At 43.9% G+C, this 121,896-nt stretch overlaps 3 protein-coding genes and 2 pseudogenes across 20 annotated transcripts; 2 read left to right on the top strand and 3 right to left on the bottom strand.

Moving 5' to 3' along the window:
* Positions 1-2,809: 2,809 nt before the first annotated feature.
* On the bottom strand, positions 2,810-3,586 carry LOC108591750 (protein DBF4 homolog B-like; annotated as a pseudogene).
* Positions 3,587-3,605: 19 nt separating this feature from the next.
* DBF4B (DBF4B-CDC7 kinase regulatory subunit) lies at positions 3,606-34,386 on the bottom strand. Of its 11 annotated transcripts, none has more exons than XM_078373314.1 (13): positions 34,194-34,386; positions 33,685-33,747; positions 25,765-25,919; positions 22,665-22,879; positions 21,277-21,327; positions 20,326-20,413; positions 19,051-19,124; positions 16,954-16,990; positions 15,389-15,434; positions 12,643-12,759; positions 6,920-7,028; positions 6,594-6,718; positions 3,606-5,772 (listed from the first exon to the last, which is right to left on the bottom strand). In XM_078373314.1, the coding sequence occupies exons 3-13, from the start codon at positions 25,883-25,885 to the stop codon at positions 5,004-5,006; spliced, it is 1,752 nt and encodes a 583-aa protein (XP_078229440.1). In that variant the 5' UTR covers positions 25,886-25,919; positions 33,685-33,747; positions 34,194-34,386; the 3' UTR covers positions 3,606-5,003. The 11 variants fall into 11 exon arrangements, with proteins under 11 accessions (XP_078229440.1, XP_017827910.1, XP_035159093.1 ...); XM_017972421.4 differs by having other exon boundaries at positions 22,665-22,856; XM_035303202.3 differs by having other exon boundaries at positions 22,665-22,856; positions 34,220-34,386.
* Positions 34,387-46,458: 12,072 nt separating this feature from the next.
* On the bottom strand, positions 46,459-84,631 carry MEIOC (meiosis specific with coiled-coil domain). Of its 7 annotated transcripts, XM_078373302.1 has the most exons (10): positions 84,231-84,461; positions 81,420-81,461; positions 77,708-77,862; positions 74,819-74,923; positions 71,744-73,610; positions 70,768-70,902; positions 67,881-68,061; positions 52,497-67,453; positions 50,167-50,876; positions 46,459-48,977 (listed from the first exon to the last, which is right to left on the bottom strand). In XM_078373302.1, exons 1-8 carry the CDS (start codon positions 84,234-84,236, stop codon positions 67,233-67,235), a joined length of 2,712 nt encoding a protein of 903 aa, XP_078229428.1. In that variant the 5' UTR covers positions 84,237-84,461; the 3' UTR covers positions 46,459-48,977; positions 50,167-50,876; positions 52,497-67,232. The 7 variants fall into 7 exon arrangements, with proteins under 7 accessions (XP_078229428.1, XP_078229431.1, XP_078229430.1 ...); XM_078373305.1 differs by having other exon boundaries at positions 50,167-67,453; positions 84,447-84,631; XM_078373304.1 differs by lacking the exon at positions 81,420-81,461 and adding an exon at positions 83,590-83,724 and having other exon boundaries at positions 50,167-67,453.
* On the top strand, positions 48,203-49,922 carry LOC100397502 (farnesyl pyrophosphate synthase pseudogene; annotated as a pseudogene). Its single transcript, XR_013535626.1, has one exon. The product of XR_013535626.1 is annotated as a farnesyl pyrophosphate synthase pseudogene (transcript).
* On the top strand, positions 50,362-64,433 carry CCDC43 (coiled-coil domain containing 43). Its single transcript, XM_002748079.7, has 5 exons — positions 50,362-50,592; positions 57,032-57,119; positions 58,883-59,018; positions 60,281-60,336; positions 62,509-64,433. Exons 1-5 carry the CDS (start codon positions 50,389-50,391, stop codon positions 62,694-62,696), a joined length of 672 nt encoding a protein of 223 aa, XP_002748125.1. The 5' UTR covers positions 50,362-50,388; the 3' UTR covers positions 62,697-64,433.
* Positions 84,632-121,896: the final 37,265 nt, after the last annotated feature.

Raw genomic sequence — 121,896 nt, 5'->3', positions numbered from 1 at the left:
CCCTTGGGGTTGTCCTTGCTGAGGGAGCTGTGGGGCCCTGCCTAGGGGTTGGGCTCTGGCCTCCCTTAGCACCCCCCTCCCCTAGGAGGCTGGAGCCTCCTTCTTTCCACCGCTCTTCCAACCCATCAGCCAATTCTCTCCAATTTTCTTGCACAAGGGCCAAGCCAAGGATGTGGGGCCAAGACCTGTCTCTGCAACTACAGGTAAGGATGGGGTACTGGCTATCCCCAATCCTGGGGTGGTACCATGGACAGTGACTCCTGCCAGTGGAGGCCCCCCAGGCCTGGTGTCCAGCCTCGAGGCCTGTAGCACAGACCGTGCTAGGCAAGATGGTGCGTGGGCAAGGGCAGGGTTGAGGGCTCCAGGCTGGGGTCCCAATCCTGCCTCCCGCAAGAACTGGCTGGGTGTCCTTGAGCAAGCCCACTGGCCTCTCTGGGCTTTGGTTTCCTCATCCATGACACGGGGGTGAGAAAAGCACCTCCCTCTCGGTGCTGCTGTCGGGGATGATGGCTGCGCCGCCTATGCTTGAAGCAGCATCTGGCGCATGAAAGGGGATCACTCTCAGCTTGTACCGAGGAGCAAACCGGCTCCCTGGCCCTTTCTTGCCCAGGACCCCAGGCCTCTCTATGGCTTTGGGGCCCCAGGGCCCTCTCTCTAGCTCATGCAAAGAGAACCTCAGCCTGATGACGTGATGTGGGGGGTGGCAGCAGGGGAAATGCCCAGATTGGACAGGAAGTTCACCCTGTCTCCTCTCAGATGCCAGCCCAGGGTCCCAAGGATCATTCTCATCTGCACAGCTCTCCCAGGAAACCTCATGCTCCTCCCTCTCAGGTTTTAATCTCTGAAGCTCTCAGCCTTCACCAATGGAGAAGTTGGGGGCACCTGGGGCACCCGGATCCCAGGCACACTCATCCTTTGAGAGGCTTGTGGGGCACAAATATGGTCACACCCATAAGGGCCCAACTGCCACTTCTCTTCCACACAAGGGATCCTCCTGGAGCAGAGGAGAGTTGGCCCTTGGGAGGGGGCCTGGGACAGGTGGTCTCGCAGTGCCCCTCAGCAGCTTCATTTACAAATGCACACTGAGATGAGGACACCGGTCACCAAGGGAAACCGCCAGTTGGGAGATTGTGAGAATAAGCTCTATGTAAGTCTAGGAGGGAGGCCTCACAGGCATGTGTACCTTTGGGTAATGTTATTTGTTGAGACAATGTGCTAAGCTCTGTACCACATACCTCACAAACACATCTAATTTCATTCTTGCGACTTCCTAGCAAGGTAGTAACTATGATTGCCTCCATTTTAAATTTTTATTTATTTATTTTTGAAATAGAGTGTTGCTCTGTTGCCCAGGCTGAAGTACAGTGGCGCAATCTCAGCTCACTGCAACCTTCATCTCCCAGGTTCAAGTGATTCTCCTGCCTCAGCACCCCTAGTAGCTGGGATTACAGGTGCCTGCCATTGTGCCTGGCTAACTTTTGTATTTTTTTTTTTTTTTTGAGATGGAGTCTTGCTCTGTCGCCAGGCTGGAGCACAGTGGTACAGTGTTGGCTCACTGCAACCTCCGCCTCCTGGGTCCAAGTGATTCTTCTGCCTCAGCCTCCCAAGTAGCTGGGACTACAGGCGCATGCCAAACGCCCGGCTAATTTTTGTATTTTTAGTAGAGACGGGGTTTCACCATGTTGGCCAGGCTGGTCTCGAACTCCTGACCTCAAGTGATCCGCCTGCCTCAGCCTCCCAAAGTGCTGAATTACAGGCATGAGCCACCACACCCAGCCTAGATTACCTCCACTTTTAGATCAAGAAAACAGTTTGAGTTGGGCACAGCTGAAACTCCCCTGGGAAGGGAGCTAAGGTCCGGGCTGAGGAAGAGTTCTTGGGTATGCCACACTAATGCTGGTGGCAGCACAAGGAAGGACATAAAAGTTTTGCTGGTGGGCACGGTATTTTATTATAGAAAAGGCCCCTGACATCATCTCATCCAAGCCCCTTAAAGATGAGGAAACTGAGGCCTGAATAATAAAGGTATTTTCCCAAGGTCACAGTATGAGTTGGGGCAGCTAGCCCCTGCATTCCACCCCGCAGAAGGACATAGGGGTGGAGCTACCAATCGGTCACATCTGCTGAGAAGTAATAGGGTCAGCGAGAAGAGGCGAGAACAAAGGTCTTGGAATCTAGTCTGAGGGAAGCTGGAGGGCTCTTCAGGTGTCTCAGAGCTGACTCAGGCAGACGGTAAGGCCTCTGCTAAATGAATGAATGAGGGAATGGGCAATGGTGAGGAAGGGCAGGGGGACAGGAGAACCAGGCCACTGAGGGGCTGCCGGGACCGAGGGAACCAGGCTTCAAGGAGGAAAGAAAGAAGAAAAGGAACCAACTTTGGTCATTAGAAGCCTGTCCATGACCTTGGAATAGATGATCCTAGTGGGATGCCTCAGGCAGAGCAACCCAGGAAGGAAGTGTAGAAGGGGAAGGAGGTGAAGAGGAGGTGGACAGAAGGTGGGAGTCTTTAAGTATTTGAAGTTGATTTACTGAATCAACTTGAGTATTTTCCAGGATAGAGAAGCATGGCATTTTGGGCAGAGGGAAGGAGAGGTGGCACGTCTGAGAAGGAAACCAAAAATGGTGGCTGGCTTGCTAGGCTGGAGGGCCAAGGACAGACAGCGTGACTTGTGGAGGGAGGATACCGTTTCCTTTGAAACAGAAACAGCAAGATGATGTTGAAAGGGGACTGATGCAAGATGGGGCAGTGCCCACTAGGTCTGGGTCAAGGTCCTCTGGGGAGGGTGGGGGATGTGGAAAGGGGGCTGGAGTAGAAGGGAGTCTGAGAGTGCTCACCCCAAGGAGTCACTGCAGGACCTCATTCACATCAAGCCGCACCCATCCATTCTGGGTCAGGTCTCAGGTGTTCTGGGTCCATCTCTAACTTGAATCTACAGCCGGGAAGCTGCAATGGAGAAATGGTTGAGGAGTGTTCCAGCCTTGGGGTTTGGCCTGGCAGAGATGTCTAAGGTCAGGATCATTGAGATGGGAGGGGAAGGCAAGGGCAGCCAGATGTGACGTTCAGGGAATGGGTCCTGGGTAGCTGGCAATGAGGGCATCAGAATCTGGCAGCACAGCCTTTTTGTGAGCAGCAGTGAAGGTATCAGTCTGAGAAAGGGGTGAGGGGCAATGTTCTCATGCAGAGGGGTGGTGTCATGGGGAATGAGGCAATCCCATGTCACAAAAAGAAAGGGATGTGCCCAGCAGCGTCCAGACATAAGCCACAGTCTGGCTTCAGGGAGAAGAGTGAGCCCTTAGCAGGAATGTCAGCTGGGGCAAAGGAGTTTCCTTGGGTGGGAGTGAGGGGCATGATCTCTGCAGGTGGCCACTCCCCAGGCAGCAGAGTCAAGTAGGTGACAGGATGAGACTGGGTAAAGGAGGCTGCGCAGGGACAGAGGCCGCACTGCTCCCGGAGCCCTTGGGGGAGACGCAGGAGGCACTCACACATGTACAGCTTGCAGAAAGCCCCATCCCACCATCCAACGATTCCCTGCAGGCCCGCAGCCCTGCCTTGGGTCACTGGAGGGCAGATCAAGGACCAACACATGACACTCCAGCCTCATCTCTTTGCTATTTGTTATTAACAAATTTATTTACATTTCCTGAACCAAAATTCATTATAAAACTTAACAGGAAGGGGGTAACATGACCTCTAAGGTGGGCTGTACACACAGTTAGTTGCTCTATTTCCAAACTAAGAACTTGGGTCCTCACCAGTAGCTGGGCCCCCCTTTCTTCCTCTGAAAGGAGACACAGAATAGCGCCAGGCTTCCGGGAGCTTCAACATTTAAAGAGACAATGCATGGATGCAGAGAAGGGTGAGAAGAACCACAGTACAAATTGTAATGAAAAAAAAAAAAAAGTGGCCAGAGAATCGATAACAAACCCATTTCTGTCTCCAGATTAATGGCTTGGCTGCCAGAAATGGGGGGAGGTCCTTGGGGAAAGAGAGGAGGGAGTGAGGGAGGAGGGTGAGTGGAAGTTGGCAGGTGACACACTGGCCCCGGAATAGCCGAACTCCAGGTGGGCAGCTCAAGCTGAGGAGACAGAGAAGGGCTGAGAGGGGTTCCACATCCTGGGCTCAGGGGAAATGTCAGTGCTGGGCCCCAACTAAGTGCCTGGGGGAGGGAGCTCTGTGAGTGGCACAGCCCGAGCCCCTCCTCTGCTTCATATGTTCCTGAGGATCTGTGTGCAGGAGTGTGGGGGGCTGGGGGAGGGGATGAACACAGGCATTTCGGAAAGCAAGAGAGGCAACATGCTCGTGGAAAAGGAGGCTGGGGTTGGGGGTGGAGAATACCAACAGCTAACCCTCGGCTCTGCAGAGGCAACAGCCTGCGGAGGGCCAGGAAGCTGGGCCAGGACTCCTGCTGCCCCAACTCCTTTGTGGTCCCTCCCCATGCCAACTTCATCTCTGCCTCCTGGCATGGGTGGCCGGCCTCGGCTGGGTAAGCCCACTGTAGACTCTGCCTGGTTAGGAACATGGTGGAGGTGGGAGTAGGAGAGGGCTGCCTCCAGCCCAGATTCTCTCCCAAAGACCTGGCCAGTGGGAGGGCTGGCTCCGTAAGCTCCATGGAGCTGAATGTGACAGCTGCTTACTGGACTTCAAAGGCCAGGCCCAGGCCTCCTTCTGGCTCTTTTGGGGAAGTCCTGGGGCTCTGCCCCTCCTGTGTCCTGATCAGCCCTGGCGGGATGTGTGGCACCCAGCAGAAGAATAAGTTGTGTCTTTGGCCCTTCAGTCTGGAGCTGCCTCGCCCCGTGAAGAGCCAAGCACCTTGGGGACTCATAGGAGCAGCTCTCTGACAGTAGGGGGCTGGGGCTGGGGCCGGGGTTGGGAGACAGGGAGGGAGGGCACCTGGAGAGGCTGGGGGGCCCAGAAGCATCGGGAGCAACTGGCTCCTGCACTGGCTAGCTGGGGCTTGGGGATAGAGGTAGACTTCTTCTCTGCAGGTGCTTCTGAGGGCTGCTCACTGGTAGCTGAGTGCAGCGGGGCTGATGGCCAGCCTGGAGCTATGGGGCAGCTGGCCAGCCTCCTGGGATTCAGGGCCAGGGGCTGCACATTCAGAATCCTCAGGCCCTGGGGGCCACTCTCCGCCTGGCCAGGGGGGATGTGTGGCCCAGAACTCTGCTGGTCTGTCTGTGAGCTGCCAGGGGAAGGGGTCTGGGAGAGAGAGGCAGGTCTGTGAGTGGCATGAGGGCAGGAGGGAGGCAAGGGGCCTAGACTCATGGCCTGAAAGAGGAAGAGAGGGAAGATGCTTGCCACTGGTTGTCCTGGTACCACAGGGGCTGGGGGCTCTTGGGACAAAAAATGAAGCCTGTGGCCAGGAGGCCCCCGCTCTCTTCTCAGCACTGCCACTGGGGAACTGAACCTTCCGCTTGTGGCCAACAAGTGCCAGGTCTGGGCCAGAGGAGAGTTCCATAAAACCACAGCTAGGCAGGAGGCATTGGCAAGCAGGGCTCCTGGACACCAGTGTCCCTGGGTGGTCCACAAACACATCAACTGACCCCTCCAGGTCCTGGCAGCTTGCTATAGGTCCGGGTATCTTGCCAGTCCCTGCACATTCAGCTGGTGCCTGCATGCTGTCCACTGTCCCATCCTGCTCTGGGAAGCCTGATGCCTGGCAGCTGTCTTCTTTCCTCATCCTGGGAGATGCTGCTCTGGGATGGGAGAGCTGGCAGGGGTGCAGAGTCTCAGGAAAGAGAGGGTCACAGTCAGAAGCCAGGGAACCTGACAACCTGTTGGGACAGAAACACCCAGTGAGCCGCAGGTGTCAACTCCACAGCAGGTGTGGCCCAGGGCTGAGGGCACAGGGAGAGCTGCCACAGCTGGCAGTTTGTGTGCTGAGAGAGCTGCCTACTCTGGGGCCTTGTGTGAAAGCCCTCCTGTTTGGGTCTGAACCTGCTGCAGCAGCCAGCACCGTGTGTACTTCTCTTGGCTCTGTGGCCTGTGGTTGGGGCCGACCAGAGGAACAGGTTGGAGGCTCTTCCATTTAATTATTTCACAGAGGAGGCTGTGCCCTTTGGCAACTAGAGAAAGCAGCGCAGTGTCTGGCTGTGAGAGCTGAGCTTGAGGTGGAGATTTGGGATGAGAGGTGAAGCCACTGCCCCAAGTAGGAGAGGATCTGCCTTCCTGGCAGAAATGGGTAGCTGGGCTCAGAGGGACCTGGAATTCCCACCAATCCCCATGCAGTGGTTCCTTCTGGGCGTGACTTCTAGAGAGGGAGAAAGACTTTGCTCTTTACCCATCTGGGAGGGGCCCAGGAACTACTCCCCCTGCTCCCTGGCCAGAACGGCTTATTATCCACATCAAAGCCTGTAGGAAGGGAGCCACAGTCTGGTCTAGGTCTAATCTTGATCAACTGAAGCCACAAATGGAGGTCTTTTTATTTTTGGCCACCCCCAAAACAAATAGGACCAAGGATGAGGGGAAAAGAAGGTGAGAAAAGAGAAAAACATCACAGTCTGGTCCTAGCAGCCACCAACCTGAGGTCTCTTCCCACCTAGAGGGCAACAGAGGAGAGTGCAGATGCAGTTGTGCCTGCCAGTGCGGCACTCACCTGGGGAGACTGGCCTGGAAAGGAATGTCTGCAAAACTGTGGCTGAGCTGGGCGATGATCCTGTCCACCTCTGCATATGGACGGGCTTCTAGGGCAAAGCCCCGGTGCTGGGCACTCTGAAGATGCTGCCAGGGGGTGAGAGGAGGACAGGGCATTAGATGAGGCCTGCAGGGAAGGGGACACACAAGCTGACCTCCCAGCCCATGCTCTGGCCCTGGAGGACACAGCCACAGCAGCATGGAGATTGAGCAGGAAGGACTCATCCCCAGTGGGCAGGTTCCCTCAGGGCACTCTGGGAGCAGCTGCTGAGTGGGCAAGGGGCTCACCGCGTGGAGTTCCTCAAAGACCTCTTGGCAGCACTCGCAGTAGCCTTTCTTCCTCCTGGGCATGGTTTGGGCAGCTGATCTTGGGCTTGGTTCTCCATCCTTGGATTCTCTGGGGAGGGTACATGGTGCGGCAAAGTGGTTACTGCTGGGGCCCTTGGGGGAGGAGCCCCTACTTCGCGCCTACCTAGAGCCTAGGCCAGGGAGGGGAAGGACCAAGATGGCCAAGGGGCTGGGCAGGCACAGGCAGGAAGGCTGGCCTGAGCTTGGTACCACTCATCTAAGAATGGCAAAAGAGGGAGCAAGGAAGACATCTGGAGATCTCCCTGTGGGCAGCCTGTCTTATCTCTGTCCTCTCTTTTTTTTTTTTGAGACAGAGTCTAGCTTAGTCACCCAGGCTGGAGTGCAGTGGTGTGATCTCAGCTCGCTGCAACCTCTGCTTCCTGGGTTCAAGCCATTCTCCTGCCTCAGCCTCCAGAGTAGCTGGAATTACAGGTGCCTGCCACCATGCCTGGCTAATTTTTGTATTTTCAGTAGAGATGGGGTTTTACCATGTTGGCCAGGCTGTTTTTGAACTCCTGACCTCAAGTGATCCTCCCACCTTGGCCTCCCAAAGTGCTGGGATTACAGGCGTGAGCCACTGTGCCCGGCCAAGCCTGACTTATCTGAATATTAGCCCCATATTTGTAACAACCAAAGGATGTTTCTATCTGGCTATCCAGCAAACTCAACAAGTTTAGAACATTCCTTTTAAAGCCTTCCTATGACACAAAACGCAGATAATATACAGAAAAACTCAAAAATTCAGCTATCTACAACTTTAAAATATGTATACACGGCAAAAGCATCATTAGCAAATGATATGTTAGGCTTTGTGTCTCCACCCAAATCTCATATTGAATTATAATCCCTAAAATTCCCATAATCCCCAAGTGTCAAGGGAGAGACGGGGTGGAGGCAATTGAATCATGGGGATGGTTTCCCCCACGTTGTTCTTGTGATAGTGAGTTCTCATGAGATCTGATGGTTTCCTAAGGGGTTCTTCCGCCTTCACTTAGCACTTTTCCTTCCTGCCACCTTGTGCAGAAGGTGCCTTGCTTCCCCTTTGCCTTCCAGCATGATTGTGAGTTTCCTGAGGCCTCCCTCGCCTTGCTAAACTATGAGTCAATTAAACCACTTTCCTTTACAAATTACCAAGTCTCAGACAGGTCTGTAGAGCAGTATGAAAATGGACAAATATAGCAAAGTTAAAAGACAAACCACAAACTTGGGATTTTGTTGTCTTTTAAAAATATTTACAACTTCTCTGGTCAAGGAGGCTTAGAAATAAATAAATAAATATATATATATTATTAAATATATTTAATACATTTAAATGTATATATACATATATATATTTACAACCGCCAGGTGTGGTGGCTCACACTGTAATCTTTGTACTTTGGGAGGCCAAGGCGGGAGGATTGCTTGGGCCCAGGAGTTTGAGATCAGCCTGAGCAACATGGTGAAATATCATCTCTACAAAAAAATATTAAAATTAGCCAGGTGTGGTGGTGTGCATCTGTAGTCCTAGTTACTCGGGGGGCTGAGGTGGGAGGATTGCCTGAGCCTGGGAGGTAGAGGTTGCAGTGAGCAGAGAAAAGAAAATATTTGTAACTATGAAGGGCTCATTTCTCTAATATGAGAAGGACACCTTACCAATCATTAGTGATCAATAACCCAAATAAATAATGGGCAAAGGATATTAAGAAGGTCACATGAAAAGAAATTCAAACAACCAAACATATGCAAACATACTTAGCTTCATTCATAATAAGAAAAAATAAAAATTATAATTATACTGAGATACAGTTTTTAATCTGTTATACTGGAAGTTAACATACCTGCCAGTCACAGCATTAGGCAAGGGGATGGGAAACAGCCTCTCTCAGGCAGTGCAGGTGAACATAAAAGTTGGTAACCCCTCCATGAAAAGCCATTTGGCTGAATTTATCAAAATTATAAATGCATACATCTTTTGACCCAATATTTCTATCTTTAGGAATTTATTCCACAAATACACTTGAATAATTGCAGATTTACTCTGAACACGATTTTCATTGGCGCTAATATAAGCATCCATGACTAAGAGACTGAATAAGGTTAAAAAATGAATAAAATAGGTTAAATAAAGGTTAAATAAAATACAGAAATACATTCCATACAATGAAATAATGGAATACCCTGCAGTCATAAAATGAAATAAAAATTCTTTTTTTTTTTTTTTTTGAGACAGGGTCTCACTCTGTCACCCAGGCTGGAGTGCAGAGGCGCCACCTTGGCTCACTGCAACTTCCGCTTCCCAGGCTCAAGCAATTCCCCAGCCTCAGCCTCCTGAGTAGTTGAGACTACAGGCTTGTACCACCACGCCTGGCTAATTTTTGTATTTTTAGTAGAGGTGGGGTTTCGCCATGTTGCCCAGTCTGATCTCACACTCATGAGTTGAAGTGATCCACCTGCCTCAGCTTCCCAAAGTGCTGGGATTACAGGCATAAATCACTGTGGCCAGATTTTTTAAAATATAAAAAGAGAGATGGGGTCTCATGTTGCCCAGGCTGTTCTTGAACTCCTGGCCTCAAGTGATGCTTCCCCCTTGGCCTCCCAAAGTGCTGGGATTACAGGCATGGTGGATCTCCAGAGACAGTTCATGAATATACAAGTATATGTGTATCCTTTGTTCCCTCTTCTTTTTTTTTTTTTTGAGACGGAGTTTCGCTATTGTTACCCAGACTGGAGTACAATGGCATGATCTCGGCTTACCGCAACCTCTGCCTTCTGGGTTCAGGCAATTCTCCTGCCTCAGCCTCCCGAGTAGCTGGAACTACAGGCACACACCACCATGCTCAGCTAATTTTTGCATTTTTAGTAGAGATGGGGTTTCACCTTGTTGACCAGGATGGTCTCAATCTCTTGATCCACCCGCCTCGGCCTCCCAAAGTGCTGGGATTATAGGCGTGAGCCACTGTGCCTGGCCTGTTCCCTCTTCTTACATAAAAAATCATATAGGCTGCGTGTGATGGCTCACACCTGTAATCCCAGCACTTTGGGAGGCCAAGGCAGGTGGATCACGAGGTCAGGAGTTCGAGACTAGTCTGGCCAATATAATAAAACCCTGTCTCTACTAAAAATACAAAAAATTAGCTGGGCATAGTGGTGTACACCTGTAATCCCAGCTACTCAGGAGGCTGAGGCAGGAGAATCTTGTGAACCCAGGAGGCAGAGCAGTGAGTGGAGATCACGCCATTGCACTCCCGCCTGGGTATAGTATTTACTGTGCTGGATCTTACTTGTTTTTTCTTTTCATGCCACCCCAGGCTGCACTCTCCATTTGGCAGGGGTGAGGCACCACAAAGATCTCCTCCAGCCTTGACCCCTGGGATAAAGGTTGCACTAGTTGGGGGACTGAACTGGACACTGGGTTTGGAATATAGACTTTTCACATTAAACCATTTGTCACTCAAAGTTTAAACCAAAATATAATGATTCTAAAAATGTAAAAATTTAAACTCCTCCTCTTACACAGATTTTCTATGTGCACACACACACACACACACACACCCCAGGGCCAATGCCCTACCTAGGCTCCTCACATGCAGATACCAAAGCTTCATTGCTTCATCTTCCCTTTATAGCCTCTTAGCTCCTCTGTGATCCCAAGGTCATCCCAGGTCTAGCTTCCCTGCCAGCACCAAGCCTGGGCCACCTTCTGACTGGCTCTCTCTGGTAACCCTTGTATTGGGACTTAACCTCACCTCTTTCTCTCCTTGCTCCCACTCCATTGACTGCCACATTCCCTTAATTTTTTCCCTCCTGTTTGTACTATTTTCTGACCCACAGCCTTCATCAGCTGATGGAATCCACAGACTCTCCTTGGCCCTAGGAACTCTAGGGTTGAGATTCTGCTCTGTTCTATCCTGGTCTATAACTCCATAGCCCAGAAGTCAGAAAGAGTCTGAGAAGGCATCTCACCCATCACCTGAGCTGAATTCCTTTTCTACTTTGATTAATGAAGGTTCAAATTCTCAAACATCTGTAAAGTAGGAACATTAACAAGCCCACAAGCCACGAGCTACATAATGCAGCGATCTTCCCCCACAATCCCACTCTTTACTTATTCCTGATGTTTGGCTTAACCAGTTTAAACTTTGATATACATTGAAATCAGCTTGGAGCTTGTAAGACGACTGCTTTTGGAGCTCCATCATCAGAGATTCTGATTCCATAGATATGGAGTGGAGTTTAGGAACCTGCATCTTTTTTTTTTTTTTTTTTTTTGAGACAAGGTTTCACTCTGTCACCCAGGCTGGAGTACAGTGACACAATCATAGCTCACTGCAACCTTGAACTCCTGGGTTCAAATGATCCTCTTGCCTCAGCATCTGAGTAACTGGGACTACAGGCACTTGTCATCATGCTTGACTAATTTTCTTTTTGAGAAGGAGTCTTCCTCCATTGCCCAGGCTGGAGCGCAGTGGCACAATCTTAGCTCACTGCAACCTCTGCCTGCTGGGTTCAAGCAATTCTCCTGCCTCAGCCCCTCAAGTAGCAGGGATTATAGGCGTGCGCCACCATGCCGGGCTAATTTTTTTGTAATTTCAGTAGAGACAGGGTCTCACCATATCGGCCAGGCTTGTCTCAAACTCCTGATCTCAAGTGATCTGCCCACGTTGGCCTCCCAAAGTGCTGGGATTACAAGCATGAGCCACTGTGCCTGACTCATAATTTTTTACATTCTTATTTTTTTTTTGTAGAGACAGGGTCTTGCTATGTTTGTGTGCCCAAGAGGGTCTCAAACTCCTGGCCTCACACTATTCTCCAGTTTTGGCCTCTCAAAAAGTGCTGAGATTACAGGCATCAGCTGCTGTGCCAGATGAAACTTGTATTTTTTTTTGAGACGGAGTTTCGCTCTTGTTACCCAGGCTGGAGTGCAATGGTGCTATCTCGGCTCACCGCAACCTCTGCCTCCTGGGTTCAGGCAATTCTCCTGCCTCAGCCTCCCGAGTAGCTGGGATTACAGGCACGCGCCACCGTGCCCAGCTATTTTTTTTTTTTTGTATTTTTAGTAGAGACGGGGTTTCACCATGTTGACCAGATGGTCTCGATCTCTTGACCTCGTGATTCACCCGCCTCGGCCTCCCAAAGTGCTGAGATTACAGGAGTGAGCCACCGTGCCCGGCCGAAACTTGTATTTTTAATGAGACCCCAGGGGACTCTGATGATGGTGGTCTATAGACATGAGTCTGAGAAAGCAGCCTATTGTCCTCTGTGTATACTAGTAAACCCTGCCAAGTGAGGTAACTGCTGGACACACCATGTTTGGCTGCAATGGTCCATGCTTTGGGGAGACAGTGCAGGCCAAGGGTTCTGGGGGGCGGGCAGGGTAAGAGTGCTATGGCTTAGCAGTGAATTAACAAATAAGTCTTCTTAGACTCTTAAGGAGAAGGGGGTACCCCTCCCAACCCTGGCACCTCCCTTTCTTCTTCAAGTTAAATTCTTCAGTAGGGATAAAGAACACAAAATAAAATGGATGAACGTTCCTAGTCTCTCTTCTCTGGGCTACGTTCCCAGAATAGATTTTGCCTAAGGAGCAAACACATGGCCATTCCCAAATCTGACCAGCAGGTCCCCAATGGGGAGGACTTTGGCCTGTAACCAGCCGTTGGTACTCAGGAACCAGAAAGACCCACCTGGTATGGTGCATGCTGCCCAGGGTCGTCGGAGCCTCAAAGGGACTTACATCTTTGGGTCCCAGAAAAGAAATTTCAGGAAAGGATTTAAACTGATGATGGAAAGGACGAAACTTCCTGCAACAGAGAAAACTTCCACTTTGACTACAATGGGGAAGGTAAAGACTGAGGAGGGGCCTAGCCCAACACTCTAGAATTCCAGCCCTGAGGTGGACTCTCATCTCCACACCTTTTAAGTTCTGTAACAAAATTCTCATCAGCCTTTCCAGGTTAAATTAATATGTATGTTCTCCCTGTCTACTTTTCAAACTCATACTCACTGCCTCCCTGGAATCCTGTAAGCACCCTCTGGGCAAAGTGGAATAAATGGTGTTATCCTATTTTATATCTAAGGAAATGAAGCCCAAATGGTTCTGTGACTTGCTCAAGGGCTCACAACTAGTTAAGCGGCCAAGGTCAGATCAGAAGCCACATCTCGACACTCCCGATCTACTTTTTCCTACCTTCCCATTTTTTCTTGACCCTACAATAATCTTTGAAGACTCTAGCCTGGCAGATTCTAAATGGAAGAATGTTTAAACCAGAGCATTGATTTTCCTGTTCTGTGAAGTGTTCCTGCTGGTCCTTAGAACCATCTGAGGGCTGGTGTTCTGAATGGAGGAGAGGCATAGTGAAGGTTCTGGACAGTCAGACATGGACTGAGTGTTCTAGCAGTGTGCCTCAAGTCGCAAACATTCAAGAGACCTGCAGAGACAGAGGTGATCTGTGTACACTCCGCAAACCCTGACAAGTGAGGTAACTTCTGGGCACACCATGTTTGGTTGCAATGGTTCATGCTCTGGGGGAGACAGTGCAGGCCAGGGGGTTCTTGGGGAGCAGAATAAGAGTTGTATGGCTCAGCAGTGAATTAACAAATAAGTCTTCTCAGACCCTTAAGGAGAAGGGGATGTCCCTCACAACCCTGGCACCTCCCTTCTTCTTCAATGATGTTTTGTTTCTGCTTATGAGGCTTGAAACTTGAGGATGGTCAGGCTAATAGGCTTTGAAGGCAACTGCTTCAAAACAGCACATAAAAAAATCACCAGAGGCTGGGCACAGTGGCTGCCACCTTAATCCCAGCACTTTGGGAGACCAAGGCAGGCTGATCACCTGAGGCTAGTTTGTGACCAGCCTGACCAACATGGCCAAACCCTGTCTCTACAAAAAATACAAAAATTAGCCAGGCATGGTGGTGAACACCTTTAGTCCCAGCTACTTGGGAGGCTAAGGCAGAAGAATCTCTTGAACCTGGGAGGCAGATGTTGCAGTAAGCCGAGACTGCACCACTGTACTCCAGCCTAGGCAAAAGAGTCAGACTCCATCTCAAAAAAAAAAAAACCACAAGAAATCTCAGCTCCAGTTGGTCTCCTCTCTGGCCAATAACGCCAGGAGCACACACATTATGTACCCCCGTCTGGTGACAGTGATATTCCAGTTCCTGCCATGTGCAGTGCAGACACTGAGGCTGTGACAGTGCCGCTCAGCCATGCCTATGTGTTTTGATTACTTGTGTTTAAATAGGTGTGAAAGAGCTGGGGGTGAACACGCACTCCATCCCACTGGAACTGGAAGGGAGCACCTCCGTACCATCCCGTTGGTTTTTCCACTTGCCTTTGGGCCACCAAAGCCAGCGCTGCACTGTCTGCAGGTGCTGAGAAGGGCACCTGGGCTTGTCTGGAGGACAGGCAGGCATGCCAGGCTTCTGGGGCTGGGTCTCAGCTGCCCTGCCCTGCCTTGCCCTGCCTTGCCCTACCTGAGGCACACAGACAATTCTGGCCTCAGTAGTCTCTGCTGGATATACATGGACTTATTTTCAAATTTTTTATTTGGTCTGAAAATGCCTTTTTGGAAAAAATTTTTTTTTAATTTAAATTTTGAGATAATTATAGATTCACATAGTCTTTTGATCTTGTACTTACTGAAGATTTAGTGATAACCAAGGTGGCTGCTAATAGCTCATTGGGTTAACAATGTCAAGGGGGCCCTCCTGCTCCAGGTAAGAAGAGGCCATAATGGTAGACAGAGAAGGTACAAGACAGGGCAGGCAGGACACCTGGATTGTAGCCTTGGGCTGCAGTTTATTAGCAAGGTGGCTGCACACAATCCCTTCCTTTCTCTGACCTCAGTTTTCCCCACTAGGAAGAGACAGACTATCCTCATGCTTTTTTCACCCAGGGCTGTCAGGAGGTAACAGAAAAGGATTAGAGACAGAAAAGGATTTTTCAAAGCAAAACAGAAAGTCTTCATCAAATACAGGCTGGCCTGACAAGGGAATCCCCAGTACCACCCCCAGCATCCTCATTTCAGCCAAGATGATGTCTTGGATTGTACTAGCACTGTGACTGGGTCAGTAATGATTTGACATGAAATGCTGGCACACGCCCAGGGAGAAAGGAGCTGCAATAATGAGCCTGCATGGGACACCACGAGCTCACAGAGCAGGGTATTAAATGGGTGTAATTCACACACAGGATTAACCTCTGACTCAACTCCAAAAGGGCTATTCACTGTTTAATGCCACTCTCAGAGGCTCCTCCTGGTCTGTGTGAGACTTCTCCATGACAGTGGGAGAAAGTGGCTTCTCAGGAAGATGAAGGTGCAGGGCTAAGGGGCTCCATGTGTTCACATTAGCTTGAGGCTCCTGAGCACTCCTCCCTCCTCTGTGCAGGCCTAGTGGGGGCAAGCAGAGAGAGGAGGTCCCACTCACCTGCTTTCATCTTCGATTTTGAGGAACGGTGCCTTCAGTCTGGCCACTGGAAGGGGAGGAATGCACACATTAGCTATCTGTCTGCCTGTACAGGGCCTGCACCAGACATGCAGGAAGTGTTCAGAGGGGCAAGGATCTGCCAAAGCCTAAGAGCCTGGCGAGAGCTAGAAATCATGCTGCCCCAGGCTGCACTTTCCATGTGGGAAGGGTGAGGTATCACTCCTCCAGCCTCTACCCCTGGGAGAGAGGTTGCACCTGTAGGGGATAGGCTGCAGTTACACTGCAGCCCTAGATGGGCCCTCCCTCAGCAGGACACACAAGTTCCTGTGTGTGGATTCTGGAGGCTAACGACCAACCAAAGATGCCAGCACTATCAGACACTTGGCTTGTTTGGTGGGAGAAACCCAACCCCTGCTGGTTTCTGCTAAAAGCAGAGTGGAAGTGGTCAGTCCCACAAAGTCCCAGGTCCTTCCTAGACCTCTGCTCCTGGAGGCTTAGGATACTGAGGGACCTGAGAACAACTCCTCAGGCAGAATGCTCCATGAGGACCCTGGGTTTTTTGGAGGGGAAGCAGAGGAAGAGGGATAGAGTGTTTAGTTGTCTTAGTAGCAAGATGGCAGAAAAATATCACAGGTGAAATCTGGTTCCTGAAAAATTGGGCAAAGGAGTACTGAGAAGATGAATTTGGAGTCCCTTAAGAGACTCACCCTTATTAGATACTTATTTGCATAGTTTACAAAATCTCTTAGGCATCAGGACCCACAGTGCCCAGGAATCCTATCGAAGGGGCAGCCAAGGCAGCTAGAAGCCTAGGCCCATCTGACAGCCACAGATTCCCCAAAAAGGCTGGCACCTTACAGCTCCCAACTGTACTTGAGGCTACCAGTAGCACCCAAGCAAAAAACAGCCTGTTCTCCTTTAAAAGCAGCTCTTATTAATTACTTTTTGGGGACAATTTCTTGTCTTTCTAATTAACTGAGATGGTTATTACAATCAATTCCCCTACAGACTTCCTTGAATTTTGAGCATGAGAGAGGTGCCAAGTGACTTTTCTTAGCTCCTGCTTGTGCATGAAGAAATGCCACTGAAAGAGCATCTTTGGGAGAAACATCCAGGGAGAGAAACTCTCCTGCTGTCCAAGAGGAAGCAGGAGACAGAGTCCATCAATCTGCCAGTTTGTCAGTTTCAGGGAATTTGGCAGTTCTGAAAACAGTAGGCAGCTGTCAAACTGTCCACCCCCAAACTGCTACTGAATCAGAAGGAAAAGGATGCTGAACCTCAATCGATGCCCGGGAACAGCCAGAGGACACAGGAGCCAAAGTGTCTGCATGGGGTCTTGGCTCTAAAGGAGAAGCCCTGGCCCAGCAGCTCTGGACTTGCTCTTGGACATGCCTCTCTCGCTCCAGAAACCTGAGGCCCAGGCCCTGGAAACACAAAGGGGCAACATAACCTGGACTTGCTTCCTGCCACAGAAAAGTGAGCAGATGCTGCCACAGAGGGAGTTGTGGGGAAGTGTTTAGGGAGGGAGGGATTGCAATTAGATGAGGAAAAGCTACCACACTGACCTTTCCGTGTTTTTAACTCTGCTGCTGGACAGGTTCCCTAAATGGAAAGGAAAAATAGGTTAAGGATGTGAGGAAGCCACGGGGGTCAAGGAACTGGGCCTGATAAGCCAAGTGGCTGCCAGTTTGTCCCACTTTGCTTCCTGCTGCTGGGAGGCCTGCAGAACCAGACTCTTGGGCCCTGAGCTGGAGCAGACCTGGGCACAACGGCTCCCTCCTTGGCAACACAATGAATAAGGAGCACTCAGTGTGTGAAACTCAATGGCAGCTGACTGTGTAGGAAGTGCAGGACAGTGCAAAGAGCAAGAGCTCTGGAGCCCAGAGGCCTGGTGGGAACTTGAGCTATGTCACCTGCAATGTGAGGAGTACCCACCTACCTCATAGCATGTGGTAGAGAGTAGATGCTCACTAAATGGCAGCTTTATTTTCTAGATACTGATGCTGTTCCCAGTGCCCTATAGGACTAGGATGAAGACAATGGCCATTTGCTTTCCTATGTCTTATCTTGTGTACTCTCATTCTGTGAGTCAAAATCAATGTTTAAGTCAAGGTCAAACAAAGCTGATATTAAAAGGCAAATGGAGGCTGAACGCAGTGGCTCACACCTGTAATTCAACACTTTGGGAGGCCGAGGCAGGTGGATTGCTTGAGCTCATGACTTTGAGACCAGCCTGGGTAGCATAGTGAGACCCTGTCTCTAAAAAAAAAAAAAAAAAAAGCCAGGCATGTGGCACACGCCTGTAGTCCCAGCTACTTGGGAGGCTGAAGTGGGAGGATGATTTGAGCCCACGAGGCAGAGGTGGCAGTGAACAGAGATGGTACCACTGCACTCCAGGCTGAGTGACAGAGCCAGACCTTGTCTCAAAAAAAAAGCAAAGTAAAATAAAAAAATAAAATTAAAACAGGAAAAAAAAATGCAAATGGATCTTCTGGTGTATACCTGAAAAATACATCGATAAACAAAAAATACATGGAATAAAAAATCAGGGTTAGCTGGAGGTCTAAAGCTAAGAGCTGGAGGGGCAGGATGATGGTGGATCCATGACCACCTGTCTCTCTGGGCCCAAGGAAGTTCCAGATTCTCTTCTAGGCCACACCTTGAGGACAAATACAACCCAAAGAAGCCTCCCACATTCCCTTGCATACGAAAGATTATACCCAAAACTCATCCCATTGCTAGATATCTACAAAACTGATTTTTTTCGAGACAGAGTCTCACTCTGTTGCCCAGGCTGGAGTGCAGTGGTGCAATCTTGGCTCATTGCAGCCTCTGCTTCCTGGGTTCAAGCAATTCTCCTGCCTCACCCTCCCAAGTAGCTGGGATTACAGGCATGCACCACCACTGTAATTTTTGTGTTTTTAGCAGAGTAGGGGTTTCACCATGTTGGCCAGGCTGGTCTCGAACTCCTGACCTCAAGTAATCTGCCGGCCTTGGGCTCCCGAAGTGCTGGGATTACAGAGTGAGCCACCAGGCCCAGCTGCTCCAACCATTTTGGATATGGTTTGCTGGTACTGTTAGCTAATTAGCACTGTTAACTAATAGTTATTACTGTTCGTCCTGTGCCTGGATCCCAGGCCGTGGGTGGATCTGTAGGTTTAATCCTTCCTAAGACTGAGGCTTGGGTAAAGATACTGTGGCTTTAAACCAGGTTGGGCTCTCTTGATGTGGCACACACAGTTCTAACAAACAAGAATTTAGAAGATGGCAGCTATTTCAATCACTCCTTCTCACCCCTGCAGTATGCAGGCTTGTTCCCTAGCCAAGAGCTGTCCCCAGAATAGCAGCCTGGCCAGTGCCATGGGCATTTATGAACTTTATCTAGTCCAGAACTACTGTAGGCAGCCCGCGGCCCAGGCCAAACGGATGTCTCAGCAGGGCATATGCCATGGGAGGACTGCAAGTACCACAGAGAAGAGAAAAGAAAGGACATCACAAAGCTGTGGCCGCTAGGACTGAGGTAAATAAGAGGCTGCATTCCTCTTCCATCTTTCAGAATGGCCAGGAAGAGACGGCTTGGGCGAGTCATGGATTTACCTAAGTTGTCAGTGACTTCACTGAAAACCATCCATTTTGCCCTTCAGTTCAGCAGGATGACCTACCTCTGGCTTCTTTGGCTCTTGTTTTTTCACACGTAAAGATGCAAGAGACAGCTGCTGCACGTGCATCATCATTTCTGTGGAGAAGACAGAGGGTTGTGCCAAAGGTTTCCACTCCTCACTTACCCAGCACAGCCCCTTACTGAGCTGCAGTACTAAACTCGCTCAGCTAGCCCAATGAATCATTCCAGCCTTGCCTGCCACCTTCTGGCTACAGATCCCCTCTGCATCTCCTGATGGCAGAGGTAAGGACTAGGTCCTCTGTCCCTAGAATAGCACCTGAGCTGGCATCATGCTCTTTTGCACCATTGAATACAACTCATCTTTGAACAGAGGTGCCTCATGGCTTGCTAAGGACTTTAAGGCACCACTGGAGAGCTGCAGCTGTGGGGGAGGCCATGCCATGGGAACTACTCAGCTGTACCCTCAGGTGAAAGAACAGGAAGGGCTAAACATGCTGGCACTTCTCTAACAGAGGAAGGCAGGGGTGGAGATCAAGTCGGAAATGGCTGATTTTTCAGTGAGATGAAGCCACATCCCAGGCCAGGAAATTCCCCTGTATGGCCTCGAGACTCCCCTGGAAGATCTTGGTACCAAAGGGTGGGGCAGCTCCCCAATCAGCACCTATGGGGTGTCCCATCTGGACCAATCCCCTAAAATGGATCAGAGAAAACGACTCAGAGTGAAGCTGGGCATTGTGATCACTCACTGCCAGCTGGTTCAAGACAACTATTCCAGTGTAAACAGTTTGCAAAAAGGTTGTTTACAGTAGGAGAAAAGAAGGAACACAAAATTTACAGCTGAGTCAAACTGAGGGAGATGGGCTACAATACACACTCTGGTGAGACCATGGACAATTTGCCTAATCCCTCTAAGGCTAAATTTCCTCATCTGTATAATGGAGACGGGACTGGATTAAATAAGGTAATTCCTAGCACAGAGTCAATACCTGTTAAGTGGTCATGAATATTAAGATCATTTCTGCATTTGTAAATCAGGATCATCATACTAGCTGGGGAGAGCTGCAGCAGGTGACATTAAACGGCATGTTCTAGGGACCTCCTGCGGGATGCTGAGGCCACAGCCTGCCCTCCGCATCCTCACTGCTTTCCCTCTTCCCCACTTCCTCACATCTTTGTGGATCACCATGGCAGCTGAGTACTTCTGGCGTCCAGTGACTGGAAGCTCACACAACCATGATCCCTCTAAAAGCTGATACTCCTGATCAAAGTCACCAACTCTCCCCCCACAGAAGCCCAGCACAGAAAGGGTGCAGACCATCCACGTGCAGAATCCTCACTCCCCAAGAGCGGGCATTGGTCAGGAGGCTGCTGCTGCTCCCACTGCCTCCTCTACTGCTGCTCCCCTGAAATTACAACATAGAGTCAGGTAGGAGCAGAGACTCCCCAAGGCCTAAATGTGAAGGGGACAGACAGAAATTGCTTCTGGGAGCCCTGAGTTATCCATGGGAGGGACTGGGGGAAGGCAGGCAGAGGAGAGAGTACAATGCCCAGAGGGTCCATCCCACCTCCCAGGAAGACACCCTGTCCTCCATATGGCCACATCGGGAGGGAAGGACCTCTGGTATGCCTATACATTCTGCTCTGGCCACCTTGTGCCAGGAAGGAACACATGCTTCTGAGAGAGCTGTTTTTTGGGAAGGCCTATGCGACGAAAGCTCTCAGTACACAATAAATACTCAACAAACACAGTGACCATCATCCTCAATGAGCAGGAAACTATGCTACTATGCTGGCTGCAGATCTTCCCCCTCCTCTGACTCAGTCCAGCAGCACCATCTCCCCATCACAGCCATGTACCCCTCCTGATGTCACTAGCATCACTCTTCTCATAAGATCACCTTTACTCCTCCTCCTGCCACTAAACTTTAGCAGCCCTGAATTTTCACACAAGGAATAAAGAGTTACTTGTAAAAGAAGTCTGGCTTCTGTACCAAGCAGCCCTGTTCTGCCACATCCCACATCCCCAAAGTTCTCTTGGTAGGCTCTGGAGTTGGAGTTGGCTCTGGCTTCAACACTTACTCCCTAGGTGACTGGCTAAATAACTTCTCTGAGCCCTCCACTCCCTGATGCATAAGAAGAAAATAATGACAATACTACATATCACAGAGTGTGCATTTTGTGTGGGTGCTTCAGAAGAACCTGGGAAGAGTTGAAATACCCCCCTGTGCTGGAGACCACCCGCTCTGTCCCATCTTGCCCAGCTCACCTGGTTTCTGATGGCCTTCTGCAGCAGCTCCTTCCCTCTGCTCAGAGGCATCTGATGGGGAGAGAAGAACAGTGAGGTCTGCTGTGAGGCCACCTGTATACTGACAGATGTTTACACAGGAGCTGATGCAGGGTTATGACTTGGGGTTATGTCCCTTGGAAAGCTGGGAGCAGGGACAACTGAAGATTGGTAGAAATGAGAGCCTAGAAAATGTTTAGGAGGTAAAGCCACAAGGAAGCTTAGGTCACCCTGAGGTGGCAGCCTGAACCTGATGGAGAGAAAGGCACTCTGCATTCACTGAGGTCAAACTTACAAATGTCCTGAGACTTCTCTTTAAAAGTCTCTGCACCCTCCAGCAGATAATGAAAGCAAGTGTTTCACTTTAGAAGATTTTTTGCTCGTAGGAAGTCCCATCTGTCATCACAGTGCCAACAGTGTAATTCATGGGCATTTAAGTTAATTAATCTATTTATTTATTTATTTATCTTTTGAAACAGTCTTACTCTGTTGCCAGGCTGGAGTACAATGGTGCAATCTCGGCTCACTGCAACCTCCGCCTCCCAGATTCAAGCAATTCTCCTGCCTCAGTCTCCTGAGTAACTGGGACTACAGGCGTGTGCCACCACACCCAGCCAATTTTTTTTTTTTTGCATTTTTAGTAGAGATGGGGTTTCACAATGTTGGCCAGGCTGGTCTTGAACTCCCGACCTCAGGTGATCTACCTGTCTCAGCCTCCCAAAGTGCTGAGATTAAAGGTGTGAGCCACCACACCTTGCCAATTTCTGTATTTTTATAGAGATGAGGTTTCACCATGTTAGCCAGGATGATCTTGATCTCTTAACCTTGTGATCCGCCCACCTTGGGCTCTCAAAGTGTTGGGATTACAGGCGTGAGCCACTGCGCCTAGCCCATGGACGTTTTAATACTAGCATAAGTTAGACAAAAATAAGAATGTAAGCCTAGAGGGGAAAAATCATATTGCATTCTAAATCAAAGACATAACACATATATTGTCCAAACTCTTGGCCCTTCATACCTGCAAGCAAGGAAGAAGGGAATGGCTGCCTATTCAGGGTATTCCTGCCCAAGCCCAGACCAATCCCAACATGTCTTTTCTGGTTTATAGAGGACTCTCCTCTGGTCTCTGAACTTCTGACTTTGAAGTCCCATAAAAACTGACATGCAGCATAAAAGCGTGGCATGGGGGATAGTATATTGCTGAGGTGTTTAGATTCAGAGCTATGATAAAATATTCTCAGTCCCTCAATTCAAATGAGAGATTAAATTAAGCCAGATGAAACTAAAACCAGAGACTGACTTAAAAGGCTGATCAAAGCCTACTTCCTTTGTTTACACAGCATAACTTTCCTACTCCATGAGGTTCTTACCGAGTTAATAGGTTTCTGTGCAGGCCTGGTGTGGCTGCCTTTTGGATCAACCATGGCCGATGTTTCCACTCTGACCTCGCTGGGGCTAGGGCTAGGGCAGCCTCTGTGGCTTGTCCCACTGCTCTCTACCTTTGCTTCTTTGCGGCTGGACACGATGTAACTTACTTCTTTGCTCAGAAAACCCTCAATTACCTGAAACCAGATCACAGAAGTGGCTGAAAACCAAAAAGCAAATGCAGAATTGTCAATATAGAGAGGCTGGAGAAGGAAATTTTGGCTGCCAGGAGTTCCAGAATCAATGTCTTTAAATAGACTAAATGCAGTTCCGTACCAAGTTCCCAAGAAAACATCATCCTGAAATACAATCGGGTTTATATATACATACAATACAGGGTTTGTCTACAGGACTGCTGTCCCCGACCCAGTGGCAGAAGGCTGCAGGCTTTGATTCTATGAGCAGTTTGAGTTTGCATGCAGCAAGAACACATTGAAAGAACTGGACAGGATTAAAAGTAGCTTGGGTAAGCCATAATTTCTTTGTATAAGACACACTGGGGGCCAGGTGTGGTGGCTCATGCCTGTAATCCTAGCACTATAGGAGGCTGAGATGGGAGGATCACTTGAGGTCAGGAGTTCAAGACCTGGATGGACAATACATCAAAATCCTGTCTCTAAAAAAATTTTTAAAAAAATTAGCTGGGTGTGGTTAAGTCCTAGCTACTTGGGAGGCTGAGGCGGGAGGGTCACTTAAGCCCAGTAGTTCAGTGACACAGTGAGCTATGACTGTACCACTATACTATAGCCTGGGGAGTGAAATTCTGTCTCTCTCTCTAAAAAAAGAAAAAAAAACAAAAATGGCTTATTTTATGTAATATACACTTTACCACGATTTTTAAAAATATTTAAAGTTATGAATTGAAGGATTACATCTACTTTTTTTTTTTTGAGACAAGGTCTCCCAGGCTATAGTGCAGTGGCATGATCTCAGCTCAGTACAACCTCCGCCACCTGGGTTCAAGCAACTGTTCTGCCTCAGCTTCCCGAGCAGCTGGGATTCCAGGTATCATATGCTACCATGCCCAGCTAATTCCTTTTTTTTTTTTTTTTTGAAGATGGAGTTTCGCTCTGTTGCCCACGCTGGAGTATAGTGGCATGATCTCGGCTCACTGCAACCTCCGCCTCCTGGGTTCAAGCAGTTCTCTGCCTCAGCCTCCCGAGTGGCTGAGATTATAGGTGCCCGCCACCACACTTGGCTCATTTTTGTATTTTTAGTAGAGTTGGGGTTTCACCATGTTGGCCAGGCTGGTCTTGAACTCCTGACCTCATGATCCACCCACCTTGGCCTCCCAAAGTGCTGGGATTACAGGCATGAGCCACAACGCCTGGTTTAATTTTGTATTTTTAATAGAGATGGGGTTTCACTATGTTGGTCAGGCTGGTCTTGAACTCCTGACCTTAGGTGATCCACCCACCTCTGCCTCCCAAAGTGCTGGGATTACAGGCATGAGCTACCATGCCCAGCAGCTAATTTTTTAATTTTATTTTTTGTAGAGATGAGGTCTTACTATGTTGCCCAGGCTAGTCTTAAACTCCTGGACTCAAGACTTCCTCCCACCTCAGCCTCCCAAAATCACAGGTGTGAGATACCACAACCAGCCAATAAGTTTCTTTTTTTTTTCTTTTGAGACAGGTTCATGCTATGTCACCCAGGCTGGAGTTCAGTGGCACAATCTTGGCTTACTGCAACCTCCACCTTCCAGGGCTCAAATGATTCTCATGCCTCAGCCTACTGAGGAGCCAGGACTATAGGAGCATGTGCCACTGTACCTGGCTAATTTTTGTATTTTTAGTAGAGATGGGGTTTTTCCATGTTGGCTAGGGTGATCTAAACTCCTGGGTTCAAGTGATCCACCCACCTCCGCCTCCCAAAGTGCTGGGATTACAGGTGTGATCCACTGCACCCAGCCTTTTTTTTGAGACAAGGTCTCATTCTGTCACCCAGGCTGGAGTGCAGTGGTGTATGATCTTGACTTCAGCTCACTGTAACCTCTGCCTCTTGGGCTCAAGTGATCCTTCTACCTCAGCCTCCCAACTACAGTCATGCACCACCACACCACTTAATTTTTTGTATGTTTTGTAGAAACGGGCTCTCGCCATGTTGCCAGGCTGATCTTGAACTCCTGGACTCAAGTGATCCATCCTCCTCAGCCTCCCAAAGTGCTGTGATTACAGTCATGAGCCACTGTGCCCAGACTGTTTCTAATTAGGAAAAAGATTTGTTTTTATTTTTAAAATTTTATTTATTTATTTATTATCATGATTGTTTTTTTAGATGGAGTCTCACTCTGTCTTCCAGGCTGGAGTGCAGTAGAGCAATCTCTGCTCACCAAACCTCCACCTCCCAGGTTCAGGTGATCCTCCTGCCTCAGCCTCCTGAGCAGCTGGAACTGTAGGCACCTGCCACGATTCCCAGCTAATTTTTGTATTTTTAGTAGAGACAGGGTTTTGCCATTTAGGCCAAGGCAGTCTCCAACTCCTGACCTCAAGTGATCCACCTGCCTTGGCCTCCCAACATGCTGGGATTACAGGTGGGAGCTACTTCCGCCTGGCCAAAACTATGGTTTCTATTTAAAATTGCTTTAGGAAATGTAGTGAGACCACTGAAAATACCTGGAAACTGCCAGGCGCCGTGGCTCACACATGTAATCCCAGCGCTTTGGGAGGCTGAGGCAGGTGGATCATGAGGTCAGGAGTTCAAGATCAGCCTGGCCAACGTGGTGAAACCCCGTCTCTACTAAAAATACAAAAATTATCCAGGCGTGGTGCTGTGAGCCTGTACTCCCAGCTACTCGGGAGGCTGAGGCAGGAGAATTGCTTGAACGCAGGAGGCAGAGGTTGCAGTGAGCCAAGATTGTGCCACTGCACTCCAGCCTGGGTGACAGAGCAAGACTCCATCTTGGGAAAAAAAAAGGACATCTCAAAAAAAAAAAAAAAAAAAAAGAAAAAGAAAATACCTGGAAACCATAGATATAATCCCTATCCAACTCCTGCTCTACAACCTGCAAAGGCACATGGTATCACAGAAGGGCAGGTTACCTACCCCGCCCAGATGTTGAATGGCCCCTGTCAAAAACTGGAGATTCTTGCCAGCAGGCAGATCCAAGTAAAAGGACTTTCCAGAAAAGGGATGCCTCCTGGCACCTGGTGAGTTCTTCTCGCATTTTCCCAGATACCTGGAAACTCCTACCTGAGGCCCTAGAAAACAACAAAGAGGAGCAAAGTAAGAGGCTTGAAAAGAGAGTCCTGAGGCCAGGCAGCCTTCACTGACAGCTCAGTCAATGTGCTATGATAGCACAGACTAGGTCCTGGGCACACACTGACAGCTTCGAAGTCAATGCCCTTACCCTCATGAAGTTCATATTTAAAGAAACTGGAACCTCCAAACAAGATAATAAGCAAAAAAGGCCTGCTGACTTCTTCACTTCTTCCTTAGAATCTAAATCTAGGGAAGCCACTTAAGTAAAAAGGAATTAGATCCCTAAACCAAGCCAGGCGCGGTGGCTCAAGCCTGTAATCCCAGTACTTTGGGAGGCTGAGGCGGGCAGATCACCAGGTCAAGAGATCGAGACCATCCTGGCCAACATGGTGAAACCCTGTCTCTACTAAAAATACAAAAATTAGCTGGGTGTGGTGGCACGTCCCTGTAATCCCAGCTACTCAGGAGGCTGAGGCAGGAGAATTGCTTGAACCCAGGAGGCAGAGGTTGCACTATGCTCCAGCCTGGTGCCTGGTGACAGAGCAAGACTCTGTCTCCAAAAAAAAAAAAAAAAAAAAAAATTGGGGGAAGCTGGTAAAGAGTATACAGGAAGCTTTGAGTATTTCTGAAGATTTTTTATAAGTGTGAAATTATTTTAAAATTAAAAATGAAAAGATCTATCCACGTCAATAGACGAGCTGAATATAACACAGTGTGAGCTGATAAATTAGGTTGAGTAACTCTTCCACAAGATATCACAAAGAGATAAATAAATGGACATCAGAGAAGTTAAGAAATGCAAACAATAGGGATAGAAGTGTCAACAACACCAGAAGAGTTGCAAAGGAGGAAAAACAACGGAGAGAAGAAAATATTGGAAGAAATAATGATCCAGACTTCTGAATAAATGTGGAAGATGAATGTGAGACTTCTATTCTCTCTCCAAATCTCACTAATGTGACAGAAAAAGAATAAAAATAGATAAGGATACTGGCAAGAAGATGACAACGGGCAAGAGATGCTATAAAATTTTGGAAGCTGGAAATTAGATGGGTTAGTGAAAAACAGACAGGAGATGAGAGAGGATAAATCCTAAGTCAACAAGAAGCAAGCTGATTAGAGCTGAAAGGCCCAATCAGAGGGACCGTATATATTTTTTATTTTTTTGAATATTTTCTTTTTCTTTTCTGGGTACTCCTCCTGAACAGAGGGACTATACAGAGCAGAATGCTAGAATGAAACAGTAGGCTAAAAAAAGATTATTTAAGAGCCTTTAAAAGGAAGTTATACTCTCAGAACCCTGTCCTGCCCCAGCAGAAGACTACAGGTGTGGTTCTTAACTGGGGGAAATTTTGCAACCTCTGGAAATGTTTTTGGTTGTCACAACTGGGAAGTGGGTGTACTCCTGGCAACTAGTGGGTGGAGGCCAGGGATGCCACTTAATATCTTACAAAGCACAGGATAACCTCAAAAAACAAAGAATTACTTGACCAAAATGTCAACAGTCTTAAAGCTGAAAAAAATCCCCGGACTAATGGAACTCTGGGCACAGGTAAAAGCAAAGATAAAGCTCCAGCGCAAACAAAGGAAATCAAAAGAATGTCTATATTCTGAACAGTAAGACCTACAGGTCTCTTGTCCCAGTGCTGACAATGATGCTTATACTTACCAGACAGAGGTTTGGAGGACTCTTCTCTAGGGAACTGACTGGCCCAAGACACAAACATACTAACTATTGACAACTGATGTCCCTCACCTGCAAAACTGCCAGGTCCCAGCTTACAATGAAGTCTATCAGTTGACAACCCCTTCTCCTCACTCTTCAATATAAATAGGTAAACAAAGATCAGACATTTAAAGAAAGTTTCTAACAAGAAATTAAAGTTGAGCATGGTGGCTCATGTCTGCAATCCCAGCACTCTGGGAGGCTGAAGCAGGCAGATCCTGAGAGTTCAAGAGCAGCCTGGCCAACATGGTGAAACCCCATCTCTGCCAAAAATACAATTAGCCAGGTGTGGTGGTGTGTGCCTGTGGTCCTAGCTACCTGGGAAGCTGAGGCAAGAGAACTGCTTGAACCCGGGAGGGGGAGGTTGCAGTGGGCTGAGATCGCACCTCTGCACTCCAGCCTGGGAGACAGAACAAGACCCTGCCTCAAAAAAAAAAAAAAAAAAAAAAAATTAGACAAACGATCAGAAAAAAGAGGAAACAGAGACAATGTAGGAAGCAGAAGAAAACTAAAAAGAAACAAAAACAGTACAATTAATATTCAGGAGAGGAAAGGGAATACATTATATGCATTAAACACAAGACATAATAAAATAAACACACAGAAAAGAAAACCTCTTGGAAATTTTATAAATGTTATACAAATTAAAAATTCAATGAAAATTGGAGATTAAGTTGTGGAAATTTCCTAGAGAATGGAATATAAGACAAATAGATGGAAAATGGGAGAGAAAAACAAGAAAATCGGCTGGGCGTGGTGGCTCAGGCCTGTAATCCCAGCACTTTGGGAGGCCGTGGCAGGTGGATCACCTAAGGTCAGGTGTTTGACCAGCCTTGCCAACATGGTGAAACCCTATCTCTACTAAAAATACAAAATTGCCAGCGTGGTGGTGGGCACCGTAATCCCAGCTATTCAGCAGGCTGAGGCTGGAGAATTGCTTGAACCTGGGAGGCGGAGGTTGCAGTGAGCCCAGATCACACCACTGCATTCCAGAGCCTGGGCAGCAAGAACAAAACTCCGTGTCAAATAACAAAAACAAAAAACAAGAAAATCAAAGGAAGAATCTATGAGATCCAATATCCAAACAATAAAAGTTCCAGAAACAAAAAAGAGAAAATAGAAGGAACAAATATTATAGAAATCGTGTTAAAAATTTCCCAGAGCTAAAGAAAATGATGTTCCAGATTGAAAGCTTCCACTAAGTACCTGCTCCATGAATGAAAAAAGTCCTACATCACAGTACCCTGTCACAGAATTTCAGAATACTAAAGAAAAAGACAGGATTTGATTTATATTGTGGGCAATACTGGAGACCAGCTAATCTAAAAGCCTTCTTACAGGAGCCTCTCTGAACGGATTCTGGTTTGGGGGCTGCCCATTAAATAAATAAATAAATAAATAAATAGGCTGGGCATGGTGGCTCACATCTGTAATCCCAGCACTTTGGGAGGTCAAGGTGGGAGGATCACTTGAGCTCAAGACTTCAAGACCAGCCTGGGCAACACAATGAGACTAGATCTCTATCAAAAAATCAAAATTTAATAATTTTTGACAATAACAGCAATAAAAATAGCAAATACATATCACTTGCTATGCACAATATATTCTCAACAGATCTATAAAGAAGATAAAATTATACCTGTTTTACAGATAAGGAAACTGAGGCACAGAAAAATCTTGTATGCCTAAGATCATACTGTTAGTAAAAGGTAGAGCTGGAATGAAGAATATCTCTTATTACTCATTTAGTGGAAGTTAAAAACAAATACAAAAAACACACATAGAATGTTACCACTTTGGCATATATATGGATGAATATAGAGAAAATCTTGTCTAAATTTGTACAGAATTTCAGGAAAGCCAAATATTGCTGTGGGGCTCCCCAAACTTATACATCATTTTTAAAATTAGTATTTATTTCAATGGTTTTTGGGGTACAAGTAGTTTTTGGTTACATGGATGAGCTCTACAGTGAATTTTGAGATTTTAGTGCACCTGTCACCCAAGCAATGTACACTGTACCCAACAGGTAGTCTTTTATCCCTCACCCCTCTCCTAGCCTCCCCCATCACCAAGTCCCTAAAGTCCATTGTATTCTGTATGTCTTTGCATCCTTATAGCTTAGCTCCCACTTATAAGTGAGAACCAAATGGAATTTGGTTTTCCATTCCTGAGTTACCTCACCTACAGTAATGGCCTCCAGCTCCATCCAAGTTGCTGCAAAAGACATTATTTCATTCCTTTCTATTGCTGAGTAGTATTCCATGGTGTAAAAAATATAGAATTTAAAATACAGGGATCCAGCACAGGAAAGAGGCAAAAAGAATTCCACAGAACGATGAGGGGAGATTGGAGGATGAAATCAGTGCAACAGGCCTTGTACATAGCCAGACCAGATTGGAGTGCTGAAATGGTATGTCTCTAAGACAAATTGACAGATCCTCTGATGAGCTTGAAAGTACTGAGAGAAAGCACATACTCTGGTGAAGAGTTTGGCTATGAATTAATGATCCATACATAAACAACAAAGAAAATTTCCTATTTATTATATAGCTCAGTGGTGAATAATGTTTCAGTGCAACCTCCCCCTCCCAGGTTCAAGTGATGCTCTTGCCTCAGCCTCCCCAGTAGCTGGGACTACAGGTGCACACCACCATGCCCAGCTAATTTTTGTATTTTTAGTAGAGACGGGTTTCACCACGTTGGCCAGGATGGTCTTGATCTCTTGACCTTGCAATCCACCTGCCTCAGCCTCCCAAGTGCTGGGACTTTAGGCGTGAGCCACAGAGTCTGGTCTTTTTGTTTTTCGTTTTTTTGAGTGAGTCTTGCTCTGTCGCCTAAGCTGGAGTACAGTGGCAAGCTGGAGTACTGTGACATGATCTCAGCTCACTGCAACCTCTGCCTCCTGGGTTCAAGTGATTCAGATTACAGGTGAGTGTTACCACACCCTATTGATTTTTGTATTTTTAGTAGAGACAGGGTTTCACCATGTTGGCCAGGCTGGTCTCAAACTTCTGACCTCAGGTGATCCACCCACATCAGCCTCCCAAAGTGCTGGATTATAGGTGTGAGCCACCGCACCTGGCTGAATAATGTTTACATAATGAAAATAATGTCAATACAAATGACTAAACCAAAATTAATACATATATACTGGGGGAGTAAGAGGAAAGGAAAGAAATATATGTGTGTTTGTGTGTGATGAGAAGTGGTGGGATAGAAAAAAAAATCTTTATCTTTCATAGGAGATAGTCAATAGATATAATTCAAATTTGGCCGGGTGTGGTGGTTCATGCCTGTAATCCCAGCACTTTGGGAGGCAGAGGTAGGTGGATCACTTGAATCCAGGAGTTCAAGATCAGACAGGGCAACAGAGTGAGACCCATCTCTATTAAAAAAAAAAAAAGAAGATACAATTTAAAATTGAAAACAATTAAAATTGTATGAGCATATTATTATAGAAATAAGGTGGTAACTTCTAGAAGAAATAGTTAAAAGCTGTAAATGGTTGTATCTTAGGAAGTGGGAATCAGATGACCTGAAAGGGGAGCAACTCTCATGCCTCCTGTTTTTTTTTTTGTGATAAACTTTGGCCTTTTTTTTTGAGAGGGAGTTTCATTCTTTTTTGCCCAAGCTGGAGTGTAATGGTGTGGTCTCAGCTCACTGCAACCTCCACCTCCTCAGTTCAAGAGATTCTACTGCTTCAGCCTCCTAAGTAGCTGGAATTACAGGACTGCCACCACGCCCAGCTAATTTTTTTTTGTATTTTTAGTAGAGACAGAGTCTCATCATGTTGGCTAGGCTGCTCTCCAACTCCTGATCTCAGGTGATCTGCCTGCTTTGACCTCCCAAAGTGCTGTAATTACAGGTGTGAGCCACGGCAACTGGCCTGCCTTTTAAACCTTTTAAACTATGTTAAGAATCAAATAGGAAGCCAGGTGTGGAGATATCCACCTAGAGTCATAGCTTGGGAGGTTGAGGCAGGAGAACTGCTTGCATCCAGGACTTTGAGGCTGCAGTGAGCCATGACTGGGCCACTGCACTCTAGCCTAGGTAATAGAGCAAGTTCTTGCCTCTAAAAATAAAATACTTAAAAAACACTTTTAAAGCATCAAACTGCAGGCTGGGTTCGATGGCTCATGCTTGTAATCCCACCACTTTGGGAGGCTTAGGCAGGTGAATCATGAAGTCAGGAGTTTGAGACCAGCCTGACCAACATGGTGAAACCTGTCTCTACTAAAAAGCAAAAAATTAGCCAGGCCTGGGGGTGCACGCCTATAGTCCCAGCTACTCAGGAGGCTGAGGTTGAACCCAGGAGGCAGAGGTGGCAGTCAGCCAAGATTGCGCCACTGCACTCTATCCTGGGCGACAGAGTGAGACTCCATCTCAAAAAAAAAAAATCAAACTGGAATAAAAATGAAAATAAAACCGTATACAGTCCATACATAATCATCTTAGAGTAAATTTTAAATAAGTATAATCTAAAATATTGGGCTGGGCGCAGTGGCTCACGCCTCTAATCCCAACACTTTGGTAAGCCACGGAAGGTGGATCACTTGAGCCCAGGAGTTGAAGACCAGCCTGGGAAACATGACAAAACCTCATCTGTACAAAAAAAATAATAAAAAAAAATAGTTGGGCATGGTGGTGAGCCTGGGGAGGCTGAAGCTGCAGTGAGCCATGATTGCTCCACTGCACTCCGGCCTGGGCGACAGATCAAGACACTGTCTCAAAATACATAAAATAAAATATTCTCTTTTGATACACTCTTGAGGAAAGTTCTCCAGAGAAACAGAGGCAAAAAGAAAAGCAACTAGAGATGGGAAGAAGGAATAAATAATCTAGTAAATGAAGTATATTACTGTTTAAAAGGTAACAAGCCAATGGCATATCTGTTGACAATCTAGAACTAAAACTACTAGATGATATTAACTAAGGGGGCAGTACAGAAGAGAGTGCCATGTGCTAAAATACTTACCTAATTAGGTAGCAGTGTTTAGCTTAAGGATTTTATTGTAAACAACTATAAAGGTAATAATTTATAAATTTAATAAGTTACTCTATCCTGACTCCACATCTGTCTGCTAATCTTGTTCATAATATGATTCTTACTTGGCCTTTGCCATGAATCCCAAAACGATCTATGATACCACGTACACACACACACACACACACACACACACACACACAACTACTACTAAGTGGGTCAGGCGAGGTGGCTCATACTTGTAATTCCAGCACTTTGGGAGGCCTCGGCAGGAGGACTGCTTGAGGCCAGGAGTTCAAGACCAGCTTGGCTAACACAGTGAGACCTCGAATCAATAAATAAAATGAATGTAAGTATATAAAAACACTAAGTGGGCTGGGCATGATGGTTCACACCTGTAATCCCAGCACTTTGGGAGGCTGAGGCGGGTGGATCACAAGGCAGGAGTTGGAGACCAGCCTAGCCAACATGGAGAAACCCCGTTTCTACTAAAAATACAAAAGTTAGCTGGGCGTGGTGGCACGCACCTGTAATCCAAGCTACTTGGGAGGCTGAGGCAGGAGAATCGCTTGAACCCGGGAGGCGGAGGTTGCAGTGAGCTGAGATGGCCCCGCTGCACTCCAGCAAACAGGGCCGGGCGCGGTGGCTTACGCCTGTAATCCCAGAACTCTGGGAGGCTAAGGCGGGTGGATTACGAGGTCAAGAGATTGAGACCATCCTGGCCAACTTGGTGAGACCCCGTCTCTACTAAAAACACAAAAATCAGCTGGGCGTGGTGGCACACTCTTGTAGTCCCAGCTACTTGGGAGGCTGAGGCAGGAGAATCGCTTAAACCAGGACCCGGCAGGTGGAGGCTGCAGTGAGCCGCGATCGTGCCACTGCACTCCAGTCTGGGTGACAAAGTTAGACTCCGTCTCAAAAAAAAAACCCCAAAACAACAACAACAACAACAACAACAAACCATAAATGATCAGAAAACCTGAGAGTGAACATTTCTCGATCTTTTCCAAGAGACCTAGGGCAATGTCCCTAGTTCTGACCTGTTACCCACCTAGGTCCGGGGCCCGGAGCCTACTCTCAGCCATGGAATTCTCCAGCTCGAGGCAATCGTCTCCTGAGAAAGGACATAACAGCAGCTTAACCATCTTCACCAACCCTTCGACCTTCCATCCCTCCCGCCCACTACCGTCTCCCAAAACGCGCACAGAAACGCGACTCCCGGGAAAAAGACTCAAGTCCATTCCGACCTACATCCCGCGCCTCCTGCCAGGCTCTTGTCCTTCATGCCCTCAGCCTCCTTTCACACTCCGCTCTGTCAACGGCCGTGACCTCTCGGCCACAATCCCCATACCTCCCTCCAGGCTGTTGTCCCCTACGTTCCTCTGCCACCTTCACTTCTCGGTCCCCTCAACTCCTGTGGCTCTTTCCCAGCCCCTATACTCTCCTCAGCTTCTGCGTCTACCCGCTGCTCAATTCCTAAGACCCCTCCACGACCCCGCACCTCGCCTCAACTGTTAACGACACCTTCGCCTTTCCTTCTCCCCTTCCCGGCATCCGTACCCTTTCCCAGCTCGCTCATCAAATACCCGCTCCTTCTCGGCCCCCGTACTCCTTCCTCAAAGGCCTCCGTATTACATTAGCGAGCTCCATGAGCTCTTCCCGACTCCGCAGTCCCGGGTACACCTGGGCAACTACAATATCATTCTCTTGGCGTCTTCGGCCGCGGCTCCGATTTAAATTTCCTGCTGTCTCCGCCCCTAAAACTAGGCAGCTGCTTAGAGATCTGCTCTACGGTGTCCTTGGAAGGACAATAGTATCGCGATTCCTCTTTCCGTTCCCCCGACCGCTACGTGTTCTCCAACGGTCTCTTCATTTCTCGGCTCTTCAAACGGCTAGATGGCTTTGCCACTTAATGGCCCTCAAGTTGAGGACTAGTGGCCAATTTTCTTTTCTTTTCTTTCTTTCTTTTTTTTTTTGAAACAAGAGTCTAGTTTTTATCGCCCGGGCTGGAGTGAGTGGTGCGATCTTGGCTCATTGCAACCTCCGCCTGCCCACTTCAAGCGATTTTCCTGCCTCAGCCTCCCGAGTAGCTGGGACTACAGGCGTCCGCCACCACGCCCGGCTAATTTTTGTAGTTTTAGTCGAGACAGGGTTTCACCTTATTGGCCAGTATGGTCTTGATCTCCTGACCTGGTGATCCGCCCGCTCCGGCCTCCCAAAGTGCTGGGATTACAGGTGTGAGCCACCGCATCTGGCCTAGTGGTTGATTTTTAGTAATTCTTCACACTGAGCTGAATTGAAATTCCTAGGAGTTTTTTTTTTTTTTAAGAGACAGGGTTTCAAGGCCGGGCGCTGTGGCTCACACCTGTAATCCTAGCACTTTGGGAGGCTGACGCGGGTGGATCACGAGGTCAAGAGATCGAGACCATCCTGGCCAATACGGTCAACGTGGTGAAACCCCGTCTCTACTAAAAACACAAAATATTAGCTGGGCATGGTGGCGCATGCCTGTAATCCCAGCTACTCAGGAGGCTGAGGCAGGAGAATTGCCTGAACCCAGGAGGCAGAGGTTGCGGTGAGCCGAGATGGCGCCATTGCACTCCAGCCTGGGTAACGAGTGAAACTCCGCCTCAAAAATAAATAAATAAATAAATAAAAAAGAGACGGGGTTTCACCGTGTTGACCAGGCTGGTCATGAACTCCTGACCTCAGGTGATCCCGTCTGCCTCGGCCTCCCAACGTGCTGGGATTACAGGGGTGAGCCACCGCGCCCAGCCCTTTTTTTTCTTTTCTTTTTTTCCTAGGAGTTTGAATAACAAATAACAAAATAAACCTAACACTTGCAGAGCATTTGCAGTTTACATAAAGATTTCACTTACACATCATCTTCATATCTTTGTCCCCTCCCATTCTTCAATTATTACCTGCCCAATAAAATTTCTCAAAAGACGTATCCTTATCTCTCACTTCCCATCTTTTCTTCAGCCCATCTAATTAGACTTTGAGCTAATTAGAGATCAAATTTGATCTAATTAGAGATCATTCAGTAGAGAGCTGGGGAACCTCCCCACTAAAACTGTACTCACGCAGGTCAACTGTGACTTGCACAGTCCCAAATACTGTCCTCATTATATCCAATTTATAGAAGATGGACTATTTCTTCTTTGAAATACTTTCTTCTCTTTGCTTCCATGACTCAGCACTCTACCGATTTTTGCCCTACCTCTATGGTTCCTCCTCAGTCCCCTTTGCTGGATCTAAAGCCACTGTTGGACTATGCCAGCTTTAGGCCTTATCCCTCTCCCTTATCTCCCTAGGAGCATGCAGCTCCATGGCTTTACAATTCAGCTCTGTGCCATGCCTTCAGAATTTCTGTAGCTCTGACCTGTCTGATCTCCAGATTCACATATTCAAGTGCCTACTGGCTATTTCAGTTTGGATGTCTAATAGACACCTCAGGCTTAACACTTTCAAAACAGAACATTTGTTTCTGTTTCACAGCCCCTGCCAAAAAGCAATTGTTCTGCACCCAGTCTTCCCCTAGTAAAATGTTACTGTTACTCAAAGGTCACCATCATTCACCCAGTTGCTCAAACCAAAAACCTAGAAGTTATCTTTTAGTACTTTTTCTTATGCCCATCCCCACTCCAAGAACAAATCCTACTAACTCTGCTTACAAAGTATATCTGGAATCAGACCACCACTACCCTAGTTCAAGCACTATCATTTCTTGCCTAAAGTACTGCAGTCAATTCTTCACTTCTACTCTTGAGTAGCTTCCTACTTCCCCTCCATATAATCCATTCTCCATACAGCAATCAGAGTGATATTTTTAACTTTTATTTATTTATTTACTTTTTTTAGAGGGAGTCTCGCTCTGTCACCCAGGCTGGAGTGCAGTGGCGCAATCTTGGCTCACTGTAACCACTACCTTTCTATTTTCACTCTCATTTTCTTATAAATTTTCAGTGGAATATGCAGAAACAGAAATGATAATAATCCAATTTCTTTGTTGTTTTGTTTTGGTTTTTGTTGTTGTTTTGGTGTTATTTTATTTTTTTGAGATGGAGTCTTGCTCTGCTGTCTAGGCTGGAGTACAGTGGCGCAATCTCGGCTCACTTCTACCTTTATCTCCTGGGTTCAAACGATTCTCCTGCCTCAGCCTCCTGAGTAGCTGGGATTACAGGTGAGTGTCACCGTGCCCGGCTAATTTTTATATTTTTAGTAGAGATGGGGTTTCACCATGTTGGTCAGGCTGGTCTTGAACTGCTGATCTCAGGTGATCTGCCTGACTCAGCCTCCCAAAGTGCTGGGATTACAGGTGTGAACCACCGCACCCAGCCTGGTGTTTTGTTTTTGAGACAGAGTCTCACTCTGTCTGTGGCCTGCAGTGACACAATCACAGTTCAATGCAGCTTTGACCTGGGGCTCAAGAGATCTTCTGCCCTCCCAACCTGGGAGGAGTAACTAGTACTATATATGTGTGCCACCACTTCCAGCTAATTTTGTAAAAAAAATTGTATAGAGATGGGGGTTTCACTATGTACCCCAGGCTGTCTTGAACTCCTGGGCTCAAGCGATCTTCTCAACTTGGCCTCCTGAAATGCTGGGATTACAGGCATGAGCCACTGTGCCCATCCCTATAAATGTAAATTTAGTCTGGGTGTAGAAGCACATATCTGTAGTCAGCTGCTTGAGGGAGTGAGGTGGGAGGATTACTTGAGCCCAGGAGTTTGAGGCCAGCCTGTAACAAATAGCAAAACCCATCTCTAAAATACACACACACACACACACACACACACACACACACGTGAAAATACCCACATTGTAATAGCCAGTCTCCAAGATGGCCTGCAATGATCCTTCCCTCCTGGTAGTCACACTCACATTAAATAGGGCCATGTTACCAATAGAATATTGAGGAAATGATAATGTGTGATTTCTGAGGCTGCTTTTTGGATCACCGGTTCTTGGGGAAGCCAGCAGTCATTACGTGAGGACACTCAAATATGCTTGTGGAGAGGCTCACATGAAGAGGAACTGAACTTTCCGACTAGTAGCCTGCACCAATTTCCACACAAGGGATTGTGGCTTCCTGCAAGCCCATCTTTTCAACCCCAGTCAAGCTTTCAGATGACTGCAACTCACAAGAGAATCCATGCCGGAAAGGCCTAGACCAACTGCTCCCCAGTTCCAGACCCACAAAAACAAGAGAGAATAAATGATTAGTGCTGTTTAAAGTCACTATATTTTGGGCCAGGCATGGTGGCTCACGCCTGTGATCCCAGCAGTTTGGGAGGCTGAAGCAGGAGGATCACTTGAGGTCAGAAGTTCAAGACCAGCCTGGCCAATATGGTGAAATCCAATCTCTACTAAAAATACAAAAAAAAAAAAAAATTAGCTGGGTTTGGTGGCACCTGCCTGTAATCCCAGCTACTTGGGAGGCTGAGGCAAGAGAATCACTCGAAGCTGGGAGGCAGAGGCTGCAGTGAAACGGGATTGTGCCATTGCGTTCCTGCCTGGGGGACACCTGGGTGACTGAACAAGACTCTATCTCAAAAACAAACAGACAAACCATTTTCCACTTAACAGACAGATGAAGATCAACTTTACTAGATAGTGCCAAATTGCCTTACGTGGGGGTTGTACCAGATTTCCTATCTGAGGCAATTTGGCACTAGCGAGCAAAATTACAAAGGTACACATCTTTCCACCTGGCAGTCCCACTTCTAGGAGTTATTCTAGACATACTCACATGTGTGACAGAATTTGTATAATAAAGGTATCTGCCACAGCATTGTTTGCAATACCAAAAGATCAAAAGCAACCAAAATATTAATAACAGGCAGTAGATTAAATAAATTATGGTGTAGTCACACTGTGTAACACTATGCAACCCTAAAAAAAGAAAATACTGTAAAATATAAATGTATTTAGGGAGTCCTAGCCAGAGCAATCAGCAAGAAAAGTAAAGAGAAAGTCAAATATCTCTCTTTACTGTTATGATTCTATACCTAGAAAACCCTGAAGACTCCACCAAAAGGCTCCTAGACCAATAAACGACTTTAATAAAATTTTAGGATTAAAAAAAATCAACACACAAAAATCAGTAGTATTTCTATGCATCAATAAAGTTCAAGCTGAGAGCCAAATCAAGAATGCAGTCCCATGTACAACAGCCACACACACAAGGCCAGGCGGTGGCTCACGCCTGTAATCCCAGCACTCTGGGAGGCCAAGGCGGGTGGATCACTTGAGCCCGGGAGTTTGAGACCAGCTTGGACAATATGGTGAAACCCCGTCTCCACTAAACATACAAAAATTAGCCTGGTGGGGTGGTGCATTCCTGTAATCCCAGCTACTCAGGTGGCTGAGGCACGAGGATCACTTGAACCCAGGAGGCGAAGCTTGCAGTGAGTCGACATCACGCCACTGCATTCCAGCCTAGGCGACAAAGTGACACGCTCTCTCAAAAAAAAAAAAAAAAAAAAGCCACACACACAAAACAATACCCAGGAATACATCATCTAACAAAGGAGGTGAAAGATATCTACAGGAACTATAAAACACTGCTGCTGAAAGAAATAATAAAAAACACAAATGAATAGAAAAACATTCCATGATCATGAATTGGAAGAATCAATATCATTAAAATGTCCATACTGCCCAAAGCAATCTACAGATTCAGTGCTATTCCTGTCAAATTACCAATGTCATTTTACACAGAATCAGAAAAAAAACTATGCTAAAATTCATACAGAACAACAACAAAAAAAGAACTTGAATAGCCAAAGCAATCTTAAGCAAAAAGAACAAAGTCAGAGGCATCGCATTACCCTGACTTCAAACTAAACAAGGCTACAGTAACCAAAACAACATGGTAGTGGCTCGGAAATAGACACATAGACCAATGGAACAGAATAGAGAACCCCAAAATAAAGCTGTACACCCACAAGCAATGGGGAAAGGACTCCCTGTTCAATAAATGGTACTGGGAAAACTGGTTAACCATATACAGAAGAATAAAACTGGACCCCTACCTCTCACAAGATACAAAATTAACTCAAGATGGATTAAAGACTTAAATGTAAGACATCAAAGAAAAAATTCTGGAACAAAACCTAAGAAATACACTCTGGATATCAGCTTAAGTCCTCAAAAGCAATTACAAAAAAAAAAAAAAAAAAACCACCAAAAATTGACGACTGGGACCTAATTAAATTAAAGAGCTTCTGCACAGCAAAAGAAACTATCAGTGGAGTAAACAACCTACAGAATGGGAGAAAATATTTGCAAACTATGCATCCGACAAAGGACTAATATCCAGAATCCATAAGGAACTTAAATCAATGACAACAACAACAACAACAACAACAAAACAATTAAAAAGTGGGTAAAGGCCGGCTGCAATAGCTCATGCCTGTAATCCTAGCACTTTGGGAGGCCAAGGTGAGAGGCTTACTTGAGCTCAGGAGTTCAAGATCAGCCTGGGCAAAATAGGGAGTCCCCATCTATACAAAAATTTTTAAAAAATTAGCTAGGCATGGTGGCATATGCCTGTGGCCCTGGCTACTTGGGAGGCTGAGGAAGGAGGATCACTTGGGCAGGAAGGTCAAGTCTGCAGTGAACCAAGATCATGCCACTGCACTCCAGCCTCAGTGACAGAGCAAGAAGACCTTGTCTCAAAAAAAAAAAAAAAAAAGAAAAGAAAAAGAAAAAAGTAGGCAAAGAAAATGAACAGACTTTTCTTAAAAGAAGACATACAAGTGGCCAGCAAACATGAAAAACTGCCTAACAGCATTGATCATCAGAGAAATGTAAAAAAACCACAGTGAGATACCATCTCATACCAGTCAGAATGGCTACTATTAAAAAGCCAAAAGATTATAGATGTTGGTGAGATTGTGGAGAAAAGGTAATGCTTAGATACTGTTGGTGAGAATGTATATTAGTTCAGCCCCTGTGGAAGGAAGTTGGAGATTTCTCAAAGAACTAAAAATAGAACTATCATGTGACCCAGCAATCCCATTACTTGGTATATACTCAAAGGAAAACAAACCATTCTACCAGAAAGACACCTGTGCTATGTTTATTACAGCACTATTCACAGTAGCAACGACATGGAAACAACCTACGTGCCCATGAATGGTGGATTGGATCAAGTAAATGTGGTACATATACATCATGGGATACTACGCAGCCATAAAAAATAATGAAATCATGTCTTTTGCAGCAATTTGAGTACAGCTGGAGGCCATTCTCCTAAGCAAATTAGCACAGAAACAGAAAACCAAATATTGCATGCTCTCACTTTTAAGTGGGTGCTAAGCCCTGGATACACATGGACATAAAGATGAGAACAATAGACACTGGGGACTCCAAAAGGAGAGAAGGCTGCAGAAGGGAAAGTGGGTATTATGTTCACTGTCTGGGTGATGGGACCACTAGAAGCCCAGGCCAGGTGTGGTGGCTGATGCCTGTAATCCCAGCACTTGGGAGACCAAGGCAAGAGGATCACTTGAGCCCAGGGGTTTGAGACCAGCCTGGGCAACGTAGGGAGAGCCCTTCTCTACAAGAAATAAAATAAAAAATTAGCCGAGCATTAGGTGAGCACCTGTGGTCCCAGCTATTGGAAAAGCTGAAGTGAGAGGGTTGCTTGAGCCCAGGAGGTCAAGGCTGCAGTGAGCTGGGATTGCCCCACTGCTGTCCAGCCTGGGCCATAGAGAGAGACTCTGACACACACACACACACACACACACACACACACACTCACTCCAAACTGCAGCATCACACAATATATGTACCCTTGTAACAAACTTGCACATGTACCCCCAAATCTAAAATTTAAATTTAGGCCAGGTGTGGTAGCTCATGCCTGTAATCCCAGCAATTTGGGAGGCGGAGACAGGCAGACTGCTTGAGCCCAGGAGTTTGAGATCAACCCAGGCAAGGTGGTGAAACCCCTTCTCTATACAAATGCAAAAACTAACCAGGTGTGGTGGTGTGTGTTTGTAATCCCAGCTACTCCAGCCTGGATGACAGAGTGAGAAGCTGCCTAAAAATAATAATAAAATTTAAATTAAAAACATCGCCTTTAACTTCCATGTTAGACTGAGAACCTCAAATTGAATAAAAAGGAAGTCCAGCTATATGTTTACCTAAGAAATATCGATAAAATAATGACACAGAAAAGTTGACTGAAAAGGAATGCAGATATAGTTATTTCACAAATACACATGGAGTGCTTACTAGATGTTCAGTGTGCTTTAAAAATAGTTTAATCTTTATAACAACCCTATGAGGTAGGCAGTAACTATCCCCATTTTATAAAAGTGAAAACTGAGATTATAACTTGACTGAGATCACACAACCAGAAAGTATTAGACTGGGATTTGAACCCCAGCAGCCTAACTTCAGATTCCATGTTTTTAAGATTGTTGTCTACTGCTTCTTAATTTAGCTGGCAAAATGAAGAAAGAAAACTAATATAGTAATATTAAAATCTGATACAATAGACTTTATTATTATTATTGTTATTATTTTGAGACGGAGTCTTGCTCTGTTGCCAGGCTGGAGTGCAATGGCATGATCTCAGCTCACTGCAACTTCCCCCGTCCAGGTTCAAGCAATTTTCCTGCCTCAGCCTCCCAAGTAGCTGGGACTACATGCGGGCACCACTGTACCCAGCTAATTTTTGTATTTTTAGTAGAGATGGGGTTTCACCATGTTGGCCAGGCTGGTCTGGAACTCCTGACCTCAGGTGAGCCACTTGCCTCGGCCTCCCAAAGTGCTGGGATTACAGGCGTGAGCCACTGCATCTGGCATACAAGATTTTAAAAGACAAAGAGGCTGGGCGTGGCGGTGCATGTCTGTAATCCTAGCTACTCCGGAGGCTGAGACAGGAGAGTCCCCTGAACCCGGGAGGTGAAGGTTGCTGTAAGCTGAGATCTCAGCACTGCACTCCAGCCTAGGCAACAGAGCGAGACTCGGTCTCAAAAAAAAAAAAAAAGTCTCATGCCTGTAATCCCAGCACTTTGGGAAGCCGAGGCAGGCGGATCATCTGAGGTCATGAGTTTGAGACTAGCCTGATCAATATGCTGAAACCCCGTCTCTACTAAAAATACAAAATTAGTTGGGCATGGTGGCACATGCCTATAATCCCAGCTACTCAAGAGGCTTTGAGGCAGGAGAATCGTTTGAACCCGGGAGGTGGAGGCTGAGGTGGGCCAAGACTGTGTCACTACACTTCAGCCTGGGCAACAGAGCGAAACTCCATCTCAAAAAAAAAAAAAAAGGAATTACAGGCATACCTCAGAGATATTGAGACCATCATAATAAAATGAGTCACAAAAGTTTATGAGTCACACAATTCTTTCTGGTTTCCTAGTCTATGTAAGTTATGTTTACACTGTATTTTAGTCTAATAAGTAGGCAGTAGCATTATGTTTAAAAAAACCAATGCATACATCTTAACTTAAAATACTTTTTTTTTTTGAGATGGAGTTTGGCCCTGTCACCCAGGATGGAGTGCAGTGGCACAATACTGGCTCACTACAACCTCTGCCTCCCGGGTTCAAGCGATTCTCCTGTCCCAGCCTCCCGAGTAGCTGGAATTACAGGTACCTGCCACAACACCCAGCTAATTTTTGTATTTTTAGTAGAGATGGGGTTTCACTGTGTTGGCCAGGCTGGCCTTGAACTCCTGGCCTTGAAATCCTCAGTCTCCCAAAGTGCTGGGATTACAAGTGTGAACCACCAGACCGGGCCAATATTTTATTTTTAATTAAGTGTTGTGAATGTGCCACTGCATTTCATTCAGCCTGGGCAGCAGAGCAAGATTCTGTCTCTCAAAACAAAAATAAAAACAAAACAAAAAACACCCATAAAATGTATTGATCCTGCAAGAGGGCTGTGAAAAGAAATAAACTTTAAAAATGCTTTATTGTTAAAAACTGCTCATGATCATCTGAGCCTTCAGTGAGTCGCAATCTTTTTGCTGGTGGAGGGTCTTGCCTCAGTGTTGATGGCTGCTGACTGACTGATTAGGGTGGTGGGTTTTGAAGGTTGGGGTGGCTATAGTGATTTTTTTTTTTTTTTTGAGACATAGATTTGTTCTTGTCGCCCAGTCTTGAGTACAATGTCACGATCTTGGCTTACTGCAACCTCCACCTCCCAGGTTCAAGCGATTCACCTGCCTTGGCCTCCTGAGTAGCTGGGATTACAGGCAATGTCACCACCACGCCCAACTAATTTTTGTATTTTTAGTAGAGATAGGGTTTCACTGTGTTAGCCAGGCTGGTCTCGAACTCCTGACCTCAGGCGATCCACCCGCCTTGGCCTCCCAAAGTGCTGGGGTTACAGGTGTGAGGCACTGCACCTGGTTTGATAGGCTGTTTCTTTCACTTTTCTTCTGTCTGTAGCATAGGATACTGTTTGATGGCATTTTATTAACAGTAGAACTTCTTTCAAAATTGGAGTCAGTTCTCTCAAACACTAGCACTGCTTTCTCAACTAAGTTTATGTGATATCCTAAATCTTTTGTTGTTATTTTAACAATGTTTGCAGCATCTCTACTGGGAGTAGATTCTGCCTCAAGAAACTACAGAGTAAGATCCCAGCCCAAAACAAAACAAAACAAAACAAAACACCAAGGAGAGGGAGAGAGACAGGAGAACATTCAGTCAGTGGAATACTCAAAACATTTATTAAATGTATTAAATTTGACATCTTATCTGGGTGTAGTTTACAGCACCCCAAAACAATTCAAATAGTAACATCAAAGATCATGGATCACCATAACAGATACAATAATAATGAAAACGCTTGAAGTACTATGAGAATTGCCAAAACATGACACAGACACACAAAGTGAGCACATGCTATAGGAAAAGTGGCACCAATAGGCTGCTTGACTTAGGGTTGCCACAAAGCTTCAATTTGCAAAAAAACAATCTCTGGGAAGTGCAATGAGGCAAAGCACAATAAAACAAAGTATGCCTGTGTTAGGGATTCAGATGTCATTCCTTGATAATAAAAGAAACAATTCACCAGGAATTATAATAACCTAGTACTTACATTAATCTAATAACACAACCTCAAAATATTTAAGGCAGATATTGACAAAAATTCAAGGGAAGACTAAAAAATCTAAAAATCCAACAGGACATTTTAACATCCTTTTCCCCAAAACTGACAGATGGAACAAAAATAAAACAAGATTAGTAACATATTGAAGATTAAACAATATAATAAAATTTAACATACATACATATATAAAATCTTATAGCCAACAATTAGAAAATATTATTTCAACCACACATTGAACATTATAAAAATTGACTTATGCAAGGCCATCAAAATGTCAACCAGTGCCATCGAATCAACACCATCCAGAACATATCCTATAAGCACAATATAATGAAGTTAGAAATCAATGACAAGAATTAAAAAAAAAAGGGGGGGGTGGGCACGGTGGCTTATGGCTGTAATCCCAGCACTTTAGGTGGACGGATTGCTTGAGGCCAGGAGTATGAGATCAGCCTGGTCAGCATGGTAAAATCCTGTCTCTACCAAAAAAAAAAAAGATGTCAGATTTTATATTTTACCACAATTAAAAGATAAGAAAAATAAATAAGTGGAGGTAGTAATGAAAAACCTTCAGCTACATTTTTTTACAAGGATTTTTGGTATACCACAAATAATAAATATTTATATTATCTACTTCTTCTTCTTTTTTTTTTTTTTTAAAGACAGAGTCTTGCTCTGTTGTCCAGGCCTGGAGTGCAGTGGCTTGTTCTTGGCTCACTGCAACCTCTGCCTCTCGGGTTCAAGCAATTCTCCTTCAGGCTCCTGAGTAGTTGAGATTACAGATGCCCACCACCTTGCTTGGCTAATTTTTGTATTTTTAGTAGAGACCAGATTTCACCATGTTGGCCAGGCTGGTTTCGAACCTCAGACCTCAGTGATCCACCCACCTTGGCCTCCCAAAGTGCTGGGATTACAGGTGTGAGCCACCGTGCCCAGTCTACTTAATTTTTTAACAGTTCTCTCCTTTTTGTAGTTCTCTTTTTGTATGTTTTATGATGGACACACTAATTTGATATAGCAGTTCATATAAATAATTCATAAATAGCTACATATTAGTGCATTAGGGGTACATGCTGAAAATATTTTTACTGCTAAGTGTCTGTAGCAAAACTGTTTGATGCTCACTGGTCTAGAGGAACTTTCCTATGGGTGGGCAAGGGGACTACCTAAGAATATGAACTGATGCACTGACCGGAAAACTAGGAACTCATCTAACTGTCCATCAACAGAGGAATGATCAATGATCAGCTGGAGTATATTAAATCAATGGAATACTACATATTGGTTTAAATAGATGGATAAGAGCTACATGTATCAACATGGGTAAATATATATATATACACATACACCTATATATATTTTTTTCTTTTTTTTGAGACAAAGTCTCGCTCTGTGGCCCAGGCTGGAGTGTGGTGGCACAATCTTGGCTCACTGCAACCTCTGCCTCCCAGGTTCAAGCTATTCTCCTGACTCACCCTCCTGAGTAGCTAGGATTACAGGCATATGCTACCACACCCAGTTGATGTTTATATTTTTTAGCAGAGATGGGGTTTCACCATGTTGGTGAGGCTAGTCTCGAACTCTTGACCTCAGGTGATCCACTTGCCTCGGCCTCCCAAAGTGCTGGGATTATAGGTGTGAGCAACTGGGCCCAGCCCAACATGGGTGAATATTTTAAACAATCTTGAATGAAAAAGCACATTGCAGAATGAAAAATACAACATTTACAACGATGTGATATACTATGGATACATCCATATATTGTAACATGTATTACATATGTAGTAATGTGTACTATGTTTAAAAACATTCAAGAGGAAGATAAACACCAAATTCAGGAATAGTGGTTACAGCAGGAGAGAGAGGGAAGAAAGGGAGGTTGGACAAAGGGCTTCAAACATGCTTTAGTTCTTTTTTAAAAAAAGATACAAATTAAATAAATATAACAGCTCAAAACCAGTCTCCTTGAGTTCTCCTCCTCAGTGACAACCATCCTCACACATCCCTGGTCTATCTTTCCAGAGACATTCTAGGCACATGCAAGTATACATATGTACATGTATCCTCCAACCCCACCTTCTTTTTAACTAGTGATGGTGGCAAACATTCCACATTGTCAAGCTGCATTTTTTTTTTTTTTTTTTTTTTTTTTGAGACGGAGTCTCATTCTGTCAGCCAGACTGGAGTACAGTGGTGCAATCAAGGCTTACCACAACCTTCACCTCCTGGGTTCAAGCGATTCTCATACCTCACCCTTCTGCGTAGCTGAGATTACAGGCACCTGCCACCATGCCCAGATATTTTTGTATTTTTAGTAGAGATGGGGTTTTACCATGTTGGCCAAGCTGGTCTCAAACTCCTGGCCTCAGGTGATCCACCCACCTTGGTCTCCGAAAGTATGGGGATTACAGGTATGAGCCACTGCTCCAGCTGAGCTGTACTTTTTAAACAAGGTATCTTAAACTTTGATATATGTCAGTGCATAAAGAGCTTCTTTGTTTCTTTTTCTCACTCTGTAGCCCAGGCTGGAGAGCAATGGCATGATCTCTGCTCACTGTAACTTCTGCCTCCTGGATTCAAGGGATTCTCCTGCCTCAGCCTCCAGAGCAGCTGGGATTATAGGCGCTCGCCACCATGCCCAGTTAATTTTTGTATTTTTAGAGATGGGTTTCACCATGTTGGCCAGGTTGGTCTCAAACTCCTGACCTCAGGTGATCCACCTGCCTTGGCCTCCCAAAGTGTTGGGATTACAGGTGTGAGCCACGGCATTCAGCCTGTCTCCTTGTTTTTAAAATGTGGACCATAAAAGCATCTCCTCACAGGGCTGTAGGGAGGATTACAAGAGATAACTCATGGAAAGCTCTTGGCACAGTGCCTGGCAGAGAGTGGTATAGGCTCCTCAAAGAATAGTCCCATGCACGTGTTGAATCAATGAGTGAGTGGAAGAAATGAGCTGAGGTTGACTGTTTATTTACTGAGCACCTACCATGTGTCCCTTACAGCGATGAGCACTGCACTGTTAATGCAGAGAAGCCACCGCAGTGCACCCTAGTGTTCTTAACACAGACTGCAGGGAATCAGGGAAGGTTTTCTGCAACCTGAATTTTGACGAGGAAGGGCTTGTAGGGGTTAACATGGTATCTGACAGTAGCGAGGGTATTCCAGGCGGTCTGGAGGTTCCTGCTCCACAGCTGTGTGGGAGTGGGCGGTCAGCATCCCCTGGCACAAGGAGAAGGCAGCTCGGTTGGGTAGAGGAAGCGCTGGAATCCATGCTCAGCTTCAGTCCTGTGAGCCGCATGACTTTGGCCAAGTTACTGAATGTCTCTCTACTTCCCAGACTGAGAGAGTCTGTTAAGAATACTCACATGGGAGCAGGAACCCACATCCAGGAACAGAGCCCTTTGTTCCTCCCTCAGAATGAATGGAGACCAGAAATCAGATGTTTATGCCCAAGAATAGCAGGATTTAGTTCAGCACTTCTCGCAGATCGTTAGGGTGCTGACTGAGGATGAGATGGGGCACCCAGAGACAGGAGATGCTATTGCCTGGCTCAATATTGCCATTGGAGGCAAGTATCACTGGGGTTTGACGGTGCTAGTAGCGTTCCGGGAGCTGGTGGAGCCAAGGAAACAGGATGCTGATAGTCTCCACTGGGCCCTGACTGTGGGCTGGTGTGTGGAACTGCTGCAAGCTTTCTTCCTGGTGGCAGATGACATCATGGATTCATCCCTCACCCGCCAGGGATAGATCTGCTGGTATCAGAAGCCAGGTGTGGGTCTGGATGCCATCAATGACGCTGTCCTTCTGGAAGCATGTGTCTACCACCTGCTGAAGCTCTACTACCGGGAGCAGCCCTATTACCCGAACCTGATCGAGCTCTTCCTGCAGAGTTCCTATCAGACTGAGATTGGGCAGACCCTGGACCTTATCACAGCCCCCTAGGACAATGTGGATCTCGGCAGATTCACTGAAAAGAGGTAAAAATCCATTGTCAAGTACAAGATGGCTTTCTACTCTTTCTACCTTCCTGTAGCTGCAGCCATGTACATGGCAGGAATTGATGGTGAGAAGGAGCATGCCAATGCCAAGAAGATCCTGCTGGAGATGGGAGAGTTCTTTCAGATTCAGGATGATTACCTTGACCTCTTTGGGGACCCCAGTGTGACTGGCAAAGTTGGCACTGACATCCAGGACAACAAATGCAGCTGGCTGGTGGTCCAGTGTCTGCAACAGTCCGCTCTGGAACAGCGCCAGATCCTGAAAGAAAATTACAGGCAGAAGGAGGCTGAGAAGGTGGCCCGAGTGAAGGCATTATACGAGGAGCTGGATTTGCCAGCCGAAGTATGAGGAAGACAGTTACAATCACATTATGGCTCTCATTGAACAGTACACAGCACCTACTGCCTGCTGCCTCTGGTGGATGTGCTTCCCCTGCCCGCTGCCTCTGGTGGATTTGTGGGCCGCTGGCTGCAGTCCTGTTTTTCTTTCCAATGGTCCTTGTTATTTATGCATAAATATTTACACATTTAAATGTCATACTGCATGGCTAGAATTAGTTATATCTTTGATAATAGAAAAGTAAGTATTTTGCAGGAGGCCTGAGGTGGGCTGGGGTCACTCAGTGTTCTCCTACAGCAGGGCCTCACTCTCCTCCCTGTCAACAGCAGACTCTCCAGTTGGGGTCTTCTCTGTTGGGGCTTTGCTGTCCCCAGTGTCCCTGTTGAAGATCTCGTCCTCATTAGAAGACTCCTTGTCATGCAGCTTTTGTGCCATGTTTTTCAAGTGTGTGGCACTAAGAGGTCTGTACATATCCCTAAACCAGAGCGGCCATCTTAATGAAGAAAAGCCACTTTGGGATGAGTAACTCCTGTGTGGCAGAAATCTGGAAATGCTCCTTGAGGATCCTTCTTCATCTTCCTTTGATGCCCTTCTATGAGAATAAATCTCAATGAGACAAAATTATTATTCACTATACAGTCACAGATATTGCCAAGATGAGTTTGTTGTAATGGTCATATCCTGCAACTTCCTAAGTGAGCTCACTTGACTTCTGCTCCTTCTGTTCACTCTGGGCTTCCGTGCTCTCTCGATAATAGTTCTCAGTTTTCAACTGGTTGATATCCCAGTCTGCCTTGGACACTGGTTCGCTCCTTCCCTGCGGCGACACCCGCCTTCCCCGTTTTCCCGCCTCCTCCCCGGCATGTGAGTATTCTTTTTTTTTTAGGTCACTTTTTCCGCTTGTAGATTTTGCGCGCAAGCCCCAGAAAGATAGCTGGGGGCAGCGGAAGCACATCCACCAGAGGCAGCGGGCAGGGGAAGCACAGGGCCATCTTGCCCTCCCTCGTTTCCCAGTCTTATTAGTCACCCAGACCTGAAAACATACCCTCAGGGAGTGGAGATTTTACAATTAAATACCGTTGTTCTTGGGGGAAAAAAAAAAACTCACATGCCAAGGATCTTTTGAGATCCCGCGACCGCACCTAGGCGAAGACGCGCTTCATCTAGAAAGCACAAAACTCTCAAGCCGCCAGGTACCTGCAGCCCGTGGTTCAGAGCTCCGCACTTACGGGCCGGGGCTCCCTCTACAGGCAGGCGCGGTGGGCCTGTGGCGCGGCCCGTCAGGCACTGCGGTAGGCGCCCCAGGGGCTGGCAGGACCCTGACCCCAAAATGGCGGCGCCCAGCGAAGTGACCGCGGTAGTCCCTGGCGAAGGCGATGGCGGAGGCGGCGGCTTTGACTCCTGGCTGGACGGACGGTTGGAGGCACTGGGAGTGGACCGAGCCGTTTACGGAGCCTACATCTTGGGTGTCCTGCAAGAGGAGGAGGAAGAAGAGAAGCTGGACGCTCTGCAGGGGATCCTCTCTGCTTTCCTGGTAAGTAGCCTAGACACATTCCTTCATCCTCTGGTCAGTATATGAGGATCTGTCAGTACTTTGCACTCTCTGTCCCCTACCTGGTATCCCGGAGGCTCAGTGGTCTCACCTGGGAGAGGTATACTCCTCTGACACCTGGGCAGCGGGGGAAGGAGGTTGCTCCCCAACCAGGTGGGAAGCCTGAAGGTTGCAGGTACTTGGAGAGGAATGGCTTTCTCGTATTCTTGGGGACAAGGCCCTCTCCGATGCTTGTGGGTGAGCTGAGGAGCGTTCTTCCGAAGGCGCTGAAATGTCAGAATGGGAGTGTTGTCATAAATATCTAACGACCAACTTCATTTACATCCGTTTACAGTGTTCACTGGGGGTATTAAAATGCTCTCGGGAGGTCTGTGCCTATTATAAGGCAGTTCCCAGGTATGCCCCATTGCTATAACACCCACGTTAGGAAAGTCCTAACCGCGTGCACAGAGCCTGACTGCAAAACCTGTAACCCTTAAAGAAAGCAGACCGTGGCCACCGTAATAAAATCCTCCTGTTTCACCCATTGGTCTCTCCGGTCTTCTGAATATTATGCAACACCATGACAAAAGCCTACAGGAAGTGTCCTTTTGATTCTTATTTTGGATGTAAGAGTCCATAAAAGGTAAGCTGGTGGTAGAGGTCTTCATGCCCAGACAGAACTGAAGCAAACTTCGTGCTTGATCCATTACAGTATTTACCGTAATCATTGGTGGTGGGAAGTTAAAGCCCATTAGAAGCAAGTTAAATTCAGAAATATGTACTTTAAGCTATGTTTACATAGTAAGTCACCCAAATGTCCACTTTTTTCAACCTGATCGTTTCTGCTGCCTTCATCTTCACTTCCCATACCTCTAACATACATACTTATTGGACTGGTTATTACAGATTAAATTGGTTACAGGTGCTGCCTGTGGCTGTCTAACGAATTGTTTCCTTTCCTTTTATTTATTTATTTTTTGAGACGGAGTTTCGCTCTTGTTACCCAGGCTGTAGTGCAATGGCGCCATCTCGGCTCACTGCAACCGCCTTTCCTTTTATTTTATTTATTTTATGATTTATTATTTTTTTAAGACAGGGTTTCACCTTGTTGGTCAGGCTGGAACTCCCGACCTCAGGTGATCTGCCTGCCTTGGCCTCCAAAGTGCTTGGATTACAGGCGTGAGCCACTATACCCGGCCTGTTTCCTTTTAAATACAAGTTCCAAAATAAAATTTACTTGAATCATCACTAAATACTGTAGAAGCTAGAGTTGTCTCTGCATTCATGGTTTAGAGGAGATCCTGGATACCTGACCTACTGTGAGAGCCATCAAAGGCTTTATCACATGGATGGATAAAGCCTGTCCATCAAAGGCTTTATCCTCTGGCATTTATTATAATGAACAGGAAAATGGGTTCTTTATTATTCTTAAAATCAATCTCGGGAGGCTAGTAATAAAGAGGATCAAAATATACCATTGGGCACAGTGGCTTATGCTTGTAATCTCACCACTTTGGGAGGCTAAGGCAGGAGGATTGCTTGAGGCCAAGAGTTCCAGACCAGACTGGCCAAATAGCTAGACCCTGTCTCTACAAAAAAAAAAAAAAAAAAGCTGGGTGTGTTGGTGCATATCTGTAATCTCAGCTACTCAGGAGTCTAAAGTGGGAGGATCACTTGAGCCCAGGAGGTTGAGGCTGCAGTAAGCTGTAAATGTGCAACTGCAGTCCAGCTTAGGTGATAGAGTGAGACCCTGTCTCAAAGAAAAAAAGTACTATAAATGTATATAGATATAAATATGCATATAAATACCTCATTTTTTTTTTAAAGGGTAGAAAGCAGAAAACATTTCAAAACCAAAAGTGTTTTGTGAAGGCAGAAACAAGTGCTAGGAAAAAGCCACTTACATTTGGTGGAAGCAGTTCATAGATTGGGTACATGGTTGAAATATAACACTAGTGCAGCTGTTCCAGATCTTTCTGGCAGTAACCCATTTGAGTTCCAGAGCCTGTTCTGGCAAGATTGGGTTATAAATAGGAAAACTTTAACACAGCTTGTGAGGCAGCTCAGAAGTTCACTGGAAATACAAGACAGTGGAATCAATTCTTTTTTGGACCGCAACATTACATATTATTGGGGGAAGAGTAGGAGGCAAGCAATTTAACTTAGTTTTTATTTCTGGCTGGCAAGTTTCTAAACACTGCATGAAGCTGTTAAAATAACTTTGATACTTCTTGGTACCAACTTCTTGATCAGTCCATCATTATTTGGAGCTATGTTCCTGTTGATAAAGGCAGACATTAGTTTGCCTTTTTTTTTTTTAAAGAGACAGTCTCACTATGTTACTGCAATGTGATTATAGCTCACTGTAGCCTTGAACAGATGGACTCAAGCAATCCTCCCCACCTTAGCCTCCCAAGTAGCTAGGACTGCAGTCACCTGCCATCACATATCATGCCTGGCTAAATTTTTTTTTATGTTTTATGTTTTATTTTTTGAGACAGAGTCCCACTTCATCACCCAGGCTGGAGTGAAGAGTCAAGATCTCTGCTCACTGTAACCTCTGCCTCCCAGGTTCAAGTGATTCTTGTCTCTCAGCCTTTCAAGTAGCTGGGATTTCAGGCATGGACCACCATGCCTGGCTAATTTTTATATTTTTAGTAGAGACAGCATTTCGCCATGTTGGCCAGGCTGGTCTCAAACTCCTGACGTCAAGCGATCCACCCACCTCAGGCTCCCAAAGTGCTGAGACTATAGGTGTGAGCCACCATGCCTAGCCATGCCTAGCTAAAAAAATTTTTTTTTTGTAGAGACAAGGTTTTGCCATGTTGCCCAGGCTGGTCTTACACTGTTGGGCTCAAGAGATTCTTCTGCTTGGCCTCCCAAAGTGCTGGGATTACAGATGTGAGCCTCTGTGCCTGGCTTTGGCTAGGATTTAATATGAGGAATTAAGAAGTTAGCAATAATCTGAGGTAAAATTCAAGAACAGTGGCATATAGTAGGAGCAAATAACAGTAAACAAAAGCTTTCTGTCTTCTTCTGTTCCTTTCAATAGTAATTGCATTGGCTGATTGATTTATTTATAATTTTTTTTTTTTTTTTTTTTTAAGACAGAGTCTTGCTCTGTCACCCAGGCTGGAGTGCAGTGGTGTGATCTTGGCCCACTGCAACCTCTGCTTCCCTGGTTCAAGTGACTACAGGCACCCACCACTATGCCCAGCTAATTTTTTGTATTTTTAGTAGAGATGGGGTTTCATCGTGTTAACCAGGATGGTCTTGATCTCCTGACCTCGTCATCTGCCCGCCTCGGCCTCCCAAATTGCGGGGATTACAGGCTTGAGCCACTGCACCCAGCCTATTTATCAAATTTTTATTGATTAATTACTGTATGCCGGGCACTGCCCTAAGTACTTGGGGTACTTCAAGGAACAAAACAGATAGAAATTCCTGCCCCCATTACCAGTAAATTATATAATATGTTACAAAGTGATAAGTGCTAGGGAAGAAGGAGCATTGTAAGAGGATCAGGAGTAGAGTGGAATGAGGGTTGCAGTTTTAAGTAGGATAAGCTTTCCTCTTAGTGCCTTGAACATAGCAGGCTCCTTCTGGATAAATAAATGAAGGAGTGGATGATTGAACTACTTTGATTTGGATGAGGAGACTGAGGAAATAAACCACTTTGTCCTCTAAGAGTACCCTTTTTCTTTTGCCTCTTTTGCTCCTTTTCCTGCCATTTGTTTTCTTTTGGTGGGGGATTTAAAAAGAGCTGTACCACTTTCTCATCCTTTTTTCTTTTTCTCTCCCTTGGCTTTTTTGCTGTGGGTATCAGGGGTGGGGTCCATGAATTATTGAAACAGGAAGTTCTGTGTGTCTAGCATATATGCTAAAAGGATGCAGGGTAGAGGAAGTAATCCTTTATTGGGTACAAAATAAGGATATATGTAATAAGTGTGTTCTGACGCTTCACTTTTCTTTGGGAGATGGCAGATATAATTGTTAAGAACATGGGCTATAAGCGAGACTGCTGGTGTTCAAATTGTGTTTAATCCATTATTATTTGTAAGACCTTGGGCAAGGTAATTAACCTCTGTGCTTTCGTTTCCTCTTCTGTAAATTGAGAGTAAAACAGTACTTAATGGCATTATTTTAAGAATTGAGAGTTCTCATGTAAAGCTTTTAGAACAGTGCCTGGCACATGGTAAACGCTTTATAAATGTGAATTCTGACAGCTTGCCCTGAGGGGTAGAATGTGAAAGTGGGGAGTGCAGCCATAATGAAGATGGAGGGAAGGGCTCATCCTTAGTTTACTAAACGCTTGTTCTTTGACAAGTAGGGTAGGCACTTATATACATTTTCATTTATCTTCACTAGAGTCCTGAGAGGATGTAAAGATCAGAAAATTAAGAAACTTCTTCACAGATCTGGGATTTGAACTTAAGTATCTCTAACACCAAAGACAAGGTTTTTGTTATACTATGCTGGGGAGGGAGATTGGTTGGTATGCAGAATATGTATACTTCTGTAAAATGGACATTGGGATGGTTGAACAAGAGACCATTTATTCATGTATCTCCTCTTTATTTATTTATTTTTATATTATTATTATTATTTTTCGTGAGACAGAGTCTTGCTCTGTCACCCAGGCTGGAGTGCAGTGGCACAATCTCAGCTCATTGCAACTTCCGCCTCCTAGGTTCAGGCTATTCTTCTACCTCAGCCTCCCGAGTAGCTGGGATTACAGGCAGCCGCCACCACGCCCAGCTAATTTTTGTATTTTTAGTAGAGACAGGGTTTCACCATATTGGCCAGGCTGGTCTCGAACTCCTGACCTCGTGATCTACCTGCCTCAGCCTCCCAAAGTGCTGGGATTACAGGCATGATCCACCGCGCCCAGCTGTATCTCCTCTTTATTATTTGTCATCAAGCTAATGGATATGAATTAGCTTGAAAATTGATAACCTAAGGGAATGTTCTGAATCGTATATATCAGCAAAAGAATATTTCACAGAGCAGTTTTGACTTAGGCAACAGGTTTTTGGTCCAAAAGAATTGGGGGAGTTAGATGGGAAATGGGAAGATTGTTGATCAAAAGGTAAAAAATTGCAGTTAGAGAGGAGGAACATACTTTAGTGATCTGTTGCATAGAATGGTGACTATAATAAGTAATAAATAATCAGCTGGGTGTGGTGGCTCAGGCCTGTAATACCAACCCTTTGTGGAGCCAAGATGAGAGGATTGCTTGAGGTCAGGAGTTGGAGATCAGCATGGGTAAGATAGTGAGACCCTATCTTTTTTTTTTTTTTTAATTTAAAAAATTTATTTATTTATTTATTTTTAAAGATGGGGTTTCACCATGATGGCCAGGCTGGTCTTGAACTCCTGACCTCAGGTGATCCACCTACCTCAGCCTCCCAAAGTGCTAGGATTACAGGCGTGAGCCACCGGAGACATCTTTTTTTTAAAAAAACAAGCAAACACTCAGCCAGGTGTGGTTGCACATGCCTGCAGTTGTAGCTACTTGAGAGGCTGAAGCAGGAGGATTGCTTGAGCCCAGGAGTTTGAGGTTACAGTGAGCTGTGATTGTACTACTGCACTCCAGCCTGGATAATAGAGTGAGGCCCTGTCTCTAAAAAGTAATAATAATGCATTTGTACTTTAAAATTGCTACATTTAAAAGTACAAATGCATAAATATTTTAATAAATATTTAAAAGAATGCATTTTAAATATTTTCTTTTCTTTCTTTCTTTTTTTTTTTTGAGGTGGAGTTTCACTCTGTTGCCCAAACTGGAGTGCAATGGTGCAATCTGGGCTCACTGCAACCTCTGCCTCCTAGGTTCAAGCTATTCTTGTGTCTCAGCCTCCTGAGTAGCTGTGATTACAGGCGTGTGCCACCATACTCAGCTAATTTTTGTGGTTTTAGTAGAGAAGGTGTTTCACCATGTTGGCCAGGCTGGTTCTTGAACTCCTGACTTCAGGTGATGTGCCTGCCTCAGCCTCCCAAAGTGCTGGGATTACAGGCATGAGCCACTGCACCCGGCCTTAAATGTTTTCATCATCAAAAAAATGTGAACATATATGGAGACATCACAGGGAACCCTACATATATATTATATATACAGTTATTGTCAATTAAAAATAAAATAAATAAAGTATTTTAAGAGAGAATGAGGAAGGCTACCTTGAGTTGGGATGAATCTTCCCTTGGAGCTTGTCAGGGTGGAGTGGCTATTCTTGATGTAGGAGGTGTGGCTTCTGGGACACATAAACAGGATTAGTTCTGTGCCCAGAGCTTCAGAAGAGAAACATACTCTATTGTGGCTCCCAGATCCTTCCATAATTTCACAGCAAGGAGAGCTATGCCTTCTGCTTGGGCTTCTTTGAGGTTGCTATTGTTTTTGAGGGCTCCCTCAGGAAATTAATTGGTCTGCTTTTTCAACTAGGAAGAAGATTCCCTGCTTAATATCTGCAAGGAGATTGTGGAACGATGGTCAGAAACTCAGAATGTTGTCACCAAAGTGAAAAAAGAAGGTAGAGTCAGAGTTTCTATGTTTAACCTCCAGAGCCTTTTCTGGCAGCCTTGACTGTATAGCTGTTAGGGAAAGGTCTTTTCATTTTCCCCTTGGATGCTCATTTTCCCTAAGATAGTGCACACTGGCAAACACCCAGCAGCCTGCGTTAACTCTTTACTAAACATTGACTTCCTTTTCTCTTTTTGCATTTTTCCATTTCAAGTGACCAGTTATCTTCATTGTGGTTTTTTACTTTTTTTCATCTTCTTTCCACTGTTTCTTGTAGATTGGCATTGCAGGCATGGGGTCAACTATATTTTTACCACTTCTACTTTTCTCATGTTGTCTTTTTTTATTTTTATTTTTTTGGGGACAGAGTCTCAGTGTGTCACCCAGGCTGGAGTGCAGTGACACACTGTAACTGCTGCCTCCCAGGTTCAAGCGATTCTAGTGCCTCAGCCTCCTGAGTGCTGGGACTGCAGGTACATGCCACATGCCTGGCTAATTTTTGTGTTTTTTAGTAGAGTCAGGGTTTCACCATGTTGATCAGGTTGGTCTTGAACTCCTAACCTCATGTGATCTGCCCACCGCAGCCTCCCAATGTGCTGGGATTATAGGCTTGAACTACTGTGCCCTACTCATGTTGTCATTTCATAACACAAACTATGGTTGGTATTTGGCTTTATTCAGCTAAACACTTTACCTTTTAAAATGGAAGAGAAATGGGCTAATATATTCACCAATAAGATGATAAATTAGCTGCAGAAAACTCAAATCATAAAAGCCAAATTTGGAAAGATTCTAAACTCTGTACACTGTTGGTTCTCAGTTTTGGCTATATATTAGAATTACTTAATGTACTTGGGTTGGGGCCCATATTTGTATTTTTTAAAAGCTCCTGTAGGTGATTCTAAAGTGCAGCCAAGCGTGAGAACTACTACTTTACACTATTGCTTCCTTTTCTTGAGAATGGAGAACTTACTAGTTGATTTTATAGTATGGCACAATATTCTTTTTCTTTTTTTCTTAACATCTCCTTCTTGAAATTAGGCAAAGTATTCTTAATCTAAGAATTCTGGCCAGGTGCAGTGGCTCACACCTGTAATGCCAGCACTTTGGGAGGCCGAGACGGGCGTATCACCAGGTCAAGAGATTGAGACCATCCTGGCTAACACGGTGAAACCCTGTCTCTACTAAAAATACAAAAAAAATTAGCTGGGTGTGGTGGCATGTGCCTGTAGTCCCAGCTACTCAGGAGGCTGAGGCAGGAGAATCGCTTGAACCCAGGAGGTGGAGGTTGCATTGAGCCGAGATTGCGCCACCGCACTCCAGCCTCGGTGACAGAGTGAGACTCGTCTCAAAAAAAAAAAATTCCACCTGGTATAATCAGAAACATGAATAGGACCAGCTGAAGTTGATTTTAGATTCCTGGTTAGGTTTTTGGGATGCCATGGGAGAAAGTTGCCTGTTTGGGGGCTTAGTTTTTTGTGGTTCTAATGCAGTGCTTTCCAACTGTTTTTTTTTGAAGGCAGCGGAACGTTAGTATATAAAACAAGTAAAATCAGGGCTGCTCTGATTGAAGATGGATACAAAGCTTGGCCTTCATGGCCTTTCCTTTCCTTTCTCAACGTCCCTTGAGCCATGTCCTTTGAACTACAGGGCTCTAAGGAGGTAGCAGACGCCAATGTCTTTAGTACAAGTGCTGCCTGGGTGGACTAGTGGTTCAGTGAGCTTGTTCTCTCTCATACAACCTTGTTCTTCCTTCCTTCCACCACCTCCCAGATGAAGTACAGGCCATCGCCACCCTAATTGAGAAGCAGGCACAAATTGTGGTAAAGCCGAGGATGGTGTCAGAAGAGGAGAAGCAGAGAAAAGCTGCCCTCCTGGCCCAGTATGCTGATGTGACAGATGAAGAGGAATATCCTTTCTGGAGTCTCAGCACCATTCCCTCAAGCTCAAGCCAGACATATTTGTGGGTTTACAGTGACCTTTTAGCAAGTTGCCATTCCCCCTCTGTAGCTTAATTTTCCCCTCTAAAATGGCAGTGATCTATGGCCCTTTGTGGATATGAGGAGAGATACTGGATTAGTTGCTAGTGGACTTATATTTTTCAACACATAATCAGTATATTCCTGAAAGCTTTGGCATAAAACAAATAATGTCTTAATAGTTCATTTATATTATTCTTTCAGAAAATACAATATAGCTGCGATTCTTTATATTTGTATAATACTTTTCTATACAGTGTAGTATCATAAGTATAATTCATCTTTATATTCTTTCCCAGTCAGTGAGGAAACAGACACCAACAGATGAATGGGTGATCAGAAGCATTCAGAGGATTAGTGGCAAAACCACAGCTAGAACCTGGGTATTCTGGGTTGAAAGATTTTCTCAATTTAGAGCAGTTAGAATATTTTCGTTCTTATGTGACCATGTAGTTAAAAGTAAGGCTGAACCCCCAAAGCAATACCAGAATAAATCTGGAATTTGAGTGGGAACTGTGCAAAAAGAAAGTGTTGCCAGTAGGGGTAGGTTTAGTTCCCTGTGAATTTCATATTTAGGAAATGCTTTGCTTACTGAGCCTACCTGAATGAAGTATGTGGCATATTATGCAGTGGACATCATACCAGAAATGTCAGCTGTCTAATCACTAATTCAGGAAAGAATTCTTGGACTTTTTGGAGCCAGTTTCTCTTCTAATTTTTTCTTATGATATTTCTTGCCAGGGTTGGCAGAGCTATGGTTCTGGTGACAAAATTTCTCATCTTGGGCTAGAAAAGAACTTTTAAAGCAATGGTTCTCATGAGGACTTGTTAAAGCACAGATTGCTGGGCGTCACCCACAGGATTTCTGATTTAGTAGGTTTGGTATAGGTCCAAAGAATGTGTATTTTTAATATATTCCTGGGGGTTTTGTGAACCACACTTTGAGAACCACTGTTTTAGAGGTCATCTGGTTTCCAGGTAATGTGGCAATCCACCGAGACCAACTTGAGTTTCTTTTCAACCTCCAAGAAAATATAAGATGAATCTCCTGGGTTTATCGTCATATCCCTGACAATGTGCTCCCTCCATTCAGTGTGCTTTTCCTACTTACCAGTCTACTGAATGTTTTCTAATGTAGATTGGGATATGCCAAGTTTTTGTTTTCCATCTGACTTTCCTTAACATCTCTCACTGTAGCAGATGAGGATGATTCAGGAGCTACCACAATGAACATTGGTTCTGACAAATGTATCCTTCTGGGTCCCTCCCCGTGTGTTTCTCCATAGAGTCTTCTTGAGATCGGTTTTTATTTTGCTGTCATTGCTGGTGGCTCCCCTTTACCTTCAGGAACTCATGTCATGCCAACATTGGGAACCCCATTCCTAGGACAGCCCTATATAGCCAATTTAGCAAGAACTTTCCCCAAAGAAAACAAGTTAACAAGTACTGTAAAGGGATTGGCTTGAAGGAAAGATTTCTAAGGGAAAATAAAAATCTATACTCCCTGTATGTATCTCTGAGTTGCCCAGCATTATGGAGAAAATTAAAATAATATTGAGGCCAGGCACGGTGGCTTACACCTGTAGTCCTGGCACTTTGGGAGGCCGAGACAGGTGGAGTTCGAGACCAGTCTGGGCAACATGGTGAAACCCTGTCTCTACTTAAAAAGTACAAAACATTAGCCAGGTGTGGTGGCATGTGCCTATAGTCATAGTCCCTGATACTTGGGAGGCAGAGGTGGGAGAATCACCTGAGCCCAGGAAGTCCAGCCTGCAGTGAGTCAAGATCTTGCCACTACACTCTGGCCTGGGCGATGGGAGTGAGACCTTGTCTCAAAAAATAATAAATAAAATAATGTTGAAATTTTATCTTCTCCTCAAAAATTTTATAATTTGTCAGAGAGAGAACACAAACACATGTGGACATATTGAAACATATATGCTGATGGCTGGGCACAAGGACTCATACCTATAATTCCAGCACTTTGGGAGGCTGGGATGGGAGGATCACTTGAGGCCAGGAGTTCAAGACCAGCCTGGCAGCATAGCGAGACCCTGACTACTATTAAAAAAAAAAAAATTTAAATTAGCCAGGCTTTGCGATACACATCTGTTTGTAGTCCTGCTAACTCAGGAGAAGACCTTATCTGGTTTTAACAGGTTTTGTTTCTAAAGTCATAAGAAATAAGGGGTAAAGTTTTTGGTTGGGTATTTTCTTTTCTTTCTTTCTTTCTTTTTTTTTTTTTTTTTTTTGGAGACAGAGTCTCATTCTGTAGCCCAGGCTGGAAAGGCTGGAGTGCAGTGGTACTATCTAGGCTCACTGCAACTTCTGTCTCCTAGATTTAAGCAATTCTCCTGCCTCAGCCTCCCACGTAGCTGGGATTACAGGTGTGTGCCACCACACCTGGCAAATTTTTGTATTTTTAGTAGACAGGTTTCACCGTGTTGGCCAGGCTGGTGTTGAACTTCTGATCTCAGGTGATCCACCCACCTCAGCCTCTCACAGTGTTAGGATTACGGGTGTGAGCTACCGCGCCCGGCCTGGTTGGGTATTTTCTAACTGCTGTTAAACTTATTTTCATTTTATTTATTTATTTTTTTGAGACGGAGTCTTGCTCTTGTTGCCCAGGTTGGAGTTCAGTGGCGTGGTCTCAGCTCACTGCAACCTCTGCCTCCCGGGTTCAAGTGATTCTACTGCCTCAACTTCCCGAGTAGCTGGGACTACAGGTGTGTGCCACCACACCCAGCTAATCTTTATATTTTTAGTAGAGACAGGGTTTGACCATGTTGGCCAGGATGGTCTCCATCTCTTGACCTTGCGATCTGCCTGAATCTGCCTCCCAAAGTGCTGGGATTATAGGTGTGAGCCATGGCACCTGGCCTCTCATTTTCTATCTCATACGTCCAGTGTTTATGGTTATTAGAACATGGTTTTCACTTAAGCTTTGGTAGTCTAGGAACAAAAGCAAATTGATGAAGTTTAATAAGGTTAAACATCTTATTTAACACTTCAGGCATTTAACAGTGCCAAGTACACAAACATTTGGCATGTTACATTACTACTCTGTTCACCAAAACTAGCCTAGATTATCTAATATTCTGCCACTGAATGATGTAAGTACTTATTCTAGAATGAAATTTCATTTCAATGAAATACTTATTTTTTTTGAGAAAATATTTTAAAATTCAGATTTAGAGAAATCTGAATGAGAGTTTTATTCCCAAGGACATTTTAAAACATTTGTAATATAGCTTTAAGGATTTCTCTGTTAGATCAAGGATAAACATAAGCATTTTTTTTAAAGGCTAGAAATAGGTAGAGACCTTTCAGGACTCAGCAGGTGGTGAGAGGATAGCTAGAATGAGGAAAGACAGCAGTAGTGTGATCTGTGTGACCTGTAATCCCTTAACTCACCTGTAGTTCTGTTCCGAAACACCAATGTGGAAGATGTCCTTAATGCCCGAAAACTGGAGCGAGACTCGCTTCGGGATGAGTCCCAAAGGAAGAAGGAACAGGACAAACTGCAGAGGGAGAGAGATAAACTAGCCAAGCAGGAGCGCAAGGAAAAAGAAAAGAAAAGGACACAGAGAGGGGAGCGAAAACGATAACCTTGGCTTGCTCTGTTGTTTCCCCCCATGAACTTGATCAAAGGGAGAACTGGTTGTGTATTCAAGAGAAATGAGAGTGCATTGCAAAGTAGTTTCCCAAGGCATTTCCCCTATTGTTTATATGGTCAAAAGGAAAATCACAATCACTTTTAAGTACAAAATTTGCTATGTTTTGGTGGTGTGGGAAATCAGATTATATAGTTGATGACTGTACCAAAGATCTGGAATAGGGGCCACCTTTATATTTTAATACTTAAGTCCTGTGCTCCTTTCGGCCACTTTAAAAAAGTCTTCCCTCACCTTGGATAAATAGCAGGAGGATTCAGAAAGGTAACAGTTTTCATCCAGGAGCAGAAACATTATCAATCCCTCCTGGAGATGAAACATGGGCATGCACATTGCTTTGGAGGCAGTATTCAGCTGTAAATGTAGTGTTTTATGGCTGAAATAGAGCGCTAATAAAGAGCCCTATCTGGATTCAGATTTTATGTTAATATGGCAGCAAAACTAGGAAAATGGGAAGAAATTATTTGGGGGATGTTCTAAATTTTTTTTTTTTTTTTAAGTTTCAGCCTATGGGAGGAAAAGAGGTATCTTTTAAAATAGAGATAGTTACATATTTTTCCTCATCTAGGCTGTGATATTTTAAGGATGTGTCACCATTGGGTACAAGGATATCATTGTTGGCTAGATTCATTTTTTATTATCATGTATCCTCTTGAATCCTGGTAGGGATTTTAATACTGATTTTTCCCTAAGACATGAGTATTAAGAAGTGGTAATTCCTGATTTAGAGAAACTGGAGAAATTACCCTTTTAAGGAGGAAACACTGGAAATCTCTGCTAACACCAGGATATTTTTTTTTTTGAGACGGAGTTTCGCTGTTGTTACCCAGACTGGAGTGCAATGGCACGATCTCGGCTCACCGCAACCTCCGCCTCCTTCAAGCAATTCTCCTGCCTCAGCCTCCCGAGTAGCTGGGACTACAGGCACGCACCACCATGCCCAGCTAAATTTTTGTATTTTTAGTAGAGACGGGGTTTCACCACGTTGACCAGGATGGTCTCGATATCTTGACCTCGTGATCCACCTGCCTCGGCATCCCAAAGTGCTGGGATTATAGGCATGAGCCACCACGCCCGGCCTAACACCAGGATATTTAAGAGTATACATATTAGATACTCAACACATTTATTGAATGAATGAGTGAATGGAAAAACTGGGAAAGTCAAAAGTGAATAGAAGCTCTCCATTTCTACTTTTGTCACAAACCACATTAAATTGTAAATAAGTCCCTTCCCTACTTGACTTCAGGCAGCAGACAGTCTAGAAGCCTAAAGACAGCAATTTCTCTGACAAAACAAAGTAGATATATTATACCAGAGGTTGGCAAACTACTGCCCACGGGCCAAATTTGGCTCAGTCTGTTTTTGTATGGTGCAAACTAAAAATGATGTTTACATTTTTAGAGTTATAAAAGAAAAAATAAGTGGTCTGCAAAACCTAAAATATTTACTACCTGGCCTGGCCCGTTGGAGGAAAAGTCTGCCGACCTCTGTTTTATACCATTAACTATGAGATTAACAAAAACTTTTACCTTTGTGTGAAGGTTAAAAAAAAAAAAAGCATGGTTAAGGAAAAGGAGATGTGTTACCTCTTCATATACTCCTATAACCGTGGCATTGCAAAAAATAAAAATAACCACCTTTAAAAAAAATAAACCTTATTTAAATTGCTATCTTCTGACTTATTTTCATTCCTTCTAACCTACCCATGGAAATGAAATATGTGTGAGTAGTTACTTAGGAATGTGTTCATTTTTATTTTGTGCTTTGATAAGCCCTATAATGTATATTCCACTAGTAGAACCTCTTCCTGGAATCCATTAATTATCTTTCTCAATTTTCCTTTCTGTGAAGGAATTAGATCAGAAAGATTAGCATTTTTTTTTGTGGGAACATCAGGAAAATGGCTTTGAAGTCCTTTGAAGTGCTGTTAGAGTCTTAGTCCTTTTTTGGTAGCAATAGGGTATGATAGAGCCTATTTTAATTTAGTAATCCTTATTTTGGGATTTTGGGTTGTTCTCACCTTGATCTTTGTCTCTGAAGGAGTCAGGTTATATCCATGGACCCCTGAAGGACTTGTTTCAATTTGTTAGTTCTTTTTTCTGGGACTCTACTATGTAAGTCACAGTTAAGTATACTCTCAAACTAATGCTTAAACAGAAAAAAAAGGATTAGCTCAGTAGGCTTTGAGTTTGGTTATCCATTTGACTCAGGTGCTGATAAATCCTTTACATCTAAAATGTTCAGTATTACAAAGGGCAAATTTTAAACAACCATATCTTCAATGGTAAGATTGAGTTTTAGGCCAGATTTGGATTTCAGTCATAAATTCCCAGCCCTCTAAAACTTTATAGTAGCAGATTATTCAAGTGAGGACACTGATAATAACTCAAGGTAATTTTGCTTTTTCCATTAAAAAAATGAGTACACCAAGTTCTTTTGGATTAGAAATGGTGGGAGCATCAGTTTTACGTTTCACTGCAAGTTTTGTAAAAATTTTGTAATGTTTTCATACGTTGTAATTCAGAAGTACAAGTACATAAGAACCATCCGTTAGAGGATATACCATTGAAAGGGACAACCAACTAATTAAAAAAATTATCTATTGGGTGATATGATTAATTGATAGATAACCAATTATCTATTGGGTGATATTTCAAAGAATTTTGTTAAGTGTTTGGTTCTTATTAATGGACTGGTATTTCATTTCTGACTAGTATCATGTAAAAGCATCTCTAAAATTTTTATGCTGGTTTACCTAGATTAGCATAAAGATAGAGCAAAAATTTCATTATTTTAAGGAGATCAGGTTAGATCCATGGATATCTAAATGGCACTGATTTATAAACCAACATTATTACTTGTGTGTTAATGAAATCTAAAATTTAGCAAAAGTTCTTAAATGAAATTCATTTGACTTTCTGATATGAGTGACTCTTAAGGTTAAGAACCAATATAAATTTAGAAAAACGAAACCAAATGTCTTCAACAAAGTAATTTATTTTTTTTCCTGAGAGACTAAATTTGGTACAGTATTTTTTTCATAACATCCAACATATCTTATGTTAAACTTAACCACTTTCTATGCAGTGACTGTGGTGAGGTGATCTATTTTATTTGACTACCCTCAAAGTAATTCATTTGGGTAGTTCTAAGGCTTATCAGTGATCAAAATGTTTCTCCCTACAGTTATTCCTGCATTCTCAATCAGTTTCTTCTGCACATCATCTAAAGAAAATTTATGTGGTATGATTACACTTTTTTTTTTAATACCAGGATATCTAAAACTAAGAAAAACACTAACATTTAAAACATCAGTGTTTCTAGTCAAGGATATTTCAATTAAATTTCATCAGTACATTATAGTTTAACTCATGCGAGAAATGTTAAAACCCAAGATCTTCTGAGTCACATAATACCAACATTTCATATTAATGAATAAATTACTCGAGTTCCATACAAAGATACTAAGTGATGAGAAAGAGAAAAAGCTAAGCTTTCAATAATGTTTAAAAAAAATACAGAAGCAAACTAATGAACACAACTACACAAAATACACACTAACCAACTGCAAAATAAACTAGTTAAAGATTAACCTTTAAAAAAATACATCTTAGAACTTCGTGATACCCTCATAAAAGGCAGCAAACTAAGGGTATTAAAACAGTAGTCATTATTTTAGTTACTGCATCAAGTCTAAAATATCCAGATAAAGGAAATGTTTTATGATTCAATTTAAATAACTTTAAAATGGGAAACATTTAATAATTGATAATATAATTAAATTTTAAAGAATATACACAAATGATCTGAACAGGTTTTATATTCAGTAACTTGCATGGTTTTTACACTGGCACTTTTATCATTAATTCAGGAGAATCAGATGCATTTCCCTCCATATATTTAGGCGTTAATATTTCAAATTTATAAATAAGGTAGTATTTTAAATATTAAATTTTTACACGAATATTGGGTTTATCCATATTTTCCTTTGTTCCCTAGGTATTATCTAGTTTTGTAAGGAAAACACTTTTATATCACAATCAAAACTTGTCTTGGTTACTAGACTGTAACCATAATTGGGTTACAGTTACTTAGTTTCATTATTTGGAATTCTACTTACTAAGACAGACCTAAATGAAACTTATCTCCTAGAATAATTTCACATTTGCATTTACCTGCACTACAGATGGGTTTAAGCATATTTTAGCTGTTAGGAAATACTTAATATACTTAAACTTGTTACCTGACTACTCAGAACTCTGAGTAGTCAACTGTACCTTTGAGTTCACTTAAAACTGTATCTGATTCATATGAAAGATTTTTAAATAGAAGTTAGACTTCATTAAGGTATTGGTATTAACTTTAAATCTGAAAGAAAACATACCTAAAGTTTGACAAGTTCATTAAAAAATTTTTAGCATGTCTTGATATATTTATCAGCTTTTTATTCTTTCTGCTGGCATTTCCTTAATGTTTGTTTGTTTCACCTCTCTGGTTCATTGGATTGCTACTATTTATGCTTTCATGAACTTTATCTTCACAGTTTACTGTATTTTGTAAAGCCTTTACCACATCAGCTGTACTGGCTGTTTTTGGCAAAGTCATCTGCAGTGCACACCACAGGGTAGTGCGTGTTTTCCGAGTAGCTACACACATCTCTTTAATTGCTGAAGCAAGGGCAAAAACATCTGTAAAAGAAACATTCAGGGTCATTTCATATTAAATACCATTTAAATGCCTGTTAAATCTTACAAAATCCAGGGCTCTTGCTACTAAATGACCAACTATTATTTTTGTTAAAAAAAAAAAAGATAGTTACTGCTTGACTCAAAGTCCTGTCCTTTATCATTAAAATATTTAAAGGTATTGATACTTTATTTCTGACTTGTATGATAGTGACTATACTTTGAGAACACAGACTATCTTAAAACAGTTATAATAGACAAAATAAAATGGAAATACTTTTGGAGTAAATAATGTGGAGATTATTTACCAATTTATTCTATAGATAAGTGTTAATTTTAGAAATCTAACCTTTCAACCTCAGAATCTGATTTCATCAATACCTAAATTATCATACTGACTTATCAAAAGAATATGCATTAATATTTGTACCTCTGTCATCTTGACGTCTAGGAACTCCTTGCCTTTGCTGATTGGAAGCATTAACAATTTCATCCTTTCTACGTGACTGTACAATGTGAATAGACTCCAAGTGTCTATCAAGAGCAGTAGAGATATTGGCATGAAGAAGAGAGCTCCGAAGACGTTCCATTTTGCCTAGTAAAGTCACAACCTGAGGGAAGCATTTTAATTTTTGATAAGACATGGAGCCACATTGTTCTGCCATTAACTTAAGTAAAAACAAATCTTCAACGAAGCAGAATAGAGATGAGAGCAATAATATTCATTCAATAAATAAATGAATGCTTACTGTGTCCTGACACCATGCTAAGAGAAACAAAGGAAGGTGTTTTCTATCTACTTGTCTGTGTTAATTCTAAAAATATTTGGTAGTTGATTACTGAGAATAAGTATCAATGAAAATGTTAACTATTCAAACATTACCATGTCATTAACAGTGCAAATACAAGAGTGGATACTGTTTTTGACAAATTAGAGACCAGCCTGCAAACAGCATTGTTAGGAAGTACTGTAATCTAACGGAAAAGGTTTTGAGCTAAAAAGAGAAGTACTGGGTTGATTAATCCTGATCTCAACAAGTCCTTAATTTTTCTGGGCCTCAATGTTCCCTTTTTGGAAATCAGAAATATTCAGATAATACTGACTAGTGACAGCTTTAAGGAATCCATAATACAGAAAATACTGATTTATGAAATCTGGTGGATTAAAAAAAAGAAAATATTGATTTAAATTTACATTAAAATAATACCAAATGACTCCTGTAACTGTTAAAACTGCTAAAGAAAATTAGGATGCGTCTCAATCCTCTGATTAATGAAACTTAAAAAAAGGCACTTAATATGTTAGATCAGTAGGGGGAGTATGTTTCATATGCCTAACGTTTAAAATTCAAAACTTGGAAAGTCTATGGTAAGATAACTTTTTGAATAATTGCAATTTGAAGATTGATAAGTACAATAATTGTCTTTGGGAGTTAAATGACTTAACAATTGACATTAGAACTTGGTGTTCACTGATTGGAGAATATAGGGGGAAAAAGCTTCTCAAGAAACTAATGGCACTGGAATTAATATTTTTCTAACCTCACACTCATATCAAGTTTCTTTGGAATACGTCTATTCCAGATGTTAAATATTTTCCTCTCAGCTGTGTATTAGCCAGATCCTTCAAGGAAAAACAAAACACTCAAACCTCCAGGAAACTACTAATTTTTTTTTTTTTGAGATGGAGTTTCGCTCTTGTTACCCAGGCTAGAGTGCAATGGCGCGATCTCAGCTCACCGCACCCTCTGCCTCCTGGGTTCAGGCAATTCTCCCGCCTCAGCCTCCTGAGTAGCTGGGATTACAGGCACGCGCCACCATGCCCAGCTAATTTTTTGTATTTTTAGTAGAGACAGGGTTTCACCATGTTGACCAGAATGGTCTCGATATCTTGACCTCGTGATCCACCAGCCTCGGCCTCCCAAAGTGCCGGGATTACAGGCGTGAGCCACTGCGCCCGGCCAATAATTATTTTTAAGTAAGACAATCATTTTGAGCAAATGATAAGAGTAAAGAAATGTGCACAGATTGGGGCTGGGCGCGATGGTGGCTCACATCTGTAATCCCAGCACTTTGGGAGGTTGAGAGATGCGGATCAGTTGAGATCAGGAGTTTGAGACCAGCCTTACCAACATAGTGAAACCCCGTCTCTACTAAAAATACAAAAAATTAGTCAGGTGTGGTGGTGTACGCCTGTAGTCTCAGCTATTCAGAAGGCCTAGGCAGGACAATTGCTTGAACCTGGGAAGCAGAGGTTGCAGTGAGCCAAGATCTCATCCGAGTGAGACTCCATCTCAAAAAAGAAAAATTTGCACAGATGATTTTTAATAAAAATATTTTTTCAAAATGTATTCCAGCTACTCAGGAGGCTGAGGCAGGAGAATTGCCTGAATCCAGGAGGCGGAGGTTGCGGTGAGCCAAGATTGCGCCATTGCACTCCAGCCTGGGTAACAAGAGCGAAACTCCGTCTCAAAAAAAAAAAAAAAAAAAAAATATATATATATATATATTTCAAAATTCTACAAAGCTAGCAAACTAGAAAATAGTAATTTTTTTTTACCTTCTGTTATTGAAATAATGTTGCTAAGTATACATAAAATAAAAATTTTTTTGAGACAGGGTCCCACTCTGTCACAGGCTGGCATGCAGTGGCATCATCTCAGCTCACTGGAACCTCTGTCTCCCAGGCTCAAGTGATCCTTCCACCTAAGCCTCCTGAGTAGCTGGGACTATAGGCACCTGGCACCATGCCCAGCAATTTTTTGTTTTTGAGACAGAAAAAAAATTTTTTTTGGAGCCTGTCCCAGGCTAGAGGCTAGAGTGCAGTGGCATAATCTCGGCTCACTGCAGCCTCTGCCTCCTGGGTTCAAGTGATTCTCCTGCCTCAGCCTCCTGAGGCTGATCTTGAATTTCTGACCTCAGGTGATCTGCCTGCCTCGGCCTCCCAAAGTGTTGGGATTACAGGCATGAGCCACTATACCCGGCTTTTATTTATTTATTTTGACATGGAGTGTGGTGGTGTGATCTCAGCTCACTGCAACCTCCACCTCCTGGGTTCAAGTGATTCTCCTGCCTCAACATCCTGAGGAGCTGGGATTATAGGCACACGCCACTAAGCCCAGCTAATTTTTGTATTTTTAGTAGAGATGGGGTTTTACCATATTGGCCAGGCTGGTCCTGAACTCCTGACCTCATGATCCACCTGCCTCAGCCTCCCAAAGTGTTGGAATTACAGCAGTGAGCTACCACACCTGGCCTGAAATTTTTAAAAATTTTAACAAAAAATCTATCCACTATTAACTATTTTTACAGCTTACTCTGGCTTGTTCTCGAAGTTCATCCACAATTAAGCGATCAACTCTAGATGGGTGGGAGGTCAGCCTTGGAATTGTAGTGTTGTTAGTACTGGATACTTTTTTCCCAGGATAATTCTTGGCAAGGGCTAATTCAGTCTGTAAAAAATTACATGCATTTTAGATCCAGAATTTTCTAAATATGATTTGATGATGAGTAATCGTTTTCATAAGCCAAATAGAGTATTACCACTTTAAATGAAAATTCTGTTTTGGTATCAAAAGGCAACAAATATAAACCATAATACCACAGTATTTTTCTATTATCTTAATACCTGAGTATACAACAGGTCAACACTAAAAAAATTTCAAAGAAATAAACTTGTAGCCATTAAGGGGGTAAAAAGTTTACTTCAGGGCAAATCACTTAGAATAACAATAACTTTAAAATGTCTTTAAGCATTTTTCGTCTTTATTTAAGCTTCCCATTGGCCAATCCCATCCATTTTTAGTTTTTAAGTAACCCACTTAATTCTTTACTGTCAAGAACTTAGCAAATCCTGGACATTATAGAATTCAGCCAAGAAATAAGGCAAGGTGGCTGGGTGCAGTGGCTCACACCTGTAATCCCAGCACTTGGGACACCAAAGTGGAAGGATCGCTTGAGGCCAGCAGTTTGAGACCACCCTGAGGAACATAGTGAAATCCAGTCTCTACAAAAAAATTAGAATTAGCCAGGCATGGCGGCATGTGCCTGTAGTACTAGCTACTCAGGAGGCTGAGGAGGAAGGATTGCTTGAGCCTAGGAGTTTGAAGTTAAACTATGATTGTGCCACTGTACTTCATCCTGGGCAACAGAGCACGACTCTGTCTCTTTAAAACAACAACAAATAAAACACAAAGAAATAAGGCAAGTACTCAAACTACAGTAAGGTAAATAGAATGAAGACAAGCAAAGGGAATATACTAAGTTACTCCTAAATGGTTAACTTTGTATTACCTTTTTTCTCTCTTTTTCTAATGCTCTCCATTGTTCATAGCATTCTTCTAGACGAATATGAAGTTCACTGGCTGGTCCACTACGGGTTTTAATTGGTCTTTGAAATCCAAAAGTTGGCATGAGACCAGAAAAGGAATTATCACCATACATCATATCATTAAAGTAGGGGTACAAATGGCTTAAGTCATCATAAGAAAATAAGTCATAGGAATCTAACAGTGGAACAACTGAATGGCCAAATGGGTGGGTGCATCTTAGGGGAAATCCATTTGAACCAATTTGTTGAAAACCCTGATTATGCCTTAAATCTCCCATCATATAATTATTAGAAAAGTATGACGGTTGTGTGCGATTCACACGGCTATTAATATTGTCTCCACTTCTTGTTCTGTGGCTATTAAAATGACCCTGTGACTCCAGTAGATCTTGGTATGTATTTTGGGATAAGCCATCAAAATGCTTTGGACCTTCCTCAGGATCATAATGTCCATTCTGTGGCTTAGCTTGAAAATTATGTTTGTTTACATTTTCAATTATCCCATACTGCTGAGCTGAATAGTTATCATAAAATCCATTTGGCTGCTTGATTTTTTTATCTGTAACCACTTCAAAGAGATTTTCTTCTCCAGGCTTTGTGAGTCCTTCTATGTGATTGACAGATTGGATTCTTTCTGCACCACTGTAACCAAAATCAAAACTAGAAAATCCTGAAGGGTTTTCTTGGCAATATTTCTGAAATAAATTGCTATTTGGGGTTAAGTTTGTGGATGATAGTTGGGGAAAATCTGAAGAATCGTTAGAACCTTTTGAAGCTGCACTTAAATGACTATTTAATTTCATCAAGTTCCCTTGATTTCGATAAGGAACAGAAGTGTTATTTTTTGTTTGAACATTCATCCAAGTTGGTCTGTTTAAATTGATACCTCCTGAAGATGTTACTGAGTTTGGTAATAAATTCACTGATTTAAAATATTCAGAATTTGGAGGATCAGGTTTAGCAAACTGTTGCTTTTCTATGACATTAGCAAAATCATTAGCTGGACAAGCTGTGTGAGGTTTTAGTCCATATTCTGATTTTAAGCCAAAATCAGCAGTGAATGCTGCTTCCTTTCCAAACTGTTTCTCTGTCAGATGTGGTGTAGCTTTCAGAAATGTGAAATTCTGCTGGTCAGGGATTGCCTCCTCCATTTTTTTCTGATTTGCTGGTTTAACCTGAAATAACTTTGTGTAGGTGTCTGCTTCTACAGTTGGTGTTTCAGTTGTGCCATTTGCTAATTTTTTACTATCTTGGACACTAAAATTTGAACATTTATTAAGCTTAGCCTTATTAGGATGAACATATTCTGGGTATCTACAATAATCTACATTTTCATTGTATCTATTAAATTGAGAAAGAAACATCTCTGCCCTTTTTTGCTGTAATAGTGCTTCAAGACCTTTAGTACATATACTGTCTTTTCCATAAGGGTAAATATCAACTCCTGATTCTTTCATGATGTCAGAAAGACCAGTTTGAGGTATAAGACAGTTTTTGATAAATGGATATTCTTGGAATGTTGTCTTAGCTGTATCATTTGTCTGAATATTGTAACAGTTAGAATGATCCCTTCCTGAGGAGTACATCCATTGTTCTTCAAGGTCTAAACCAGTAAGTCCATGATAAAGTTCATCTATTTTTTGTTGTGGTGTGCGAGTACTGTTATGCAGGTATTGCTTTTCCATTGCTGACACAGATTCACCACTGTAAAAAGCTTGCTGAGAGATGGCTGTATCTATTGGCCGTTTGGTTTCTGTTAAGAGGTCATGGTGATCTGCAAATCTGCTTGTGTTCATTGGCCAAACCGACTTTACATTGGAGGAACAGGTTCTGGAACAAGTAAATATATTTAATTACAACTTAGGTTTTAAAGACTTTATTTTCGCAGTGGAAAAGGGAGAAAAGTTCTTCAAAAACATTTATCTTGCCCTATCACACCATTCTCTAATCCCTTTAAACTCTGCTGTATAAGCTACCATTAGCTCCAGATAACTGTCTATCACATGAAATATGTTATATAAATATGCAATGTTATATAAATATGCAATTTTTAATATGTCTTCACTATACTTTCCCAAGAGACTAAGGTCTAAGATGTGACTTCATGGTCTTAGATGAATTATTATTATTATTATTATTGAGACAGAGTCTCACTCTTTTGCCCAGGCTAGAGTGCAGCAGCAGCATCTCGGGTCACTGCAACCTCCGCCTCCCAGGTTCAAGCGATTCTTCTGCCTCAGCCTCCCAAGTAGCTGGGACTACAGGTGTGTGCCACCACACCCGGCTAATTTTTGTATTTTTAGTAGAGATGGGGTTTCACCATATTGGCCAGGCTGCTCTCGAACTCCTGACCTCGTGATTTGCCAGCCTCGGCTTCCCAAAGTGCTGGGATTACAGGCGTGAGCCACCACGCCCAGCCTAGATGAATTATTTATCTATAGTAATCAGGAAATAAGCTCTTCCTTTGCTTAGGTTATTTTATAAAAGCGTTGTTGACCACAGTTTTTTTTTTAATGAAAAAAGATATGTTTTGCTTAAACTTTGTGAAATTAAAAGATTTTAACTGATAACATGTGCACTACATACTTCCCTATTTATGAAATAGGATATTTGGATAATATGGCTTCCACACCCAATAAAACAATTAAAACATTAAAAAGTTTTCTAACACATGAATAAAATCCATATGTATTTCTGCATAGTAGTAATGAGTTTTATTCTTTGAGATCTATGTATAAAAGCTCCTTGGAATTTATATTCTTAAGCCAGTATTTAGTTCATGAACTCAAAGGAAATAGCTCTGAATTATGCAAGAATAATTTTTCAATGAAAGTTCTTAAGCAAATAAAACCTTAGATTGAACTTCTAATTGTATAGCAAATACTTCAGCAAAATCAAGTCTCCTTCAAACAATATTGGAATTAAGATGTCTACTGTCAGATGATCCACTATTAAGTAAAAATAAAAGTTAATAAACAGGGTAATCTACTGTATGTTAATCCAGAGCTTGTTGTATACTATATAGATTATATACTAACCCTTCAGCAAAATATGGTTGTGACTTATCTTGTTCTTCCAAAATGTTAGACACAAGTCCATATAAATCTGTTTCACTGCCATAGTCATTTCTTTCCATTTGAATCCTAAAAATAAATGAATCTGTGCTGAAATACAGTATGTTGATTACTCTTTCCACACTTATCCTTCCATCTTTATCTATAAAACATTTGGACTGAATCTACATCCATCATTTCAAATAAAGAAGAGACTAGAACTCAAGAATATTTTCCACTTTGGCATGGTGTCTTTTCCACATAAATAGTTCTCCTTGATTTCAAATCCTTTGTCTGACTTGCAGGGTATACTTACCTCTTATTTTTCCACAACACATGCTTTTCATCTTAGGTTACCAAGATATAAATTTCTCATCTCTGATGTGACAGACATGCTTGATATCACAGTTGCTCCTAAAAGCATGTCTTGTCCTATTATACATTATTCCATCAATACCTGCTCAGCTTCCTCATTTGTAATTTGAAAAACATATGAACCTGATGCTCTATTCTATTTCTGTGTCTCTATACTAAATACTGGATAAAAAAGGGAAATGTCATGTGGTCATCTTAGACATCATAGCAATTTTGTAATTGTCACTTAAATGTAACAGATTTGGGAGCCATCCCTAATCCTTGCAAAGCATGACTGGATGGAGTTCCTTCTAGCCCAGAAATCACCTGGTGACTGATGCTGACTAAATACAAAATGTAACAACCAAAAGCACATGAAGATTGGTACCTTTTACCTGTTACAGATTTTGGGTAATTTCTTCCTAAAAGTAATACAGGTTGAGTATTCCTTATCCAAAATGCTTTGGATAAGAGGTGTTGTTGATTTCAGGTTTTTTTCTTGGATTTTGGAAATACACATTATACTCCAAATATGTAACATATATTTGTAGATTTGGCTGAATGTCCCTATCCAAAATCTAAAATGCTCCAATGAGCATTTGTTCTGAGCGTCATGTCAGCAGCACTCAAAATGTTTCAGATTTTGGAGCATTTTGGATTTTGGATTTTCAGATTTGGGATGCTCAGCCTGTATGTTGTTTTGTAATAAATTGTAACTTACTGTTTTTTCGTATTTCATAGTGTTGGGATATTTTAGAAATAAAATACCTTATATTTGCATAACACTCACTTGATCTTAGCCAAAAGGCCAAGAAGCGATTTTGCATAACACTCATATTTAATTGATCTTCATAACATTGGAAGGGTAAGCATTAGTAATCATTCAATTATTATCTGTTAAATAAATGATCATTTGATATATTAAGAAATTTGTATTTTGCAAGGGACTTGCCAAAATACTATATACTTGCTAAATAGTCTGCCTACAAGTCCAATACCTTTTCTACTATATCTGTTATCTCATAAAAGTTCAATATAAAAGCTTTTTTGTGTAATATATTAGTATATATCTAGAAAAATATTTACTGTAATGTATACCAAACTGCGAGCAGCTGTTATTGGGGGTGGGGAGAAAAGGTTAAGATAGACTTTCAAAAAAAAAAAAAGATAGACTTTCATTCATATGTATTTCTGAAAAGTTTCTATTTTTTCACTTGATCTTAGCCAAAAGCTGAGAAGCAACAGGCTTGATTTTTTTTTTCAATAGCATATATCAACTTTAAAAATATGTTTGTAGAATTATGTATTATATGGACTTTCTAATAAAATCATTATTTTAAAGAATTTACCAATAATTTAAAATTTTTAACTTTTCTAATAAATACAAGTAACTATTTCCTGGTTAGACTAAAGATGCATCAGCCTCTATAAACAGCTCCCATATATAATTAAAGATAGATGTCACTCCCTTAGGCTCCTCTTTGCAATAGGCTCCCATAATATCCCATACTTCCTTTTTTGTAACCCTCACTATAATTGCAGTGCCTGGCATGTCATTGTCATCATCGTCATCATCGTCATCATCATTTAAGATTATAAAGGCAAGAATAATATTTGTCATGTTTAAATTCTGGTATCTCCCTTCGAAAAGCATTTGATGTACAGGGGGCCCTTATTATTTGTGGAATTGAACAGAAAAATAATTTAAAATATCTTATGTTTGATAAAACCCTGTTTGTTATGTAGTTGTGAAGGAAGAAATTGAAAATTTAGAACTGGATGACAAAAACATCTAAAAGTTTTAACTCATTTGTATAAGATATCTTTAGGAAGAGGAACTTAAGATTTATGCACTAAATATTCCCACTAATGAATTTTTTTAAGTAATAACCTAGCTGGGCAGTGGCTCATGCGTGTAATTCCAGCACTTTGGGAGGCCAAGGTGGGAGGATGGTTTGGGGCCAGGAGTTCAAGACCAGCCTAGGAAACAAAGTAAGACCTTGTTTCTTGAAAAGAAATTTTTTTGAAGTCAGCTGGCCACCATGGTGCATACCTGTAGTCCCAGCTACTAGGAAGCTGAGGCAGGAGGATGGCGTGAGCACAGAAGTTCAAAGTTGCAGTGAGCCATGATCTTGGCACTGCACTCCAGATTGGGTGACAGAGCAAGACCCTGTCTCAACAAAACAAAACAAAATCATAAAAACTATACACAAATAACTGCCCAGTTTACACTTTCCTAAAAGTTTGAAAAACATAGAATGCTACAACAGTTAAATGCTGATATAGGGAATAAAGAGCAAATAAACCTCAGTTCTTACATAATTAAATTTAAAAATACCTCGATTAGCATGAGAAACAAATTGGTTAATTTCTTTCTTTTTTTTTTTTAAAGACGGGTTTCACTATGTTGGTCAGGCTGGTCTTGAACTCCCGACCTCAGGTAATCTGCCCACCTTGGCCTCCAAAATGCTTGGATTACAGGTGTGAGCCACCCTGCCCGGCACAAATTGATTAATTTACCTGTTCTTTATATTGATCTGAGAATTAGAAGGTTGTTTAATATCATCTCTATAAGTAGACCATGGTGCACAGAAAAGTGAAGAATCTACAGAACTTGAATATTCTGTTGAAGAAAATGGAGTATAGGTCTTCCTTAGGTCTATACTGTCTTCACTCTGAAAGTTTTAAGAAATGTTTATCAGACACATCAAAACTTCATTTGTTATAGAATATTAGAAAAATAAGAAAGCAAGGGAAATAACACAGGTGTAAGAGTTGGGAGAATTACATTCAAATGTAGACTTAGTGACTTAAGACTACTTTATACCAGGGAAACTTTTGGCAAACTTTTTCTGTAAAAGGCCAAACAGTAAGTATTTTAGGCTTAACTGGCCATGAAGGTCACTGTCAAAACTTTTCAAATCTAATGTTATAGCACTAAATCAACCACAGACAATAAATAAATGGGCGTGGCTGCATTGCAATAAAACTTAATTTACAAAACAGGTATTCAGCAAATCTGGCTCTTTGTTGCTAATCTGTGGTATAAAATACTTAGAATTATTGTAGTTTTTAAACATTTTTTGAATAGATGAGCATTATATGGATACTAGCAATGTTATTTTTAATAAATTATATATAAAATTCAGTCTTAATGTCCCCAAGCTCTGAAAAAAGTTAATGTATGTTTATATAGAATTTTACACTCTTCAGAGAAATTTCACACATATTACCATATTTAGTAATGGGTATTATCTCTACTTTAAAAACAAGGAAACTGAGGCTGCAAGTCACTCAGCCAATATGTGACAAAACTAAAACCAAAACCCAGGGCCTTCTTCCTCTTAGTCAAGGGCATTTTTTACAGTATCTTTTTTTTTTTTTTTTTGAGACAAGAGTCTTACTCTGTTGCCCAGGCTGGAGTACAGCGGCCAGATCTCAGCTCACTGCAACCTCTGCCTCCTGGGTTGAAACAATTCTCCTGCCTTAGCCAATCAAGTAGCTGGGATTGCAGGCACCCCCCACCATGCCTGTCGAAGTTTTGTATTTTTAGTCGAGGGTTTTAGGGTTTCACTATGTTAGCCAGGCTGGTCTCAAACTCCTGACCTCAAGTAATCTGTCTGCTTTGTCCTTCCAAAGTGCTGGGATTACAGGTGTGAGCCACATAATCCAGCCAGTGAATGCTTCTATAATGAACTTGAGCAAACAAAAAGTTCATTTTTTTTGTTTCCTTTTTAATAGAGATGGGGTCTTGCTGTGTTTCCCAGGCTGGTCTTGAACTCCTGGCCTCAAGTGATCCTCCTGCCTTGGCCTCCCAAAGTGCTGGGATTACAGGTGGGCCTTGGGTTTTAAAATTTTAATGAATTATTTAACCCTGTCTCCTTCCAAAAGGGACTGAGGCCGGGTGCAGTGGCGCCTGCCTGTAGTCCCAGCTACTCGGGAGGCTGAGGTGGGAGGACTGCTTGAGCCCAGGAGTTCTGGGCTGTAGTGCGCTATGGCAATCTGGTGTCCGCACTAAGTTCGGCATCAATATGGTGATCTCCCAGGAGCAGGGGGCCACCAGGTTGCCTAAGGAAGTGTGAACCGGCCCAGGTAGGAACCGGAGCAGGTAAAAACTCCCGTGCTGATTAGTGGGATTGCGCCTGTGAATACCACTGCACTCCAGCCTGGGCAACATAGCGAGACCCATCTCTTAAAAAAAAAAAAAAAAAAAAAACAGAAAGAAGGAAAATGGGATGAATGAAGGCCATTTTAGAAGGGACCCGTCTCTTAAAAAAAAAAAAAAAAAAAAAGGTCTTCCTTAGGTCTACTGAGGTGTAGGGAAAGTAAATTTAACAAACAAACAAACAAACAAAAAGTTTAGGCTAATTTATACATTGTTTATTCTAGAAAATGCTTCCTTAAAGAAGACTGAAAGTATAAATTCACAACTTTTAACTTTCCAAATAAGGAACTATTAAAAACTGAGATGCAATAACTATAAGTACACAATGAGACCAGGCATGGTGGCTCACGCCTGTAATCCCAGCACTTTGGGAGGCTAAAGTGTGTGGTGGTAGGTGCCTGTAATCCCAGCTACTCTGGAGGCTGAGGCAGGAGAATCGCTTGAACCTGGGAGGCAGAGTTGCAGTGAGCCAAGATTGTGCCATTGCACTCCAGTCTGGGCGACAGAGTGAGACTCTGTCTCGAAAGGAAAGAAAGAAAACGGAAGAAAAGAAAAGAAGGAAGGAAGGAAGGAAGGAAAGAACGAAAGAGAAAGAAAGAAAGAAAGAAAAGAGAAAAAGAGATAAGAAAGAAAGAGAAGAAGAAATATAATTCTGGCTAAAAATATTTTATTTTCTTTTTTTTTTTTTGAGACGGAGTTTCACTCTTGTTACCCAGGCTGGAGTGCAATGGCGTGATCTCGGCTCACCGCAACCTCCGCCTCCTGGGTTCAGGCAATTCTCCTGCCTCAGCCTCCTGAGTAGCTGGGATTACAAGCATGCGCCACCGTGCCCAGATCATTTTTTTTGTATCTTTAGTAGAGACGGGGTTTCACCATGTTGACCAGGATGGTCTCGATCTCTTGACCTAGTGATCCACCCACCTTGGCCTCCCAAAGTGCTGGGATTACAGGCATGAGCCACCGCGCCAGCCCTAAAAATATTTTTTAATTGCTTTTATTCTGTACTGTTTCTAAATTTTTGTTCCTAATCACTGAAAAACATTTAAACTATACAAAAATGTTATACTATACCAACAGAATATGAACATTAAGAAATACATTCCAATCATCCATCTTCAAGAATCTCAAAATATTTTACAACCATTTGTTTAAGTTCTGGTTATGATTCTATTTAAAACCCACACATAATTTTTCCATTTATAGTTTGTATTACAACTATTCTCAAGTTGAGAAAATGGAAGCACAGAAGTTTTTGCTGAGAGCCACTAAAAATTACCTTCCCAGAATTTGTTGGTTAGCAGCAACTTTTACAAAGGCTTTTTATCTTTCTTTCCTAATTTTATCCCTTGAGTTCTAAAGTTTTCATCATAGGCTCACTTTAACTCTTTCTTATGTGTGAAGTATCCAAAGTGACATTCTTTCAAGTACATTTTTATTTTAAAATAAGTTTTGAATATTCGAAATAAAAAATCTTTTAAAGGATTGACTTAACTCTTGTATTCTTGGGTTAAACAAACAACTAAAGTAATGTGGTGGATTCAAACATAATCATACTTGAAATATCTGCATCCCTTTCAGTTAACAGAAGCCAGAAAATATGCAAATATTTGAGTGTGCATATTTACCGGTTAACTTAAAAATGTATCACTTATATCCTTAACGTACTTAAAACAATTAACTGAAATTAAACCCAAGTAAATTTTAGTCCATATGTAAACATTGCAGAGAGCAGTGGAACTACTGTCTGGGTTCCACTTGAGCTTTATTATTTAGGGCACAAATCAAGCTCTCTGAGGCTCAGTTTCTCAATCTGTACAGTGGCATAATAATAAACACTATTGTTAGTGTGGATTAAATAATTTATTTCCAGATATTGTTATAATTCAAAGTACAACAATATCAACATTGATGTCCTAGTTAAATAATTTCAAATGAAAATTACTTACATTACCCAAGCCTAATTTCCTTTGATCAACAAATCTGAATGTCTTAGGTGAGGTAAGTGGTAGCATGTAATTTAAGACATTGTTAAAGCCAGAAAATAAAGGAGTAAAGTGAAATTTTCACCTTTAAATTATCCAAAGTATGTTTGTACCAACTTGCAAATGCCTGCAGAAAAAAAATTTATTTTGATCTTACTAGATAAATGGATTTTCTTACATTTTTGGTGTCATGTTATGCTGAGAAAAAGGTAGAAACGAGTCAATGAAAAATCTTATTCCTTGTTTTCTTTCTTCTTTTTTTTTTGAGACAGTCTGGCTCTATCACTAGGCTGGAGTGCAGCGGTGCGATCCTGACTCACTGCAACTTCCGTTTTCCGGTTTCAAGCAATTCTCCTTCCTCAGCCTTCCAAGTAGCTGGGACTACAGGCACGCACCACCATGTTTGTCTAATTTTTTTGTATTTTTAGTAGAGACGGGGTTTCACCGTGTGGCCAGGATGGTCTCGATCTCTTGACCTCGTAATCCGCCCACCTCGGCCTCCCAAAGTGCTGGGATTACAGGCATGAACAACCATGGCCCGGCCCTTCCTTCCTTTTTTTTTTTTTGAGATGCAGCCTCACTCTGTTGCCCAGGCTGGAGTGCAGTGCCAGGCTCTGCAACCTCCGCCTCCCAGGTTCAAGATTCTCCTGTCTCAGCCTCCCAATTATCTGGGATGACAGGCGCATGCCACCACACCTGGCTGATTTTTGTAATTTTAGTAGAGATGGGGTTTCACCATGTTGGCCAGGCTAGTCTCAAACTCCTGACCTCAGGCGATCCACCCACCTGGGCCTCCCAAAGTGCTGGGATTATAGGCATGAGCCACCGCCCCCAGCCCTTAAGTTGTTTTCAAAGCAAAGTATGTATTCTGCAAATTATATTTAAAAGATGGTTACTGGGCTGGGCGCCATGCCCTGAAATCCTAGTATTTTGGGAGTCCAAGACAGGAGGATTGCTGGGGCCCAAGAGTTCGAGACCAGTGTGGGCAACATGGTGAAACTCCATCTCTAAAAACAATACAAAAATGAACTGGGCATGATGGCGAGCACCTGTAATCCCAGCTACTAGGGAGGCTGAGATGGGAGAATTGCTTGAACCCAGGAGGCGAAGATTGCATTAAGCCGAGATTGGGCCACTGCACTCCAGCCTGGGCGACAGCAAGACTCCTGAAAAACTTTAAAACAAACAAAAAAACTGCCAGGCGCAGTGGCTCACGCCTGTAATCCCAGCACTTTGGGAGCCAAGGTGGGCGGATCACCTGAGGTCGGGAGTTAGAGACCAGCCTGACCAACATAGAGGAACCCCGTCTCTACTAAAATTACAAAATTAGCTGGGCGTGGTGGCACATGCCTGCAATCCCAGCCAGTCGGGAGGCTGAGGCAGGAGAATCCCTTGAACCCAGGAGGCGGAGGTTTCAGTGAGCCGAGATCGTGTAATTGCACTCCAGCCTGCGCAACAAAAGCGAAACTCATCTCAAATTGAGAGAAAAAAAAAAAAAAAAAAAAAGTCAGGTATGGTGGCAGGCACCTGCGGTACCAGCTCCTCAGGAGGCTGAGGCATGAGAATCACTTGAACTCGGGAGGTGGAGGTTGCAGTGAGCTATTGCGCCAATGCACTCCAGCCTGGGCGACAAAGTGAGACTCTGTCTCAAAAACAAACAACAACAAAAAACCGGACTGGTGCGGTGGCTCACGTCTGTAATCCCAGCACTTCGGGAGGCTTAGGTGGGTGGATCACCTGAGGTCGGGAGTTTGAGACCAGCCCGACCAACATGGAGAAATCCTGTCTCTACTAAAAATACACAATTAGCTGCACATAGTGGCGAATGCCTGTAATACCAGCTACTCGGGAGACTGAGGCAGGAGAATTGCTTGAACCTGGGAGTCGGAGGTTGCGGTGAGCCGAGATGGCGTCATTGCACTCCAGCCTGGGCAACAAGAGGGAAACTCCGTCTCAAAAAAGAAAAGAAAAGAAAAGCCAGGCGTGGTGGCGGGCTCCTGTGATCCCAGCTCCTCAGGAGGCTAAGACAGGAGAATCACTTGAACCCGGGAGGCAGAGGTTGCAGTGAGCCGGGATGGCGCCACTGCACTCCAGCGTGGGCGGCAGGGCAAGACCCTGTATCAAAAAAAAAAAAAAAGCGTTGTCCCCGGTTTTCTCTTCCTGTAGCGCCATTAAACGCCTATGAATCAGCGGCTCGAGAAAATGAATTTGATTTAGAATAAACCGTCTAACAGAGGCTGAGTTTATTGAAGAACCTGCGGTTTGTAGCAATCGTAGAAGGAAGCGGAGCCGGTCAACACCGAGCTGCCGAAGACGACGGTTAACCTGCTGCCCGCGGCAGCGCCGAGGTTCCAGCAGCGATTCGCACCTCAGGGGAACGCGACTTTGGGCTGCAGCACGCGGGGAGAGGAAATGGCAGACAGTCGTCACGAGGGCGACGCCGGGGCTGAAACGGCTGGACGCCTGTTCCCCCTCGGCCGTTCGGCTCAATTCTAACCCTCTGAGAGGACACGAATTTGGGGGCCCGCGCTTCCGGCCTCGGGATTCCCACTCTCCCCTCGGGCCCCCTCCGAGACGACCCCGAGGCGCGCCCCTCCCCCGCCATCGCCTCAACGCGATGGCCGCCTCCCAGGAATAGGAAATCCGGGCGACCCGGGCCCCGTCCGGCCCATCCAGTCAGCCCACGCCGCGCCACGGCCTCTGTCCGCCCCGTCTGGGCTCCGCACCGGCGACCCGCCTCTGCCGCGCCGTTCCTCAGCCTCTCCTCCTCGTAGTCTCCCGCAAGCTTAGTGGCCCCTCCGCTCCCCGGACCCTGCCCTTCCTCACGCGTTACCTCAAGTCCCTCCTCCCTCAGGCCTGGCAGGTGAGGGCACAGGCAGGTGTCTCCCCGTCTCACCTCCATGAGGCCCCCCTAGCCTCTCCCGGACTAGGCACAGCTCCTGGGATACGGGAGCGAAGGGGGGCGTCGAGACCCAGCTCCCTCAGCCCGCACTCCGCTGTCTCCGCAGCCGCCTCCGCTGCCCAGGCGCTGCCTGGAGCCAGTCTGCGGGTGGGGTGGCCGGAGCGGGAGGGGAGGGGCGGGGCGGGGGCAGAGGCCGTTACTTGGCCTTACCGGGGACTCGCGACTGGGCACCCGACACTCCACCGGCGAGCTCCGCCCCACGGTGAGGCCCGCCCCTCGCTTCGCACCCCGTCATTGGCCTGATGCCCATCCAATGGGCGACCAATCCAGGCTCCGTTACTCCTCAGAGACAAAGCGAAGGGGCGGTTAGCTGACCTAGCTCTCTCGCGGCTTCTGAGCTTTTCCCGCTCAAAGGAAATGTATTCGGGATTGGCCCGGACTGGCAGGCACCCGCCCGATGATTGGCTGATAGGGCAGCAGAGAGGCGGGGCGTGGAAGGTTGAAAGAGCGCAGCCCTAGAGGGTGGGAGAGGTGTTGGAGGTGCTTGGAAGAGTTGAAGAGTTGCTCAGCAACGGTCTCATCATCCGGAACCTAGCCGTTGCGCACATTTCATTTGTCCGACATTTTATATTTGTCCGACATTTCATATTTGTCCCTTAGTCCCTCCCCTAGCTCCCAGAATCCTTTGGAGCTGCCCAGAGACTCATATATCTTGTACCGGTTTGGAGAGGGCAAGGAGCGACTTGTGGACTGGGTGTTGTTGGGAGACCCCCTTTTGAGGGAGAACCGCCCTGTGTTCTAAGCCTGGGCTTCCAGTTGGGTTCCATGTGGGTGTTAAAGTGACTTTTGAACAAAGTTCAATGTGACCTGTCAGTTCGTTGTAAAACAGGGTCTTGCTCTGTCACCCAGGCTGGAGTGCAGTGGTGCTGTCATAGCTTACTGCAGCCTTGGGACTCCTGGTCCAAGCAATCCTCCTGCCTCATCCTCCCGAGAAGCTGCAGGCACGTTGCCACCACTCCTGGCTAATTTTTAAAAATTTTTATTAAGGTGGCGGGTGGGGGGGGTGGTGGGTCTCCTTATGTTGCCCAGGCTGGTCTCGAACCCCTGGCCTCAAGTGATCCTTCCGCCTCAGCCTCCCAAAGTGTGGGATTACAGGCAAGAGTTCTGACCTTTACTTACATAAAGAAACCATTCCAGGCACGCAACAAACCAGATGGCAGTTGGATTGGTGATGGGTCGGTCTCAGAGAAATGCAAGTTTTGTCCCCAGACACTGCTGAAAAAAATGTGGTAGCTGAAATATAGAAGATAGAAGTAAACGCAATAAGCACCTTTAGGCTGTTTTTATATTTAAAATCAAAACTTGAGAAATGTGCACTTACGTGGAAGATACTGTTTTAACTCAGGCACAAATGGGAGTAAGGAGGATGAATTTTATTGACCCATATTGTTCTTATAGTTGCTTCAGGTCTCTAATGGGGTTTGAGTTCAGAAAGCTCACCAAGGCTGGCTGGGCACAGTGGCTTACACTTGTAATCCCAGCACTTTGGGAGGCTTAGGCAGTAGGATCGCTTGAGCCCAGGAGTTTGAGATGAGTGTGGGCAACATAAGGAGACCTTCTCTCTACAAAAAAAATTCAAAATTAGTCTGGTGTGGTGGTGTGCTCCTATAGTCCCAGCTACTTGTACTTGGGAGGCTGAGGTGGGAGGATAGCCTGAGCTGGAGAGTTCGAGGATGCAGTGAGCCAGAATCACTCATCACACTCTAGCCTGGGTGACAGAGCAAGACTTCGTCTAAAAAAAAAAAAAGAAGAAAGAAGAAAGAAAAGAAAAAAAGCTGCTGGGCTCACATCAGTAATCCCAGCATTTAGGGAGGCAAAGGTGGGAGGACAGATTGAGCCCAGGAGTTTGAGATTTGCCTGGGCAATACAGTGCTCCACGAAAAGGAAAAATAAAATTGGAGTGTGTGCACACGCGCGTGCCTGCGCACACACACACCCACACACACACAAGCTGACCAGGTGGTGTGGCTCTTATAGTTATGTTTCTCTGCCTTAGCCTTAAAGGGCTCCTTGCATTGAGGACTACTGGCTTTCCCTCACCTCTCCTTTACTCCCCAGAAGAATTTTGAAAAAGTATGAATCCCCTTGTGTATTTTTGTGGTAAAATATACATAAGATTTGTTATTTTGAAGTGTTCAGTTAGGTGGCATTAAGCACATTCATAACGTTGTGTAACTATCTCCACTCTCCAGTTTCAGAACTTCATTAATCTCAAACAGAAACTCTGCACCCCATAAATAATTACTCCCCATGCCCCTCTCTCCCAGTTCCTGGCAACCACCATTCTGCTTTCTGTCTCTCTCTATGAATTTAACTACTCTCTATACCTCATATAAATGAAATTGTACAATATCCTTTTGTGCCTGGCTTATTTTACTAAGCATAATGTCATCAAGATTCCTTCATATTGTAGCATATATCTGAACATCACTCCTTTTTATGGTTGAATAATGTTCCATTGTAGGGATATACCATATTTTGTTCAAGCATTCATCTGTTTATAGATACATGGGTGGTTTCCATCTTTTTTTTTTTTTTTTTTTTGAGTTGGAATCTTGATCTGTGGCACAGGCTGGACTGCAGGCAAAATCTTGGCTCACTGCAACCTCCCCCTCATCGAAGGAATCATTAAAACGACTCCTGCCTCGGCTTCCCAGGAGCTGGGATTACAGGCATGCGCCACCACACCTGGCTAATTTTTTTTTGAGACGGAGTCTTGCTCTGTCACCCAGGTTGGAATGCAGTGGTGGAATCTTGGCTCACTGCAATCTCTGCCTCCGGGTTTCAAGCAATTCTCTTGTCTCAGCCTCCCGAGTGGCTGGGATTACAAGCACAAGCCACATGCCTGGCTAATTTTTGTATTTTTAGTAGAGACTGGGTTTGGCCATGTTGACCAGGCTGGTCTTGAACTCTTGACCTCAGATGATCCGCCCACCTTGGCCTCCCAAAGTGCTGGGATGACAGGCGAGAGCCATGACCAGGCCAAGCCTAATTTTTGTATTTTTTTTTAATGTTCTATTTTATTTAATTTTTAATTTTTGTATTTTTTAAATCTTTTTTTAAATTGCATTTTAGGTTTTGGGGTACATGTGAAGAATATGCAAGATTGTTGCATAGGTACACACATGGCAGTGTGATTTGTTGCCCTCCTCCCCTTCACCTATATCTGGCATTTCTCCCCATGCTATCTCTCCCCAACTCCCCATCCCCCAATGTCCCGCCCCTATTTCCCCCCAACAGACCCCAGTGTGTAATGCTCCCCTTCCTGTGTCCATGTGTTCTCATTGTTCAACACCTGCCTATGAGTGAGAACATGCGGTGTTTGATTTTCTGCTCTTGTGTCAGTTTGCTGAGAATGATGGTTTACAGGTTCATCCATGTCCCTACAAGGGACACGAACTCATCGTTTTTGATGGCTGCATAATATTCCATGGTGTACATGTGCCACATTTCCCTGTCCAGTCTATCAGCGATGGGCATTTGGGTTGGTTCCACGTCTTTGCTATTGTAAACAGTGCTGCAATGAACATTCATGTGCATGTGTCCTTATTAGTAGGACACCGCTGTTAAGTGTCCGCTATAAGTTATAATCCTTTGGCTATATACCCAGTAATGGGATTGCTAGGCCAAATGGAATTTCTATTTCTAGGTCCTTGAGGAATCGCCACACTGTCTTCCACAATGGTTGAACCAAATTACACTCCCACCAACAGTGTAAAAGTGTTCCTATTTCTCCACATCCTCTCCAGCATCTGTTGAATTTTTTTTTTTTTTTTTGAGACGGAGTTTCGCTTTTGTTACCCAGGCTGGAGTGCAGTGGCATGATCTCGGCTCACCGCGATCTCGGCTCACCGCAACCTCCGCCTCCTGGGTTCAGGCAATTCTCCTGCCTCAGCCTCCTGAGTAGCTGGGATTACAGGCACGCACCACCATGCCCAGCTAATTTTTTGTATCTTTAGTAGAGACGGGGTTTCACCATGTTGACCAGGATGGTCTCGCTCTCTTGACCTCGTGATCCACCCTCCTCGGCCTCCCAAAGTGCTGGGATTACAGGCTTGAGCCACCGCGCCCGGCCCGAATTTTTGTATTTTTAATAGAGACAGGATTTCACCACGTTGGCCAGGTTGGTCTCGATCTGCTGACCTCAAGTGATCTGCCTGCTTTGGTCTCTCAAAGTGCATACAGGCATGATTCACTGCGCTTGACTCTCAACTTTTCACTATTGTGAATAGTACTGCTAGAAATATTGGTGTACAAGAATCTGATTCATTTTTTCCAATTCCTTTGGGTATACACCTAAGAGTGGTATTGCTGGGGCATATGGTGATTGTATTTGATGTCTTGAATCATTCCAAAATGCTTTACACTGTGGCTGCACCATTTTACATTCTTGAGAGTTCCCATTTCTCCACATCCTCACCAACACTTGTTATTTTCTTTTTCTTTTTTTTTGAGAAAGAATCTTGCTCTGTTGCCCAGGCTGGAGTAGAGTGGCATGATCTTGGCTCACTGCAACTTTCACCTCCTGGGTTCAAGCAATTCTCATGCCTCAGCCTCCTAGGTACCTGGGATTACAGGCATACATCATCACACCTGGCTAATTTTTTGTATTTTTAGTAGAAATGGGGTTTCACTATGTTACCCAGGCTGGTCGCGAACTCCTGAACTCAGGTAATCTGCCTGCCTCGGCCTCCCAAAGTGCTAGGATTACAGGCATGAGCCACCGTGCCCGTACCTATTTTCTTTTTCTTTTTAAAATTTCTCTCTCTATAGATATACATATAGATAGAGAGATATATCTATCTCTGTTTATCTATGTATATCTATATCTCTATTATCTCTCTATATACAGGGAGATTTAGCTATAGATCTATCTATATATGTCTATATCTCTAGTAATTTGTGGTAATCTGAAATTACTATATGTCATATATATATATATATATATATATATATATATATATATATATATATAGAGAGAGAGAGAGAGAGAGAGAGAGAGAGAGAGAGATTGAGAGAGAGAGATGGGGTCTTCCTTTGTTGCCCAGGGTGGACTGGTAGACTGCAGTGGCATGATCATAGCTTACAAAATATTCAAACTTCTGGCTTCGAGTGATCCTCCCCACTCAGCCTTCCAAAGTGCTGGGATTACAGGCACCATACCTGGTCTCTTTTTCTTTCTTTAGAAAAAATTATTTTTTGTACAAATGGGATCTTTCTATGTTGCCCAGGCTAGTCTTGAACTCCTGGCCTCAAGCAATCCTTCCAAAGTGCTGGAAATACAGGTGTAAGACATTGCACCCAGCCTTTTTCTTTTGTTTTGTTTTCTTTCTTTCTTTTTTAAAGAAAGCCAGTGGACGCAGTGTCATACTCCTGTAGTCCCAGCTGGTCCGGAGGCTGTAGTGGGAGGATCCCTTAAGCCCAGGAGTTTGAGGCTGCAGTGAGCTATGATCATGACACTGCACTCTCTTCTGGGTGACAGAGTGAGACTCCATCTCTCAAAAAAAATTTTTTTTTTTTTTAAAGATAGCCATCCTAGAGGATGTGAATTGGTATCTCATTGTGGTTTTGACTTACATTTCCCTAGTGACTAATGATGTTGACTATTAATGTGCTTATTGGCATATCTTCTTTGGAGAATTATCTGTTCAAGTTCTTAACTTATTTTTTGAAGTCATTGTGTATTAATATGGTTTGTCATAGAAATAAAAATTATTGGCAAATTTAACACTCCATTGAATTCAAGTGAATACATTAACAAAGAAAACATTTTGGTTATGAACAGAGCAAGTATATGTAATTAGTTCTTTCAGTTTTTGCATTTACTTTTGAAAGATCTCACTTTGAATGTGTGTGTGTTGAGGGTTGGGTGGGGTTGGTTTCACAGTCTTACTCAGACATATATACAAAATTCAGATTAAAGTGAGAAAGAGTTATAAATACACAAATAATTGTTTTATGTCTTCTCTGCCTTCATTTGAACTCAAACTTTTGTGGAGGGTGAGACTATTGGCCCTCTTTCTCCATTTATTGTTTCTATATAGGAACAACAACAAAAGATATTTTTATGCAATAAGATTAATTACATTTCAGTTACTTTGATCCAATTCAGAATGATGTTGTCCTCAAGTAAAACACTTTCCTCTCCACTTACTATTTTGGGTATATTTAAGTGAATCTGAAATTACATTTTTTTTTTTTTTTGAGATGGAGTCTCACTCTGTCACCCAGGCTGGAGTACAGTGGTGAAAACTGGGCTCACTGCAACCTCCCCCTGCTGAGTTCAAGGAATTCTCCTGCCTCAGCCTCCCAAGTAGCTGAGACTACAGGTATGCACCACCACACCTGGCTAATTTTTTGCATTTTTAGTAGAGATAGGGTTTCACCATGTTGGCCAGGCTGGTCTTGAACTCCTGACCTCATGATCCACCCACCTTGGCCTCCCAAAGTGCTGGGATTATAGTCATAAGCCACCACACCCAGCTTTTTTTTTTTCTTTTGAGGTGGAGTTTTGTTTTCGTTGCCTAGGCTAGAGTGCAATGGGGCAATCTTGGCTCCCTGCAACCTCTGCCTCCTGGGTTCAAACGATTCTCCTGTCTCAGTCTCTCAAGTAGCTGAGATTACAGGGGCCCAACAACATGCCTGGCTGATTTTTGTATTTTTAATAGAGACGGGGTTTCACCATGTTGGCCAGGCTGTTCTCAAACTCCTGACCTCAAATGATCCATCTACCTTGGCCTCCCAAAGTGCTGGGATTACAGGCTTGAGCCACCATCAGATTTTAAAGAAAGATATTTAAGAACATTCTTTGCTAGAACTGAGGACAATTTAAACTTATTCTATTAAAAAAAATCTTAGTGCATAGCGCAGACTTTCTCTTCCAAGTATATGTAAAAGTTAACTTCTTTTTTCCCAACTCTAGAAAACAATGTACAATGTCGTACTCTTCAGATACACTAATGAGGTTCTTTTTATACTTTCACAGGTATGTAAACATTTACTTTTGTAACAAAAATGAATTATGTATTTTATTTAAAAAAAAAGCCTATCCCCAGGAAATGGTTTGAGTGTTATAAATAGGATTTCCCTATTCTTGTAAGTAAACCTTTGAGTTCAAATAAAGTATTTTTTTTTTTTAAATTGAAAGTATATGGAGGAGCTCAACCTAAATGCCAGGGAATTAACCCTCCATAGAAAACAATCATATAATTCCAAGTCAGTATATAATTGAATTGATGCAGGATTGTTAAGTATTCTCTCAAGTATATTAAATGAATTGTTTTTCCAGTTTTCTAGTGGTCCAAAAACTTAAATAGGCTGCGAACCTGCTGTGACTCAAACCTTGCAATTCCTCACAGGCGTCTCTGACTTGAGGAACTATGTTCCTGTAATTATACGTCCTGAAATTAACTGGGTTTTTAGATAGATTTTCTCGACTTCTAATAGCTTGTTGGAAGCCTTACAAAATGCTCTTTATTAGAAATATTTGGGACTACTTCCCTCTTTTTGGATACTCAAATTAGTGTTTTTCCAGTTCTCTGGCATAATTTGTATAGCTGCTTCCTTTGTAGAAAGTAAACTTGTGTTCTGCTTTTCCTCTTCTGGCTGGCTGGAGTCTAGGTCACTCTTATCTGTGCTCTAGGAAACTTAGGTTTCTACTTAGCTTAGGATGACACCTGAAAGATTTAGGGTCTATTAAGGGGTAGATACTTGAATTCATTGGGTTTTTTTTTTTTTTGGCTCACTGCAGCCTTGACCTCCAGCACTCAACGAATCCTCCCACTTAAACCTCTAGAGTAGCCATGTCTATAGGTGTGTGCCACTATGCTCACTAATTTTGTATGTTTATTGTAGAGACAAGGTCCCACTATGTTCATAGGCTAGTCTCAGACTCCTGGACTCAAGGTATCCTCCTTCCTCAGCCTCCCAAAGTGCTAGGATAACAGGCATGAGCCACCATGCCTGGCCAAATTGATTGGTCTTTATCAAAGACGCTATAATATTACTTATATCATTATAATATTAATATGTGTTTCCTGCTGTACACTCTTCTCCTATCCCTTAAAGGTGAGAATTTAAGAATGTTCTTTTCTTAAATTAAACTTTTTTTTGGCCGGGCGCAGTGGCTCACACCTGTAATCCCAGCACTTTGGGAGGTTGAGGTGGGCAGATCACTTGAGGTCAGGAGTTTGAGACCAGCCGGACTAACAGTGAAACCCCCTCTCTACTAAAAATACAAAAATTGGTGGGGCATGGTGGCGAGCGCCTGTAATCACAGCTACCAGGGAGGCAGGGCAGGAGAATCACTTGAACTCGGGAGGCAGAAGTAGTAGCAGTGAGCTGAAATGACACCGCTGCACTTCAGCCTGGGCAACAAAATGAGACTCCATCTCAATTTTTTTTTTTTTTTTTTTTAGAGACTAGGTCTTACTATGTATCACAGGCAGGTAGGTCTTGAACTCCTGAGCTCAAGTGATCGTCCCACCATGGCCTCCAAAAATGCTAGGATTATGGGTGTGAGCCACTGTGCCTAGCCAAGAAATAATGTTCTTTCTCATGTTTTTATATTTTGATCTTTTTCTAAGTTTAGCTCTTTTTTTTGAGACAGAGTTCCCCTCTTGTTGCCCAGGCTAGAGTGCAGTGGTGTGATCTTGGCTTACTGCAACTTCTGCCTCCCGGGTTCAAGTGATTCTCCTGCCTCAGCCTCCTGAGTAGCTGGGACATGGTAATACATGCCACCATGCCCAGCTACATTTTTTGTAGTTTTTAGTAGAGATGAGATTTTACCATGTTGGCCCGGCTGGTCTCGAACTCCTGACCTCAGGTGATCCACCCGACTTGGCCTCCCAAAGTGCTAGGATTATAGGTGTAAGCCACTATGCCTGGCCACTTTAATACGTATTTTTTGATAGGGGATTTTTTTTTTTTGAGATAGAGTCTTGCTCTTTTGCCCAGGCTGGTGTGCAGTGGCACGATCTTGGCTCACTGCAACCTCTGCCTCGCGGGTTCAGATGATTCTCCTGCCTCAGCCTCCCAAGTAGCTGGGATTACAGATACCTGCCACCATGTTGGGCTAATTTTTCTGTATTTTTAATAGAGACGGTGTTTCACCATATTGCCCAGGCTAGGCTGGTCTTGAACTCCTGACCTCAAGTGATCTGCCCACCTCAGCCTCCCAAAGTGCTGGGATTATAGGTGTGAGCCACTGAACCCAGCCAGAAAATAGATTCTAACTTTGTAGACTCTTCCTGAAGACACATCTAATAGTGTTGCAGTATTTAAGCTGTCCAAATATCTATTTTATTTTATCTATATCATTTTCTATTTGAGTATTCTCAGTTACTGTGAGAGAACATATTTATAGGTTCAATGTGAAAGTTGGGTTGTTTAATAAATCATTGTGTTACATAGTGAAGTTTGGGCATCTTTATCAGAGTTTATCAGAGCCTGGAAATACTTGTTCCATTACAAAAGCTTTTATTTATTTATTTATTTATTTTTTAGACATGGTCTTGCTCTGTCACCCAGGCTGGAGTACAATGGCATGATCTTGGCTCACTGCAACCTTTGCCTCCCAGGTTCAACAGATTCTTGTGGCTCAGCCTCCCAAGCAGCTGGGATTACAGGGTGCACCGTCATGCCCAGCTAATTTTTGTATTTTTAGTAGAGACAGGTTTTCTACATGTTGGCCAGACTGGTCTTGAACTCCTGAACTCAAGTGACCTGCCCACCTTGGCCTCCCAAGTGCTGGGATTACAGGTGTGAGTCACTGCACCTGGCCTCCAAGAGCTTTTAAAATCTGCTGGAGTTCTGAGCGGCCTCTGATTAGGCAGAGTTCTTCAGTGTGTCCTTACCCACTGAAGTGGGTACCTACAAAATTGAAATCATAACTTCTGCTTTGAGGGATAGAATATAGGAAATTTTCCTGGTTGTAAGGCTCTAACTCTGTTTCAAGGTCTTTACCTCTGATCTGGAGTCCAACTGCTTGTCTGGCTTGATGGTTTAGTGCTTTTCTTAATGATAATTTTAAAAAAATACTTTATTTTTTTTAGAGCAGTTTTAGGTTCACAGCAAAATTGAGAGGAAAATACAGAGTTCCCATATACAGATTCCCTGCCCCTTCACAGATGCAGCCTCTTCCAATATCAGCATCCTGCACTAGAATGGTACATTTGTTATCATCAGTGAACCTACATTGACATATCATTATTAACTAAAGTCCATAGTGTACATTAGGGTCCGCTTTTGGTGTTGTATGTTCTGCAGGTTTGGAAAAGTGTATAGTGACATGTATCCACCATTTTGGTATCATACAGAATAGTTTCACTACCCTAAAAGTCCTCTATGCTCCGACTCTTCATTCCTCCCTCACCCAACCCCTGGCAACCACTGATTTTTTTTTTTTTTTTTACTATCTCCATAGTTTTGCCTTTTACAGAATATCATAGAATTGGAATCATACTATATGTAGAGTTATCAGATTGGCTTCTTTCACTAAGTAACATGCATTTAGGATTCCTTCATGTATTTCCATGACTTGATAGCTCATTTCTTTTTAGCACTGAATAATATTTCATTGGATGTACCACAGTTTATCTATTCACCTACTGAAGGACATCTTTTAGTTTTGCCAATTATGATGAAAACTGCTATAAACACCAGTGTGCAAGTTTTTGTGTGGACATAGTTTTCAACTAATTTGGGTAAATACCCAAGAGCACAATTGCTGGATCATATGGTAAGGGTATATTTAGTTTTGTAAGAAACTGCCAAATTATCTTCCAAAATGGCTATACTATTTTGCATTCCTACCAGCAATGAATGAGAGTTCCTGTTGTTTCACATGATTGCCAGTATTTGGAGTTGTCAGTATTTTGGATTTTAGTTATCCCGTTTTTTTTTTTTTTTTTTTTGAGACAGAGTTTTGCTCTTGTTACCCAGGCTGGAGTGCAATGGCGCGATCTCGGCTCACTGCAACCTCTGCCTCCTGGGTTCAGGCAATTCTCCTGCCTCAGCCCCCTGAGTGGCTGAGATTACAGGCATGTGCCACCATGCCCAGCTAATTTTTTGTATTTTTAGTAGAGACGGGGTTTCACCATGTTGACCAAGATGGTCTCGATCTCTTGACCTCGTGATCCACCCGCCTGGGCCTCCCAAAGTGCTGGGATTACAAGCTTGAGCCACCGTGCCTGGACTTTTTTTTTTTTTTTTTTTTTTTGAGACAGAGTATCTCTCTGTCACCCAGGCTGGAGTGCAGTGGTGTGATCTAGACTCACTGCAACCTCCACATCCCAGGTTCAAGGAATTGTCCTGCCTCAGCCTCCTGAGTAACTGGGATTAGGGGCACATGTCACAATGCCTGATTAATTTTTTTTGTAGGCCTAGCCATTCTAATAGATGTGCAGTGGTAGGCCGGGCACGGTAGCTCACGCCTGTAATCCCAGCACTTTGGGAGGCCGAGGTGGGTGGATCATGAGGTCAAGATATCGAGACCATCCTGACCAACATGGTAAAACCCCGTTTCTACTAAAAATACAAAAAAAAAAAAATTAGCTGGGCATGGTGGTTCACACCTGTAGACCCAGCTACTTGGGAGGCTGAAACAGGAGAATTGCTTAAACCTGGGAGGCAGAGGTTGCAGTGAGGGAGAGAGTGGTACTGCACTCCAGCCTGGGCAACAGAGCAAAACTCCATCTCAAAAAAAAAAAAGATGTGTAGTGGTATCTCATTGTTTTAGTGCTTTTTTTTTTTTTTTTTTTTTAATAGAGTCTTACTCTGTCACCTAGGCTGGAGTGCAGTGGTGTGATCACGGCTCACTGGAGCCTCGACCTCCTGAGATCAAGCAATTCTCCCACCTCAACCTTTGAAGTAGCTGGGACTACTCACCATCATGCTTTGCTGATTTTTAAACTTTTTTGTAGAGATGGGGTTTCTCTGTGTGCCCAGTTTGGTCTCGAACTCCTGGCCCCAAGTGATCCTCTTACCTTGGCCTCCCAAGGTACTGGGATTACAGGCATGAGCCATCTTGCTTCTCTTAGTGCTCTTTATTTTTTTTAACCACTTCCTTTTACATATCCCTGGCTCCTAATTGCTTCTCTACTTTTTCTTCCTGCTCCAGCTTCTAGATAAGTGGTTCTCAAAGTGTGGATTTTCTACCAACAGCATTATCACCACCTAGGAACTTATTAGAAATGGAAGTTCTTGCACCCTGCCCAAACCAGAAATTCTGAGGATAGATCCCAGCAATCTTTATCTTAACGGTCCTCCAAATGATTTTGATGCAATCTTAAATTTGAAAACATTGTTCTATTAAAAGTAGGGGTAGGCCGGGTGCGGTGGCTCAAGCCTGTAATCCCAGCACTTTGGGAGGCCGAGGCGGGTGAATCACGAGGTCAAGAGATCGAGACCATCCTGGTCAACATGGTGAAGCCCCGTCTCTACTAAAAATACAAAAAATTAGCTGGGCACGGTGGTGTGTGCCTGTAATCCCAGCTGCTCAGGAGGCTGAGGCAGGAGAATTGCCTGAACCCAGGAGGCAGAGGTTGCAGTGAGCCGAGATCGCGCCATTGCATTCCAGCATGGGCAACAAGAGCGAAACTCCGTCTCAAAAAAAAAAAAAAAGTAGGGGTGAAAACTGCAATTACTTTTGCACCAACCTAAGAGATCTGCCCTGTTCGATATGGTAGCCTCTAACTATTGAATTTTTTTAAAGGCTATTATACCCTTTAATTCAAAAAATGAACATTTCACTTTGATTCAACATACATCAAACCACATTAAGCACAGAGAAGAAATACAGTTCCTTTGGAGAATGTGAACATGTATTGGAATGAGGCATGATTCAAACAATGGGGATGAGGTGAGTTCAGATGCCAGCTGCTTCCTGACCCAGAGGTTCTGCCCCTCTTAAGGTGGAGCTACTGATCCATTTTTAGGAGAGAAAAAGACAAACAGGTGTGGGTGCAGTGGCTCACACCTGTAATCCCAGCACTTTGGGAGGCTGAGGCGGGTGGACCACAAGGTCAGGAGTTTGAGACCAGCCTGGTCAACATGGTGAAACCCCATCTCTACTAAAAATATAAAAAATTAGCTGGGTGTGGTGGTAGACACCTGTAATTCTAGCTACTGAGGAGGCTCAGGGAGGAGAATGGCTTGAACCTAGGAGGTAGAGACTGCAGTGAGCCAAGATTGTGCCACTGCACTCCTGCCTGGGTGACAGAGCAAGACTCCATTTCAAAAAAAAAAAAAAAGAAAAAAGAAATAGAAAAAGACACACACACACACTGCTTTGAAGTCTGAAAGACACATGAATGGACCATAAGGTATATGGCACGTTCACTGATAAAACATCCCCTATTCCCTCCCAAGAAAAACAGAGACACTTTAATCAAGTCAAAGACCAGAGAAGACAGGGTGCTCCTACTTATAGCTCAGCAGCATGAACATCTCTGAATATGTAAGCCATTTTTTGTTTGCTTCCACCTCCCTCGCCTCCTCTCCCTGCCAATGGATCCACAGACCAGCGCGGTGCTCACTTGGTGATGGTGGGGTGTGTGGCCAGGTACACAAACACCATGATCAGCAGCATGATGGCGGCCAGCATGGGTAGCATCATCACCACCTAGTGATCTGCTGCTGGGCCTCCTGCATGGGTTGCTCCCACTCCTTCTTGTCCTTGGATGTTTCCTTCTTGGGTTTCCCTTTGAGTTGCCACATCTTTCTTATAGGATGCTAGGAGGGCGTTTCTAGAGGGATTCCAGGAAGGGCCACATCCTCTTGTCAAGGGTGAAACCTCCTTTTCTTCAAGAATTTTCCATATACTGGGTTAAACTTCAAGAATTTGTTGATTCAATAATTTCAGCAAACTGATTTCCAGTACAGGTGATTTGAGTTACTTGTTGTAACAGATCATGTCTTCAACATGCTACACACTCAGATGATGCAGCTGGGCAAATGGACAACATCTTTACTGATCTCCAGCAATCTGTAACTATTGAATTCTGAGAATATGGCTAGAATGAGTTGAGATGCGCTGTAAGTGTAAAATACATCCTGGATTTCAAAGACTTAGTATGAAAACAGAGAAAGTAAAATATCTCACTGGTAATTTATATATTGATAACATTAAAATTATATTTTCCATATACTGGGCTAAATAAAATATTAATTTTACCCTTTTAAAGTTTTTACATGAGATTACTAGGAAATTTTAGATTACATATATGGCTCTCATTATATTTCTTTTTCTCTTTTCTTTTAGTGATGGGTCTCACTGTGTTGCCTAGGCTACATCTAAGTCCTGGGCTGAAGCAAATCCTCCCACTTCAGCCTCTCAAATAACTGGGACTGGAGGTATGTTCCACTGTGCCTGGCTTCAGCTCTTATATTTATTTTCTTTTTTTTTGTTAGAGACAGGGTCTCACTCTGTTACCCAGGCTGGAGTGTAATAGTGAGTGTAATAGCTCACTAGCACCTTGAACCGAGCTCAAGCAATCCTCTTCCAGCCTCATTCTCCCCAGTAGCTAGGACTACAGGTGCACACATGACCAGGTGATTTTAAAAATTTTGTAGAGATGATGTTGTGCCATGTTACCAAGGCTGATCTTAAACTTCAGGGCTGTACCCACAGCTCTCATATATATATATATATATATGTTTTTGAGATGGAGTCTCACTCTGTCACCCAGGCTGGAGTACACTGGTGCGATCTCAGCTCACAGCAACCTCCTGGGTTCAAACGATGCTCCTGCCTCAGCCTCCTGAGTAGCTGGGATTACAGGCATGCACCACCACACCAGGCTAATTTTTGTATTTTGAGTAAAGAGAGGGTTTCACATGTTGGTTAGGATGGTCTTGAACTCCTGACCTCATGATCTGCCCACCTCGGTCTCCCAAAGTGCTGGGATTACAGGTGCGAGCCACTGTACCCAGCAGCTCTTGTATTTCTATTGGACAAAATTGTTCTAGACCATGGGTCTGCAAACTACAGCCTGCGGGCCAAATCTGGCCTGCCACCTATTTTTCTACAGCCCATGAGCTAAGAATGCTTTTAATTTTTTAAGTAATTGGAAAGAAATTTTTAAAAAGAATGGTGTCCTCTGACGTGAAAATTACATGAAATTTAAGTTTCATTGTTTATGAGTATAGTTTTATTGGAACATGGACACACTCATTTGTTTGTATAAATGCTTTTACTTTACAATGGCAGAGTTGAGTAGCTGTGATAAGAACGTGTGGCTTGAAAGTCTAAAATATTTACTATCTGACCCTTTACGGCAAATGTGTGCTGACTCTGTTCTAGACCATCAGCTTCCGTATATTCCCTGGGAAAGGACCCTACTTTTAATTTACTTATACTTTTTTTTTTTCAATCTTTGCTTGGCATTTAGGCCCAACTCCTTGATATGCCATTGCCCAAATCTCAGTGGTATTTTTGAAGTTACAAGAGTTGACCTATGCATTCTCTAGACTGCAAAGAAGTCAGCCAAAAATGCTCTTGCCTTTCTGGAGCTGTATAGGAACGAGTGGGTCTAGGAAGAGGAAACAGAGAGATGTTCAATAGCTTCTTTCTTCAAGGGTAGGGACTTCCTTCTCAGAGGACAAGCAAGTCCAGGATTAAAATTGCATCAGATTGAGAGGGGAGCCTAGAATTTAGGGCTGGCCAGTTTCTTTCACAGCTCAGTGATACCTTTTTTTGATATAGAGTCTCACATTGTTGCCCAGGCTGGAGTGCAGTTGCATGATCTTGGCTCACTGCAACCTCTGGCTCCCAGGTTCAAGTGATTCTCATGCCTCAATCTCCTGAGTAACAGGGATTACAGACACGAATTGCCATGCTTGGCTAATTTTTGTGCTTTCAGTAGGGATGGGGTTTCACTATGTTGGCCAGGCTGGTCTCGAACTCCTGGCCTCAAGTGATCTGTCCACCTTGGCCTCCCAAAGTGCTGGGATTACAGGTATGAGCCACTACACCCGGTCAGCAACACCTCTTGAATTAAAACTTTGTCTCTCTCTCTCTCTCTCTTCTTTCTCTCTCCTCTCTGTCTCTCTAGCTTATGCTCACTCTCAGTCAGCATAGTTGGCTTATGCATGGTCTTGTCCTGCCAGATATTTCATGGAACTCACTATGACATTTTTTCCACTCCAATGAAGCAGACATCTGAATACTTTTGTGAGCCTCTTGATCCCAGTGTGCAACCAAAGCCTTGTTGGCTCAGTGAATCTTTATGTTCTCATGTTATAGGATTCCCAAAGACCAGGAGTAAGGCTGTGGTTTCAGAATGTTAATTGATAACAGTTCTTGGCAACAGTGCTCTTCCTGGCTTTTCCTCCGTAATTGCTTCTTCCACCCACAATAATAACATTTATTCTTAATAAATTGGTATCAGTCTGGAGTTCTCTCTCTGTCATTCCCTCCCTCCTTCCCTCCCTCCCTCCCTGCCTCCCTCCTTCCTTCCTTCTTTCTTTCCTTCCTTCCTTCCTTCCGACAGGGTCTCACTCTGTCACCCAGGCTAGAGTGCACTGGCATGATCTTGGCTCACTGCAATCTCTGCCTCCTGAACTCAAGTGATCTTCCCACCACCTCAGCCTCCTGAGTAGCTGGGAGCACAAGCATGCATTACCACATTTGGCTAATAGTTTATATTTATTGTAGAGACAGCGTTTCAGCATGTTGCCCAGGCTGGTCTTGAACTCCTGGACACAAAAGACCCACCCATCTTGGCCTCCTAAAGTGCTGGGATTACAGGTGTGAGCCACCATGTCCAGCCAAGACAGTTTAATTTTCTAATATTAGTTTCTAAGTAATCTCCCTGATCATTATAATGGTGTTATCATGGTTATTGATGGAATTTTAATGGTTAAAATGTGAACTGTCAAAGTTAGGGAGGGATCTTGTATCTCTCCGCATTTAAGAACTCTTTCCTTTAGACAATTGCTTTTAGATTTTATAGTAGAATTGAATTTAGGTGCAGGAGTGGGGAAAGGCAGGAACCCTATCACATAGGCAAACCCCAAAATCACTCGAGTTTCTCTAGTTTATCCTATATTTTGGGCACCATGAGGGGATTCTACTGAGGGATTCTAGCTTATTCTAGAATTTGTGTTTCCTGCAAGGATTGCCTCCTGAGAAAGAGATGTCAGTAAGATTACAACTATGTTGTTTTTAATCCTTAGTCTGTAGTAAGGCCTCATGATCTTCTCACAGTGTTGGAAAATAAGCCAGGGGATCGGGAGCCTAGTATTTTATTCCTCTCTTGTCCAGATGATCTCCCATTTTTCTGGCCTTTACCTTCTCCTGGTCTCACTTTTCTTTTCTTTTTCTTGAGAGGGATCTTGCTCTCTCACCCAGGCTGGAGTACAGTGGTATGATTATAGCTCACTATAGCTACAGCCTTGAACTCCTGAGCTCAAAGGATCCTCCTGCTTCAGCCCCCCGCTGTATTGGGTTACAGGCATGAGCCACTGCACTGGGCCTGGTCTCACTCTTCTCAACTGTAAATTAAAGGGTCTGATTAGTCAACCTTTAAAGTTCCTTCCAACTCCAAATTGTTCTGACTCTACATCCCCATCGATACCCTAGAGACAATAATCTCTATTATCCTCCCAAGTAGCTGGGATTCAAAGATTGAGTAATGCTAATGAAATACCAAAAATAAAAACTCATTGAGATCCTCAGAAGAGAGATCATCGAACTCCCACTTATTCAGAATGAGCAAGAAATGAGATATTTCAATTTATTCCCTGTGTTGGTTAATGGAAGTTGTTATATACTATATATGGTTAACAAATATTTAGATAATTAAATATTATTATTTAGATATTTATTCTAAAACTCACAATAGAATTACAATAACTATAATAAATTTTTGATTCAGTCTGTTACAAGTTCCTCACAACAGAATTCTGAACTCATAATCATTGTATGGCACTACAGATAAGATTGAGCCAAGTTAACAAAATAGTTGTAGGCTGGGTGTGGTGGTTCATGCCTGTAATCCCAGCACCTTGGGAGACTGAGGTGGGGCAGATCACTTGCAGTTGGGAGTTCGAGACCAGCCTGGTCAACATGGTGAAACCTCCGCTCTACTAAAAATACAAAAATTAGCTGGGTGTGGTGGTGCACGTCTGTAATCCCAGCTACTTGGGAGGCTGAGGCAGAGAACTGCTTGAGCCTAGGAGGCCGAGGTTGCAGTGAGCCAAGATTGGCCCACTGCACTCCAGCCTGGACAACAGCATGAAACTCTGTACCCCACCCCCCCAAAAAAGATATAATTATACTTGTTTCTTGAAAGTTTTGTTTATTTGTAATTTTTCCTTCTTATAAAATTGGAATATAGAAAAATTCAAGTTTTTTTTTCTTTTCTTTTTTGAGATGGAGTCTCGCCCAGGCTGGAGTGCAGTGATGTGATCTCGGCTCACTGTAACCTCCATCTCTTGGGTTTAAGTCATTCTCCTGCCTTAGCCTCCCAAGTAGCTGGGACTACAGGCATGCACCACCACGCCCAGCTAATTTTTTTTGTATTTTTAGTAGAGATGGGGTTTTGCTATGTTGGCCATCCTGATTTCAAACTCCTGACCTCAGGTAATTTGCCTGCCCCAGCATCCCAAAGTGCTGGGATTACAGGTGTGAGCCACCACGCCCGGCCAGAAAAAAATCAAGTTATTAGAAACACAGAATTACAGAATTTTAGATCTGGAAGTGCCCTTGAGAATCATTTGGCCTAACTCTCAAATGTACAGATGAGAATCCTGAGGCTCAGAGAGTCCAAATCACTTAACTGGTGGTGCCACGGATGGTTCTAGAATTCATGTTTCCTGCAAGGGTTGCCTCCTGGAGAAAGGAATGTTAATACAATCATGATTACTTTGTGTTTAATTCTCAGTCTGTAGTAAGGCCTCATAATCTTCTCATGTAATCACCATTATAATAATCTATAATTGAGATAATTTCCTAGTACCCAAGACAGTGCTGCAACCTTTTGAAGATAATCAGTAAAATAAGGGGCAGAGAGCAATATAGTAAAACTACTTTTTTAAAAAGATAAAATGTAAGTTTTTGATACCAACATTTTAAAGCTTATATAAGCAGGGCGAGGTAGCCCATGCCTATAATGACAACACTTTGGGAGTCTGAGGTGAGAGGATCACTTGAGCCCAGGAGTTCAAGATCAGCCTGCACAACATAGTGAGACCCTAGCTCTACAAAAAATTAGCTGGGCATGGTGGCATGTGTCTGTAGTCCCAGCTGCTCTGGAGGCTGAGGTGGGAGGATCACTTGAGCCTGCCTGGACGTTGAGGCTGCAGTGCACCTCTATCACAACATTGCACTCCATCCTGGATGACAGAGTGAGACCCTGTCTCTTAAAAAAAAAAGCACCAAATACTTTTATTTGTAATAACTTTCTTTTTTTACCTAGGTGTTTTGGCATCATATACATCAGAGTCCCTGACTAAGTTAGGCATTTGCCCATAAATTTAGGAACAATTATCCTGAGTTTGCTCCAGTTTCTTTGGTAGAAAGGAGAATGTAATATACATTAATGCTTTTTCTTGCTCTCCTTTGCGCATTCGCTCTCTCTTTTGTAATTTTTTTATGGGGCGGGAGGTTTTGAGACAGGGTCTCAATCTGTCATCCAGGCTGGAGTTTAGTTGCAAATTCTCAGCTCACTGCAGCTTCGACCTCTGGGGCCCAAGCCAACCTCCCACCTCAACTTCTCAAGTAACTGGGACCACGGATATGTGCCATCACGCCAGACTAATTTTTGTATATTTTGGAGAGACAGAGTCTTCCCATGTTGCTCAGGCTGGTCTCCCATTCCTGGGCTCAAGCAATCCTCTCCTTGGCTTCTCAAAATGCTGGGGTTACAGGTGTGAGCCATCATGCCCAGCCTCTCTCTTTATATATATGACTAGGGCTTTATACCTAGCACATTCAAGTACTCAAGGACAATAAAAGTGGCTCTTCAACATACAAATGCTGGGGACCTTTGAAATAAGACACAAGTTTGTGATTATATTCATACAAATTTTGGAAATTAAACAAATTTTAGAAATTATGTACCATGCCAGTCACCTTGTTCTGATCTGCCACAATCATATTTTTTGTCATTAACAACAAGGTTAGCTTCAACTATCAGTTAAATAATTTTATCTAAATTAGTGGATCTCACACTTCAACCACATCAGAATTACCTAGAGTAGGAGTTCCCAATCCCTAGGCCATGGACCAGTCTGGTACAGGTCCGTGGCCTGTAAGGAACTGGGCAGCCCAGCAGGAGGTGAGTGGCAGTTAGAATCTCATAGGAGTGCAAAACCAATTGTGAACTGTGCATGCAAGGGATCTAGGTTGGCACTTCTTGTGAGAATCTAATGCCTGATGATCTGGATTGAACAGTTTCATCCTGAAACCATCCCCTGCCCACTGTCTGCAAAAAAAATTGTCTTCCAGGAAACTGGTCCCTAATGCCAAAAGGCTGGGGACCTCTAGGTCAGTGTTTAGAAAACAAATTAAACCAAATCCCAGAGTCTCAGATTCAATGGATCTGGGATGGGGCCCCAGAATTTGTTTCTTTTTTCTTTTTTTTTTTTTTGAGATGAAGTCTTGCTGTGTTGCCCAGGCTGGGGTGCAGTGGCACATTCTTGGCACACTGCAACCACCACCTCCCAGGTTCAAGCGATTCTCCTGCCTCAGCCCCGCCAGTAGCTGGGATTACAGGCACTCACTACCATGCCTGGCTAACTTTTGTATTTTCAGTAGAAACGGGGTTTTGCCATGTTGGCCAAGCTGGTCTCAAACTCCTGACCTTAGGTGATCCACCCACCTTGGCCTCCCAAAGTGCTGGGATTACAGGCATGAACCACCAGCCCTGGCCCAGAATTTGTGTTTCTGAGGTGATGCTGATGTTCCTGGCCTAGGGTACTTTGAGAAGTTCTGTTTCAGCTGGGTCCTGTGGCTCACGTCTGTAATCCCAGCACTTTGGAAGGCCTCTTGGGGTGGACTGTTTGAGTCCAGGAGTTTGAGACCAGCCTGGGTAATGTGCCCAAACCCCGTCTCTACAAAAGACACAAAAATTCGCTGGGTGTGGTGGTCCATGCCGGTAGTCCCAGCTACTGGGAGGCTCAGGCAGGAGGATCGCTTGAACCTGGAATGTTGAGGCTACAGTGAGCTCAGATGGTGCTACTGCACTCCAGCATGGGTGACAAAGTGAGACCTTGACTCAAAACAAACAAACAAATAAAAATAATAGTCTCCTGAACTGGAAATAAAAATAAGTTATTTGGTATTTAGTAGGCCAAGACACCAGTATCAAAGTGTTTCACTTTTACATAGTGAGACCCCTTCTCTATCAAAAAAAAAGGTGAACTTTTTTCTGTAGGGATGAGGTCTCACCACTGTGTCACACAGGCTGGAGTCCAGTGTCACAATCATAGCTCACTGCAGCCTCGAATTCCTGGGTTCAAGCGATCCTCTCACCTCAGCCTCCCATAGTTTCCACTTTTTAACAGGTTGTGTTAATACTTTATTGATATACCTACGTATTTTTGTCAATTGAGTGAATTCCACCAATTATGGAGCTGTTTGGTGTTGTACAGATAAAACTTCCAAATAAACAATAGATACAGTTTTGTCTGGATTTCTGTGTGGTTGTCGCACTGTTCTAATTTAGGAAAAAGGAGGACTCCATCTGATTAGCCCTGGTGGAAAGCTGTATTCTGTATTGGTTAGAGCTCCTAAATGATCTCCAAAGGGAGTTAAGGGATTGTGGTGATGTGGTTTGCAGGTCAGCCCACTAGCTATTAAGATCAAACCACTCCTGGAGAGTTTGACTGTTTCTGTTTACACAGTACTCACAGGCTCACACTCCCCCTGCCGTCTTGGTTATTATTTTTGTTGTTTGAGCTTTCCGTTTGGCTTTAGGAAAATGTCAAACATTTGGTGGGGGAGTTGCATGGGTCATGACTTTGACTAGAGCACTATTAGAAAACATTTTCAGGAATTTCCCTTGCTGGAAGTGGTACTGAAAAACTAAATATATATATATGTGTGTGTGTGTGAGAAAAACTATATATATATGTGTGTGTATGTATATGTATAGTTTTTTTAACCTTAATTTCTACTTCTTTCTTAAATAAGGCTTTTAATTTTACAAAGAAAGCATTGCTGGTTATAAAAAGTTAAGTAATACAAAATGGGTTAAAGAAAAAGAAAAAATCTCCTAGAAATTGCACCATACTGTTAAAGAAGAGCTTCAGTCACACACTCAGAGAAACAGAGGCATAATTATAACTACCACGTGGTAGTGGTGAATATCTCCATGAGATGGTGCTCAAAGATTAGCTTTAGTTTCTATCCTGACTTGTGAAATTACAATTCAAAATTGGTGTAGGTGAGTTCATGCCCCTTAATGTTTACGCATATCTTTGTGTGTGTTTTATTGTATTTAGGGTGATTATAAAACTTCACCCCTTTAGGGCTTTTGATCATTACATTGTTTCTTTGGAAAATGTTATAAAAGAGATGAGGAAGACATTGTAATGTGTACCCCATTTTAACCAGACAATATTTTATGGCAATCTTTCTAAGTCAGAATATACGTGTATGATATTTATAATCCTTTTAGATGACTTTGAAGTCTTTCCTTATTTGAATATTCTGTAATTAATCCTCAAATTTAATTGTTTTATTTGATTGTAAAATTAATACATGCTTGCTGTAAGACATTTTAAGACAGCACACAAATGTACAAAGTAAAATTTAAGTTTCTTCCCCCATCTTCCCCACCCCCTTCCAGGAGTATCCACTGTTAATAATTTGGATTTATCTTTCCAGACCTTTTTTACCTTTGATGCAAACAAAAGTAACATATAGTTGGATTTTTTATTTTTTAAAACAAAAACAGAGTCATAGTACAGCATACTATGATTCTGCAACCTTTTTTAACCAACAATATATCATGGTACAAATATTGAGGTATACGGTTTTTTAAACTAATTATTTATTTATCTTTTCTTCAAACAAAAATTTTTTTTGATTTTGTCACCCAGGATAGAGTATAGTGGCACACTCCCAGCTCACAGCAGTTTACTGTAGCCTTAAGCTCCTGGGCTCAAGTGATCATCCTGCCTCCGCCTTCCAAGTCACTGGGACTATAGGCATGCACCATCACACTTTCCTAATTTTTACATTTTTCGTAGAAATGAGGTCTCACTATGTTGCTCAGGCTGGTCTTGAACTCCTGGGCTCAAGTGATCCTCCCACCTCCACTTCCCAAAGTACTGGGATTACAGGCATGAGCTACTGTGCTGGGCCGGGTGTTTTTCTAAAATGATTGCATCATATTACAGATTATTATTACAGAATAATCCTTTATTGATGAACATAGGGTTTTTTCCTTATTTTTCACTTACTATTTTTGTTTACTTGTCTTATTCACTCTGATAAAGTTATAATAGAGTTATAATAGTTATAATAGCAGGATATTTGGGTTGAAGGGGAAACTCATTTAAAATGTTGATACATGAGGCTGGGTGTGGTAGTTCACATCTGTAATCCCAGCACTTTGTGAGGTCAAGGTGGGTGAATCACCTGAGGTCAGGAGTTCGAGACCAACCTGGCCAACATCGCAAAACCCCATCTCTACTAAAAACACAAAAATTAGCTGAGCATGGTGGCAGGTACCTGTAGTCCCAGCTACTTGGGAGGCTGAGGCAACTGAATCACTGGAACCTGGGAGGCAGAGGTCGCAGTGAGCAGAGATAGCGCCACTGCACTCCAGCCTGGGTGACAGAGCTAGACTCAGTCTCAAAAAACAAACAAAAAACAAAAAAATGTTGATTCATTAGACAAAAGTGCCCCCTAAGAAAGTTATACAATTTTATACCTTCACTAGAAGTGCAGAGAGGGTTGTTTCTTTATCAATTTGTTAAGCAATATAAACATAGACCAGATTTGGTGGCTCACACCTGTAATCCCAGCACTATGGGAGGCCAAAGCAGGCAGATCATCTGAGGTCAGGAGTTCGAGACCAGCCTGGCAAACATGATGAAACCCTGCTTTACTAAAAATACGTCTTTATTACAAATACAGAAATTAGCTGGGCATGGTGGCACATGCCTGTAATCCCAGCTACTCAGGAGACTAAACCACAAGAATCCTTTGAACTCAGGAGGTAGAGGCTGCAGTGAGGCAAGATAGTGCCATTACAGACGGCGCCATTACTGGGTGACGCAGTGACATTCTCCTTCAGAAGCAAACAAACAAAAAGCAATAGAAACAATCTCACTGTTGGTTTTATTTGTATTTCTGGATTACTAATGAGGTTAAACATATTTTCACATGCTATTGACCACCCAGAATTCTTTTCTAAATTATCCATTTTTACTTTCGTTTTGCTGTTTTTGCTTTTTTGAGACAGAGTCTTGCTCTGTTGCCCAGGTTGGAGTACAGTGGCAATGTCACAATCTCAGCTCACTGCCACCTCCACCTCCCAGACTCAAGCCATCCTCCCACTTCAGCCTCCTGAGTAGCTAGGAGCACAGGCATATGCTACCACACTTGAATAATTTTTGTATTTTTTTTGTAGAGACAGGATCTCGCCAAGTTGCCCAAGTTGGTCTCAAACTCCTAGGCTTAAGCAATCTGCTCAACTCAGCCTCGAAAAGAGCAGGGATTATAGGTGTGAGCCACCATGCCTGGCCTCTTTGCTGATTTTAACGGTCTTAGTTAGCATGTATTAAATCCCCATATTAAAAATGAAAAAAGAAAAAGAAACAAATAAAAAATATATCCCCATATATGTTTAAATCAGTCTCTGGACTCCATGCTTTTCTTTGCTATTTCTGTACCAATCACATATTGTTTTAATTTGTGTAGGTTAAAAAAAATTCTAATATCTGATAGGGCTACTCCTTTAAAAATAGTTGTTTGTTTGTTTGTTTGAGACAGGGTCTTACTCTGTCACCCAGGCGGGAGTGTAGTGGCACGATTTCGGCTCATTTGCAACCTCTGCCTCCCAGGTTCACGCGATTCTTCTTCCTCAGCCTCCCCAGTAATTGGGACTACAGATGCACATCACTGACTAACTTTTGTATTTTCTGGTAGAGACAGGGTTTCACCACGTTGTCCAGGTGGTCTCAAACTCCTGACCTCAAGTGATCTGCCCACCCTGGCCTCCCAAAGTGCTGGGATTATAGGGGTAAGCCACTGTGTCCAGCCAAATAGTTTGTTTTTTTTATTCTTTTTGAGACTGAGTCACTCACTGTTGCCCAGGCAGGAGTATAGGCGTGCCATCTCAGCTCACTACAACCTCCACCTCCTGGGTTCAAGTGATTCTTCCACCTCAGCCTCAAGAGTAGCTGGGACGGCAGTCATGAGCCACCACACCCAGCTAATTTTTGTATTTTTAGTAAAGACAGGTTTCACCATGCTGGCCAGGCTGGTCTCAAATTCTGAACCTCAGGTAATCTGCCCGCCTCAGCCTCCTAAATGGAATTACAGGGGCGAGCCACCACACCTGTCCTATTTTTAAATTTCTGTAAATTTTTAAATTGAGGTGAAATTGTAGCATAAAGTTAACCATTTTAAAGTGAACAATCCAGTGACATTTAGTACAGTCGCAATGTCATGTAACCAACATCACCTCCATCTAGTTCCAAAACATGTTCATCTCCCCAAAAGGAAACTCTGTTTATTAGGCAATTTTCCCCCACTTCACTCTCTCCACACATTTTTAACACATAAAAAATAAACTTGTTATAAAATCCTGGGTTTCAGGTTCACTAGGTACTAAGGAAGCTTAAAATTCAAGTCCCAGTTCAGAATCACAGAGAAGGTTTTCCTGATTTAGATCATCCTCTGGCAGGGCACCTGTATCCCCCAAGCATCATTCTACATCCCCAAGTAGCCCAAGACTCAACACGGATTCTGAAAATTTGCTGCTAAATTGCTTTTTGATTTTTCTCAAGTGTCTATGACTTCTGTTGTCTCTTGAACAACCTTGTTTTTTTCTTTGTTGTGGTTATTGTTGATGTTGTTTGTTTGTTTTTTAGAGTGCTGGAGTGCAGTGGCTATTCACAGGCTTGATCCCACTACTGATCAGCACGGGAGTTTTGACCTGCTCCATTTCTGACCTGGGCTGGTTCACCTCTCCATAGGCAACCTGGTGGTTCCCCGCTCCCAAAAGGTCACCATATTGATGCTGAACTTAGTGCAGACACCCAGTCGGTGTAGCACTCTACAGCCTAGTACTCTTGGACTCAAATGATCCTCCCACCTTGGCCTCCCGAGTAGCTGGGATTACAGGCATGCATAACTGCACCTGCCTGTTTGTTTTTGAGACAGGGTCTCTCTCTGTCCCCCAGGCTGGAGTGAAATGGTGCAATCGTGGCTCCCTGCAGCTTCCACCTCCCGGCCTCAATCAATCCTTCTGCCTCAACCTTCCAAGTAGCTGGAACTATAGGTGTATGCCACCATGCCTAACTAATTTTTTATTTTTATTTTTAGTAGCCATGAGGTCTCACTATGTTGCCCAGGCTGGTCTCAAACTCCTGGACTCAAGCAGTCCTTCTGCCTCAGCCTCCCAAAGTGCTGGGATTACAGGTGTGAGCCACTGTGCCCAGCCTTGAACAATCTTGCAAACCTGCTATGTTTTTTTCTTTTCCCCAGCCCACCCATCATAGCATCTGGCACTGACTCTATACCATCACATTCCCATCAAATTATTGTTGATTGATCGTTTTCAAACTTCCATATTAGACCCTCAGCAGGGTGTCAGGAGATTGTCTGGGGCATGATTTAAATGGGAGTTGAATTAAGAAATTCAACACACAGTATCTTACTTTCAGATAATATGACATTACTAGCTGCCATTTATTTAAGTGCCTATTAATTGTCATATCCTACAAATGGTTTTATTTAATTATTATAACAATCTCATGCAGCAGAAGCTTACTGATGATATTCACAGAGGTTAAGTGACTTGCTTAAAGTCTCTGGGCTTGTCAGATCCAAGCTTTGAACCCAGTTTTGTCTGACTACACAGCACCCTTTCTTTCCTTTTCTTTTCTTTTTTTTTTTGAGAGAATCTTGCTCTATTGCCCAGGCTGGAGTGCAGTGGCTCAATCTTGGCTCATTGCAACCTTTGCCTCCCAGGTTCAAGTGATTCTCCTGCCTCAACCTCCCGGGCAGCTGGGACTACAGGCGTGCGCCACCACGCCTGGCTAAGTTTTTGTATTTAGTAGAGATGGGATTTCACCGTGTTAGCCAGGATGGTCTCAATCTCCTGACCCTGTGATCCGCCCGCCTCGGCCTCCCAAAGTGCCGGGATTACAGGCATGAGCCACTGCGCCCGGCCCACAGCACTTTCTACCATATGCTATATTGTCTCCATATGTTCTCTCCATCAAAGCCCACCCATCATGTTCTCCAGGTTTATTTTTAGTTCATTGTCACAGTCAGGTTTGCCTGGAAGGAGCATCCAAGCCCTCATGCCGAGGTATATGATGGAGATACTCAGGAAGCACCACAGAATCATTGCTTCTCTCACATGTGACCTTTTTTCCTGCCCTCGCGAAGCTATCAGGGATCAAGTTCATTCCTCACTTTATTATGTTCTAGATGCTGGGCTGGCACGGTGGCTCACGCCTGTCGTCCCAGCACTTTGAGAGGTCAAGGAGGGAGCATTCCTTGAGCCCAGGAGTTCAGCCTGGACAACATAGGGAGAGCCTGTCTCTACAAAAAATAACAAAGAATCGGCTGGGCATTAGGCATGCATCTGTGGTCCCAGCTACTAGAGAGGCTGAGGTGGGAGGATCACGCAAGCCCAGTCACTTGAGCTGGGGAGGTCGAGGCTGCAGCAAGCTGTGATTGCCCCTCTGCAATCCAGCCTGGGCAACAGAGGGAGACCTTGTCTCAAAAAAACAAAGGGTGCTGGATGGAATCTCATGCTATCTGGCTCAAGTGTTATAGCTAGAGCTGGAGCAGAAATATGGAACTGAAGCCAGGCTCAGCCTCCACTGTAAGGATGGGAGACATTATTTTCCTAAGGAAGAGTGAGTGCCTGGGAGCTCCATCTCTTCCCAATCTGCCCATACTTGGCCTCTCCCTATTTCCTGTCTTCTAAAAATGTATGAAATTCAGGAATGTCAGAGAGTGCTATTTGGAGAAATTAAGTTTAAATGAATCAGAAACACATGGATTGGCTTTTCCTCAGAGGAGACTCACATTTTAAAATGGAAAGGAATATATATGGGACAAAAACCAGAGGGGCTTTTAAGTATGGAAGAAGGGTTGGATTGTTTCAGCAAATCCTGATCAGTTGGGCACACCCGGCTCCCTTTCATAGCTGCCGAAAGACAGGTCACCTCTGGGATGGTGTGATCCTGGATGTGTGTCCTCAGAGGACAGAGGCCCTGGATGTGGATTTGGAAGGCATGAGTTCATGATGAAGCAATGCCACTTAGTAGCGCTTATGGCCTTGCCACTGGACATTCGGCCCTTGTAAATTTTCTTATCTGGCTGGGTGTGGTGGCTCACACCTGTAATCCCCACACTTTGGGTGGCTAAGGTGGGCAGATTGCTTGAGCTCAGGAGTTTGAGATCAGCCTAGGCAACATGGCAAGACCCTGTCTTTACAAAAAATACAAAAATTAACTGGGTGTGGTGGGGTGCACTTGCAGTCCCAGGAGGCCGAAGTGGGAGGATGACTTGAGCCTGGGAGGTGGAGGTTGCAGTGAGCTGAGATTGCACCACTGCATTCCAGCCTGGACAACGTAACGAGACCCTGTCTCAAAAAAATTTTTTTTTAAATTTGTCTTAAAAAATAGGGGAGGAGTTTATAATAACATTTTTACTACCTGCTTGTAAGGCTTTAGTGACCTTGTACATCTTTGCTACCTGCTTGTAAGGCTTTGGTTCCAGTTTGCCAAAAACTATTAAGCCATTATCATAATTTAGCTGCATAAAGACTTTGAGGAGAGTAATTTGATGAGAATGACCAAATTGAGCAAATAGGTTGACAATTTGTAAAATGGCTTTAAGACTTTTCCTTCAAGGGATGTTAGGTAAGAACTAACATCAACAACTGTTTTTTGTTAGGTAATCCTTATCAGACTGGTCTCCTAGGTCACACAGTCGTTCAGTCAGTAATGTCACTTTGAGATGACTTGTGTGCAAGAACCCAGCCCCTGGTGCTACATAGAAGTATGTTCGGGAGTGGAGTAGTGGTGGGGATATGGAGAACTGGGGATGATGAGCAAGAAAACTAAATGCTAGGAGGCTTAGGAATAATTAAGTCCAGTTTCCTCCTCCAGATTAGAAGTGTTAGCTAGGCACAGTGGCCCATGCCTGTAATCCCATGCTTTGGGAAGCTGAGAAGGAAGGATGTCCTGAAGTCAGGAGTTTAAGAACAGCCTGGGCAACATGGAGAAATCCCTGTCTGTACCAAAACCACTTTTTTTTTTTTTTGAGACAGGGTCTCACTCCATTGCCTAGGTTGGAATGCAGTGGCACGATCACAGCTCACTTCAGCTTCAACTTCCTGAGCTCAGATAAGTCTCCCACCTCAGCCATCCAAGTAGCTGAGATTACAGAGATGTGTCATGGCCAGCTCATTTTTTATTTTTTTCACCCTGTTGCCCAGGCTGGCCTCGAACTCCTAACCTCAAGTGATCCTCCTGCCATGGCCTCCCAAAGTGCTGTTGAAATGGGAAAAGTTCCCTCATCCCCCTTACGGGGGCGAGCAATGGGAATGTGGCTAGCTTCTTCCGTACTCCACTGTTCAAACTGGGAAGCATACAGTGCAGGCAGTGGGGCTCTGGCCCCACTGCAGTGTCTAGAAGTGAAGCCCCAGTGGTCACGTGATACAGGGTGCTCTTTTAGTTTTGTACCTTTAGCTTTGTCATCCATAGGCGGCTTGTCTTAGTCACAAACCTGCTACCTTGTCGCAGGGAGAGAAAACAGAGAGTTTTCTGCATTTCCAGGTTCTTGCCTTGGTGTACCAGAATCAGATCACACGTGAGCTTAGAAGAGTGCAAGGTTTTATTGAGTGGAGTCGCTCTCAGAAGATGGGGGAGCCAGAAAGGAGATGGTTTTCCCCTGGAGTCAGGCTGCTTGGCGGCCCAGGCTCTCCTCTGACTGTGTCATTCTGCCTAGTTAGTGGCCTGCTGGCATGCCGGTGCCTATCGAAGCATTCCCCCAATGCCCAGCCGCTTGTATGCTCCTCCACTGATGAGTCCTCTTCAACATCCGGTGGCTTGTTTCTGCCTTGCTAGTCTTGGGTTTTTATAGTTACAGGATGGGGGCGTGGCAGGTCAGGATGGTCTTGGGAAATGCAACATTTTGGTAAGGAAACAAAACATGCCTGTCCCCACCTAGGTCCGTGGGGGTGGAGCCCTAGCCAGGGGCCACGCCCTCCTCTACCCAGCACTTCCCTTCCCCCTGTTCCATATCATTTAAAGGGACCACGCTCTTCCCTTCCCAGCACTTCCATAACAGTTTCAATAGAAGAGAATGATTTCCTGGGTTCAGTTTTCCTAACTCACTTGGGGTGCCAGCCCAGTGCCTAGAGGCTCCTTGGCAGTGTTTTTCTCTATCCCTCTCCTCTGATTAGGACAGAAATGTCTTACTCGCCCGAGTAAGCCGGGCACACACGCAGGCGGGCTCTCTTTCCAGTCCGCTTTGAAGCCAGCTAATTAGGGCTTGGGCTGTCACAGCTGGCTTCCCCTGCGCCTCCCCTGTCCCTGGCCCTGTCTCTGCCGCTGCCCCTGCCCCTGCCCCTGCCTCCCAGCCTGAGAGCTCCTCTCCAGCTGCCTTTTCTTCCATGGCAAACTCGTGGCTCCGCCAAGCCACCCGAGAACACCCCAGGATCTGAGCAAGGCGAAAGCAACCGAGAAAGGACAAGATGGGGCGTGGGACATGGAGCGAGCCCATAGACCACGGGGTTTCTAGAAGACTGCTTCTTCCTGGAACCCCTCATGCACAAGAAAGCCTGGAAGGGAGCCGGCCTGGGCTAGGGGCTGAGCCGTGGGCCTTTTGTTTGAAAGCCAAAGCTTTCCGAAGGCTCCAGCCTCCCAGCCTGGCCCTTATAATTAGCCCCAGTCAGAGTGTTTATATCGGGGCCTAATGCGGAACTCAGCGGGGAAGGAGAGGGAAGTGAAAGGGACTTGTGTGGGGACAAGCAAAGCAGAGGATGGGTAAGAAAGGTCGTAAGGGAAAAGGAGGCTGTCCTGGAGCAGGGAGGACGATCAGCCTCCGTTTGGCCATCATCACAGGGGTCAGGAACCCACCTAGAGGAGCTGGTGCCCCCACATCCTGGCCTAGGCGCCTGCCTTCTGGGCAGGCTTTGTGGGTGGGTGGGCTTGTGCCAATCGGAAATGGCTTGGATATAATTAACCCAACTAATAATCAGCCTCAGCCCTGTGGGAGCCCGAGCCACGGCCCCCCAGGAAGCTCCCGTCTCCCCCTTCTCCCTCCTCTGATTGGGGCCTGGGTGTGCCAGACTCTGCAGCTGTTTCGGATGGCAGAGTCAGAGGGCGGGCAGGGAAGGGATGTGGGAGAGACCTGTTGCTTATTCTTATCTGTGGCCTTAAGGGGGATGTGACAGGAGGGAGTGTGCCTGAGTGCCTGAGCTGGCAAGGGCGGGTGGGGGGTGGCTGCAGGGATTGCGGGGGGGCGGGGGGGGAGTTGGGGAGAGAATCCCAGCATCCCAGCCATGGGTCCCAGGTGGCACTGGCGGTGTCCCACACTCAATTAGCAGTTCCCTCCTGTCTAGCCCCCTGGGGTACTCTCCAGGTGGGATACAGCTTGTAAGGAATTCTGTGTACTTGGTTTAGTGTCCCAGGCAGGGCAGGTGGAGTGTGAGGTCTCAGGTCATACCTCCCTTTCACACAGTCCTGTGAGGCCTCCAAGGGGCGTCCCAACACCCCTTCTCCCTTAGCAAGTGAAGCTTTCCAGGATCTGGACGTGGCTCCTCTCCCCAGTTCCACTTCACTGCACTTCTGGGCTCCAGTGTTGGGACTCTCACCTTCTCAGACCAACTATGCTCCATGGCTTTACACACACTATTCCAGTGGCCTGAATGCCCTTCCCCTGGTCTGAACATGAACTACCAGTAGCCTCAGAACTTGCCTCAGGTCAGGTGGCCCCTCTGCAGTCAGCCACACCCCTGTCCAACCCTCTGACACCGTCTGTCACCAGCATCGTGTTCTCACTTGCCAGAACACATCACATTATTTTTAGCTATTTGTTCCCTTTCTTGAGTGTGACCTTCTTAAGGAAAATGTGTGTTTGGTGTGTCTTTTATCTCTATCTCAGAACCTAGCAAGATGCCTGGCACATAGTGGGTGCACAAGATCAGAGGCTCAGGAGTCAGGCTACCAGGGCTTGAATTCTGCCTCCGCCACTTGCTAGCTGTTGACCTTAAGCAGATTGATTCACCTCTCTGTATTATGTGTAATTGAGGATAGTAAATAACTGTATTTACCGTGTAACTAGTGTGAGGATTAAACAAACTAAAGTCTTTAAAACAATATTCAGCACTAGTAAATGCTTAGGAAAGACTTGCTGGGCTTATTCATTCATGTGTTGGCTCATTGGATGTGTCTTTAGTACTTACCATGAGTGAGGCACTTGCTAAGCTCAAAAGAGGTTCAAATGCAGTTCCTGCTACATGCAACTTCCTGTCATTGAATGATGCATGGATAAGTATTTGGTGTGGTACTTGTAGGTTTTGTTAAACAAACTCATATAAATGTTTGAGAATGTGTCCAGCTCAAATATGGAATAATTATATATCTATCTGGATGGCATAAAACAAGCAATGAAGTTGGGGGTAATCCCTTATAAACCTGACAGATGGGCTGGGCGTGGGGGCTCACCCCTGTAATCCCAGCACTTGGGAGTCCGCATTGGGTGGATCACAAGTTCAAGAGATTGAGACCATCCTGGCCAACATGGTGAAACCCCATCTCTACTAAAAATATAAAAATTAGTTGGGCGTGGTGGCACACATCTGTAGTCCTAGCTACTCAGGAGGCTGAGGCAGGAGAATTGCTTGAATCTGGGAGATGGAGGTTGCAGTAAGCCAAGATTGTGCCGCTGCACTCATGGAGACCAAAAAAAAAAAGACAGATATAATGGCATTTGGTGCCTGTGGAAAAGCTTGTCTAGGACACAGAATCTTGGAAACATCCTGCTAATGAGAATGTCAAGAAAAAGTGTTTTCTACAATGCAGAATAATTACTCTCATACAAATATACAGTAAACGTGTCAAAATTTTTATTTAACTCATTAATTAGTGAAGGAACCAGTAAGATGTTACAGTCAGTTCAAAGGACAATCTAAAGAGCAGAGACCTATTTAGGCCATGAAGAATGACGAAATAGGCTGGGCATGGTGGCTCATGCCTGTAATCCCAGCACTTTGGGAAGGCCAAGACAGGTGGATCACTTGAGGCCAGGAGTTCGAGACCAGCCTGGCCAACATGGCAAAACCCGTCTCTACTAAAAATACAAAAATTAGCCAGGCATGGTGGTGCCTGCCTGTAATCCCAGTTACTTGGGAGCCTGAGGCATGAAAATCACTTGAGCCTGAGAGGCGGAGGTTGCAGTGAGCTGAGTTGGTGCCATTGCACTCCAGCCCGGGTGAACGGAGTAAGACTCTGTCTCAAAAGAAAGGAAAAAAAAAAAAAGAATGATGAAATAGCAACCTAGGCAACATAGGAGACCCTGTGTCTACTAAAAATTTTAAAACTTAGTCAGGCATGGTGGTATGCATCTGTAGATCCAGCTACTCGGGAGAGTAGGCTGCAGGGAGCTATGATCATGCCACTGCACTCCAGTCTGGGTGACAGAGCATGACCCTGTCTTAAAACAAAACAAACCAAACAAAAAAATAATGAGGCAGGGCACAGTGGCTCACACTGTAATCACAGCACTTTGGGAGACCAAGGCAGGAGGATCACTTGAGCCTAGAAGTTCAAGACCAGCCTGGGCAACATAGTGAGATCCTGTATCTACAAAAAAAAAAAAAATTAGCCAAGGTTGGTGGTGCACACCTATAGTCTCAGCTTCTTGGAAGGCTGAGGCAAAAGAATTGCTTGAACATGGGAAGTCAAGATTGCAGTGAGCTATGATTGCACCACTGTACTCTAGCCTGGGCAACAGAGCAAGACCCTGTCTCAAAAAAAAAGATGAAGTAAATCTGCTTAATAGATGCCAAAGTGGTCAATAACCACTGAGCAATAACTGCATATGCACCAGACAATTTGCATTTCTATGGACAAGAATTATTTCCATTGACTGGGTGGTAAAATAATGACAATAAAACTAGAAAATAATGCACAAGAACAGGCAATAATCTTTTTGACCATATCAGAGTCTTTCACAACTTTCATTGACAAGAATTTCTGTACTCAAGTATTTCAAGATGACAAGTGCCACTCACCTCTTTCAAAGAGCTTTAGTGCTAGTAAGTAGCCCAGGGCCATCCAGAAGGAGCTGGGAGTCCACCCACCTTCTCAGGCAGGAATAGTCTTTGTCACCTATTCTTCCCCACCCCTAGCTCTCTGGCTCCTGCCTTCTATTCCTCTTTCCCACTCACCACCACGTCCCCTCAAACCGTGCAGGCAATACATTCACCCCTCTATGTGGTAGTCACCATTTATTTATTTATTTATTTTTGAGTCACAGTTTGTCTGTGTCGCCCAGGCTGGAGTGCAGTTGTACGATCTCGGCTCACTGCAACCTCTGCCTCCTGGGTTCAAGCGATTCTCCTGTCTCAGCTTCCCAAGTAGCTGGGACTACAGGCGCATGCTACCAGACCCAGCTAATGTTTTGTATTTTTAGTAGAGATGCGGTTTTGCCATGTTGGCCAGGCTGGTCTCAAACTCCCGACCTCAAGTGATCCACTCGCCTCAGCCTCCCAAAATGCTGGGATTACAGGCATGAGCCACTGCACATGGCCTACCCATTGTTTATTGAATATCTGCACATTCTATGTTCCAGACACTTAACATTCGTAATATCATTTAATATTCTTTGTTGTTGTTGTTCTAATTGAGACAGCATCTTGCTCTATCACCCAGGCTGGATATAGTGATGTGATCATAGCTCACTGCAGCCTTGAACTCCTGGGCTCAAGAGATCCTCCTGCCTCAGCCTCCTGAGTAGCTGGGACTACAGTTGTATGCCACCATATCTGGCTTTTAAATTTTTTTTGTAGAGTTGGAGTCTTGCTATGTTGCCCAGGCTGGTCTCAAACCCCTGGGCTCAAGCAATCCTCCTGCCTTGGCCTCCTAAAGGGCTGGGATTACAGACATGTGCCACCACACCCAGCCTCATTTAACGTTGAAAGGTACAAAATTAGTGCTCTCTTTACCTCAAATTACAATGTATTAAAATAACTGCAATTCATGAAAGCTACTGTAAGGGCATCAAACCAGCAAGAGTGGAGCAAAAGCAGTCAGACTCTTAACCACAATACCATAAATAGCAAGTGGGGTTATTTCTCATGCCAATCATAATTAATTGGTTGACTACCTAGAATGCTGTGTTGAGATGAATTCTAAGGCACCCTTTTGGCTTAGTGGGAGATAGTGCTGGGATCCACTAGTGATGTCTGTCATGGTCACAGAATCAAAGAATGGAAGGGTTGGCAAGTATGCCAGATATTTGTCAGGCTTGCTTTGTATACTGTAGACAGTATACAAAGTATACTCCTACATCTTCTCCTGAACATTTTACCAATGTTGCTAATGGCAGTCTTTCCCTTTAAAGGCTGAATCCTCAGCATCTGGATCATAATGTTAGTTTTCTAGGTCTTTGCTACACAAAGTGTGATTCCAACTGCCTTCTGGCCCCTACCCTCTACCCTTCCAACAGTGCCATCACCTGGGAGCTTGTTAGAAAGGCAGGATCTTGGGGCTGACCTCATACCTTATAAATCAGAAGCTGCATTTTAACAAGATTCCCAGGGAATTTGTTTGCACATTCAAGTTTGAGGACCACTGATCTTTTATTTTATTTTTTTTGAGATGCAGTTTTGCTCTATCACCAAGGCTGGAGTGCAGTGGTGCGATCTCAACTCACTGCCACCTCTGCCTCCTGGGTTCAAGCAGTCCTCCTATCTCAGGAGAGTAGCTGGGGTTACAGGCATAAGCAACCACCCCTTGCTAATTTTTATATTTTTAGTAGAGACGGGGGTTTCACCACGTTGATCAGGCTGGTCTTGAACTCCTGGCCTCAAAGGATCCACCCATCTTGGTCTCCCAAAGTGCTGGGATTACAGGTGTGACCCACTGTGCCTGGCCAGGAGTCCACCATGCTAAAGAGGTCACATGGAGGGTTCTGTTTAATAGTTCTATTTGAGTTAATAGTTCTAACTTTTAGCTATGCTCACTAACACAACAGACATGTAGGTGAAACTATTTTAAATCCTCCCAACCAGCCCATCTGCCAGCTGAATATCATCAACCATCCTTATTTACACCTTGTGAAAGGGAAGAATCTCCCAGCCAAGCCCTGCCCAAATTCCTGACACATAAAATCATGAGATATAATAAAACAATTGTTGTTTTAAGCTACTAAATGTTGGGGTACTTTGTTATGCAGGATTAGGTAACTGAAACAAATGGTAATAATAATTATTAAGCTATGGCTCAGCACATGGCTCACACCTGTATTCCTAGCACCATGGGTTGTGGAGGTAGGAGGACTGCTTGAGGCCAGGAGTTTGAGAACAGCCTGGGTAACATAGCAAGACCTTGTCTCTACTCAAAAATTAAAAAAAAAAATTAGTCAGGCATGATGGTGTACACCTGTAGTCCCAGCTACTCAGGACATTGAGGTGGGAGGATTGCTTGAGCCAGGAAGGGTTGAGGCTGCAGTGAGCCATGATCAGGCCACTACACTCCAGCCTAGTGGCATAGCGAGACACTGTTCTAAGTGTTTGACATGCATTAACTCATTTATTCCTCAGAAGAGAAAGTAGAAACTAGACTGGGTGTGATGGCTCACACCTGTAATTCCAGCACTTTAGGAGGCCAAGGTGGGCGAATCACTTGAGGTCAGGAGTTCAAGACCAGCCTGGCCAACATGGCGAAACCCCCATCTCTAATAAAAATACAAAAATTAACCAGGCATGGTGGCAGGTACCTATAATCTCAGCTGCTCAGGAGGCTGAGGCAGGAGAATTGCTGGAACCTGGGAGGCAGAGGTTGCAGTGGCCAGGCTGGTCTTGATCTCCAAGGGTCTCTAAGCTCCATTGAGAGTCCAGATTTTATCCTGGGAGCCATGGAACATCACTGAGGAGTTTCCAGTAGAAGAGTGACACAATGAGGATGTGGTTTATTTTATTTATGATTAAATTTGATTTTGAGTCAATTTTTGTGTTTTTGTTTTTTGTTTTTTTTGAGACAGGGTCTCACTGTGTTGCCCAGGTTGGAGTGCAGTGGCACAATTATAGCTCACTGCAGCCTGGACCTTCTGGGCTCAGGTGATTCTGCCCCCTCAGCACCTGCCCACCCCCATGTATTTGGGACCACAGGTTCACCCACAGGTACAGACCACCACGCCCAGCTAATTTTTAAAAATTTTTATAAAGCT

This window comes from Callithrix jacchus, chromosome 5 (genome assembly GCF_049354715.1).
Source record: "Callithrix jacchus isolate 240 chromosome 5, calJac240_pri, whole genome shotgun sequence".
Lineage (NCBI taxonomy): Eukaryota > Metazoa > Chordata > Mammalia > Primates > Cebidae > Callithrix > Callithrix jacchus.
This window is presented reverse-complemented; position numbering and strand designations above follow the sequence as displayed.

Coding starts and splice junctions, on each gene's coding strand:
- CCDC43 (XM_002748079.7), top strand. CDS start 50,389: ATGGCGGCGCCCAGCGAAGTGACCGCGGTAGTCCCTGGCGAAGGCGAT. Junction 50,593..57,031: donor GGATCCTCTCTGCTTTCCTG/GTAAGTAGCCTA, acceptor TTTTTCAACTAG/GAAGAAGATTCCCTGCTTAA. Junction 59,019..60,280: donor GATGTGACAGATGAAGAGGA/ATATCCTTTCTG, acceptor AACATCTCTCAC/TGTAGCAGATGAGGATGATT.
- DBF4B (XM_035303202.3), bottom strand. CDS start 34,283: ATGGAGCTCGCTAATGTAATACGGAGGCCTTTGAGGAAGGAGTACGGG. Junction 20,414..21,276: donor AGAAGGCCATCAGAAACCAG/GTGAGCTGGGCA, acceptor TTGTAATTTCAG/GGGAGCAGCAGTAGAGGAGG. Junction 12,760..15,388: donor AAAATCGAAGATGAAAGCAG/GTGAGTGGGACC, acceptor TCTCTGTTGCAG/GAAGTTTCGTCCTTTCCATC.
- MEIOC (XM_035303170.3), bottom strand. Junction 74,924..77,707: donor CAGATCAATATAAAGAACAG/GTAAATTAATCA, acceptor ATTTATTTTTAG/GATTCAAATGGAAAGAAATG. Junction 67,454..67,880: donor TAGACGTCAAGATGACAGAG/GTACAAATATTA, acceptor TTTCTTTTACAG/ATGTTTTTGCCCTTGCTTCA.